Source organism: Panthera uncia, chromosome B4 (assembly GCF_023721935.1).
Source record: "Panthera uncia isolate 11264 chromosome B4, Puncia_PCG_1.0, whole genome shotgun sequence".
Taxonomy (NCBI): Eukaryota; Metazoa; Chordata; class Mammalia; order Carnivora; family Felidae; genus Panthera; species Panthera uncia.
In genome coordinates, this window is record NC_064809.1 from 62,785,761 (window position 1) to 62,929,939 (window position 144,179).

General features: G+C 38.4%; 2 protein-coding genes across 8 annotated transcripts in view; both read left to right on the top strand.

Annotated features, from left to right (window-relative positions):
• The first annotated feature begins 50,581 nt into the window (after window positions 1-50,581).
• BICD1 (BICD cargo adaptor 1) lies at window positions 50,582-118,059 on the top strand. Of its 2 annotated transcripts, XM_049625257.1 has the most exons (7): window positions 50,582-50,970; window positions 58,953-59,378; window positions 72,171-73,265; window positions 77,897-78,048; window positions 80,637-80,844; window positions 106,305-106,380; window positions 111,928-118,059. In XM_049625257.1, the coding sequence occupies exons 1-6, from the start codon at window positions 50,827-50,829 to the stop codon at window positions 106,350-106,352; spliced, it is 2,073 nt and encodes a 690-aa protein (XP_049481214.1). In that variant the 5' UTR covers window positions 50,582-50,826; the 3' UTR covers window positions 106,353-106,380; window positions 111,928-118,059. The 2 variants fall into 2 exon arrangements, with proteins under 2 accessions (XP_049481214.1, XP_049481215.1); XM_049625258.1 differs by lacking the exon at window positions 106,305-106,380.
• Window positions 118,060-132,022: 13,963 nt separating this feature from the next.
• Window positions 132,023-144,179, top strand: part of FGD4 (FYVE, RhoGEF and PH domain containing 4) — a 285,834-nt gene continuing 273,677 nt past the window's right edge. For 5 of the 6 annotated variants that reach the window (XR_007456626.1, XM_049625260.1, XM_049625259.1 and 2 more), the window contains exon 1: window positions 132,028-132,359. Coding sequence is in view for 5 of the 6 variants with exons in the window: in XM_049625260.1 (XP_049481217.1) it covers window positions 132,194-132,359 (166 nt within the window). In the remaining variant the exon portion in view is untranslated. Of the gene's footprint in view, window positions 132,360-144,179 lie in introns of all 6 variants that reach the window. The other variant, XM_049625266.1, reaches the window with a different exon arrangement.

Below are 144,179 nucleotides of genomic sequence, written 5' to 3' on the forward strand. Positions count from 1 at the left end.
CTTCACCATTTTGCCTGACCTCCCACCCCCCTTCCTCTGGCAACTTAAGTTTGTTCTCTGTATTTATAGGTCTGATTCTGCTTTTTGTTTATTCCTTTTTTAAGTTTTTATTTATGAGTGAAATCATATGGTTATTTGTCTTTCTCAGTCTGACTTATTTTACTTAGTGTAATACCCTGTAGGTTCATCTATTGTTTTCTCAAATGGCACAATAGCATCTTTTTTTATGGCTGTATCATATCTAATGGTATTTTATTCTATTTTTTTAAATATTTATTTATTTTGAGAGAGAGAGAGAGAGCAAGAGTGCATGAAGGGTAGGGACAGAGAGAGAGGGAGAGGGAGAATTCTAAGCAGGCTCACATCAGCACAGAGCCTGATTTGGGGCTCTGTCTCACTAACCATGAGATCATGACCTGAGACGAAACCAAGAGTCAGATGCTTAACTGACTGAGCCATCCAGGTGCTCCAATTTTATTTTGTTTTTAAAGTTTATTTATTTATTTTGAGAGAGAGAGAGAGAGCAAGCATATGCATGCAAGCAGGGGAGGAGCAGAAAGAGAGGGGGAGAGAGAATTCCAAGCAGGCTCTGAACTGTCACCACAGAGCCCAATGTGGGGCTTGATCCCAATTACTTTGAGATCATGACCTGAGCTGAAGTCAAGAGTCAAATGCTCAGCTGACTGAGCCACCCTGGCACGCCTGTCTAATGGTATTAAAAAAGAGAGAAAACTAGAATTAAATGATTCTGTGTGTTTCCTTTTTCACATGTTTGCTGGGAAGCAGAGAGCTCAGTTTAAAGCTCAGTTACAGTGGCTACTTGAGACCTGGTCAGGGTATTGCATTTTGGTATGTGAGCTATTTTCCTGGGTAAGTAGACGATTGTCCAAGATCAGTTAATTTTCCTAAAGTAAAAGTTTATTTAAAAGTGAATTAAATTATCAGTTGACAGTCTTATCTGTCCTAGGCAAAATTTTCCTGGAACAAATAATTCATGTTGACACTAGGGGTCTCAGTCTTAGTCCTGAGAATTCAATTCTCAGGTCCTAGTCCTAGGACTAAGGCATCATATTAATGCTTTTGGTCATACTTCTCAAGGACATGTGCTTCTTTTTTTCATTTTGTAAAATTTTCTATTTTATCTTAACTGCTTTATTATATATATAAACATATATAATAAATATTATATATTTTTTTAATTATAAATGTCCTCAAAACATTTTAAGTAGGGGGTATAAATAATAATAACGTACAAATGGTAATATAACCCAAATCATCAGGAGGGACAAAGAAAGCAAAAATGGCCATGGTGCAGTGGTTAAAGCATAGGATTTAGAGTCAGACACACCTTGGTTTGAATCATGGCCCTGAGCAAGTTCTTTACCTCTCACCGCCTTAGTTTCTTAATTTGTTATGTGAGCATAATGTTACCGTATAGGGTTATTCTCAGGATTAAATGAGGTAGTACAAAGCTCTTAGATAGTAAAAAACTCTTAGAATGAATAATAAGATGGGTGCCCAATAAACAGTAGTTATAGAAAAAAGGATGAAATCACAACTTGGTGCTACAGGCATTTTAAGGATTTGAATTTTAGGTTGAAGCAAGATTGACATCAGGAAAGAAAAAGTGTCCCTCAGCTTTTCAAGAATCATGAACTACAGAAGCTAAACAGTGCCTGACTTTAACCTACCTCCTGTTAAAGAATTATTTAAAGTATAGCACAAAGTCCTGATTTGATTAAATTCTCTAAGAAGGTGTAATTCCAAATTCCAGAGCTGGAGATGGACATGGTAATCGCTGGACTTCAGTATTAGAATCAAGACATCCTAGAGGCAACCAGCATTGCTTCCAGTTCTCTCTCTAGTAGATGTAAAGACCTTTGCCAGCTGATTGGCAAGTGTGAAAGAGAAATATTAACAATACCCAGGAGTCTAAGTCAGAAGGGAAAATTAGGAAATGTTGCTCAAGTTGACTTCCCAGTGTAGAATAGAAGGAATGTTTAGACTGAAAAACAACTACCTGTTTGTAAATAACATAAAGACGTAAATAACACCTTTAGGGACACTTGAATGTCCTATTACTTCATTAGTTCATTAGTTCACCTCCTGCTTAGGCCCACCTGACAACTAGAAGAATGATGGGAGGGACTAGTCATTAAAGAGGAAAAGAATTGATTATCTCAATCTCCAGAAATAACAGCATAATAATATGGCAGATTTCCACCAAACCATTAAAAAAAAAAAAGGCAGCACTTTTCTGCTGATTAGGAAAAACTGTTAAGAAAGCATCTTTATCGTTATTTGATATTTGTAGCTTTTACAGTGTTTATTGTTTTTACTTTCCTTCTCCCACTATTTTGCATTCATCAAATATTTGTTGAACACGTTCTGTTCACCAGGTACTGGTCTAGACAGTGGAGGTACAGCAAGAAACAAGACAAAATCCTTGCTCTCATGAAGCTTACATTCTAGTGGGTGAGAATGACTATAAATGTAATTATAATATCCTGTCATGTTGTAAAATGGGGAACTCTCATGGAGGGACTGGGTTGGTAGGCTGGGGGGGAGTGTAACATCAGAGTTTTGTTTTGATCATATTTTGTTTGAGATGCCTGTAAGACCTCCAAGTGGAGAAGACAACAAGAAGAAGAAGATCATTGGATACACAAGTCTGGAGCTCAGGGTAGAGGTTGAGACTAGGGAAAGAAGTTTAGGAGTTACCAGTGAAAGATGACATTGAAAGCCATGGGCCCAGATCTCATCACTGTGGAGTAACAAGAGAAGATGTCCAAGGATCTAGCCTTGGACAGTTACTTACAGAAATCCATGAAGAAAAGGAGGAGCCATTAAAGGAGGCTGAATCCTAGAGATACATGTGTTTCCAAAAGGAAGAAGTGAACTGTGAGTAGGGTGAAGCCAAGACTTGACCATTCAATTTGGCAAGATGGGGTTGCTGATGACCTTGGCAAGAGATATTTCCCTGGGGTGGAGGGAGCAAGGCAGAGCAAAAGGGAAGAAATGACAATATAAACAATTCATTTCAAGATTTTGCTGTGAAAGGTAGCAGAGGAATGGGGCTACTATTATTTTTGTTTTCTTTCTTAGTTTCTGTTATGGTGGTCATGTATTTTATTGCGAGATGTGTGTTTGTAAAGTGATGATCTTTATTATTTTTTTTAAGTTTATTTATTCTGAGAGAAAGCATGCAAGCAGGAGGGGGGCAGAGAAAGGGAGAGAGAGAAGCTCAAGCAGGCTCTGTGCTGTCAGTTCGGAGCCTGATGGGGGGCTTGATCCCACCACCTGTGAGATCATAATCAAGAGTTGGGCATTTAACCAACTTAGCCACCCAGGTGCCGCATAAAGTGATGATCTTTAAAGAAGGAGAAATTGATAATGAAGAAGAAAGGTAGGAGAGATATTGGTAAGAGGAAAGTCCTTGAGCAGGTAAGCTTTCCTTGAGCTTTCCTGATATGCATAGAGATGGAAACCTTAGAATGAAAAAAACAGACTCAACTCTAAGTTAGGTTAGGGTGGGGTTGGTGTGGGGGCCTGTGAAGCTGGGGAGCCTGTATATTACTGAGTACCAGTCGTTAGGGAAAGGAACCCCAAGTGGGTAGGGTAGAGTATGGTAACAGCTGACCAAAAAAAAAAAAAAAAAAAAAAAAAAAGATTTGAATAAACAAGTGTCGTGGTGCCCTGGAGAGCAGATCTGGGATGCAAAAGTGAGCCTGCTCAATTGGTGAGAAGACTGATATGGACAGGGATCTCTATGAAACAAAATATGTTCTTATATATGGGTGTTTTGAAATAGTTTAATTGGTCCTATACTTTGTTTAACAATATGTATATCTATTTTCAAGTAATTTATTGATTTGCCTGTGAATGTATCTTTCCTCTTCTCACTTTTTCTTACTTAGAGTAAAAACAACAGAATAGAGTTTCTTATTTGATTTTCATGGAGGAAAGAGATATAGATCATTGTGGCTGGAGAGGAGTATTTCTAGGTTTCCCAGGTGTCCCTAACAACATTCAAATGGAGTCTAACTTAAAATGCTGTGGTTTGGGGAATGTTTTCTTAGGGATCACTAATTACTTCAGGAGCCCTGCAGAACAGTTGTTTGTTGACAATTTAAGATGTATTTGGTTAACTGGCAGTATTGAACTGAAGTTGTCACATTATTGTGTTGTTCATTTTTATGTACGATGACTTCCTGTGTGATTTGATAATACCATTAATTTGTGAGTGTTTTTATGGTAGCACAGCTTTAGTCCCCAGGAATGCTTAAAGCATGGGTCCTACAACAGAGACTTGACAAAGAAATAAAAGGGATATAATAATAAATGCTGTTGAGTTGGTATGCCAGACAATTTGGTTAGTGACCCGTTTTTTGAGGTCAAGTAGGAGACACAAGAAAGGACGTTGGGAGAGCCTGTATGGTGGAGAGGCTGAACTATTGGAAAGGCCAGATGGAAAAGTATATTATTATGTTAACTCTGCAGCCCTAGATCTGCTCACAGGACTGCTAAAATAAAGCTTGTCCTGTGCTTCATTAATCATGAAGAAATTTCTTTTTAGACATTGAGTCGAACTTTCTTGACTATATTGAGCACAGCATTAAGTGGTTGGTTGAGATTGTGCACTTAGCAGTTACCCTGCTCCATTCGAATCTGGTTTTTATCACTTATTAGCTGTGTGGACTTTGGGCAAGTAAATCCCTTGTGCCTAAGAAATAGGCATGATAATAGTGCCAACCACAGAGGGGTTATTGTGAGGATTAAATGCAATACATCTAAAACAATTAGAAGGATATCAGGGACACAAGTTAGATGTTTTCATTATTACTGCATTGGGATATATAACAATATGACTGTCTAAAAACCATTGTGTGGTGCATAGTTAACTTCAAGAGATGGAGAAAGGGTAGAATCACAAAGCTAATAAATACTCAGGGATGAGAAATGAGACTCATCTTTTATCTTGCTTGGTTTTCCCATACTTTTCAAAATTGTGTTATTTTAATCTTTATTACATATAGACATTTTCAGTAAATTTGGGCACTATATGTCATTGTAAGGATGAAATTGCAAGCCTAATTATTAGTCCTTTGGAGTGTGTAAGAACCTATACAAAATTTCCTTCTCTTCAAATTTTATTTTTCCTATATTTACCTCATTGTTTTTGGCCATAATAGAAACTTGTCTTTAAAAGTTATTCCCTACAGAGCTGCCTGGGTGGCTCAGTCAGTTAAGCATCAGACTTCAGTTCAGGTCATGATCTCATGGTTCGTGGTTTTGAGCCCCACCTTGGGCTCTGTGCTGACAGCTCACAGCCTGGGGCCTGCTTCACATTCTGTGTCTCCCTTTCTCTCTCTGCCCCTCTGCAGCTTAGAGAATGACATACAATTGAAATCTTTAACCAGGCTGCCCCAACCTCCAGCACCCCCTTGTAGAACTAACCACTCGCATTAGTTTCCTGTAACAAATTACCACAAACTTTTTTAGATTAAAAACTCCAAATTTTTTAACTTAAAGTTTTATAGTTCAGAAGTCTGAAATGAGCCTCACTGGGCTATAATCAAGGTGTTAGGAGGGCTGGGTGTTTGTTCCCTTCTTGAGGCTCTAGGGAAGAGTCTCTCCCCTTGCCCTTTCCACCACCTGAGGCCACCCACATTCCTTGGCTCATGGCTTCCTTCCATCTTCAACATAAGCAATGTCAAGCCAGGTCTCTGTTGTGCTACCATTTCTCTGGTTCTCTCCTCTTTCTCCCTCTTCCACTTTTAAGGACCCTTGTGATTACATGTGCCCACCTGGATAATCCAGTATCATCTTCCTGTTCTGTGGTCAGCTGATTAACAACCTTAATTCATCTATACCCCTAATTTTCATTTGCCTATAATTTAACATATGTATTTAGGACATATTTAGGACATGGACATCTTTGGGGGGCTGTTGTTGTACCTGCTGTGCCACTGTTAACACTTACTTACATATTGTTTCAGAAATGTTTAATACTTCTTGATTTTTTTTCCATTTAATTATACATTTCATAGAACTTTCCATAGTTTTTTAATAGATACATACTGTTCTGTGTGGATATACCATAATTATGTATGCAGTCCCCTGGACAGTTGGTTTATTTTTATGCTTTTTGGTTTTTCTCTTAAACTATATGCTAAAGAATATCTTTGTAATTTTTATTTGCATGTTTTGGTAAATATATCCATGGGATAAGTTGTTTGAGGTTTAATTTCCTGTAAAAACAGGATGGACATTTACAATTTTGATTTTTTTTTCCAAATTGCCTTGCCAAAGACTCCATCAGTTAACCATTGATAAGAGTTCATGTTTACACGCACACTGGCAAACACTGTTCTTTTCAGGGTTGTTTACAAAAGTTTTAAACTCTACAACTATGATATGTTGGAAAAAAAAACCACTTCTTTTACTTTATTGTTTTTCATTATGAATTGGTGTTAGCATCTTACTGTGTTTATTAGCCATTTGGATTCTTTTTTCTTTGAAGTGCTTGTTCATATATTTGCGCAGTTTTTCTGTTAGATTTACCACATTATTAATAATGCCAAGAACTCTGCTAGTTGCTATGCATGATGCAGAGATGAGGAAAATCTGATCCCTAATTTCAAACTGCTTACATTCTAAATCTGAACTCATTTAGTGTACTTTAATGCCCATATACTTATCCAACCCCGTTTGTCACTTTCCCCTTTCAAAAGGACTTAGTATACATACAAATTTAATTGAATGAAAATAGCCCAAGAAGGACCATGGATTAGTATTTTATTGTTTTTGACCAGAAGTGATTAGAATGTTTCCTTTTTCAAGAACAGCAGCAGCAACAACAACAACAAAAAGCAAAAGTGAATGTTAAGCTTCCAACTAATATTTATTAGTCAGAAGTCTTAGGTGAATAGTGGCAGAAACAGCTCCGCAGTCACTCTCTAGCACATTTCTATTTGATTTTATTCTTAACGTTTTTGACCATATGAGCTTTTCTGGGTTTGTTTTATTTATTTTCTATTCCCCTCCAACCGCACTAGAAGCTCTCTGTAGGCAGGGACCATATCTGTCTTATTCATTGCTCTATCCCAAACACCCAGAATAGTGTTTGGCCTTCATACAAGAATATTTGCTTAGGAAAGTATCTGTTGCATAAACAAAATAGGGAATTTAAACCTCTTAATAGGTCCCCTATTTTGATATATTCACATGTAATATCTATTTGCAAATCCAAAGCAACACAGGAAAATAAATCAAAGCCTGGCATTCCCCACAACCTTTCCTCCTCTGTTCAGCATGCTGCTGTCAAGAGCAGTGCATTTGCTCGCATCACTAATTCAGTTGGGGGCAGTCACATCATGTGCCTCTTGCTGACCTAAGCCTTTGAATCAGATGAGTGAAATTTGGGCCCATTCTTCTGGAATTCGATGAATACTATTACCTAGTTTCCCTCTGGTGCAATTAGAATGGAGCAGTGGCACCAAGAGATAATATTGCTTAAAAAGGAATTTCCTCTTTTGTTCTCTGTCTTCAATTAGTCTGTTTATTTGTCTCTGCACTGTTGAGGGGCATTTTTTTCTCCCAAAGCAAAAGCATTAAGATCCATTTAGTGTTTTGATTGAGACTCATATCTTCTTCCCTGACTAAATCTTGCCCACTGTGTTAGTCTGCTCAGGCTGCCATAACAAAATGTCACAGACTGGGGAGCTTACATAACAAAACTTTATACCTCAAACTTATGGAGGCTGGGAAGTCCAAGATAAGATTCCAGCCAATTTGGTCAGGGCTTTTCTTCTGTGCTCATGTGGGGGGTGAGGGGCAAGCAAGTTCTCTGGTGTCTCTTTTTGAAAGGGCACCAATCCCATCATGGGGTGCCCACCCTCATAAGATCAGCTAATTCCAATTCCTTCCAAAGGCCCCACCTCCATCACATCGGTAGAGCTTAGGACTTCAACATGAATTTGGGGTGGGGGACAACAACTCAGTACCTAGCAGCTACAGTGGGCCAGTCATCTGGAGGGAGTTTGGAAAAGCTCTATCCATGCCAAAGCTTTCTCTCTTTTTAAAGTAATGGAAGTATAATTACTAATGTGACCCTTTTGATGCTCATTTATTCTACAAATATGTGTGCCATATTACTCACTGGATTACAAATCTTATCATGCAGCAGTGAATTGGAGAACATAACCAATCTGTCTGTGAGGCCGTGATCAGGCACCTGCTCACCTCCCAAATGTACTGTAGCACTCTCTTTTACCCATGTTGCTTCAGAACTCTGGCCACTTGTGGCTGCTTCCTTCCTTTTTTAGGGCCTTTGTTCTTGCTGTTCACTCTCCCTGAAGTGCTTTGACCCAGATGGTCAGCTCATTGTCATCATTCAGCTAAATGTCATCCCTCATAGGACATCCCTGACACCAACCACAATTACTCCCTGGGCCAGTTGGTCTGTGCCAGATGCTTTGCCAGATAGAAAGAAGACAAAGATCAGTAGTAAAGTGCCAGGCTTATCAAAGTGTTTCCCTTAATAAATGTTGGCACGAATGTTCATGTTGATAATAGCTGGCAGGTATTAAACACCTACTATGTGGGAAGCACTGTGCCAAGGGTTTACCATTATTTTTCTGATAAAATCCTTACAGATATCCTCTGATATACACATGATTATTGTCTTCACATCAGATCAGAAAACTGCAGCGCAGGAGAAAATGGTAGAACTGGAAATTACTCAGTTTCACTGGGCTTCAGATTTTAGAGGCTTACGTAAGATTTCCTTTTTGTCAGATGATAAATCAGATCAGCAAGACAAAGTATCTTTATCTTGAAAAGTTGAAAAAATAATAGATCAGAAGGAAAATTGTAAAAAGAAGCAGTGGTGATTAATGGTCATGAAGGTATTTTGTAATTAGACCTGCATTTGAATTCTGACCCAGCCACCATTTGGCTCTGTGAAAGAATTAACTCTTATCTTTTGTTTCTTATCTGTAAAAAGGAAGTTCCAACTGGAACTAACACATTCTCATTCAATGTTAGTTTGATTTTCTTGAATAATAATAATAATAATAATGCTCAGTTATCTAATTTGTGCAGTTCAGCACCAAACACAAATAAACATTTAATAATTTCTTTTTAATGGTATAAAGTATTTTCTAAGCAGCACTAAGATTAGAAATGCAAATTTTCCAGAAATTTGAAAGCTGTGTTGAAAGGATCAGACATTTTGTTAGGGAAATAGAAATAAATGTACAATTATATACATATAAAATTATTTTATTTGTTCTGGAATACAAAATGTTGCCTGTATTACTCACTGTAGATCCAGTGACCATAGAAACTTGTGTAGCATTTTGTTGAGCTCCTCTGTCTCTTGAAAGGATTGTGCCAACGTATTAAAAATGTCAATAGGAACTCTCAAATATTAAGAGTGGGAATATATCTTGGTATAATCACTTTGAAAAACTGTTAGGTCTTATGTAGTAAAACTAAAGATGCATAGACTCTAAGATCTAGTGATTCCAGTCCTAGGTATGTACCCTGGAAAACTTTGCACTTTTGAATCAGGGGGGCATATACAACAAAGTTCCCAGCAGCACTGTTTGCAATAGAGAAGGCTGAAAACAGATGTCCATCCACAGTAAAATGAGTAAATTATAGTATATGCAATAGAAACTTAGGTTTGTACAGTTTATTTAAGTGGCTGCTAATCACCAATGTGATTGCAATTCATTAGTTCTCATTGATAAATAATGTTTTATATATAATCTTACGTATATAGAATATGTCAACAACACACATGCACGGACTTTAGCTCAGGTCATGATCTTGCAGTTCGTGAGTTTGAGCCCCACATCGGGCTTTGTGCTGAGCTCCGAACTTGGAGCCTGCTTCCGATTCTGTGTCTCCCTCTCTCTCTGCCCCTCGCCCGCTTGTGCTCTGTCTCCCTCTCTCTCTCTCAAAAATAAATAAACGTTAAAATTTTTTTAATTTGTTTTTATTACAGTATAGTTTATGCACAATGTTACATTAATTTCAGGTGTACAATATAGTGATTCCACAAATCTATATGGTATGCTGTGCTCACCGTAAGTGTAGCTACCGTCTGTTACCATACAATATTATTATAATACTAGTGACTATATTCTTTATGCTGTACTTTTTATCACTGTGACTTATTCACTCCATAACTGGCAGCCTGTATCTCCCATTCCTCTTCGCCCATTTTGCCCATCCTCTCATGTCCTTCCCCTATGTCAATCATCAGTTTGTTCTCTGTATTGATGAATCTGTTTCTACTTTTTGTTTGTTCATTTTGTTTTGGTTTTTAGATTCCACATATAAGTGAAATCATATGCTATTTGTCTTTCTCTCTCTGACTTATTTCACTTAGCATAATACCCTCCAGGTCTACCCATGTTGCTGCAAATGTCAAGATTTCATTTTTTCTTATGACTGAGTAGTATTCCATTGTGTGTGTGTGCGTGCGTGTATGTGTGTGTGTGTGTGTGTGTGTGTGTGTGTGTGAGTGTGTACCACATCTTCTTTATCCCTTCATCTGTTGATGGATATTTAGTTTGCTTCCATATCTTGGCTATTGTAAATAATGCTGCAATAAACAAAGGGGCACATACATCTTTACTAATCAGTGTTTTCATTTTCTTTGGGTAAATAACCAGTAGTGGAATTACTGTATTATATGGTCCTTCCATTTTTAACTGTTTCAAGGAGCATCCATACTGTTTTCCGTAATGGCTGCACCACTTTATATTTCCACCAAGAGTGCACAAGGGTTCCTTTTTATCCACATCTGTGCCTACACTTGTTATTTCTTGTCATTTTGATTCTAGCCTTTCTGGCAGGTGTAAAGTGACATGTCCTTGTGGTTTCGATTTGCGTTCTCCTGATGGTTAGTGATGTTGGCATCTTTTCATGTATCTAAATTGTTTGAGATATTTGGCTATTAAGAATAGGGCTTCTCTGAACATCCTTCTTCATGAAATGCAGCATGTGTATGTGCACTTCTGTTAGTTATATGCCTAGGAGTAGAATTGCCATAGGATGTGCCTGTTCGGGGATAGCAGAGACTGACAAACAATTTTCCAAAGTGGTTGTACCAGTATACATACCTAATATGTGAGAGTTTGGCTATACCACATCTTCAGCAATGCTTGGTATTTTTTTTCCCCTTATTTTTGCCACTCTTGTGAGTGTACAGGTGTATTGTACCATGGTTGTAATGTACATTTTCCTGAGGGTTAATAAAATTGAGGCCCTTTTAGTATGTTTATTGGTCATTTGTATGCTATTTTTAAAGCAAGATATTTATTAATAAAAGGATCCTTGGAAACATTATTTAATAAGATTGATTATGAAATTTCTGTGTAAATCGTTGTATCGGTGAATTGAGGCTACATTATTCTACAGTAAGTGACATAATACCACTTGAGAATCTGAGTCACTCAAAGCAATAAGGTTTAATTATTGTTTTTGCTTCTTGCCTATTTCTGATGCTTAGTGGTTCTGTTCCACATCCCCACCATTCTGGCAGCTTGGCTGTGAGGACAGCTCCTATTTGGGGCATTGCTGGGCTCTGGGCAGAGAGAAAAGAAAGGCAGCAATGTGATGGGTCATACATCAATGCCCAGACGTGGCAGGCACTTCACTTTTACTCATATCCATTGACCAAATGTATCATGTGTCTAAGACTGATGTCGGTGAGAGCATTATATAATCTTCTAAGAGGGAGGGGCTTATTGGAAGGGGCAGTAAACATTTGTGGACAAGAGAGTGACCAATATAGTCTCTGTCTACAGAGTAGGTTTGAGAATCATTTGGAGATGAATGGCAGCCGTCCCTCTAGGTAGGATATACACTCACCGGTTCTTCAGAACTGTGTCTGGTAGCTGCCTTCCCCGCAGGTGTGCCTTTCAAATACTTTTAAGATAGCCCACAATAAATAGTACATTTTACATTGCTTTTCGTCACTTACATGCATGCATATGCATGTGTACACATTCACGTGCAGGTGTAGAGATGCATATTCATATACATTCTAAAGCAAAATTTCATGGAACAATGCTTACTGTTACTTTCTGCAGTGCATGCAGATATGATCTCTTCTATTCTATCCTACCTTACCATATTCTGTTACTTGATACTTTTTTTAAATGCTGGAATCAACATTTAATTGATTTCACAATCAATTTAATTTCTAAAATCAATTTCTAAATTGATTTCACAAACCACTGCTGGGTCATAGGACACAAATTGAAAACATTGCTCTTGATCATATCCCTTGTCTGCTGCTCCTCTGAATGCTACTGGTTAGTTTTCCAGACTGAATTTCTGCCTATGCTTTTTAGGATTCCCAGGACAGTTTGTTGTGTGGGTGAGCAGCATCTGCTTGCCCTCACTGATTTAAGCCTGTGCAATTACTGTTTTTGTCCAAGGGCCCTAAATAAAACTTATACTGCTTAAGTGCCCAGAAGTTTCCCTGACTCTTCTTTCTTTATCTGACTTTTTATTTCAATCAGAATAGCCTTTTAGGCAAACAGACCTCTGATTCAAAGTATCATAATTTCGTAGCTGGGCAAATGTGAGTGAGTCCTACTGTAGGCGCAGGAAGGAGAGTGCCAGGAGCATGAGGGCTGTGAACGGGGACTTCATTACCTGGCGAGGCCCACACGCACTGTTTTCATAGGATCAATTCCTCTATCTCATGGAATCATTTAATAAGTATTTATTGATCACCTATGTGCCTGGCCCTGTGCTAGAGAACTTACCCAAAACTTGTACAAAGATTCGTAGATGCACAGAGTGTAGATAGTAGTAATCATTTATTTCTATGTTTTACCCTTCCTGTTTCTTTTTTTTTTCCTCTTGACCCAGAAATCCAGCCATTGTCAGAGGACAATTCCAGTTAAGTGTTTGTCACTCAAATGTGTATCCTGCTCAGATCTTTGTGAGTTCTCATGGTGGTTTGTCTATACGTGTGTGGAATGGGTATACATGTTGGTATAGGAGGAAGGTATGGGGACGGTGAGACACTAAGTAAAAGTCTATCAGCCACCATGACACAGCAGCATTGTTATGAAACCAAGTGGAAAAAGGTAATGCTAAAAGGAAGGAAAACAGTGCCTCCACGTTTTTATGGAGTTCAGTGAGGCTTTGCATTTTGAGGACCAGACCTATTTTGATACCGAGAGGATCACACCATCTCTGTGGTGTTGGTGGCTGGAAGAGATTTGGCACCTAGGGGAGTACTGGTGTCAAAGAACCTGGCATGATCGGGCAGCAAGGCCTAGAGGGACATGGCAGGAAAAGACCCGTTGGGATCGTCAGAGGCAGCAGTGAGATCATTTCGTGCCAATTAGGAGGCAGTGGAGGCGCAGCAGGAGAGGAAGGAAATGGCGAATGCCTTGACAAGACATGTTGCTGAGTCCAGAGGACAGCTAAGGAAGACTACCAGAAATAATTACGGGGTTGAGGTGAGTTCACACCTAACAGATCTTGCAGTAGCTGTTAGAGGCAAGAACTGGTGATACATGTGTTGTTACTATTAATTGTAACCCCATTTTAAGTCATGGGCTTAGATAACAGGGTTCTTTATCCTTGTCTGTATATATGCTTTCCCTGTAAATGCCCTTTCCTAACAGGGTGAATGGAACTCATTACCAGGAATCTTTGAACACTGTCCCCAGCCTTCCCCATTGCCTTGACATTTGTTTCTTCTCTTTTTAAATGTTTTATTTATTTTTGAGAGAGAGAGCATGAGTGAGGGAGGGACAGAGAGAGGGGTGGACAAAAGATTCCAGGTGGGCTATGCACTGAGAGCAGCAAGACTGACGTGGGGCTCGAACTTACAGACTGTGAGATCATGACCTGAGCCTGAGCTAAAGTCAGACGCTCAACTCACTGAGCCACCCAGGTGCCCCTCTTCTCTTTTTAAAAATCTTATCTCCTTTTCTACCTGTTCTGTTCTTGATCTCTTGAGTATATATTTGAGCCTGAGGAGTCATGAACTCTTTGGCTGCTCTGTTATGTGTGTCTTCTGTTTCCTCTGTTGTTCCTCCTCAGTCTCCCATTCCCTTCTCCATCCCCGTCCCTATTAAGAGCAAACCCCTTGCTCATGCACTTCAGCCTCCTACCACCCTTAATGTTAGCAAAACAACAAAAAATAAGAGTAATTAAGGTGGGTGTAGGGGATTGTATAGTGGCCCCCCAAGTATATATCACACAGCTCAACACAGGCTAATCCCTGGTACCTCAGAATGTGACCTTATTTGGAATAAGGGTTTTTGCAAATTTAATTAAGGGGAAGATCTTGAGATGAGATCATCCTGGAGAAGAGTGGGCCCTGAATCCAATGAGAAGTACCCTCATCAGAGAAGAAAAGGAACAGACATAGGGAAGAATGCCTTGTGAAGACAGAGGCAGTGATTGGCTAATACAAGACAACAAAGGCCAGGGACCACTAGAAGCTGGAAAATGCAAGGAAGGATTCTCCCCTAGAGTCTTCAGAAGGAGTGTGGCTCTCCTGGTACCTCAATTTCAGACTTTTGGCTTTTAGAACTGTGAGAAAATAAGTTCTATTGTTTAAGCCACCAACCTTGTGGTAATCTGTTGCGGCAGCCCTGGGAATCTCAGACCGCAGGAGACTGTACAGCACCAAAGGATCATTTATTTCACAATCGGTGAACATTTTAAATAAGAAAATATTCTAAAAAGAACATGAAAACATTTTCCAATTGTTAAAACATTTTTTAAATGTTTGCTAAGTAATTATATGTAACATATTATAGAGCCAGTTCTCACCTGGCAATAAAGTTCTCTTAAAGTTAATGCATACGCAAATTGTTTGAGACTCATAATACATTTTTTCCTGTAGGAGTCATGTGATATATTATGGGTTTTTCAGATATTAATCCATAACAATCATTCTAATGTTAATCATATGAAGACTGTAAATTTCTTGAAACTGGGAATCGTCCTAAACACATTTAAATGTCACTGCCTAGCAGACGGCTTTGCATATGATGGGTCCTCCAATAAACACTCCTTAAACAGTTCATTTTTTTAAGTTCCAGTAATGTGTTATGGCAGCTGTTTTGGAGTCCAATTTTAAGTCTCGAAATCCTGGCTCTGCTACCTACAGGATGTAAGTCATTGAGCAAATTATATAATCTCGAAATCCTGGCTCTGCTACCTACAGGATGTAAGTCATTGAGCAAATTATATAATCTCACTGCACCTCAATTTATTTGTCTTATAAAACTGTGATAATCATAATACCTAACTCATAATGTTGTGGGGAGTAAATGAATTATTACATATAAAATACTTATAAAATAACAGTACTTGCATACCAGGATTCAATGCACATTAAATATTATTAGCTTTTAAGCACATCTCCCCAGCTAAATTATAAACTCTTTGAGATAGAGGCAATGTCTTATACTTTTTATAATACCAGAGCCTATATAATTTCTTACATATTATATGCATTGAGTATTTATAAAAGTATATAATAAAAGGCATGAATGAATGATTATATGCTTACAATACTTTCTCCATAAAAAATCAAATATACACAGAATTGGTAACATTCTAACATTTGTTACAGTAAAAAAATGTGATCAGAAATTAAATAAAATTTAAGACTTGTCGGAGAACTACAAGTATAAGTAAGAGAAGAAAGGAAACAGAAATCACTACCAGTGGGAAATTCTTTGCTATATTTTAGCCCCTGAAAGACAGGGACTTTTATCCTATGTTTCATTTTAATTCCAGTGTTTTGCATAATGTTTGGGATAGGAAGGCATGTGCAGCCTCATACATAAGAAGAGTTCAAGGAAACCCCTATGCAGATTTCCAGAGACCTTGTTCTTTTCTTTTTAAAAAGTTTTTTAAAATTTATTATTTATTTTGAGAGAGAGAGAGAGAGGGAGAACACTCATGCATGAATAGGGGAGGGGCAGAGAGAGAGAATCCCATGCAGGCCCCACACTGTCAGCCCAGAACCTAGTGTAGGGCTTGATTCCATGAACCATGAGATCATGACCTGAGCTGAGATCAAGATAACGCTTAACAGACTGAGCCACCCAGGTGCCCCTGGAGGCCTTTTTCTGTGTAGCTCTCTTCTTTCCAGAATTCTACCCTGCAGATTCCAGCCACCTCAGCTTCCTGAGCTCTGAACTCCATCTGCTCACCTCAGGTGAGCCTCTGAGTTCCCCCACCTGGCACCTCCAGGCAGAAAGTTGGGGTGTGCATAGCATTTACCTCATCTGGTTTCATTCTTCCAGAAATCATAGTCCTATAGGCCTGTCATTCAGTGTCTGAAAACAGCTGTTTCATATACTTTGTTCAGCTAATTGTTTACAAATTAAAGTTAGGACTTTGTTACTTTATCACGGCTGAAAGCAGAAGTTCTCATGCAAGTGTCTTGGTTAAAAGAGGGAAGAAAATAAAGTAACTATAAACTAAGACTTTTAAGTCTTTTGTTTACTAAGAATTAAGTGCTATAATTAATTTAAAAAGACAGTGTCATTCCTCAATTCTAGGCAAATTTTCAGGCTCAGTCAGCAGTTTGCTTCAAGAATAAATAAAGTCTTCCATCTTCACTTCCAGCTTAAGTGAATTAGAATGGAGAATGGAATTCTAAAGTATAAAGAATGTACACTGTTCACTGACCCAGAACCGATATCTCATAGCTTGTTAGGCAGGATGGTGCCTAAGTATGTCATCTCTCCATGCATTTGTACATCCATTCTTACAGCCATAATCTATGAGGATCTTCCATTGCTTCTCACAAATTGGCTTCAACTTTTAATGATGATATATACAGATTCCTTCATCTAAGCACAGAGACCATGTCTATTTACATTATTTCTGTGCAATCAGTCATTTCCCCTTGAAGGTCATAGCTGTATAGTTCTATTGTATGTAAACTATCTATTTTAATCCTATTTTCATTCTCCTGTACTGGTGAGGAGAAAGGGATGAGAGTCATTTCATCAAAGAAGTGCATTATATCTACTGGAAGATTTTCTTGTTTGAGAAACACTCTTGGAATTATAGTTTCCAAAAATTTCAAAGTTTACTAAAATGCGTTAATTGTCAATTTTACAGTGGATGATTTCTTTTCAGCATAGTGGTAATGAGTGGGCCACGTTGTAAAATTCATCCTATTGTTAGTTATGACCAGACTCTTAAAAGCTCCTTCGTGTGAGCTGCCGAACAGCAGGTGAACCCCATCATCTAAAAGACATTTGGGGGCCACCTTTGGTCCAGAATCCAAGACAACACAGCAGGGGTAGAATTTAGGATGAGCAAGAAGTTAACGAATAATATCTCAATCACCTTATGGGACATAGAGCCCTGGTCTGAGAACCCTGGCACCAAAGCTTGAATTCTTTCCTGGCTGACAGGACTCCCAAGCCCCACCTTCATGGTCCCATTGTGCCAGCACAAGAGTGGCTGATGACAGAGGCTGTCAGATTTCAAACTTTGCAGACTTTCAAACTTTCTACTTTTGGGTTCCTGTATTTATATATAATGTATATAATTTACCCACAATTTAAGCAAATAACTGCATGATTTCCTTATTGATTAGGTCTGTTGTAAGCAAGGCATGTAAATTCAGGAGAGCAGAGATCTTCATAGTTTTTTGTTGTTGTTTTCTATATCCTAACACTTATAATAGTGTCTGGCACATAAGCACTCGATGAATAGTTGTTGAATGAATACATACTAAATATGAGTCTTTATCAATATGTGTGAAAAACATCTATTCCTGTTTAGAGGCTTATCTTTTCATTTACTTTATAATAAATGATATACGTATAAACAGATATATTGAATTTTAATGCAGTTAAGTGTACCAATCTTTTCCTTTAGAGTAAGCTATTTTTGTTTCTTGTTTGAGAAATTTTCTGCTACAAAGTCATAAACGTGTTCCTATATTTTCTTCTATCCCCTTTTTTCCCACTGATGTGCAATGGCATCTCTGTGCTTTATTAATTTTTTTTTCACCCATTCCCCTACCCATCTTTTCTCTGGCAACCATCAGTTTCTTCTCTGTATTAGGAAGTCTGTTCCTGTTTTTTGTTTATTCATTTTGTTTTCTAGATTCCACACATGAGTAGAATTGTTGTCTTTATCTGTCTGACTTATTTCACTTAGCATTGTACCCTCTAGGTCCATCTGTATTGTTGCAAATGACGAGATCTCATCTTTTCTTATGGCTGAGTAATGTTCTATTGTGTGTGTATGCGTGTGTGCGTGCCACATCTTCCTTTTATAAACAATTTTGTTTTGATTATAGTATAGTTAACATATAGTGTTAAATTAGTTTTAGGTGTACAATATAGTGATTCACCAATTCTATATGTTGCTTCGTGCTCATCAAGATAAGTGTACTCTTGATCCCCTTCACCTATTTCACTCATCCCTCCCCACCTCTCCTCGGGTGACCATCTGTTCTATATAGTTAAGAATCTGGGGGTTTTTTGCTCTCTTTTTTTTCTTTGTTCATTTGTTTTGTTTCTTAAATTCCACATGAGTGAAATCGTATGGTATTTGTCTTTCTCTGACTTATTTCACCTAGTATTATACGCTCTAGCTACATCCATGTTGTTGCAAATGGCAAGATTTCACTCTTTTTTATAGCTGAATAACATTCCATTATATACATATATATATATATATACACACACACATATATACACATATATACACACATGTGTATGTATTTGTATATATGTATATATACACACACATACATGCACATATATATATATATATATATACGTATATATATGTATACACACACACACACAAATACATGCACACATACCACATCTTCTTTACCCATTCATATATCAGTGGACACTTGGGTTGCTTCCCTATCTTGGCTATTGTAAATAATGCTGCAGTAAACATAGGGGTGCATTTTCTTTAGTAAAAACCCAGTAGTGGAATTACTAGATTATATGGTATTTCTGTTTTAAATATTTTGAGGAGCATCCATACTGCTTTCCACAGTGGCTGCACCAATTTGTATTCCCACCAGTAGTACACAAGTGTTCTTTTTTATCCACATTTGCACCAACACTTATTATTTCTTGTCATTTTGATTCTAACCACTCTGACAGGTATAAGGTGATATCTATCTCATTGTGGTTTTGATTTGCATTTCCCTGATGATTATTATGTTGAGCATCTTTTCATGTGTCTGTTGGCCATCTGTATGTTTTCTTTGGAAAAATATCTGTTCAGGTCTTATGCCCATTTTTATACCAAATTACTTTTGGGGGGGAGTACAGAGTTGTATAAGTTCTTTCTGCATTTTGGATATTAACTCCTTATTGGATATATCATTTGCAAATATCTTCTCTCTTCTCCCATTCAGTAGGTTGCCTTTTTGTTTTGTTGATGGTTTTCTTTGCTTTTTATTTTGGGATAGTCTCAATAGTTTATTCTTGCTTTTGTTTCCCTTGCCCGAGGAAACATATGTCGAAAAATGTTTCTATGGCTAATGTCAGAAAAATGATTGCCTGTGTTTTTTTCTAGGAGTGTTATGGTTTCAGGTCTCACATTTAGGTCTTTCATCCATTTTGAGTTTATTTCTGTGTGTGGTGTAAGAAAGTGAGCCAGCTTCATTCTTTTGCATGTTGCTATTGTGAGTCAGTTAACTTGGACCAGTGGTTATCAAACTTTCATGTACATCAGAAGAACTTGTTAAAATGTGGATTGTTGGGGGTGCCTGGGTGGCTCAGTTGGTTGCGTGTCTGACTGCTGCTCAGGTGATGGTCTCATAGTCCATGAGTTCGAGCCCCGTGTAGGGCTCTGTGCTGACAGCTCAGAGCCTGGAGCCTACTTCAGATTCTGTGTCTCCCTCTCTCTCGGCCCCTCCCCTGCTCACGCTCTGTCTCTGTCTCTCAAAAATAAATAAACATTAAAAAACATTTTTTAAAAAAAGAGGAAGGTAAACAGCTCTTCTTGAGTCTGTTGGGCCTTGACTGAGTCTTGATTGGGCCTTGAAATAATATACACGCCCAAGTGACATTTTTGAGGTCGTGTATTTTGCTCCCCCTCACTTTTATAGACAAAATTCTCTGAGTTTATAATACTTTCAACTTTTCCTTCTGATGACACCAGAAAAGGATGAAAGCTACTTCACACATATCTTGATTAATTAAATAGTAGATGAGAACATATTTTGTCTCACTGTTTAACTCACTAAAATGTTAAGTAAAGCAAAAGTAATTATTAGAAGTTTTTAGACAACAGTATAACAGGATAAAAAAAAAGCAACTCCAACAGAATACTCTTAAGAAATGTCCACCCCCTCCCCATGCACACTGAGAGTTCATTTGGCTAATAGTGATTTTTAATATATATTTTATATTTCCTTGGCCTTGGCCCATAGACTAAATGCAGACATTTCTCATTTAGTTATTTTCAGGTTTGTTGCCTAAGATGCTAATTGAAATTCAGGGCAGGGAAAAATACATCACTGGCCTTTGTGTATCTATGAAAAGGCCTTCTTATTGGACTTTGTTCAGTATAAAAGCTTCTCTTCTTTGCCAAGTGAGAGTGACCCTATGTGCGAAGTGTGTTCAGTGGGGTCTTCAAGAGCAGCATCGACACCAGTCACTTACCAGCCGGAAGCCATCATGCTCTCTTCCCAAGAGGACAGCTTACAAGCTGTATGTGCCCCTGACCAGGTGCCAAAAGAAGACATTCACTCATGCTTTCCAAAATTCTTTCCCAGGCCTGGGGGAAGGGAGCCATCCTTTGAGCCCCTTTGTGGAACTCTGAGTCTCTAAGGAGGTAAAGCATGTTCTCATCCCTCAAACACTGCCTTTTCTCCCTGAGCCAAATAAGAATGTACTTAGGGCTTGAGGGTATGACCCCTTAGTTCTCTGTTTACAAAGAGCTTCCAGCCTCCTTCTGAGTTTGAAAGCCCACAAAATAAGGAATTCATTTTGATTTGCAGAGAACTCCTCATTTCACCTTGCATATTGTATTCTTTTCCTTTCAGTCTGTTTTCTTTGGTTATCTGCCTGTAGCCAGGAGATGAAGTCCGGGTGTCTTAATGAGAGGAGCCCTGACTGAGGGTTCTGGGGAATCTGGGTCAAAACCTAGAGCTATCATTTCCTACCTCTGTAACCTATTTCCATTTCCTTAATCTCTCTAGGCCTCAGTTTACTCATTATTGGAGTAAGATATACACTACAAGTTCTTTTTACTTAACTACTTACACCATATTTAATTACCAAATATTAGTATTACATACTAGTTATATATGGTTGAATCATATGTTCTCTAGCTGTCTTTTTTATGCCTGACAAATTGCTTTCCTAGTTCTGATAACTCATATGCATGTGGTTAAAACAACTTTTCTTAAAACTTTTATTTAAGTTTATTTATTTATTTTGAGAGAGAGTGTGTGTGTGAGGGAGGGGCAAAGAGAAAGGGTGGGAGAGAATTTCAAGCAGACTCCACGCCAGCAGCGTGGAGCCTGACCTGGGGCTCAGACTCATGACTCATGAGATCATGACCTGAGCCAAAACCAAGAGCCTGATGCTTAACCAACTAAGCCACCCAGGCACCCCTAAAACAACTTTTATTAAAACATTAAATAATCAAGGTGTCATTCTTCAATGGCAGTGTAATTGATTGAAAATTTCATTTTCGGTGATTATAAAATTGGTAACAACTATAAAGCAGCTGTTGTTTTCTTATAAGAGAAAAATCACAAGATTGAGAATTTACTTACCTTTACCTGCCAAGAAGGAAAAATGTTGCTGAATGTATTTACATATACATACATATGTATTTGTATCTTTCAAATATAACTGAATTTCTGCTAATACTTCACTCTGTTCATCTTGACTTATAGTACTTCATTTGGTTTTAGAAGTCCATCTGCGTGCTCGCTTCGGCAGCACATATACTAGAAGTCCATCTGCAAAGATATACCTTGTAGGGGTGCCCTGGTGGCTCAGTCAGCTGAGTCCAACTCTTGATTTCTGCTCAGGTCATGATCTCGCCATTTCGTGAGTTCGAGTCCTGCATCAGGCTCTGCACTGGCAGCATGGAGCCTGCTTGGGATTCTCTCTCTTTCTCTCTCTCTGCCCCTCCCCCACTTGTACTCTCTCTGTCTGTCTCAAAATACATAAACTTTTAAAAAATTAAAAAAAGATATAGATTGTGGAAAAATGTTCTATTCTGAATGTTTCTTACTGTTACGGAGAATGTAAGGAAAATGCCTCAGAATATTCTCTTAGGAGGGCAAAACATTTCTAATGCCATTCATATCCCTGACGCCTCTGTTCCACTTGAGGGCTGACTTGTATCATCTGCCTTCCAGTGACCCAGCACCTCTGTCCCACCTGAATATGCAGGATGTGAGGGAGGGAGGCTGCACCCTCTCATCCTCTGCATAGTGTCTTCCTGGATGGTTGCTGGAATTCATCAGTATTGCATTCTATTTTCCTAGCCTCAACTCCGTTTCTGTTTGCTTTTATTAAAGTTGCAGCAATTACGCAGGATCAGATCATTGAAAGGACTCACATGATTCCAAAGGGTATATTCATATAAGGCTTTGTAGGGGCAGAAACCTTTCCTCTCTTCCCTTCTAGGTTCTTTGCCTTGTCTAATAACTAAATTGACTTAACACATTAACAGGAGACAAATTTTGTATGTATGGGTGGCCCCATAAAAACAGACTCCCCAGCAGTCAGGTAATTGAGTCTTATATGCCATTCTGAGCTAAGGAGAAGAGGGTAGGGGTCTGGCACTATTTTTTTAAGTTTATTTATTTATTTTGAGAGAGGGAACTGGATAGGGGCAGAAAAAGAATCCCAAGCAGGCTGTGTACCATCCACAGAGCTTGTCATGGAGCTCCATCTCACAAACCGTGAGATCATGACCTGAGCTGAAACCAAGATTCGGATGCTTAACTGAGCCCCCCAGGCCCCCCCAGAGGGTCTGGCACTTTCAAGGGGTAGAAGATGGGAAGAGCCAGTGTTTGGTAAACAAATGTTTGCGAAGTCATGCAAGTAGTTCTTTCTTATACAAAACGTTCTCTTTGGTTACAGCTCTCTTCCTGATATAGCCCTCAACACCCCCCCCCCCCCGCCCCCATCTAAATTCTTTGAGGCAGTTCAGGGGAAGGTAAAAAATTCTCCCTGTCTCCTGGGCCTCTGGTTGTCTTCAGCTGCAAATAATCCATATGTCAAAGTGGCACATTCTGGGGTGGCTTATTCTGCTCCCCCTCAGCTTTGATAAACTAAAAGATGCAGTACAGCAGGAGCAAGAAAACACAGACAGACAGAGAGGTCTGAGCCTTCCAGACACAGCTTTAGGGCTCTTTCTTAATCTCAGTGGATGTGATTTGTGTTTAGGTCATGAACCATTAAGATACACACAAGATACCTGTTTCCAGGGCAGCCAAGACACAAGTTTACAGAAGAGTCTTTTGTATCGCCCTGCTCATATAGCTAAATTAGACAATATAATTTATGAATCTGAGTACCAATCATCAACCTATAAGTTTTCTATAAAAGATATAGATAATGGGGCACCTGGCTGGCTCAGGCAGTAGAGCATGTGACTCTTGATCTTGAGGTTGTGGGTTTGAGCCCCAAGTTGGGTGCAGAGATTACTTAAAATCCTTTTTAATAGGTGCGCCTGGGTGGCTCAGTTGGTTAAGGGTCCGACTTCGGCTCAGGTCATGATCTCACGGTCTGTGAGTTCGAGCCCCGTGTCGGGCTCTGTGCTGACAGCTCGGAACCTGGAGCCTGTTTCAGATTCTGTGTCTCCCTCTCTCTCTGCCCCTCCCCTGCTCATGCTCTGTCTCTCTCTGTCTCAAAAATAAATAAATGTTAAAAAAAAATCCTTTTTAATAATATATAGACAAGTTAGTAGAGTACGTGTCAAGGAGAATTTCAGACTTTAAACAGCATACAAGTCACTCTTTAGTTCATTTTGTCTTTGTCATGGCCCAGGGTCAGCCACGGATGTCCAGGGGTCCCCGGAGATGAACACAGACCTACCTTTGACTGCAGGTTAACCCATATACAGTAACTCTTATTCTGTGCTAATACTGTTTCACTCTCACCTGAACCTTATAACTTTTAAATTTCACTACCTAGGATTTCCACTATATGTCAAGTTATCACTCCTGTCATACCAAAAGTTCGTTTTTTAGGTGATACCAAAGTTCAGTTTCTATTTACTTATTTCATAACAACAACAACAACAACAACAAAAGCTGATACCAAGAAGACCTTGGTAAGGAGAGTTCTTTTTGAAACTTTTTAAGAAGTTTATTCATTTATTTTTGAGAGAGGAAGAGCGCATACACGTGAGCAGGGGAGGGGCAGAGAGAGCAGGGGAGAGAAAATCCCAAGCGGGCTCCACGCTGTCAGCACAGAGCCCAACACGGGGCTTGAACTCGCAAACCCTGAGATCATAATCTGAGCTGAAACCAAGAGTCAGACGCTTAACCGACTGAGCCAGTCGGTACCCCTCTTTTGGAAACTTTAATGGAGATTTTAAGAGGTATAAAGGTTATCACCTTAAATATTTATGTAAAAGATACATCTTTGAATTTCTTAAGACTTTTAATATAACAGTAAAAAATTGGAATGCCGGTTAACTAAAGACCGATCAATACTTTAGAGTTTGTAACTTGTATTTTATTAAGCACATACACAGCTGGCTTCCTATATTAGTTAGCCTGTAGGACTCATATTCCCAGAATATTAAAAGCCTTTAATAGGGAAAAGATTCTGGATACACTGTAACAGTGAGGACCATAGCTACCACTGCTTCAGTAATCAGAGTCTTTACCTATGAAACTTATTTAATAGGCAGTGAGTATTCAAAATGTGGGCACCTCTTACTACCATCATGTCATTAGCTCTAGCATCAATTCTGAGGAAAATCTGTAGGAAGTCCTCTTGGAAATAATAAAATAGTTTGGTTTTTTTTTTTTTTTGTTTTTTTTTTTTTTTTTTTTTCAGAAATAGCACCCACTAATTCATTGTAAACTGGGATAGATTTGCTGAGGCATTTATATGTATATTCATTCGTTATTTCTTAGAGAGAAGGAAACTATAACCTAAAGACAGAAGTTAAAATAATCTGGTTCATATTAGCCATCCCATTTAAGCAATAAATCACTTTAAAGATCATTTTAAAGATAGCAGAACATAGTGGTTAAGAACATGTGTTCTAAGACTACATTGACTCTTGCTCTGCCATTTATTCTTGAACTTAGGGAAATTATTATGTAACCAAACCAAGCCTCAGCCTATGTGTAAAATGGGATTAAGGGCACCTGGCTGGCTCAGTCAGTAGAGCACATGACTCTTGATCTCAGACTTGTGAGTTTGAGCCTTATGTTGGATGTAGAGATTACTTAAAACAAAATTTTAATGAGATTAATAATGGTATCCATCTCATAGAGTTAAGTGTGTTAAAAGGTTAAAAGTATTTCGTATTTCTAAAGTGCTGAGAATAGTCTTAGCACATTGTAAGCATTATGTAAGTGCTTATTAAGTTAATAATTTCTGGCTTGTAATTGAAGAATGCCATATGAAATACATGATATATATGATATATATATAAACATATAAATACACATATATAAATAACATAAAATACTTATTAAAATATATAAATAAAATATACATATTCCATAAATATACGTATAAAATATACATATATGCATAAATAAAACAGCTTTGCAATGATTAGTCTGGTATGAAATTATGTTAGCCATGTTCGTTTTCATGTGGGAATAAGTTGGCTTTATAAAGTTTGAGACTAGGCAAAATACAAAGGAACTCTGGAAGTATAGGTAAGATACTAAGCACAGTGCATTGGGATGGGGTGGAAACCAGGCTCATGTGGGACAAGATGAGAGGGAGATTTTTACCCACTGTATATATTTTTATAATTTCTGGATCTGGAATCAGTATCTCTTCATCTTAAATTCTTCATATGATGAGTGAGAATCATATCTACGTGTTGATGGTTTTTTCAAAGAATTTTCAAAGGGTTACTGATAGAGAACATTCTGAAGGATCCCCAACACAGTCCTGCAAAAACTTTTAACTGACTTTTGAAACAACTACCTACTAAGAAAAATGTATGATAGCTCAGTACAATTTACAAAGTGCTTTTAGAAATACTTTCTCATTTATTTCTTACAACTCTGGAGTTGACCAGAAAAGCTACTTTTCTACCTTTAGTAGAAAACTTTTCTTTTAATAAGAAAATACTATTATCTTAATAACTTTTCTTTTAATAAGAAAACTGCAAGTCCCAGAAATTCCTTGGTGTGAAAGCCAGTATTTGAAACTGAATCCATGTCTAGAACTATTTTTACTCTACCACCCACCTCTATAAAACAGATGCCTCAGGGCATCTTGGTGGCTCAGTCGGTTAAGCGTCCTACTCTTGATCTCAGTTCAAGTCATAATCTCACAGTTTGTGATATGGCTCCTCATCGGGCTTTGCGCTGAAAGTGCAGAATCTCTTGGGATTCTCTCCTCTCCCGCTGCGCCTCCCCCGTTTGTGTGTGTGTGCGAACATGCACATGTGCTCTCTCTCTCAAAATAAAAAAATAAATATTAAAAAAAATAACCTAAACAGAAACTTAAAAAAACAGATGTCTCTCTGCAGCTATTGTTTTTGATACTATGCCGTAAATTGAAGACTTCATTTGAGTAACTATATTCACTATTTTTTAAGTTTCCTGCTTTATTGCCAATGTTTGGACTAAACTTTTATTTCCTGGGTAATAAAGGTGTTTTATAGGAACAAAAAATAAATAGCTAGGTCAGACAGGCCAGATATCCTGGAAAAGCTTCATAAACTATCTGGATGAATGACCAATCATCCTTTACTATACATACATACCTGAAGAATAAACAAAAATAGTGTCTCTAATAATCAGTCCCCTGAGGGACTAACTTGTCCCTTTTAAATCAAATTATGAGTTGTATTAATACCCCTCTTTCTGTTCAGCCTTTTCTTCCTGATGATAATCATCTCACATTTTGTTACCTTCCGTCCCTTCTCCCTTATCTTTCCTCTAAATTGTTTCTTTATTTCAATGTTTACTTGCATTAAAAAAAATCACTTTAATGAATACAATTACCTCCTTTTTTATTCACTTCTTTCCCTTTCACGATGTCTCTTTTCAATAAAAAATCTATAAACAGTATATTCCCTTGATGAATGGAAATTAAAATTACTTATCATAATCAATCACTTTGACCCTGTTGATGCTATCTATTTCTTTGGTTAGATCATTCTTTACAGTAAGATCAAGGAAAGTATGAGAAGCTGAGGTAAAAGGGATAACTGTTAGAGATTGAACTATTTCTGGAGTATTTGCGAATGCAGCTTTCATGTGCATTGCACAATCTAGATTCAAATTTATTTAGTACGTGATGTAAATTTCCCTTTTCCATTTAATAAATCATCACAGTAATTGTGTAATCAGAGCAGCATGTATATTTAATGTTATAAAGAGAAACTATCAGAAAACTGTCATGCTATCATTCATTATGGTGTTTTATATCTTTAAATTTAAAAAAGAGAAATTAAAAGAAAAATCAAACAAGTAAGCAAGAGGTAACTAGACTGCTTTGGGAAATGATTATGGTTTCCTGACGTCAAGTTTGGTTATAGAAAAGAGAAAAGATTTCAATATTTTATGTGTGTAAGAGCTCATTCCAAAACAGATCAGTATATTTAGGTTACAATACCCGGGTCACAAAGCCACATTTTATCGATAAAAAATAACTTGCAGCAATTGAGTGAACTTTAAATGATCATGCTTCCTTGTGAAACATAATATTGTGATTGCTAGATCTGATATATGCTGGATAAATGCCAGCACGATTATAGTACTTTGCTGATGTAGAATGAAATATGTTTTGTGCTGTAGTAAAGCTGCCTATAGACTTCAAAAGCCAAGATATTTTATCAGCAGTAACCAATTGTTTAAAATGTTCCACACAGTTTTAAAGGACCACATATTATATGATTCCATTTATATGAAAATATCCAATAGAAGCAAGTAGAAAGTGGATTAGTAGTTGCCTGGAGCTGGAAAAATGGGGTGGGGTATGAGGTGGGCAGCTAAAAGGTTTAGAATTCATTTCTGAGGTAATAAAAATGTTCCAAAATTGATTGTGGTGATGGTCACAACTCTGTGACTATATTAAAAACCACTGAATTATATACTTTAAGTGGGTGGATTATAGGTATATGAATTGCATCTTAAGGAAGTTGATAGCAAAAAAAAAAAAAAATCTTACACAAAGAGCTTTCCTGTAAAACACATGTTCCACACCACTAAGATACAATGGAAATGTTTCTAATTTATTTTGAAAATTTAGAATTATGTCTGTGTTCTTTTAATGCACTCTTTATTAAAGTAAAAGAATGAAAAAACTATAAATCAGGGTATAAGAAAATAAGTCATGTTATTTATTTTGTGCCATTTATTTCAAATGTTTGCATTAAAAGGATAGGTTTTATTTTGCTGGCGAGCTATTGTTTATGATAAATGTTTGAGATGAGGCATTGAAATGTGAACTGTTTGTGAGATGTATTGGTCCTTGGCTTCTTTCTAATGGAGTCAGATGTCCTATGGGAAAGATGCCTTTATTGCTTCAAATTCAGTCTAAAATCGTTAACTCTTCATGATAGCACTTCTTCAGAGCAAGATTTGTGTATGCTTCAAAGTGAGAATTGCAGAGTTTTGGTTTCGTTATAGCTTTGTTTCTCTGTTTTTTTTTTCTTTCTATTTTTTGTTTCCAGTTTTTATTTAAATTCCAGTTCGTTAACATACAGTGAAAGGTTAGTTTCAGGAGTGGAATTTAGTGATTCATCACTTACATAAAACACCCAGTGCTCCTCATAACAAGGAGCCCTCCTTAATACCCATCACCCATTTAGCCCAAACCTCTGCCCACTTCCCTTCCAGCAACCCTCAGTTTATTCTCTGTAGTTTAGAGTTTGTTTTATGGTTTGCCTCTCTTGATTTTTTCCCCTATGTTTTTCCCCTATGTTTTTCCCCTATGTTCATCTGTTTTTTCCACAGTTGAGTGAAATTATATGGCATTTGTCTTTGACTGACTCATTTAGCCTTGCATAATATGCTCATGCTCTAGTTCTGTCCATGTTGCAAATGGTAAGATTTCATTCTTTTTTATGGCTGAGTAATATTCCATTGTATATATATACCACATATTCTTTATTCATTCCTCAGTCAATGGACACTTGGACTCCTTCCATAATTAGGCTATTGTTGATAATGTTGCTATAAACATTGGGGTGCATGTGCCCCTTGAGTCAGTATTTTTGTATCCTTTGTGTAAATACCTAGTAGTGCGGTTACTGGATCGTAGGGTAGTTCTATTTTTAACTTTTTGAGGAACCTCCATACTGTTTTCCAAAGTGGCTGCACCAGTTTGCATTTCCTACCAACAGTGTAAGAGGGTTCCCCTTTCTCCGCATCCTCACTAACATCTGTTCTTTCCTGTATTGTTAATTTTAGCTATTCTGACAGGTGTGAAGTGATATCTCACTGTGGTTTTTATTTGTACTTACACGATGATGATTTATGTTGAACATCTTTTCATGTGTCTCTTAGCCATCTGTATGTCTTCTTTGGAAAAATGTCTATTCATGTCTTCTGCTCATTTCTTAAGTGGATTATTTATTTTTTGGGTGTTGACTTTGATAAGTCTTTTATAGATTTTGGATACTAACCTTTTATCAGATGTCATTTGCAAATATCTTCTTCCATTCCAAGAATGGAAGAATTTTAGTTTTGTTGATTGTTTCCTTGACTGTGAAGAAGTTTTTTTGAATCTTCATGAGGTCCCAATAGTTCACATTTGCTTTTGTTTCCCTTGCCTATGGAGATGTATCTCAGAAGAAATTGTTATGGCCAAAGTCAAAGAGGTTGTTTCCTGTGTTCTCCTTTAGAATTTTGATGGCTGTCTTACAGTTAGGTCTTTCTTTCAGTTTGAATTTATTTTTGTGTAAGAAAGTGGTCCAGTTTCATTCTGCATGTTGCTGTCATTTTCCCTACATCAGTTGTTGAAGAGACTGTCTTTTTTCCATTGGATATTCTTTCTTGCTTTGTTGAAGATCAGTTGGCCATATAGTTGTGGGTCCATTTTCTGTTCTGTCTTCTGTTCCATTGATCTATGTGTCTGTTCTTGTGCCAGTACCATACTGTCTTGATCACTACAGCTTTCTAATGTAACTTGAAGTCCAGAATTTTGATGCCCCCAATTTGCTGTTCTTTTTCAAGATTGTTTTGACTATTTGGTTTCTTCTGTGGTTACATACAAATTTTAGGATTGTTTGTTTGAGCTCTGTGAGAAATGTTGGTAGTATTTTGATAGGGATTGCATCAAATGTGTGGATTACTTTGGCTAGTACAGACATTTTAAAAATATTTGTTCTTCCAATCCATGAACATGGGATGTTTTCCCATTTCTTTTTGTCATCTTCAATTTCTTTCATAAGTGTTCTATAGGTTTCAGAGTACAGATCTTTTACTTCTTTGGTTAGGTTTATTCCTAGATATCTTATGGTTTTTGGTGCAATTGTAAAGGGATTGGTTCCTTGAATTCTTTTTCTGCTTCTTCTTTATTGGTGTATAGAAATGTAACAGATTTCTGTACATTGATTTTATATACCTGCAACTTTACTGAATTCGTGTATCAGTTGTAGCAATTTTTTGGAGTCTTTCTGATTTTCCACAGTGTATCACGTTGTCTGCGAATAGTGAAGGTTTGACTTCTTCCTTGCTGATTTGGATGCTTTTTGTTGTTGTTGTTGTTGTTGTTGTTGTTGTTGTCTGCTTGCTGAGGCTAGGATTTCCAGTTCTATGTTGAATAACATTGATGAGAGCGGACATCCTATTCTTGTCCCTGACCATAGAGGACAAGCTCTCAGTTTTTCCCCATTGAGGATTATATTACCTGTGAGTCTTTCATACATGGCCTTTTCTATGCTGTACTTTGCCAAATGCTTTTTCTGCATCTATTGAGTGGATCATATGGTTCTTATCCTTTCTTTTATTAACGTGGTGTATCACGTTGATTGATTTGCAGATATTGAACCACACTTGCAGCCCAGTAATAAATCCCACTTGATTGTGATAAACGCTTCTTTTAATGTACCATCGGATTCGATTTGCTAGTATTTTGTTGAGAATAATGGCATCCATGTTCACCAGGGATATTGCCTATAATTTTCCTTTTAAAAATTTTTGAAAAATGTTTATTTATTTTTGAGAGAGAGAGAAAGAGAGAGAGAGAGAGACAGAGTGCAAGCTGGGGAGGGGTAGAGAGAGAGGGAGCCACCGAATCTGAAGCAGGGTCCAGGCTCTGAGCTGCCAGCACAGAGCCGACTCAGGACTCGAACTCCCAAACCATGAGATCATGACCTGAGCCGAAGTTGGACACTCAACCAACTGAGCCACCCAGGCACCTCTGTAATTCTCCTTTTTAATGGGGTCTTCATCTGGTTTTGGAATCAAGGTGATCTGTCCTCATGGAATGAGTTGGAAGTTTTCCTTCTATTTATATTTTTTTGAAAAGTTTGAGAAGAATAGGTATTAACACTTCTTTAAATGTCTGGTAGAATTCTCCTGGGAAGCCATCTGGCCCTGGACTTTTGTTTGTTGGGAGAGTTTTGATTACTGATTCAATTTGTTGGTTATGGGTCTGGTCAAGTTTTCTATTTCTTCCTGTTCTTGTTTTGGTAGTTTGTATGTTACTAGGAATTTATCCATTTGTTTGAAATTGCTCAGTTTGTTAGCATATAATTTTTCATAATATTCTCTTTTAATTGTATTTCTGTAGTGGCGGTTGTGATCTCTCCTCCCTCATTTGTGATTTTATTTATTTGGGTTCTTTCTCTTTTCTTTTTGATAAGTCTGGCTAGGGGGTTATCAATTTTAGTAATTCTTTCAAAGATCCAGCTCCTGGTTTCATTAATCTGTCCTACCTTTTTTTTTTTAATTTTCTGTATCTTTTATTTCTGCTCTAATCTTTATTATTTTCCTTGTTCTGCTGGCTTTAGTATTCATTTGTTGTTCTTTCTCTACCTCCTTTACATGTAATGTTAGGTTGCATATTTCAGATTTTTCTTGTTTCTTGACGTGGAACCGTATAACTGTATACTTTCCTCTTATGACTGCTTTTGCTGCATCCCAAAGGTTTTGAACTATCTTGTTTTGTTTATCATTTATTTCCATGTATTTTTTAATTTCTTCTTTGATTTCCTTGTTGACCCATTCGGTTTTTAGTAGTATTTAACCTCCATGTATTTGCGGTCTTTCCAAATTTTTCCTTGTGGTTGACTTCTAGTTTCATAGTTTTGTAGTCTGAAAATATGCATAGTGTGATCTCAGTCTTTTTGTACTTGTTGAGTGCTGATTTGTGACCCGATATGTGATCTATTTTGGAGAATGTCCCATGTACACTCAAAAAGAATGTGTATTCTGCTTTAAGATGAAATGTTTGAATAATCTGTTAAGTCCATCTGGTCCAGTGTGTCATTGAAAGCCATTTTTCCCTTGTTGATTTTCTGCTTAGAAGATCTCTCCATTGCTATAAGTGGGGTGTTAAAGTCTCTTATTATTATTATTATTATTATTATTATTTTATTTAGACAGAGAGTGAGCATGAGTAGGGGAGAAGGCAGAGAGAGGGAGGGAGGGAGAGGGAGGATGTCAAGCAGGCTTCACTCTCAGCATGATGCCTGATGCGGTGCTTGATACCACAACCCTGGGATCATGACCTGAGCTGAAATCAAGAGTCAGATGCTCAACTGATTGAGCCACCCGGGCACCCCTAATGTCCCCTACTATTATTGTATTATTGTCAGTGAGTTCTTTATGTTTGTTATTAATTGATTTATATATTTGAGTGTTCCAAGTTGACATAAATATTTCCAAGTTTTAGATCTTCTTGTTGGATAAGCCACTTTATTATGATATAGGGTATTCATCTCTTGTTACAATCTTTTGTGTAAAATCTAGTTTGTCTGATATGAGTGTTGGTATTCCAGCTTTCTCTTGATGTCTGTTTGCATGATAAATGGTTCTCCATCCCCTCATTTTCAATCTGCAGATGTTTTTAGGTCTGAAATGGGTCTCTTGTAGGCAGCACATAGATGGGTCTTTTTTTTTTAATCCATTCTGACACACTGTGCTTTTGATTGGAGCATTTAGTCCTTTTTCATTCAGAGTGATCATTGATAGATATGAATTTAGCGCCATGGTAGTACCTGTAAACTCCTTGTTTCTGGATATTTTCTCTGTTCCTTTCTAGTCTTTGTCCGTTTTGATGTTTCCTTTCCATTCAGAGTCTCCTTTAATATTTATTGCAGGGCTGGCTTAGTGGTCATGAACTCCTTTAGTTTTTGTTTGCCTGGGAAACTCTTTATCTCTCCTTCTATTCTGAATGACAGCCTTTCTGGATAATATTCTTGGGCTGCACATTTTTCCCATTCAGCACGTTGAATATATCATACCACTCCCTTCTTGCCTGCCAAGTTTTGAGTAAGGGGTATGCTGCTAACCTTATTTGTCTTCTTTTACAAGTCAGGGACTTCTTTTGTCTTGCCGCCTTTTGGATTTTTTTCCTTATCTCTATATTTTGCCAATTTAACTATGATATGTCTTGGTGTTGGCCTGCTTTTGTTGATTTTTGATGAGAGTTCTCTGTGCCTCTGGGATTTGGATGTCTGTTTACTTCCCCAGATTAGGGAAGTTTTTAACTATTATTTCCTCAGTCAACCTTCTGCCCCCTTTTCCTCTGTTCTTATTCTGGAACTCCTATGATATGAATGTTATTAGGCTTTATGGATCACTGAGTTCTCAAAGTCTACATTCATGATCTAATATTTTTCTTTCCCTCTTCTTTTCAGCTTCACAATTTTCCATAATTTCATCTCCCATTTTTTAAAGGTTTGTTGATTTATTGAGAGAGAGAGAGAGAGCAGGGAAGTGGCAGAGAGAGGGAGAGACACAATCCCAGAGCAGGGTCTGAACTGTCAGCCGAGTGCTCAAACTCACAAACTGTAATATCATCCACCTGAGCTGAGATTAAGAGTCAGATGCTTAACTGACTGAGCCACCTAGGCACCCCCATAATTTTATCTTTTTTTCTTTTTAACAATGTTTATTTTTGAGAGAGAGCATGAGTGGAGGAAGGACAGAGAGAGAGGGAAACACAGAACCTGAAGCAGGTTCCAGGTTCTGAGCTGTCAGCCCAGAGCCCAACACGGGGCTCAAACCCAAAACTGCAAGATAATAATCTGAGCCAAAGTCAGATGCTTAACCAATTTAGCCACCCAGGTACCCCCATAATTTTATCTTCTATATCACTTATTTGTTTCTCTACTTCTTCCATACTCGTGGTCATTACATCCAGTCAGTTTTGCATTTTGGTTATAGCATTTTTTATTTTGGCCTGACTAGTTTTAGGTCTTTTACCTCTGCAGTAAGGGACTCCATGGTGTCTTCTATTCTTTTCTTAAGCCTAGCTAGTATCCTTATGATTGTTGTTTTAAATTCTGGCTCAAGCATATTACTTATATCTGTTTTGCTTAGATCCCCTGACCTAACCTTTTCTTGTTCTTTCTTTTGGGATGAATTCCTCCATCTTGGCATTTTGTCTAGCTCTCTGTCTTCTTTTGTATGTTAAGAAAGTCTGTTATGTTTCCTCCTCCTGACAGAAATGGATTTATGAAGCAGAGGTCATTTACCGTCCAGAACCTGGAGCTTCAGGAAGTGTCTCTGGTGTATGCTATGTGCACTCTGCTGCTATTTTTTGGCTGCTCTTTCCCTCAGGTCAATCTTCTGCAGAGTTTCTCTGTAGAGGGTTAAACTAAGCCAGAGTGTGGCTAGTTTTAACTAGGTGTGCTCTGATCTACTTGTTAAAGAAGACCTGATGTTATTTCCACTAGAGCTGAAGCTTTGCAGAACTCTGTGATCGGTAGTAGACATGGTGTGTGTTTGTTGGGGGTGGGGGGTTGTTCTGGTCTTCTGGAGGAGAGGCCCATTGCACTGACTCTTAGGCATACTTCCCCCCAAAAAGCAGTACCTGCAATGTGCAGGGGGGTGGGCCTTGGTGTAAGCAGTTTATTTTGGCTGCCACTGTCGGCACTGTGCTGGTTAATGAAGTTAATTTATGCTGAGGAGTGAGGAAGAGAAATGGTGTCAGCTGCCTGCCTTGTTCCCAGCTAGGGGAGTTTGTGCCTGCTGTTGTCTGGGAAGTCCTCCCAGAAGGGCAAACCATCTCCCCTCGTATAACCTAGGCATGCCTCATATCCTTGCCCTCACCCTGTCTGTGTCTGGGCCATCTGCCCACCAAGCAGCACAGGCTTTGTTGCTCTTGTACAGTCAGTAATTCGTGTCCAATCAGGACCTGATCCTGATTACCCTTTTTTTAAAAAAACATTTATTTATTATTGAGAGACAGAGAGAAACAGAGCATGAGCATGGGAGGGGCAGAGAGAGGAGAAGACACAGAATATGAAGCAGGCTCCAGGCTCTGAGCTGTCAGCACAGGGTCCGACGTGGGGCTCGAACTCAAAAACCGCGAGATCATGACCTGAGTCGAAGTCGGATGCTTAACTGACTGAGCCACCCAGGCACCCCTGTTTTACCCTTTTTAAAAAAAAAAATTAATGTTTTATTTTTTTTAGAGAGAGAGAGAGTGCAAGTGGTGGAGGGGCAGAGAGAGTGGGAGACAGAATCTGAAGCAGGCTCCAGGCTCTGAGCTGTCAGCACAGAGCCCAGTGCAGGGCTCCAATCCACGAAACACGAGATCATGGCCCAAGCCAAAGTCGGATGCTTAACCGACTGAGCCAGCGAGGCACCCGATTTTACCCTTTTGTATATTGATCTACTCCTCTGCTTTTATTTTTATGCCATTATTTAAATCTGATCGTCCAGTCAACCCTTGGCAGTTGCAAGTGATAAGGGGCTTAGTGGTTTACACCATTCAGCTGTACAGATACTATCATTTTCTACTGTCTCAAAATAACATTTTTCAGTGATTTGGTCTGTGGATTGTTTAAAATTTTCCTTTAAAAGGCAAAAGTCTTGCAGTCAAATAAACTTAGCAAACACTGCATACCATGTCTTGCTCTTACAAAGTTTCAAAGCATACTAGCAAATGAAGTGCTCTGGGAAGTCCAGCAACAACAACAAAAATAAGCGCATGACTTTATTTAACGTAGTATTTCCCAAACTTAGGTTTGAATGACTCCTAGTAACTCTATATAGAATAGCCTACTTCAGAATTCACTGTGGGAAATGCTGTCCTGAAATCATAATTCTCTTCTTGTTTATTACTCTTGCCCAGCCACAACAATTCTTCTACTTCCTTTTTCTTGCTGAGCATGTTTGTTTTAAGCCACATTTCAAAATTGCCCTGTTTGTTCTTCCTAGTTATTAAGTCTAGATTGCAATTAAAGATACTGACTCTTTGGTGCTCTGGATATTGTATTTTCTTCATTGGTAGCTCTCCTGAAGACTTGTGAAGCCCACATACTGCCTGTTAGAGCAATAGGGTTTACCTTATTGTGATTTTGGAAGAAAATCCTTATGTGTCCATCAGCTCGTTATCACAGAGATGTCTTGCTCTGTTTCTCATTCATTGTACCCATTCTTATGAGAGATAACATTGCAAGTCATGTCAGTCATATATCAATACAGTAAATGAGTTTATCAAATCTTTTCCTTAGTGCAAATTTCTAGAGATGGAATAAAGTATAAATATGCATGAATGGGTGTCACCAATAAGAATTTCTTAGCACTAGGGGATTTTACATGGGACCTGCTTCGTAGGTGTGCTTTTTAAATTTTTTTTCAGTTTATGAACTACTCACCCCTACAAAGACTTCCTTAGCTTCTCTTCGTGTTACCACTAATCCTGTCCAAGCTGGAAATGATGAGTTGAGCTCTGAGATACAACTACCATGTGTGACATGCCCACTGGATTCTAGGGCACTGTGATAAACAATTACTGAGAAAGTCCCTGCTGTCATGGCTCTTACATCTAGTAGGAGAAAAAATAGCCAATAAGCAAACAAACAAAACAGTAGTGATAAACATTTTCCAGACCATTAACACAGGGTTATGTGAATGTGACTGGGTAGCTACTTTAGATTGAATGATCAGGAAAAGCTTCTTATGGAGAAGACATTTAGGTTGAGATCCTAATGAAGAAACAGCAATGTGAACAAGGAAAAGGGAATCCCCAAATGCAAAAACTCTAAAGGAGGACCCAACTTGGGGTGGTTGAGAAACCAAAAGGCCAAGGAAGGGAGCCTCATGGGTGAGTGTGAGCAAAATAGATGATGAGCTCTTTATTTTTTTTTAATTTTTTTTAACGTTTATTTATTTTTGAGACAGAGAGAGACAGAGCATGAACAGGGGAGGGGCAGAGAGAGAGGGAGACACAGAATCTGAAACAGGCTCCAGGCTCTGAGCGGTCAGCACAGAGCCCGACGCGGGGCTCGAACTCACGGACCGTGAGATCATGACCTGAGCCGAAGTCAGATGCCTAACCGACCGAGCCACTCAGGCGCCCCGATGATGAGCTCTTTAAAGGAGGCAGGAGGCAGGAGGCAGGGTACATGGGGTTCTGTTAGCACTGGTAAGGATTTGAGAATCATTAGCATATAGGTGGTTTATTGAAAGCCAGAGACCTTGACAAGGTTGCCTTTGGGGAGTAAGTAGACAGGAAAGGGGGGTACTCAGCATAGATTTGGAACAGTCAACATTTAGAGGTTGAGCAGAGAAAGATGAGGAGCAAGTCAGAAAGGACTCTAAAGAAGCAACCAGTGAGGTTAGTTTAGATGTCTGGAAAGCCATTAGGAGAAGGTGTTTCTAAAAGGAGGGAGTGGTAAATCCCATTGAAGAAGTGGAGTAAGAGGAAAACAGATATGCTTGTTACAAATCTAGTGGCAGCATGCAAAGTCATTGATGACTTTGGTGAGAGCAGTTTCAGTGTTCCTCAGAATGGACTGAAGACAAATATGATCTGAGAAAGGGTGATCACGCATAAAGAAAGAGAGATACAGATATAAAGGTCAAGGTTTTTTTTTAAATAAATTTTTAAAATATTTATTTATTTATTTATTTTCAGGTATAGAAAGAGAGCATGAGCACAAGCAGGGGAGGGGCAGAGAGAGAGAGAGGAAGACACAGAATCCAAAGCAGGCTCCAGATTCTGAGTTGTCAGCAGAAAGCCAGACGTGGGACTCAAACTCACAAACTGTGAGATCATGACCTGAGCCAAAGTCGGATGTTTGACTGACTGAGCCACCCGGGCACCCCAAGGTTTGTTAGTTTTAAGGAAGGATTTGTTATCTTTGTGAACAGTAGATTGGAAGCAATTAATGAAAATGAGAATGGGAATAGGAGCCAAACCTTGCTTTCCTCCCCACACTACCACAACCAAGGAAATGTGAGACAAGGTTCTAGGGGAGGGAAGGAGAAACTGATGATAGGAGAACAGGGAAGCAGGAAACTTATTACATTGTGGACATGTAGCATGACCACTAGTGCTTAAGACCTGTTTGGATTTGAAAGAATCAAGACTTTTTTGGTGTTTTTAATCGATCCCTCCTACCAGGTACCATTTTAATCCACAAAACAACCCTTGGAGGTGGTTCCTCCTGCAAGAAAAGAAGCAGACATGGAGAAGTAAGTAACCTTGGCCAAGTTAGTAAGTGTTGGAGTATGGCTGTTCAGCTTTGGGCATGCAAGGCGGAGTTAAGGTTTATGATCAAGAGAGAGGGATGGAAGGGAATTAAATGTGTTTGCAAGAGAGTAAGTGTGTGACAGTAGTGGGATCGAAGCTGGATGAGGAGGGAAGTGGAGACCCAAGGTCATAGATAATGAGCAAGTTGGAGATCAAAGGTGGAAGAATGGCTGGGTTAGGAAAACCAGAGATGATTTAGTTACTGGTGACAACATGACAGAGTGGGTGGCTGACGTGTGATAGAAGAGCAGATCATTGAGGTTGAGGAACTGAGAAGTCAGGACCTGTCCCACGATCTGTCATCCAGTAGCCCCATTCTTCTTCTTGCCTCGCGGAAGAGAAACTCAGAGACTTGTGCTCACGGAATCCTCAAATAAAGCGTATGCTGGTCCTAAGGCATGGAGAGTTGGGGCAGTGCAGGTGGCAATGTCAGCAGGTTCCCTTGGGTTAAAGTGGGTCATGACCCCTATTCCTCTCTGTTCCCCACCCCTACACTTTCCTCAGCTACCCAATTCCAGGCATTCTTGGCCCCAGGGCAGAGAATTCTTGGCCCAGAAGAGGCAGAGAAAACAATGGTCCACTCCTCTCACCAACCGAGAGAAGTGTTAATTTTTGGCAAAGGAAGGAAAATAAGCAAACTGCCTGGCAGTGGAAACTCTGTGGCAGAGAAGTGAGAAATAACCCCATCCGTTCCGCTTCTGCAGCTTTTCCCACTTGGACCAGCATCTCTGGTCCAGATCAGATCAGAAGTTCGTGCTTTGACTATCCAAATTGATACTACTTACAACTTTATAAGCCACATCACTAACTCTCACATTTACTTTGTCGTAAATGGCTTTTCTTCTTACAGCTCGATTTAGGTGCCTTTATCCTTACTCTGTTTTTTTTCCCCTCTTCTTTTCTTATCATGTCATCCATTCTAGCTGCAGCGTACCTCAGTACTCCTAGCTCTCTCACTTTGGCTCTTGGAGTGGCTGCTCAAGTTCATTCTCTGTGGCTCTCTCTTCTTGTAGCCCACCCTCCCTGCTCCAAGCAGGGTCACTTGTCAAACTATAGGTCTGATCACATGACTGCTTTGCTTAAGAGACTGTGATGGTTTGTTCCCCCCGATTCCTTCCTTTAACATAGAATTTCCCGCAAAATTGTCTTGAGTTACTTTGCTCCAATCACACCAAACTGCACTATTTTCTAACCTACAGCCCATTTAAGGACTTAAAATGTTCTAAGCACTGAAAACATTTTGGTTCTTCCTCCATCCCATAGATTAACACTACTAGTCTGTAATTCAACATTTTATTGTATGGTATAATACTGAACTTAGACCTAACCTGAAAATAATTGTCCATTTTCTAGATTTTTGTGAATTTCTCTTTCTATCTCCCTGTCAGTGCTTTATCTTTACTGATTCCCGCAAAGTAATGCCCAGTGTGACCACTGGGTATTTTTTTTTCAATATATAAAATTTATTGTCAAATTGGTTCCCATACAACACCCAGTGCTCATCCCAAAAGGTGCCCTCCTCAATACCCATCACCCACCCTGCCCTCCCTCCCACCCCCCATCAACCCTCAGTTTGTTCTCAGTTTTTAAGAGTCTCTTATGCTTTGGCTCTCTCCCACTCTAACCTCTTTTTTTTTCCCTTCCCCTCCCCCATGGGTTTCTGTTAAGTTTCTCAGGATCTACATAAGAGTGAAAGCATATGGTATCTGTCTTTCTCTGTATGGCTTATTTCACTTAGCATCACACTCTCCAGTTCCATCCACGTTGCTACAAAGGGCCATATTTCATGCTTTCTCATTGCCATGTAGTACTCCATTGTGTATATAAACCACAATTTCTTTATCCATTCATCAGTTGATGGACATTTAGGCTCTTTCCATAATTTGGCTATTGTTGAGAGTGCTGCTATAAACATTGGGGTACAAGTGCCCCTATGCATCAGTACTCCTGTATCCCTTGGGTAAATTCCTAGCAGTGCTATTGCTGGGTCATAGGATAGGTCTATTTTTAATTTTCTGAGGAATCTCCACACTGTTTTCCAAGAGTGGCTGCACCAGTTTGCATTCCCACCAACAGTGCAAGAGGGTTCCCATTTCTCCACATCCTCTCCAGCATCTATAGTCTCCTGATTTGTTCATTTTGGCCACTCTGGCGTGAGGTGATATCTGAGTGTGGTTTTGATTTGTATTTCCCTGATAAGGAGCGACATTGAGCATCTTTTCATGTGCCTATTGGCCATCCGGATGTCTTCTTTAGAGAAGTGTCTGTTCATGTTTTCTGCCCATTTCTTCACTGGGTTATTTGTTTTTCGGGTGTGGAGTTTGGTGAGCTCTTTATAGATTTTGGATACTAGCCCTTTGTCCGATATGTCATTTGCAAATATCTTTTCCCATTCCGTTGGTTGCCTTTTAGTTTTGTTGGTTGTTTCCTTTGCTGTGCAGAAGCTTTTTATCTTCATAAGGTCCCAGTAATTCATTTTTGCTTTTAATTCCCTTGCCTTTGGGGATGTGTCGAGTAAGAGATTGCTACGGCTGAGGTCAGAGAGGTCTTTTCCTGCTTTCTCCTCTAGGGTTTTGATGGTTTCCTGTCTCACATTCAGGTCCTTTATCCATTTTGAGTTTATTTTTGTGAATGGTGTGAGAAAGTGGTCTAGTTTCAACCTTCTGCATGTTGCTGTCCAGTTCTCCCAGCACCTTTGTTAAAGAGACTGTCTTTTTTCCATTGGATGTTCTTTCCTGCTTTGTCAAAGATGAGTTGGCCATACGTTTGTGGGTCTAGTTCTGGGGTTTCTATTCTATTCCATTGGTCTATGTGTCTGTTTTTGTGCCAATACCATGCTGTCTTGATGATGACAGCTTTGTAGTAGAGGCTAAAGTCTGGGATTGTGATGCCTCCTGCTTTGGTCTTCTTCTTCAAAATTACTTTGGCTATTCGGGGCCTTTTGTGGTTCCATATGAATTTTAGGATTGCTTGTTCTAGCTTCGAGAAGAATGCTGGTGCAATTTTGATTGGGATTGCATTGAATGTGTAGATAGCTTTGGGTAGTATTGACGTTTTGACAATATTTATTCTTCCAATCCATGAGCAGGGAATGTCTTTCCATTTCTTTATATCTTCTTCAATTACCTTCATAAGCTTTCTATAGTTTTCAGCATACAGATCTTTTACATCTTTGGTTAGATTTATCCCTAGGTATTTTATGGTTCTTGGTGCAATTGTGAATGGGATCAGTTTCTTTATTTGTCTTTCTGTTGTTCATTGTTAGTGTATAAGGATGCAACTGATTTCTATACATTGATTTTGTATCCTGCAACTTTGCTGAATTCATGTATCAGTTCTAGCAGACTTTTGGTGGAATCTATCAGATTTTCCATGTATAATATTATGTCATCTGCAGAAAGCGAAAGCTTCACTTCATCTTTGCCAATTTTGATGCCTTTGATTTCCTTTTGTTGTCTGATTGCTGATGCTAGAACTTCCAACACTATGTTAAACAACAGCAGTGAGAGTGGGCATCCCTGTCGTGTTCCTGATCTCAGGGAAAAAGCTCTCAGTTTTTCCCCATTGAGGATTATGTTAGCTGTGGGCTTTTCATAAATGGCTTTTATGATCTTTAAGTATGTTCCTTCTATCCCGACTTTCTCAAGGGTTTTTATTAAGAAAGGTTGCTGGATTTTGTCAAAGGCCTTTTCTGCATCAATTGACAGGATCATATGGTTCTTATCTTTTCTTTTATTAATGTGATGTATCACGTTGATTGATTTGCAAATGTTGAACCAGCCCTGCGTCCCAGGAATGAATCCCACTTGATCATGGTGAATAATTCTTTTTGTATGCTGTTGAATTCAATTTGCTAGTATCTTATTGAGAATTTTTGCATCCATATTCATCAGGGATATTGGCCTGTAGTTCTCTTTTTTTGCTGGGTCTCTGTCTGGTTTAGGAATCAAAGTAATACTGGCTTCATAGAATGAGTCTGGAAGTTTTCCTTCCCTTTCTATTTCTTGGAATAGCTTGAGAAGGATAGGTATTACTTCTGCTTTAAACGTCTGGTAGAACTCCCCTGGGAAGCCATCTGGTCCTGGACTCTTATTTGTTCGGAGATTTTTGATAACTGATTCAATCTCCCCGCTGGTTATGGGTCTGTTCAAGCTTTCTATTTCCTCCTGATTGAGTTTTGGAAGAGTGTGGGTGTTTAGGAATTTGTCCATTTCTTCCAGGTTGTCCAATTTGTTGGCATGTAATTTTTCATTGTATCCCTGAGGGATTGGTTGTAATAATTCCATTTTCATTCATGATTTTATCTATTTGGGTCATCTCCCTTTTGTTTTTGAGAAGCCTGGCTAGAGGTTTATCAATTTTGTTTATTTTCTCAAAAAACCAACTCTTGGTTTCATTGATCTGCTCTACCGTTTTTTTAGATTCTATATTGTTTATTTCTGCTCTGATCTTTATTATTTCTCTTCTTCTGCTGGGTTTTGGCTGCCTTTGCTGTTCTGCTTCTATTTCCTTTAGGTGTGCTGTTAGATTTTGTATTTGGGATTTTTCTTGCTTCTTGAGATAGGCCTGGATTGCAATGTATTTTCCTCTCAGGACTGCCTTCGCTGCGTCCCAAAGCGTTTGGATTGTTGTATTTTCATTTTCGTTTGTTTCCATATATTTTTAAATTTCTTCTCTAATTGCCTGGTTGACCCATTCATTCTTTAGTAGGGTGTTCTTTAACCTCCATGCTTTTGGAGGTTTTCCAGACTTTTCCCTGTGGTTGATTTCAAGCTTCATAGCATTGTGGTCTGAAAGTATGCATGGTATAATTTCAATTCTTGTATACTTATGAAGGGCTGTTTTGTGACCCAGTATATGATCTATCTTGGAGAATGTTCCATGTGCACTTGAGAAGAAAGTATATTCTGTTGCTTTGGGATGCAGAGTTCTAAATATATCTGTCAAGTCCATCTGATCCCATGTATCATTCAGGGCCCTTGTTTCTTTATTGACCGTGTGTCTAGATGATCTATCCATTTCTGTAAGTGGGGTGTTAAAGTCCCCTGCAATGACCACATTCTTATCAATAAGGTTGCTTATGTTTATGAGTAATTGTTTTATATATTTGGGGGCTCCGGTATTCGGCGCATAGACATTTATAATTGTTAGCTCTTCCTGATGGATAGACCCTGTAATTATTATATAATGCCCTTCTTCATCTCTTGTTACAGCCTTTAATTTAAAGTCTAGTTTGTCTGATATGAGTATGGCTACTCCAGCTTTCTTTTGGCTTCCAGTAGCATGATGAATAGTTCTCCATCCCCTCACTCTCAATCTAAAGGTGTCCTCAGGTCTAAAATGAGTCTCTTGTAGACAGCAAATAGATGGGTCTTATTTTTTTATCCATTCTGATACCCTATGTCTTTTGGTTGGTGCATTTAATCCATTTACATTCAGTGTTATTATAGAAAGATACGGGTTTAGAGTCATTGTGATGTCTGTATGTTTTATGCTTGTAGCGATGTCTCTGGTACTTTGTCTCACAGGATCCCCCTTAGGATCTCTTGTAGGGGTGGTGACGAATTCCTTCAGTTTTTGTTTGTTTGGGAAGACCTTTATCTCTCCTATTCTAAATGACAGACTTGCTGGATAAAGGATTCTCGGCTGCATATTTTTTTCTGTTCAACACATTGAAGATCTCCTGCCAATCCTTTCTGGCCTGCCAAGTTTCAAAAGAGAGATCAGTCACAAGTCTTATAGGCCTCCCTTTATATGTGAGGGCACGTTTATCCCTTGCTGCTTTCAGAATTTTCTCTTTATCCTTGTATTTTGCCAGTTTCACTATGATATGTCGTGCAGAAGATCGATTCAAGTTACGTCTGAAGGGAGTTCTCTGTGCCTCTTGGATTTCAATGCCTTTTTCCTTCCCCAGTTCAGGGAAGTTCTCAGCTATTATTTCTTCAAGTACACCTTCAGCACCTTTCCCTCTCTCTTTCTCCTCTGGGACACCAATTATGCGTATATTATTTCTTTTTAGTGTATCACTTAGTTCTCTAATTTTCCCCTCATACTCCTGGATTTTTTTATCTCTCTTTTTCTCAGCTTCCTCTTTTTCCATAATTTTATCTTCTAGTTCACTTATTCTCTCCTCTGCCTCTTCAATCCGAGCTGTCGTCGTTTCCATTTTATTTTGCATCTTGTTTAAAGCGTTTTTCAGCTCCTCCTGACTGTTCCTTAGTCCCTTGATCTCTGTAGCAAGAGATTCTCTGCTGTCCTCTATACTGTTTTCAAGCCCAGCGATTAATTTTATGACTGTTATTCTAAATTCACTTTCTGTTATATTATTTAAATCCTTTTTGATCAGTTCATTAGCTGTTGTTATTTCCTGGAGATTCTTTTGAGGGGAATTCTTCCGTTTGGTCATTTTGGATACTCCCTGGAGTGGTGTGGACCTGCAGGGCACTTCCTCTGTGCTGTGGTGTATAACTAGAGTTGGTGGGCGGGGCCACAGTCAGACCTGATGTCTGCCCCCAGCCCACCGCTGGGGCCACAGTCAGACTGGTGTGTGCCTTCTCTTCCCCTCTCCTAGGGGTGGGATTCACTGTGGGGTGGCGTGGCCCGTCTGGGCTACTTGCACACTGCCAGGCTTGTGGTGCTGGGGATCTGTCCTGTTAGCTGGGGTAGGCAAGGTGGGTAGGCAAGGTGCATGGGGGCAGGAGTGGCAGGCTTAGCTCGCTTCTCCTTAGGTGATCCACTTCAGGAGGGGCCCTGTGGCAGTGGGAGGGAGTCAGACCCGCTGCCGGAGGGGTGGCCCTGCAGAAGCACAGCATTGGGTATTTGCGCGGAGCAAGCAAGTTCCCTGGCAGGAACTGATTCCCTTTGAGATTTTGGCTGGGGGGTGGGCGAGGGAGATGGCACTGGCTAGCACCTTTGTTCCCTGCCAAACTGAGCTCCGTTGTCCTGGGGCTCAGCAACTCTTCCTCCCTTTGTTCTCCAGCCTTCCCGCTTTCCGAGCAGAGCTGTTCACTTATGACCTCCCAGATGCTAAGTCCCGCTTGCTGTCGGAACACACTCTGTCCGGCCCCTCCACTTTTGCCAGCCAGACTCTGGGGCTCTGCTTGGCCAGCGGGCTGCCCCTCCGCCCGGCTCTCTCCTGCCAGTCTGTGGAGCGCGCAACACCTCTCCGCCCTTCCTACCCCCTTCCGTGGGCCTCTCGTCTGCGCTTGGCTCCAGAGACTCCGTTCTGCTAGTCTTCTGGTGGTTTTCTGGGTTATTTAGGCAGGTGTAGGTGGAATCTAAGTGATCAGCAGGACGGGCGGTGAGCCCAGCGTCCTCCTACACTGCCATCTTCTGCCCTCCCTTGACCACTGGGTATTTTAACACTGCCCTCAACACAAATATGACTCTGCTTTTGTTTCAAAAGTTTACTTCTGAGTAGAAGGGCTGTCCTCTTTATCGATTTAGTTAACTCTACTACGTGTCCTTCAAGGTCTGCTCAAATGTAACTTCCTTTGTAAGGCTTTCGCTGACTTAACCAGTAGTAATTGACTGCTCAGCCTTGTGGTGTGAACCTCTCTAACAACACTTGTTCTGTTGTGTTATGGTAAATTATCTGTGTGTCTGGCATCTCTGCTCCTTTCCCCATGTTACATTATTAAATCCTTATAATTACCACATAATGTTAAGTATTAGGATCCCCATTTTACAGATGAATAAACTGGAGGGTCTAGTGCCCATCTCACACAAACTATTATAAAGACCTAATGTGACAGTGAATTAACTAATTTATAAAAGGCTAAGCTGTATGACTGGAAGGCATTATTTACACAATACTTTTGTATGGTAACAAATGCTTCGATTTTCTTCTTGCCGATAATAGAAGGAATGTATTGTTTGCACAAAAAGAAATCCTTTTAATATTAATTAAAATAAAACTAAGAATGCTGCTATGCTCTAGTGCAATGCAAATAATGAGGATAGTCAACCCCAAACATTTCAGGTCCATTTGCTCTGAGGAGGACCTGGAGCTCAGATCTCTGGAGGTGACAAACTAAAGCATTCATTCCCTAGTCGTACCTTGTCTCCCTTTCTCTCCTGCTTTATTTTTCTCACTCTCCTTATTCCTTACAGGGGTTTTTAGAAGAGCTCACCAACATCTTATCCCAGGAAGAAAAAATTGTAGGAGATAAATGTATGATTCGTGGCACAAAAAACAATAGGAGAAATCTTTTAAATTTATGATGGAAGCAAAGAACATCGCTCAAAGAATGTAGTCTTTGCCAGTTCAAAAACAAGGACTTCTAGCAAAATACATAAGACCAGGGGCACCTGGGTGGCTCTGTCGGTTGAAGGTCTGACTTCTGTTCAGGTCATGATCTCACAGTTCATGAGTTAGAGCCCTGCATTGGGCTCCCTGCTCTCAGTGTGGAGACTGGAGTCTGCTTGGAATCCTCTGTCTTCCTCTCTCTTTGCCCCTCCCCTGCTCACATGTGCTCTCTCCCCCCCACCTCAAAAATAAATAAACATTAAAAAGAATACAGAAGACCAGTTTTCTTCCTTTGGGCCTTATGTCTGTTTCCTTGTTAGCTAGTCTTTGAACTTAACCTGTCTCCCAGCTAAGCTCCTCCTTTTCCTTATTTAGCATCAGGAGTTTTCATTAGCCATTTTATGAGTTATTTGATAGTGATCCTCATTAGCGTTTCTGTGGCCTTAAATTTGACATTTACCATCTTACTATATAAGATTTTAATGGTTAATTCTCAGTGTATTCAAGCTAGGCTTCTGGTTATTACATTTTTTTTACAATGTCTACATTCACATTTTAGAGCATGTGTTATATCTTAACATTTTTCTTTACAATTTTATATAAATGACTGGCATCCAATTTATCAGGCTTCTTCACATCTTTATGCAGGTAGATATGGACAACTAAATAAATATACATCACTCAGTTAATGGTAAGTTTCTCAAGAAATAGAACAATATTATTTCAAGGTTTCATGTTCTGCAAAATAAAATAATTTAATGAAATATTTTAATTTGGCTTTATAGCCAAACTCCACTATTTTTCATTCTATACTTATTGAGCACATGTGTCCAAGGAACAGGGAATAAAGTAACATTTCTGCCTCCAAGTTGCTGGACTATATAGTGAAGAAGAATTATAGCAAGTCTAGTTATTTCACAGATTTAGGTATGTTTTATTTCAAAGTGTGTTATTCTCCCTTTGGTCCCCACTCTAAAGCAATGCAAAACCAAAAGCCATCATCCCAGCAATAATATTCTTCTTTAAATTTTGAGTTAACCATTTGTATTCCTGTTTTGTTGTTAATTCCATGGTTATAAGGGCCTAAAATTTGCCAGGTGTTAGGGACACATCGATGAGCAATACAGAAAAGGTTCATTATGTTCAGACGAAAAAGGAAATTTAATGTCAAAAGTATAAAAGGTACGTGAATGATTTCAAGTAATGATTGGTGCTATTCTTTCAATGGTTACTTTTTGAGTGCCTACTATACACTAAAGGCTGACATATAAAGTAAATCATGCAAGGTGAAGGGAGGGCCAGGGAGCTGTCATCTTAGCTGTTTAGAGAAGGTCCCTCTGAGGAGATGACATTTGAATTGAGATCTAAATGACAAGCAGAAGCAGAAGAGTTTTTTTGACCTAGGTCCTCAGAGTCTATGGATAGAATTCAGGAGACTTGATGATAAACTTGGGTGGGAAAAATAATTACATTGCGTTCACTGAAGTCAGGCTGAAATTTGACTTTGTCTTGATGTGAATGTAGGCATCAAGCCTCAGTAGTATCATCATCGCCTGTTACTTTGTGATCAGTATTTTCATACCACATCTCTGTTCTTGAAGGTATTTTGAAATATCATCATTGCTTTGAAATTATGGTATTTCTTAGATCTGCCACTAAATCTGATTATTACGTTGTGTTAATAAAGAAGCACACGTGATTATGCTGTCAGTCAGTATTGCCGTGTAGTCACGTCAACATTTAGAGGCTTAAAGCAGCACTCCGTGATTCCAAGGATTGGTCATTTGGGTTGTGCTCGGCTGAGCAGTTCTTATGGACTGGCCTGCGGTCACTCACAGGGCCGCTTGTCACCCGGCAGCCCAACTGAGCAAAATAGTCCACAAAGTCCCTCTCCCGTGCTTGGCAGCTGGTGCTGACTGTGGGCTGGACGGCATGGCTCCTGCAGGCGGGCCTGGCTTCTTCGTACGGTGGCACTGTTCCACCTTGTGAGGCTGAGGCTCAGAAATCCCACAACACTTCCACCACCTTCTGCAGGTCAGAGCAAGTCAGAGGCCAGCTCAGAGTCAGCTTAAGAGGAGACTCCAAGAGAAGTATGATTAATTGGGGTCCATTACTGTAATAAATGACCTGATTACCATATCGTAATTTTTAAAACGTTGTATTAATTTAATTGTAATATAATCAGTATCCTTTGTGATCCTGTCAAAGCATAGACTCTGAGGGAGGAAATTTTCCCTCCTCTCTGTGCCTGAGCCAAAGAATTAAACATAAGACATATTATATAAGACATACACAAGATACGACAGATGAACAAGAAGAAAGCATACAAATTAACTTTTTTATGTGTACACAGGGGGCTTTAGAAGGAAAATGAGAACCCAAAGAAGCCATCAAGCCCCCAAACTTATATATACCTTTTACACAAAAAATGATAAATTGTGGGGATGTGACAAGATATGATAACTTGTGCTAGGGGCAGTACATTGTGGAACAGTGACTAGGAAATGTGTGGAGAACCTAATAGAAGATCAGGGTTATTTTGGTAGGTTTGTTTGTACAAGTCCATTTTGGTGCCCATACTGTCTCTGCTGATAAGAATGTTCTTCTCTTCTGGTACAGGGAGAGCGCCTTTCTCAGGGGCAGTTTCGTGTCCTGCTTTTAGGTAGAAAGGGGGAGGGCAGAGAGAACCCTTCCTGTATCAGCTGTTTCTCAAGGGCCTGCAGCTCAAAATAATCAGTATGCATGCTCTGAACCCTTTAAAATATTATTCTGAGAAAAGCTTCATCACCTTCAACATGTTGTCAAAGAGGGCCATGGCACAAATGAGGTTAAGAACCCTTGATCAGGGGGCACATGGGTGGCTCAGTTAGTTAGGCATCTGACTCTCGCCCAGGTCATGATCTGGCAGTTCACATGTTCAAGCCCCACATCCAGCTCTGTGCTGACAGCTCAGAGCCTGGTTCCTGCTTCATTCAGATTCTGTGTCTCCCTCTCTCTGCCCCTACCCTGCTTGCACTCTGTCTCTCTCTCTCTCCAAACTAAATAAACATAAAAAATAAAAAAAACCTGATCTGGAGGCAAGAAGTTCTGGGAGGGGAAGTGCAAAGGCCTCAAGGCAGGAGCAAGCTGGCAAGTCCAGCATGGTTGGGGGCATGAGGAAAGCTACTGAGACTGCCACGCATGACCAAGGGCTGGACAGAGGCAGGTCAGACCATGTGGCTTATTGGGAAACTTGTGGATGGACAGCCCCCATACTCGGAGGCTGGAAAGTTGGTACTGTATGTGTACTAACCTATAATTTTCTTTTATATTTCATAATATATTGTAGCTGTATTTCTCTTTCAGTATATTAAGCTCCTCATTTTTTTCTCATTCTTTTAAATAATTTTATAATGCCAATTCAGCAGATGCCTGATTCTTTATTTCATTGTTTCCCCGATAGCAAACATATAGGCTATTTCCAGTTCTTTGTGTAAATATATACAGGTTTACTTTTCTCTATGAAAATACTTTTAAAATTGTTTTTTCTATGTAGAATTGCTGAATCTCGTGTATGTGCTTTTAAAGTTTTGTCACATACCACTACATTGCCATTCAAAAGATGGTGGGACTGACTTACATTCTATGAGGTGTTTTTATTATTATCTTTAACCACCAAGTATCTGTACTTTCTAAAACCTAGCATAAGTTTTATATCTATTGTCTGTTCTGTTGTTTCAGAACAATGAGATGGTGGAGCTACAGAGAATACGGATGAAGGATGAAATCCGAGAATACAAATTCCGAGAAGCCCGCCTCCTTCAGGACTACACTGAGCTGGAAGAAGAAAATATCACGTTGCAGAAACTCGTGTCCACGTTAAAGCAGAACCAGGTGAGGTTCAAAAAGTTTTTCAGTTACACTCCAGATAGAGCCACATCTTCTGACCACCAAGGTTAAATCTCTTTATTTCTCAGAAAGGAACTTGTCTGAATTTGCCTTAATCTTCCTACAGTATTTATGTGCTGGTATTTCCTGACCCTCCTCCTGTTTCAGCTAACCTTTAAAAGTCAAACCTAGAAGGATAATTTACAATAAAACTTTGCTGGATAAGAAGCAAAAATCTTAGTTTATCCTGTAGCCCTGTGTTAACTTATTTTAGGTGGAATTGAATTGTATTATAATCAATTTAACCTGACAGCTTCTCATTAAGAGCAATCCCTTCTCTCTCTTTCTGCAGATTGCTTTCAAATCACACAGGGAAAGGGATCATGAAATATAAATGAATAAGAATAAAATTATAAGAAAAAGATAATATCTGATTTTCCTTCAGCTGTAACCTGACCAAAAACATTGCATGTGGATGTTCAAATAATTTTTTTTTTTTTTTTTTTGTAGTGAGGCTTAGTTTAATTGCTTAATTTTCCAGATTGGTTTGCTTGTGGTATGTTACAGTAAGTAACAAAAGTAAGTAACTTAGTAAGTAAACTTAGAGGCCATCCCAGGTATATGCTTCTATTTCTCCTCCCTTCCCAAGCTGATATCTCTATCCAAAACTATTTTGGGGTTTGATAGATAACAAGGGTTGGGAAGGGAAAGAAAGAATCCAGAAGAAAAAAAAAATCCACGTGTTGACACAATTGAAATTTGATTTCTGATCATTGCCACTTCCCCCCAGCTTTGGAGTGTTGGGGAAACAACGTATCTACCAGGGAGCACAGGAGTGGGGGGGGGGGGTTTCAGACCATTAAAAATGGCTACCAGGACATCCCCCTCTGTTTTTACCTCAATCCTTGCAGTTTAAGTACTGACTCCCTGTGTGTGTGTTCTGTTCTGAGGGCTGGTGAGCATCCCAGGTCTCAGTTTGGCTGGGGTCAGTGAGCTCACGTGAAGAAAATCAGTCTGACAAAAAATTTTTAAGTATGTTTCTGAGAAACTTTTAAGAAGGGTATTATTTTGTTGTTTGGTGTTTTGGTCACTGATGAAGAATGCAGAGGACTTGAAGCGAATTTACTTGAAGTGCAGATATTTGAAGTGGCCATTAGCTCCAGTCCTTCTAAACCCTCTTTGCACAGGCAGGAGTGCGGCCAGACAGCCTTGCTGTAGCCTCCCATCACGGCATGTGGTAGACTGATAGACTCGGGAGGTTACTTTAGGCCAGAATTAGGTATTCTTGAAAGTCTGCCAAGGTATCCTGTGAGTATTCATTAACCCAGATGCCGTTGCTGTGGGAATCTGTACTATTAGTCTGGCTGATTACTGTTTATGGCTTATCCATGCCCTTCCACCAGTAATTGAAATATGGAAATCAAATGCTTAACTCAGAAGTTTGAAAAAAGACAAAACAAACAAATGGGAAAATGTACGCATCTCTTCAGTTTTATTTTCTAGATGCAATATGGTAATTTTCCCAATCAAATGTCTAATTAATTAACTTGAAATCATTTTCTGCACAAAGGGCCATTCTGGCTTATTCCCTGACAAATGGATACACTGTAGTGTTGTAAGTCTCTCCCTATTAAGAAAATGCTAGGTTTAGCTTTTTGGTGTTTTTTCCTCCTGTTGGCCTTTATTGCCAGGAGTTAGAATCCATCATAAACTCTCTTCCCAATTAATGCGGTATTAAGTATAATATTTTATGTATACATGCCACAGTTGTTTTTTTTTCCCAAAGAAATGACGGTGCTGGCTTTCAATCTCAAAAGTGGTCTGAATGTTGCTTTGTACTGAAGCTCCCTAAGCAAAGTATACTCCCGCAGCCTGGGTATTGACATTTCTCTGAATAGGTAAGCTAGTAGCATTGTAAAATGCTTAGTTCAGAGAACTAGAAGATTCTTTTTCTTCCTGAGGTTCTATTTCTCTCTTAACTATTTATTATTTTCTAAATAACTCTGGTTTAAATAGCACTTCTTATTCTCTATATAGTTCCTATATATTACTTTGTTTATTTTCTATCCCCCTCAACAATTATATAGCACTTAGTACAGAGCCTGACCCATAGAAGGCATTGAATAGACATCTGTTAAAAGAATGAGTAAATTGTTTCTTTCTTTCTCTTATATTTATTCTTTTCAGCTTAGAAAGGAAATTATAATTTCAGATAATTGTAATTAACCAAACCACATTTTATTGTTTTATTTATTTTATAAATATGAAATATATGGGAACATCAGAGAGTCGACTTTGAAAACTTTAGCTACTTTGCTCTGTGTGCTGATTTGGTTCCGTGTACAAAATAAAATCAGGTCCAGTCTTATAAATATTATTTATACCTCGATATTTTTAAAAAATAAAATATCTGAAAGAAGTATAGGAGCCATGAAGAGAGGTCAAGTGAACTGTCAATTTCCTACCAGAAAAACCCATTGATGAAGCAGAGCTATTTATTAGACCTCTCCCAGTTAGAGACCACCCACCTCGACAGAGCCCCAGTAATGTCTAAAATGGGAGGTTTAGGCAAAGGGTGTTCATAGGATTTTAGGCTCTGGACTGGGTTTTGCATGGTGGGGAGCTGGTTGGGATAGATTGAGTCTATGACATAATGGCTGTCATTTAGGAGGCACAACAAAGCAAGGGTCCTGATGTGGGTCTCATCTTTTAGGAGCAAGTATTTCCCACAAGCAGCCAAGTTTTTTATCCCTCATCTCAGTATTGGTTAACATAGAGTTAACAGAAAAACTTGCCTGGTCCCAGTATTACCTACAGGGCAGGGAATTATGTTAGCTTCAATTTCTAGAGATGTACAGGTTGGGGGGGGGAGAAATAATAAGTTCTCTGTCCCTAATATCTCACATGCTAAGCTAAAGCACTCAATATTGGTTATCTAGCCTTTGAAACCCCTGTTTAAAATTAATAATTCAATCATACTTCTATTATGAAGAACATTTCCTCCAGGGATATATTTCTATATCAAGAAATAATATCATAAGAGACCTAGGGAATGTATTCAATTCAGTTTTATTTCATTTAACCAGTGTTTCAGGAGTATCTTTCAGTGAGGTCATGTACTTTTTTAAGGACAAAAGATATGGTCACTGGCTTAAAGAATTTATAGTCCCAGTAGGGAAGGCAATAATAAACTCGTAGCCATCCACATAATTGCATATTAAAGCTATGTGTTAGATTTGGCAATACAGGGCCGGTGCCGGGAGCCTATCCATCCAGCCTTCCTGATGCCACAGCCCGGGTGGTTGGTGGAAGGGCAACGCACAGTGACCCTCTGAATGGGAAGCTACTGATATCCCTCCTGTTACTCATCTTGGTCATCCCCATGGTCCAGTTGGCACTGATGATTCAAAATAAACCCATGGGGGGCAAACTTGGGGACATTTTCTGGGGATGACCCCCAGGAAAACTGGGAAAAACCATGAGAATCCGAAGACGGATAATGAAACCTTATATCCAGCCGGTGCCACCCCCGCCTGCCCATCCCCTACCTAAAGGAAGGATAGCCCCCTATATTTCCCAGCCAAGGAGGGGGGCAAATGGATTAGAAACTCCAGCAACAAAGGAATGTATCTATGGATACAAGTTACTCCAACTCCTAGGCCCACTTGGCCCCCAGGAGGCATTCCAGAGCATAGCTGGACCTGGTGGGTTAAGGTACAGGATGGTTCATTAGTTCCTAGGTATACATTGTCTCTCTGGGAGCGCATAAGTGTGGGTTCCCAGGGTCCTCTTGGCTCCCTCCCAGCCCCCCAGACCAAAGCGAATACTTTTGTTCCTTATGCTGCAAATGGTTCAAAGGAACAATTAAGAAGTCACGTCCCTGTAAATGTTCCACTTGAGGTGTTGAGAGCTAGATGACCTTTCATGAAAATAGCAAAGCAGATGCCTTATAAACTATAAATAAACGTAGATACATAATGAAAGTAATATGAGGAAATTAATTAATAAGCAAAGGGCAGGAGGGAATGTTACAAAGAAATAACCATGAAGTTCCTTAATGGGTGATTACACAAAGGAACATTTTTAGAATTAGGTAATGCCGAGAAACATAGATGACGCACGCTACAAACAAATTGCTAACAAATATAATGCCACGTTTGCCACAATAAAGCGGCCAGTCTAACACACTGCTGTTGTCTGTGTCCATTTGTCATCTCACGGACGCCATTCATCCTTCGGGAACCCCTGGACCTACTGGGGCTGGACCCCGGCAGGCCAGATTAAGATTTTTAGAGTTCCTAAACTCTGAAAAGATTATGATACTTACCCCCAACCCTCTTGTAGTTAAAAATAAGAAAGTTACTAAGCTGTGAAGTTGCTATAAGAAATTGCACCAAAGTACTGATTTATCTAATATTGACTACTTTGATATCTTTAAAAAATCAAACATCAGTTTTTTAAGTGCCTTCTCATTCCTGTTTCTTGGTGTCTCTCCTTTGCTGGACCTCTCATCGTGTAATGTGGCCTTATGGTAATGGCATCAGAAAAGAGGGATCTGTTTGCCTTTGGAGTTAGGATCAGATTTTTGACATGGGTCTTGAAAGATGAATAGGAGTTTTCCAGATGACGTCCTTTGCTGAGGCAGAGAAACGTGAAACAGCTGGGTAAATATTAGGAGTATTTGAGTGAGAAGTGAGTAGAGTGAGTGAAGCTGCCCAGAGACAAAGAGATCAAGTCTTATACGAAGCGTACCGTCAATTAAATAAGAATTAGAAACTAAAAAAATCTACAGTGTCTTCAAGTATAGCTCAGAAATCAGTAAACTTTTTCAATAAAGGGCCAGGCAGTAAATATGTTAGGTTTTGCAGGCCTAGTATATGTCTAACAGCGTCTCTTCCAACTACTCCACTCTGGTGTTGTAGCATGAAAATGGCCATAGACAAAATAGGTTGAATGTATTCTAATAAAACTTTATTTGTAAAAATAGATGGTGGGCTAGCTTTTGTCCAGAAGTCACAGTAATGTTTGACAGTCCTGGCGTAAGCTATCAGTTTAACAAGGATTACAGAATAAAAGGTCTACAATGCAAACTAGAGAAATGTCTGCATATGTAAAGCTATCATGTAATTTGGGAGCAGTCAGAGGATTGGTTGAAATACTAGGAAAGGTTAGCAAATGATAGGTATCCTGAGTTGTCCAGGGAAGGGAAAAGAGAAGGTCAAGAGGAAGATAACTTTACAGTATATAAGCAGGCCTAGAAGAAACCATGATATAAGGACACAGATTCTGTTATCCCAAGCAATTTCCATGATTTGAGTCTTTTGAATGATTCTGTCATGGACATGTAAAGTTCCAATGATCTTGTATAACGGTGAGTGCTGTTTGTCCAGCATTATCCATTATTCCTTTCTCCCAATGTATTACCCAGTTTTAACTGAGCATAAGGCTACCCAGAGGAAAGATATATTCTTATTCTTTCACCTCCCTTGTAAATAAGTTTCATATGACTAGTATTGCCCAATGGTATATGAGAAGTGATGAGCACCTTTTGGGACATGTGCTTAAAGGGAAGGGGTGAGGGGGCGCCTGGATGGCTCAGTCGGTTGAGAGTCTGACTTCGGCTCATGTCATGATCTCACAGTCCATGAGTTTGAGCCCCACGTCGGGCTCTGTGTTGACAGCTCGGAGCCTGGAGCCTGTTTCAGATTCTGTGTCTCCCTCTCTCTGACCCTCCCCCGTTCATGCTCTGTCTCTCTCTGTCTCAAAAATAAATAAACATTAAAAAAAATTTTTTTTAAAAAAGGGAAGGGGTGTTCCCCTTACTTTGAGCCACTGCTTGAAACATGATCAAGGTGGCATACTGCCTTAGATCATATGGGCCAGAGTAGAAGACAGTGCAATAAGACAGAAGAAGACTGGTTCCTGGATGACCTTATGATGGAGCAGAGAGTCCTATTGGCCCTTGACTGACTACGTCCATAGTGTTACATGAGACAGAGAAACAAACTTCTATCTAGACTAAATCATTCTTACTTAGGTCTCTGTTACATCAGCCAAACCTATATCTGACCTAAACCTATAACAAAAATTGTTATCCTAACCTTTATGAGATAAGCCATTGCACTGAGATTATGTGAAGAATAGGGGTTGGAGGGTGGAATTAAAGATCCCCATCCTTTAATTTTTTTTAGTATTTCTTGGAAGTTTAATATAAACACTAAGATAAATGTAAAGTGAAACACATAGTTTATATTAGTATCTACTATAATGACTTTATTATATTACCTTCCTAGTTTATTTTTTCTTCCACAATAATTTATTCAGCAAACACTTGTTGAAGAGCAGAATTCTGTTGGAACATGATGGAAGAATATTGAATCACTGTGAGGGACGCCTAGGTGCATAACAAGTATTTCCTCCTTCTGAGGAAATTACCTCTGTGGAGGTAAAAGAGTTATTAAATTAAAAAGTGACATGTGAAAGGGGAACCACAAGAGACTAGAGATAGAGAACAAACTGAGGGTTGATGGTGGGGAAGTGGGTAAGAGATGTGCTAGATGGGTAATGGGTACTAAGGAGGGCACTTGTGATGAACACTGGCTGTTGTAAGTGAAGGATCACTGAATTCTACCTCTGAAATCAGTATTGCACTGTATGTTAACTGATGTGGGAAGGAAATGGCAGGTAGAACTAAATTTCCTTATAACCTGCAGCCCACTGACAAATACTTGAGGCAGGCAGAGTAAAATGTTTCTCCAGAAACTCCCTGCTGTCTTAATGCTAATGATTTACTAGAGGGAAAAACTATCTTAGCTTGACAATAGCTAGGCCTCCAGTATCCTGTGAGTCTTCTTTAGCATATGAAAATCTCTTTGGAACCTTCCTCTGGACTTTATCTCCCCCAACTCCCAAATATATGACCAGTCTCTTCACAGGGTCTGGGGCAGCTCTTCCTGCTCATGGGTCCTGTCCCCGTGCTTTAATAAAGTCACCATTTTTGCACCAAAGACATCTCAAGAATTCTTTCTTGGTCGTGGGCTCTGGATCCCACCCTCACCCCAAAAACTTCATTATTAACTAAAATTTAAATTCAAAACAAAAGAAAACAAACAAAGTGGCATGTCGATTTAGAGTAGGGATCTCTTTCACTTGTGGGCATTCATGACCAAGAGAGTGTTTAAGCAGGCTATTTGATTCTAATTCAAAAGAATATTACATTGATAACTATATATATATATATATACATATATATATATATATTTGTTATTAGATAATCAGTACCGCTATTCCAGATTCTATCTGTAAGCACATAAAATTGTTCTTTGTTTTGTTTTACTCTCACACATATTTTCTTGAGATTAAATTCTTATTGTGATGTTTTAGCTAATTTATCTGAGTATAAAAATTTCCTTATCATTAATAATTGAATAAAACAAAATAATAGTGATGATAAAATATTTTCTTGGTTGTAAATATTCTGATAAACTATGTTGTTTGTTTTTTTTAATTCCTGGGGTTTTTTTTTTTTTTTAGGCAAACAATGCCCCCTTTTGGCCATTGGCTCCTATAAAAAGAAATCATAAAAACAGACACCTTTTTCATCTCTGCTAAGAATTGAATTTATATATATAACTTAACATATATATAGATTATATATCATGTTACATATATAAATTATATAATAATAATATGTTATAAATTATATAATTTACATACAAAGAACCTGTCCTGTGTTACCTTAAGAGTATATATACTGTGTACTGAGATTTGAGATTTATTTTGTAAAGAAACAATTTATACTGCGCAGTTTCTTTCTTTTATTTTGTTTTTAGTTAACGTACAGTGTTATATTAGTCTACTTGCTATAATGTATGCCTGAAACTAACATTTTAATTTTTTAAATAATTAGGTCTACTAGAATGGTTAATGGCAGTGTTGTAAGACCCAAATTTTAGTTTTATGAATCTTCTTTGTCATATCTAATTCAGGTTGAATACGAAGGCCTAAAGCATGAGATTAAGCGATTTGAGGAAGAAACCGTGCTGCTCAACAGCCAGCTGGAAGATGCCATCCGGTTGAAAGAGATCGCAGAGCACCAGCTGGAAGAAGCCCTTGAGACCTTAAAAAACGAGAGGGAACAAAAGAACATCCTGCGGAAGGAGCTCTCCCAGTATATCACCCTCAATGACAACCATCTTAGCATCTCTGTCGATGGACTCAAGTTTGCGGAGGATGCGGGTGAACCGAACAATGACGACAAAATGAATGGGCATATCCATGGGCCCCTTGTGAAACTCAATGGAGACTATCGGACTCCCACTTTAAGGAAAGGAGAGTCTCTACACCCCGTTTCTGACTTATTCAGTGAGCTGAACATTTCAGAAATACAGAAGTTAAAGCAGCAACTTATGCAGGTAAAATCTCTTCTGTTACTGTGAACTTATTGCAGGCTGCACGGAGCCTGTTTTGTGATATCTTCTTCTCACATTTTTACTTCTAGCTTATTTTTTGAAATATTGCTTCTTCACCTGGCAACCTTGAAAGTATAGTATTTTAGAAAGACACAACCGAAGAGGTGTTGAAAAGAAATCTCTCATTTAGCTGGCTTTAGGAAATATATCTTAGAGCCACAAAATGGATTATGATCAGGTGTGAAGGGAGAGAAGCCTCTTGATGTGTTTCTAACAGAAGAATTCAAAAGCTTTATATATGAGTGATCTGACTTTTCCACCACAAACAACTGTAGTGTTAAAGAATAACGATACACTTCACAGGAATACTTTAAGGTTGTTTTTTTTTTTTAATTTTTTTTTTAATGTTTATTTATTTCTGAGACAGAGAGAGACAGAGCATGAGTGGGGGAGGGGCAGAGAGCGAGCTAGACACAGAATCAGAAGCAGGCTCCAGACTCTGAGCTGTCAGCACAGAGCTTGACACGGGGCTCAAACTCACAAACTGTCAGATCATGTCCTGAGCCGAAGTCGGTCGCTGAACCGACTGAGCTACCCAGGCACCCCGAAGCTTTTAAAAGACATGAAGGACTTTCAGTCTACAAATTAGCCAGGATATCATATGATTCAAAATACAGAGCAGGTACAAATCTGAAACCAAGGAGTTCTTATTGCAACATGAGCTAGGCCTTAAATTTTTAGCATCTTCAAATTCAAATATCTTGTGAAGAGTCCTGCCTTTTAAGTTTATCTCACTGTGAAATGGCTTTTCTAGTTTAGATACTGCCTCCCTGCCATACCTTAATCTAGTGCTAATGGGAATCTCGTCTGAAGCATGGCACTGCCACCAACACCATCATCTGAGGGCTTCTTTGTAATACACATTCTTGGGCTCCATGCAAATCTTCTGAACCAGGAATCTGGTTCAACAGGCTTGTCAGGTGATTAACTCTTTGGTCTGTTACCCACCCCCTCACCCCCCAAGTTTCTCTGCATACAGCTGGTTAGAGGCCATGAGGACTGTGCAGTCATTTATTTCTATGGTAAACAGGGATTATAATGTTCTGCCTCTACAGAAGTGATGGCTAAAAAGTGAAATTAGCAGAAATAAATAAAAATCTGGAGACCGAGTGAAGTTAATTTTATAGGTTTATTGTTAATATTACATCACGAGTTAACACATTGTGCACTTTACCTGCCCTGTGCTCTTGGCTACTAGCAAAGAATTCGTTTTCACAATGTTTAACTGAAATCAAGAGGGCATGGCCATTGGAAGAAAATGAATATATATAGACTTTTATCTGACTGCAAAGTTCAGTTCTGTATAGGTAATATTTTTTTATGTCTTTTTGCTCAGTTCACACTAATACAACTAGATTGATAGCAAACATATTTTAAATTTGTATGTGACAGATAATATAAGAATTCATGCCCCCAAATTAAATAGAATTAATATAAAATTTTTCTTAAACTATCACGTTGGTGGCTTTAGGATAAAAAGTTAGCATGCTGAGACTTTTGTTTCTTCTTATTAGGGTGGCAGTGTAGATTAGGAAGAGGGGCTTTTCTGCATAAAGCAGCACAACAGTTTTCAACTAGGTCGGCCCTTGGGCTGCAAACTCAAGGCTGCTCTCACATTTAATCCTGTATGTCATCTGAAATAATAGAAAATTCTGAAAGAAATGAGTCATGTAACAAAAAGAATGGTGGAGACAAGTTCTCAGCAAGGGAGCGATTCTGGGTTGGAATGTCATTTGCACTGGGGTGGGATGATTCCTCCTTGTCTGTGACTGGTGAGCTACCAGAGGTTTAGTGTCTCTGGTCCCAACCCGTTAAGTGCTGGTTACATTTCCTCAGGCAACTCGATGATGAAATGCCCCACCCGTTTCAAATGCTCCAAGGGTCAACTGCTAGTTGAGAATCCTCCTATAGAGAGACAGCACTTTACTCTCCCATAAAATGGGGATACAGACTACTACCTTCTCCATTAGAGTGGCGTGGTTTATGAGTTAATGTGTGTAGAGTGCCTCGTAAACACTCCATAATTGTGAACTGTTATTACTACTTCAACTCCATAGTGCCTTGAGCACTCTCTTTAGCTTTTATTAGTATTATTAACTTAGTGTTGGACAGTTGGCTCCGGGAGAGTCATCTCAGAAGGGACTAATGTGCTCATTGGTAAGAATACAGGAAGGTAACAGTGAAGTGTCAGCGTGAGGTCTGAAAAGGGATGTTCATTTAGCAGAAAGTTAGGGAGAGAAAGACTTGGCCAGGTAACCCTTCCCTCAGTACAGCAGACAACAGTGTACCAGGGTTTAATTAATGTTGACAGTTTGTCAAGATATAAAGAGGCACAGGCACAGCCTTTTGTTCCAAAGTTAGCCCTGCATTTAGTTGTGGAAACCAGGCTCAACACAGGAATGGGGGGCTTACAGCTTCCAGTCTCACAGCAACAACACTAACATCTAATTATGGTTTAGACAAAGTCACTGTCTTTTGGTAAGCAACATTTTTTTAAAAAAATTTTTTAATGTTTATTTATTTTTGAGAGAGACAGAGACAGAATGTGAGTAGGTTAGGGGCAGAGAGAGAGACACACACAGAATCCTAAGCAGGCTCCAGGCTCTGAGCTGTCAGCCCAGAGCCTGACATGGGGCTCGAACTCACAAGCTATGAGATCATGACCTGAGCTGAAGTCAGACGCTCAACTGACTGAGCCACCCAGGCGCCCCAAGTAAGCAACATTTTTTAAAAAGCACACTAACTGGGGCGCCTGGGTGGCTCAGTCGGTTAAGCGGCCGATTTCGACTCAGGTCATGATCTCGCAGTCCGTGAGTTCGAGCCCCGCGTCGGGCTCTGTGCTGACAGCTCGGAGCCTGGAGCCTGCTTCCGATTCTGTGTCTCCCTCTCTCTCACCCTCCCCTGTTCATGCTCTGTCTCTCCCTGTCTCAAAAATAAATAAAATGTTAAAAAAAATTTTTTTAAAATGTATTAACTTTTTCTAAGAATGTATTTCATTTAAACTGTTGAGTACAAGTATATCGGAATGTATCTTTTCATGCATAATTTATAATCGGATAGGTTTTCCTTAGCTGTGAATCCCCCTTGGGTTTAATTTGTATAAATAAGCAAATTATAAAAACATTACAGGATACATTACCGAAAAGTAATTGCAGTTGTCTTTGATGTTAATGAGGCTTGAAAATAATATGACAGTTCTGATACACAGCAGTACTCTTAATGCACCTTGCAGCATATCCTGTGTGTCAGCACCACTGTCTGGACATCCCAAGGAGCAAGCAATCAGATGTACTTTACGTGTGACTATCTGAAATGCTTGGAGCCAAATGTGTTGAATGAAATGTTCAGAATGTAGAAAGGTAATATACAGCATATACTATGTATTTTGCGACATCCCTAATGAGATCAGGTGCAGCAGTGAATGATCAAATACTATTAACATTTTTTTTAATGTTTATTTATTTTTGAGACAGAGAGAGACAGAGCACGAACAGGGTAGGGTCAGAGAGAGAGGGAGACACAGAATCGGAAGCAGGCTCCAGGCTCCGAGCTGTCAGCACAGAGCCTGACGCAGGGCTCGAACTCACAGACCGTGAGATCATGACCTGAGCCGAAGTCAGACGCTTAACCGACTGAGCCACCCAGGCGCCCCACTATTAACATTTTTGTAGTGAAACATGTGACTGTTCACTCTAAGAGGAGAAAATGAGGACCAGAAAAAGCCTTTCATCAGGCAGGTGTAATTTTGCTGCTTGAGGAGTCTAGGGCTGTCTGAATATCACTACCCAGTGAGTTATGATACAACTTTTATTTAAAGCCACTTGCAATTTTGAAATTATGGCTGTCGTGGGGCATTACAGCTGCCATACTTACCGTTCAGGCAGTTCTCAGTCTTGTGTACTTCAGCTTCTAACATCAGAATACTTTGGATATCCCAGCTTGTATTTTCATAATTCACTTGTCTCTTAGGATTTCTTTTGGCCAGGGTCCAAAGTACCGCATCTGAGAGAAAGTTGTGCACCTTCAAATTGAACACCTGTGCTTAGTTAATGTTGACAGTTTGTGGAGACATAGAGAGGCACAGGCAGGGATCTAACACCCTGTACCAGGGAATATGTAGCTTTTAAATTATTCTTCCTGAGAATTAAAGAAACCTTTTGTAAACAGCATACCCAGGTCAAAGCCTATTGGCCTATTCTTATCTTACAAGTTTCCATCTATGCATGTTAATTATGTTTTCCCATCTATGGGTATTTATTTGCCTTGGTTCTGAAAAGAAAAAAAATCTGTTTTTGCCTTGGGTATCAGGAATGATGGGTGAGTTGTTTTACTTCTCTGAGACACATCTATAAAAGGAAGGTAATAAATTAGCCCCATCAGTAGTCTCTAGGTCTTTGTTAGAATTAGGGAAAAAAAAAAAAAAAAAAATAGGTCCATTTCTAAAGAGGTCATACTGCCATCTGCTGGGAAATGGCAATAATTAATATGAAAATCTAGGACAACTGCAATTTAAATAGTGTCTCTGACAGTTGTATTGCCCTCAAGACTCGGTTATTTAAAACAGATTAAACAGCTTACCCTTGAACAACATGGTTTGAATTGCATGGGTCCACTTACACACAGATTTTTTTTTGTAAATACAATACAGTACTGTAAAGGTGTCCCTTCCCTGTGATTTTCTTAGTAACTTTTTTTCTCTAGCTTCCTTTATTATAAAAAAAACTAGTGTATAACACAAATAACATATAAAATATGTATTAATTGACTTTATGTTATTGGTAAGGCTTCCAATCAAACAGTGCTGCGTTGTTCAAGGGCCAACTGTAATTGATATTTTCCAGTGCTGGTCAGGTAACTTAATTAGTTTTATTAGAATGAAAATAAGTAGATCCTGTCTGAGGAAACTAAATTTCTTAATCTATTTAAAGGAGTCTCTATGCTTATGCTAATATTTCTGCCTTCAATAAATAGCCTCTGTCTAACGTCACATTGTAGAGAGTTTTCTCCTTGGTCAAACTAAGGGGAAAACTTTTGGATTTTTTTCTTTCAGTATCACACTAGCTATATTTTACATTTAATGTGACAAAACAACAATGTTTCTATGAAACTGAAACTGATATTTTGTTGTATCCTCATGGTTATGAAAGAATAAAGATTCATATTATATTTAATCCACTCTATTAAAAACAATTTTAGTTTTTCCTATAATAATGGTAAGAGGTCAATTTGCTATATGTCCCATAAGAGTTCAGAGCAGTTTATATATATTTGATTAATTGGTTGGTGTTTGCAACAACTGTATGGGGTAGATAGTATTATTATCTTCATTTTACAGATAGGGAAACTGAAGCACAGATGTTTTTGTCACCAAAATCAAATCAAATCAAATATTATATGTGCTTAAAAAGACTTACAGAATATTTATGGGGAGAAATTAATTATAAGAAGATGCTCTGTGTTTTTTAAAACTTAAAGTGACATATACAGTTTCCTAGGACAAAGTTGACAACTCATTAAATGATTACAGACTTTATAATTAAAGATTACCTTTAATATAAGCTTTATAAGCAAATGAATTTCTCAGAAGCCTTACTTTTCCTGCCATATATCAAAACATAAAAGGGCATCTATTATCACAACAGCAAGGGAGTCTATGTCATTTTTTAAGAACTTTCTGGAGATATAATTCACGTAAAATACATCCACCCAGCTAAAGGGTATAATTCATTGTTTTTTAGTGTATTTACAGAGTTGTGCAACCATCACCACGATCAATTTTAGAGTATTTTCATCACACCAAAAATAAACCATGTACTCATTAACCACTCCAGCCCTGAGCAACCACTAATCTATTTTCTGTCTTTATAGATTTGTCTATTCTAGACATTTGATGTACGTGGAATCATACAACAGGTGGCCTTTCATGACTGAGTTTTTCTTTTTTCTTTTTCAATGTTTATTTATTTTAGAGAGAGAGCATGAGCAGGGGAGGTGCAGGAAGGGGGGGGGACAGAGGATCCTAAGTGGGCTCCATGCTGACAGCAGAGCCCAATGCTGGGCTCAAACTCACAAACCATGAGATCATGACCTGAACTGAAGTTGAACCCTCAACAGACTGAGCCACCCAGGCGCCCTATGACTGGCTTTTTCCATTTAGCATAACATGTTTGAGGTTCATGTATGTTATAACATATATTAGTATTTCATTCTCTTTTCTTGGCAAGTAATATTCCATTATTTGGATATACTGCATTCTATTTATCCATTTACCAGTGATGAACATTTGAATTGTTTCCACTTTTTGACTGTTATGAATAATGGCATGAACATTTATGTACAAGTTTTTGTGTGCACATATGTTTTAATTCTCTCCAGTATATGCTTAGGAATGGAATTGCGTGGTCCTTTGGCAACTCTGTTCCTCCAGTTGATATTTCACTAGATTGAACTTTTTCATAGTTCTTGTTTGTCAGGGAACAGATATGCATTGCCAGAATAGTTTTACTTCAAGCAGAGAAGAATAAATTATTTATTTCTGATTTCTATTTGTGTATGTCAGTCCTAGGTATACCATTACAAGAATCACACTATCCATTCAAATTGAGAGTCAGTTGACCAGGATAAAGACTTTATGAAAATGAATAGCATATAGGGGTACCTGGGTGGCTCAGTCTGTTAAGCATCCAACTTCGGCTCAGGTCCTGATATCACAGTTTGTGGGTTCAAGCTTTGTGTTAGACTCTGTGCTGACAGCTTGGAGCTTGGAGCCTGCTTTGGATTCTGTGTCCCCCTCTCTCTCTGCCCTTCCCCTGCTCACACGTTCTCTCTCTCTCTCTCTCTCTCTCTCTCTCAAGAAGGAAGAAAAGAAAGAAAGAGAAAGAAAATTAATGGCATATAAGCAGCTTTGATTTCTTTTCTTATAAAAGTCCTTTGAATGTGCAAATTCTGACTATCTTTTCTTTTGTTCTTCCACAAAAGAGCTATCAGTACTCAATACATATAAATGTGTTCATTTAAAAGATAAACATACAGTGAAATTTAAAAAATTTCTATGGGAGGGACACGTGGCTCAGTCAGTCAGTAAAGGATGCAACTCTTGATCTCAGGGTCATGGGTTTGAGTCCCACATTAGTGGTAGAGATTACTTAAAAAAATTTTTATGGGACATAATGACAATAATAATAATAGTTAACATATATGGTATACTTATACTGGATTAAAGAGTTCACAAATTCTGCATTCAAGTTTTCTGGCAAAACAACCCGCCCTACCATAAAAAATAAAATACTCAGTTCCAGATAGAAGATGAAGATTATAGAAGATGAAGATTTTAGTCACTATGGAAGATGCTAATTAACAGAGCAAGTCTCCCTTGGATAAGTTCTTCACCAATAGAGATTAAAATAGTACCCTTAAAATGAATAGTAATTTTAATCTTTGAAATGCTTTACATGTCTTAGTTTGTGCACTGCTTCTGAAATCCAAATATAATTTAAGGTACTCTAAACCTCAATAGCTAAGCGAAAATATCATGCTGAAGTTGTATAAAATTATCCACAATTTAGTTATCATTGGAGGGGGAACAGACCAACCATAACTGTCTGGAAAAAATGTGTGTGTGTGTGTGTGTGTGTGTGTGTGTGTGTGCGCGTGTGTGTAAATTTTGATATCATTCTCTGTTCAAGTGATTCCACCAGAAATATACTGAGTGTGATAATTAATACTGTATGTGGAAAATACAGACATGAAAGAGACAATGTCCTATTTGATATTTTCTGGAGAGACTATCATGAAGAACCTGACAGATTTACCTTGTAGCCTTAGAAAATGCAGGGGCGCCTGGGTGGCGCAGTCGGTTAAGCGTCCGACTTCAGCCAGGTCACGATCTCGCGGTCCGTGAGTTCGAGCCCCGCGTCAGGCTCTGGGCTGATGGCTCGGAGCCTGAAGCCTGTTTCCGATTCTGTGTCTCCCTCTCTCTCTGCCCCTCCCCCGTTCATGCTCTGTCTCTCTCTGTCCCAAAAATAAAATTAAAAACGTTGAAAAAAAAAAATTTAAAAAAAGAAAATGTTATTTGTAAATCAGAATTGGCAGAGTACAGATTGAAATTCTCCTAATGGTATCACCTCATTTATTATAACACTGTTTACTCTAAAAACAAGGTTGAGACATATTTAGTGCCTTTTGTTCTGGTCCAATTTTTATTTTATTCAAAGGCTTTTTGGAAACAGCTTTGTCTGTTGTAATCATATATACTAATCAAATGATGTTTAGGTTTTTCAGAGTAAATACACTTAGTTTTCAAGAGAAAAAAAATTCCTAAAATAATACATTTTCATTGATATTATCTACAATATCAATAATAGAATATTTAGAAGATTTTCTGTCTCCCTTATCAAAAATTCAACTGACTTGGCTTTTCATCAAGTACATTACATAATTACCTGCATTTTTCATTTAAAATTATTGCCCAATAGTCTGGATAAGTCCATTCATCTTCGGCTATAGTGATACAGTTTGTTATATCTAATGAAACCCAACCAGGAGGATTTGTATTGAAATATGTCTTGACTTTGAAATGAAATAGTTGCTTTTGCAAATACAGATACAAATCTGTGAAACAAAGGCATTTGCCGTGTAGAAATATTTTGGTCATGGGAATGACCAGTTACCCAAATGTTAACAATGGCTAACATTAGAATACCTGGAGCATTAAATTCACTATCGTACTCAATCATCCTTTTGTAAGTTAAGAAACTTGCCCAGAGTCATAGAGTTAGGTAAATGTTGGTGCCAAGATTAGAGTCGAATTCTCTGATACTACAGCCTAGTTGGGTTTTTTTTTTTTAACCTGTAATACTATTCTTTTGGAATATTTTGGTTTCTATAGCCATAATATGTACCTTGTGGATTGTGTTCCAGATACGGGCAAGCACTATGTCATAAAATCAAAGCTATGACTTAGAAGGCTCCAATAATAAGATAACATAACTGTATTTTTAATTCTAATTTCATGACTGTACTATACATTTGATCTTAAACAAAAGGCCGAGAAACGATGAGTGTACTATACAGGCAGTCCTTGTTTTGCATGATATTGATGGGTCATAAATGATTGTGTAAACTGAAACCATGCAAAACAAACTCATAATTAATGGAGAAAATTCAATTGTACTATGATCTTTTTTCTTTCTCTCTCTCTTTTTTGTTTTGAAGTAAGGTCTATGCTCAATGTGGGGCTTGAACTCATGACTCCAAGATCAAGAGTCGCATGCTCTACCAACTGAGCCAGCCAGGTGCTCTTTGTTTTGCGATCTTTAAAAATTTTTTATCAGAACATTCAAAACTCCCTTATTGTTGGTTATAAATATATAAAGAATTGAAAAAATAGTAAAACTACTTAGTACACTGTAATCCAGAAATTAGAAACATATTTAAAGTTTTCCTTGTAAAAAACTTATCTTTGAGATAAAAATTTAACCCTCCCCAAAATAAACTAGGGAAATTAAATTTATGTTTTATAGAATATTAAAGATATCCAAGCTTTTGAAACAGAAATTCGAACTGTGCCTCCTCCCCACCAAACACTTATCAAGAATAGTTTGATCTTGCCACCCTCTCATCACATAATTTATTATCGGAACAAGAATCTTTTCTATGCCTTGTTAAATTGTCATACTCATAAGTTTGGATCAGCTTTCAACATTCTATCCTTTGCACTTTCAGTGTCTGAAAATATCTCTGAGAGTGCCTTTAGTGTGCCCATGTCATTTCCTCTAGAACCTTTTAATCCTTTTTGTAACAACTATTCTTTTGATTTATATCGATACCTCTCCATCACCAAATTGCCTTGGCTGCATATCTAAATTCCTTGAAATGGCATCAGGGTCAATATTCGCAAATTCAACCGTTTCTCCTGTAACTCCATTTATGTTTAATTCAGATTTCACTTCCAATGTGTCTCTCTTTGTTTCTTTGCTGCTTGTTCATTCCCTCCTTCCTTTTCTTTTTGTTTTTTCACTTTCCCTCCCTCCCTTTCTTCCTTTCTTTTCTTTCTTTCCATCTCTCTCCCTCCCTCCCTTCTTTTCTTTTCCTTTCTTCTCTTTCCTTTCTCTTCTTTCTTTCTTTCTTTCTTTCTTTCTTTCTTTCTTTCCCAATGCCCTCTTTGGACTATTTTTGTGAAACATCATGTGGGTTTATCACTGGAAGACGGTGAGACAACACAACTACACTTTGCTGTCTGTGAATGAACTGAATAACAGATATGCAGTGACCAATCACTGAAAGACTTTGGAAGAAGTAATGTAATTGTTCACTGGTCATGATGTTATTATGTAATGATTTTGTATATTGAAGCAGCAAAGTTTATACCTTACACATTGTTCACAGTTGATGTACCAGTCATCAAAATTCAAACTGTGTTTTGGGGGACTGGTGTTTTAACTAACGATGGTCACTGAAATTAATACATATTAGAACCTTAAGTGAAGACTCTCTATATATAATAATATGAAGGATATCAAGTATCACAAAGAATCATAAAAATATTACTCTACTGTATTACAAATTTATAGATAGCTATGGATCTCCTAAAATAATATGCTGATATAATATTAATTATAGTTTAATAATTGATATTATCATGTTATTATAATAATAATTTTATTTAACCCCTAGGAATTTAGAAGTTTGGAGGGATATAATGTATGATTCAGGAAAATTTTAAAGTTCAAATTGATAAATTACTTTAGTTATAAAAATATTCAACATCAAGCTGTTATCTTTAAATAATATTTAAATATTTAAATAATAATATCAATATATTAGTAATATCAATATATTGATACTGTATTTATAGAATATATTATATTATGTATTATATTATTATGTTATATATTAGTATAATATCAAATATTAACAATATCAATATTTGCTTATTAAAAACACATTTATGTCATAATCACGTAAAAACTTTTAATTCATAATGATTACCTGAATGGAGGGAAGAAAATGTTCTTTTAAATATATATATTTAACACAAATATGTATTTAAATATATATATACTTTTTGTTTTTTAATTTTTTAGTGTTTATTCATGTTTGAGAGACACAGAGAGACATGACGCGTGAGGGGGGGGATAGAGAGAGAGAGGGAGACACAGAATCTGAAGCAGGCTCCAGGTTCTGAGCTGTCAGCACAGAGCCCAACATGGGACTAGAACTCACAAACCATGAGATCATGACCTGAGCTGAAGTCAGATGCTCAACCGACTGAGCTACCCAGGTGCCCTATATACTTTTAATATTTATTTGTTTTGAGAGAGAAAGAGAGCAGGGGGAGGGACAGAGACAGACGGAGAGAGAGAATCCAAATCAGGCTCCATGCTCAGCACAGAGGCTGATGTACGGCTTGAACCCACAAACTGTGAGATCATGACCTGAGCTGAAAGCAAGAGTTAGATGCTTAATTGACTGAGCCAGTGAGGCACCCCCAGGAAATGCTTTTTAAAATTCTCCAATTATAGGGGTGCTTGGGTGGCTCAGTTGGCTAAGCATCTGCCTCTTGGTCTCAGCTCAGGTTTCTGGAGTTCGAACCCCACATTGTGCTGTGCTGCTGACAGTATGGAGCCTGCTTCAGATTCTCTCTCCCTCGTTCTCTGCCACTCCACCCCTCTCAAAACAAATAAATAAACTTAAAAAATTCTCCTATTATAATTTCTTATAAACTTATGCTTTTTAAAAAAAAATTAACGTTTATTTATTTTTGAGACAGAGGGAGACAAAGAGAGCACGAGTGGGGGAGGGGCAGAAAGAGAGGGAGACACAGAATCTGAAGCAGGCTCCAGGCCACAAGCTGTCAGCACAAAGCCCAACATGGGGCTTGAACTCATGAACTATGAGATCATGACCTGAGCACAAGTTGGATGCTTAACCGATTGTGCCACTTGGGTGCCTTTTTATAAACTTATGTTTAATGAGACAGTATTTTACATTGATATTAGAATTTTTTTAATATACAATAATACTACCTATGTAATAACAAAACTGTCATGTTAATCAAATATATTGCTAATTTTTAAAATTCCTGTTTGGACTGAAGGAATTGAAATGGTTTATAAATTGTTCTTTTAACCCTAAAACTCTATGTTTTTATATTAAAATCTATCAAATTTTGAGCATGTCTGTTTTGGAGATCAAATGCTTATTTTTTATTTTAAGGGGATGGTTAGTGTTCCCAGCATTATTTAGTAAGTTAAAGCCTTAGGTGTTAAATCTGATTTTTGGTTGAGCTCTCAGAAGGAAAGGATGATTCATAGGCGCCTTGAGACAGTCACTTATCCCACATGAACTTAGGAGCATATATTCTCCAAGGCTCTGAGAATAAAGACAGTGCTAAGTACCATCTCTTGAAGTCATGTTGTGTTTTCTGCAAGATGTTAAGATAAAAATAAGATTGTTTGGATAACATTCAGGTTTCATGAGTGTATGTGTATAATGCATGAGAATTTGGATGAGTAAATATGCATAGCATAATTCTTTTTAAATGATGTACTTTTAGACTGATTGACTTACCAGAACTGCTGAAATAAGAAAACACTCCAATTTAATTTGCAATAATGGAGACATTGGCTCTGCTGCAGTTATTTTAAATGTATACATGCCTGACTGTGAATGGATCAAGTGCGTCATTGGCATTGCATTGAAATCATTCAGACACTTTTTTTTTTGCCATCACAGGTAGAGCGGGAAAAGGCCATTCTTCTGGCCAATCTCCAGGAGTCACAGACGCAGCTGGAACACACCAAGGGGGCGCTGACAGAGCAGCACGAACGGGTGCACCGGCTAACAGAACACGTTAATGCCATGAGAGGCCTACAGAGCAGCAAAGAACTCAAGGCTGAGCTGGATGGGGAGAAGGGCCGGGACTCAGCGGAGGAGGCCCATGACTATGAGGTGGACATCAATGGCTTAGAGATCCTTGAATGCAAGTATAGGGTGGCAGTAACTGAGGTGATTGATTTGAAAGCTGAAATTAAGGCCTTAAAGGAGAAATATAATAAATCTGTAGAAAACTATACTGATGAGAAAGCCAAGTATGAGAGTAAGATCCAAATGTATGATGAGCAGGTTACAAGTCTTGAAAAGACCACCAAGGAGAGTGGAGAGAAGATGGCCCACATGGAGAAGGAGTTGCAAAAGATGACCAGCATAGCTAACGAAAATCACAATACCCTTAATACAGCCCAGGATGAGCTGGTGACATTTAGTGAGGAGCTAGCCCAGCTTTACCACCATGTATGTCTGTGTAATAACGAAACCCCCAACAGGGTCATGCTGGACTACTATAGGCAAAGCAGAGTCACTCGTAGTGGCAGCCTGAAAGGGCCTGATGATCCCAGGGGACTTTTGTCTCCACGATTAGCCAGGCGGGGTGTGTCATCCCCAGTAGAAACAAGGACCTCATCTGAACCAGTTTCAAAAGAAAACACAGAGGCCAGCAAAGAACCAAGTCCAACCAAGACCCCCACAATCTCTCCTGTTATTACTGCCCCACCATCATCTCCAGTATTGGATACAAGTGACATCCGCAAAGAGCCAATGAATATCTACAACCTTAATGCCATAATTCGGGACCAAATCAAACATCTGCAGAAAGCTGTGGACCGGTCCTTGCAACTGTCTCGTCAAAGAGCAGCAGCACGGGAGCTGGCCCCCATGATTGATAAAGACAAGGAAGCCTTAATGGAAGAGATCCTCAAGCTCAAGTCCCTGCTGAGCACCAAACGGGAGCAGATTGCCACACTGAGAGCAGTACTGAAAGCCAACAAACAGGTGATCTCATTCTACTGACAACACATGCTAGCCAACGCTTTCTTAACTAGTTAATTCTTTAATGGTTTTAGTGTTCGTTATCATCAGGGTGAGAGTTCAGATTCCTGGTCAGCAGAGTAATAAATCAAACTACGTCTCAGTGCCAGATCAGAATGTAATAATTATTTTTCAGTGAGTGAGTAGATGATACAGGAGAGTAGCTATGCCCCTCTAGGGGAGGTCGAGGTGAGGAAGTTAAAGCAGGATCCAAGAGGAAGATCTAGTTGCAGATGTAGAAAGGCAATTCAGGCAGTACTTAGCTGGAGTCCAGCAGTCACTGAGTGTGGAAACAGGAGATCGAGGGGGATTGAATGGGCTGGCATGGCAGCATATACCAGGGAGACACTCTGGCAAGCCCCAGAGCAAGCAGTGGGGAGCCCTCTAGAGAGAGATATAGAATGTCTACGAGCTCTGCCAGTGACCACGTATCTGAAATTTAGGTTCAGTTGCGATGTTAATTCATCACCTAGCTTAAGCTGTGGAAACTTTTTCCTAAGCATAGATCTTGTCCTTCTGGAATAAGCAGGAATGCTACAACATGACCCTACCAGACTAATTCCTAGATCTTCTCTGTGACTGAATTTGTTTTCCACCCTTGAGCTTTACCGGGGTGAGAATGCTGTGAAATATAGATGGGAAAATATTTTTAACCTCTGTTTAGTTTCTCTGGAACATAAACCTTAAAAGATACATTTGAGAAGGGTGCTGATAAAGGGTGTTGATAAAGGGAAAGCATCAAATGCCTTCTTGCAAATGTAAGCAGTGCTGGTGTTGAGGGGTGACAGTTAATTTCAGATGCAATGCTCCTTCTCCTTTTACCCTTACATGAGGGAAGCCACACCAATATTGTGTCATCCACAGTACAGTTTTCTAGCGTCTTTGTCTTTAGTTCCCATAAATCCCCTGATATAATTGGGAGGTCTGTCCCACAAGCAGTAATTTCTTTGCACTGTAAACATGTTTTATATAAATCTAAGGACAAATTAGGACCTTCTTTTGTGCCATCACTTCAAGGAAATAGAAGAGATTAGGATGAATAAAGAATTTGCGAGAGATCTGACTCCAATTTGAGGTCAGAATGAAAGAATTTGTGGGGCGCCTGGGTGGCTCAGTTGGTTAAGTGTCCGACTCATGGTTTTAGCTCAGGTCATGATCTCATGGTTTCTGAGTTCGAGACCCTGTCAGTGCAGAACCTGCTTGGGATTCTCTCTCTGTCCCTCTCTCTCTGCCTTTCCCCTGCTCTCTCTCTCTCTCAAAAATAAATAAGTAAAAACTTAAAAAAAAATAATTTGCTACCATAAACTACTACAATCCAAAGACCCAGTTATTTAGAGTAATCATAAAAAACCAATACCATATCACTAAAAACCACATTAGATAAGGCTTAGACAACCTTTATCAAGGACCTAATATCCTGGGCATTCTTGCTCAAGCCACTCAAATAGCATCTCTGACTTCTTCCTGAAGGTTGAATATGAACAACCTAGAAATCTAGATCTATAAGTGACAAGACACTTAAATGATGCAGAAGTATAGATAGGCATGGTTGATAAGCCATGAAAGACTAATTTGTGAATGAGCATTCATTGATTACATAGTTCAAGGCAGGTGGTAGATAAGGATGCCAATTAAGTGACCAAGTAATCTAGTAGGAGTTCAACACATGCCTGTTAACTATTTGCAGAGTAGGACATGTCATTGAGAGGTATAAACAGTATCATAGGAATTCAGTGCAATACAGGAATACAAAGCATTCCTGGATGAATTTTTATTTTCTCAGTGGTTTGTGGTACCATTTGCATTACATTAGCATCACAAACCTTATGGTCTCAGTAAATAAAATGAAAACACATTTCTAGCCATGCATTTAGTTTACATTTTAATGATGTTGGCCCTAACGCTATGATGCTTATGTGCCATAAATAACTTCAGATGTCTGCAGATGACATCCATTATGTTTAGACATTGTGGAATGTTCACTATTAAGACTAAGGTAAGAATTCTGTCATAAAGGGAAAAGGGGGAATCTTCTTGTTTTAAAAATAGACATTCTGCATTCTCTATTAATTTTTTCATAGACTTCGGGTTTTTCTGTATGCACAGTGTCTTCTGAAATATGCAAATGTTTATGAAATAGCATCTGTGTACTAAACTGTGCTAGATGCTAAACATTCAAAGAAGACTGATACATGGTCCCTGCCCTTCAGAATAGGACTCACAAACTGGTAAGAATGTTGGGAAAGAAACAGATCATTACAGTTTGATATTATACATGCGGTAATAGAAGTTACGGAAACATTGCCGAGGAAGCAACTGATGTTTCCTAAAGGAGTTAGGAAAAAAAAAGACTTCATGGAAGCAGTTTTACTTGAGTTTGTTCTTAAAGGATGAGGAGTTGTTTTCCAGTAGAGGAAGAAACACTTCCAAGCAGAAAGAATAGTAGGTAGAAAGTCAAAGAATAGAATGATATATTCAGGGAATGGTTGTGAAGATGTCTGTGGCTGGAAGCAAGATTTTTTATTTACAAAGTTAAGTTAGGGAGCATGGAGAATGTAGCAAATGCAGACATCAGCAAATCTACTCATGGGCTGAAGATACTTAGAGTTTCTAACTTCTGAAAAAGCTTTGTGCAGTCTGGACCAACAAGTCTACAAACAGAACTGAGTCTTTGGGGGCATTTCTCACAAATAATAAATGAGTTTGTGCTTCTATTTCAGATCTTGCTCTTCTGTTATTCCCTTCTCTCCTCCCTTTGGGTAACTGACCATTTGGCCTCATATGCTTACCAATTTGTTACACCTACATTTTCACAACTTAAGCTTAACGGTTCTATATGAATATATGTATAAATTAAAAAAAAAATTAAACTGTCATTTTTCTCCCCAGATCAATTTCTGCATTCTGGATAATTTTCTGAATCGATAGTATTTCTGAAGATTCCATTGAGTTATAGCTACAGAATACGCTAAAATATTTTATCAGTAAATTCTCATTTTAATCTGAATTTAAATTCAATTAAAACCTATAAGAAACTACTTTGGAATCAAGACATTAACAAGTTACTCTATCCTAACATTGTTTTAATTATAAAAAGAATCCAGGTATCTCAATAGAAGTTGGCACTTTGCATAAGAAAGTTCAAGCTGTCCATTTTAAGCACAAAAGGAAATGTTAAAAACCAGGAACATCCCATTAGCAATGGATTTTTTTTCATTAGTAGTGGATTTTTTCATTAGTATTGAGTATTTTTACACACTCTGAAAAGCTGCGGTTAACAGTTTGTTTAAAATGGTATGTTTTCGGGGTGCCTGGGTGTCTCACTCGGTTAAGCGTCCGACTTCGGCTCGGGTCATGATCTCGCGGTTTGTGAGTTCAAGCCCCGCATCGGGCTCTGTGCTGACAGCTCAGAGCCTGGAGCCTGCTTCAGATTCTGTGTCTTCCTCTATCTGCCTCTCCCTTGCTCATGCTCTGTCGCTTTCTGCTTCAAAAATAAATAAAACATTAAAAAAAATTTTTTTAATGGTATGTTTTCTGTTTGGCCTCAATATATATATACACCATGTGCTGTGCATCAAACAGGCAGTCCCTGAATACACATTGATTTCATGCATTGATTCAGTTAACATTTTTCTTTCTTCTTATGGTGTGTCAAGCTAGTTTTCAGTTTGAAACGCTATTAATTCCAAAAGATTCAGAAATGCCCAAATTCTAAGTTCAAAGGGATATTTTAATTCATTCAAACATTTTGGAATTTCTCCTTTTTATGGAAATTGTGAGGAATTAAATTAGACTATAATTTATTGTTTTGAAGTTGTATGCAAAGGCAGGAAGTAATCGGTTCCTTGTGAATTCTTTTCCTTAAACATGTAATATGGATTTATAGTTTATTGTGTACTCATACTATAAATTGCAATGGCCTGTGTCTTATTCTATGTTTTAGGCCCCTAGAGCACAGGGGCAAGAATATTTGCATTCTGTTATATTTCTTTTTCTTTTTTACTTTTTTTTAACATTTATTTATTTTTGAAAGAGCACAAGTGGGGGAGGAACAGAGAGAGAGGGAGACACAGAATCTGAAGCAGGCTCCAGGCTCCAAGTTGTCAGCACAGAGCCCAACATGGGGCTCGAACTCACGATCCGTGAGATCATGACCTGAGCTGAAGCCGGACATTTTACTGACAGAGCCACCCAGGCGCCCCGCATTCTGTTGTATTTCATTTGGAAGCTGTGCTTCTTTACTGCCTTCTCCTTGATAAAATCCTTCTTGTATAAAGTTTAATTTTAGCTCCCTTTCTGTCTGAAAAATTGCAGACTCAGGAATCTGCATTAAAATATTTTCTGAACTACGATCATTTCCTTAGCTTCTGATACTCTGGTTCACAGCTGGCTTCCAGGGCGATTTAACCATGTTATGGATTTTAAAGAAAAACTGCCTTATGTCCGTCCAAGTACATATATATGTTTATATAAAATTAACCAAACCAATTTCACTTTCCATTTATGAAAGAAAGTCCTAGACCCAGCATGAAAAAATCTGTATGATAGGTTTTCCTGATACAAAAATCCTAAGCGTTGTGATTTTTCTGCTTCAGACAGCTGAGGTGGCTCTAGCTAATCTCAAGAACAAATATGAAAATGAGAAAGCAATGGTGACTGAAACTATGACGAAGCTTAGAAATGAACTGAAGGCTTTGAAAGAAGATGCAGCAACTTTCTCATCCCTGAGAGCAATGTTTGCAACAAGGTAACAGTTTTTTCTTCCAAGATGAGGTGGGGTGCTTGGGAGAAAGACTTTAAAATTCACATTCACATGCACACCTCTTGGTGTGCCATCTAAGAGGGTGAGGGGTGAAGAAAATACTTGAGATTCCACTCTGACCTGTCTAAGGCAAAATGTTGTGTGCTGTTTTCCAGAGCCCTCTACTGGACACACTGGATCAAGCAATTCGTTTACATAGAAGTATTTTTAAATTAATAGATATTTTTTCCTAGAGCTTATGTGCCAAAAAGAATTAGGACCCCCCCCCCAAAAGCCTCCGATAATGGGGAGGAAATGTTTTTCTTAAAATTGCTAAATATTGTATTATCACCACTGAAATTTATTTCTGTGACATAAAAGTGCTTATCATTAGTAAGTATTGCATGAGAAAGACATGGTCATGATGAATATAAGTACTCATTATATCAGCTAATTATTTGGACTTTAATACACTATGAATTAAATTATAATTTTTTTTTTGTGAGAGAGAGCATGAATGGGGAAGTGGGGCAGGGAGAGAGAGAGAGACAGAGAGAGAGAGAGAGAATGAGACAATCTTAAGCAGGCACCACACTGTCAACACAGAGCTCAACGTGGGTCTTCATCTCATGAACTGTGAGATCATGACTTGAGCTGAAATCAAGAGTCAGACGCTCAACCAACTGACCCATCCAGGCGCTCCTAAATTATAATTTCTAAAATGTAATTGTATTTATCACCAAGTTTTTCACATTGCCATGCTAATTAACTAGATAAATATTAGTGACTACCTCTCCCCACCAGTTTCATTATGAAGTGCTTTGTGTTTAAAACTTGAAGTGATTAAGCATGTATGGATTCAAAGGTTTCAAAATCTTGAGATTTTCAATAGTGTCGCCATCCCCTTTTTACTGTCACAATTCAGTGCCAAAACAAAAGCAGTCATGTATCTTATATAATACACACGTGGTACAAAATTCATAAAGCATAACTATGGGTTTATTTGCAGATTTAGTAGATAACTTATATGTAGCTGATATAAGTATAAAAAACAAAACAAAACAAATCCTGGGTTTTATAGGAGCCCTGGAATCTGTCTGGCTTTTTTGCATATGAGGAGAGAAAAGTTTCAAGCTCATACTTTGTGATTGACTCTCTTGGTGATGGCTGTTAGAGGGCTGAGTGCTTGGTGAACCACAGAGATGCAGAAGACCTGAATGAACTGACCTCTGGGTCTGATCCTGGGAGAGTCTGAGGAATAGAGTGGATATATTTATACACCTCTGGCCACCGTGGGGGGCAGCATAGAGAACGGGGATGGTACACAGTGCTCCCCTCTTTGATGAAAGAAATCAGTCAGCATTACATGTAGAATTAAAATATATATATTTCCTCTTTTAAACAGAAATCAAAATATTTTTAATGGGACATTTATAGTCTTAATCTGGCTTAAATAACCAGAAATTTGTTTTTTTGTTTTGTTTTGTTTTGTTTTGTTTTAGGTATAGTAACTGCCTTGCTCCATAGTATTTTTAAAAATATTATCTGACCAGTTAAATCCAGGATGTTAAACCCACCTCGTATTTTACTAAGACGCAATATTTCTTTTGGTATCCCTACTATGCTTCTTGACATTTAAGTTTAACAAAAATGGGACCCACCTGCATCTCAAGTTCTTTCACCTAGAGTCTGTTTTTTCTTTAAAATGCTGCAAGGCTTATCTTAATTTCAAAGTTTGCACGGCACATTTTGGATATCTCCATCAAGTCATTAACTCTCAGCTGGTGCATGAAGAGTATTTGTTGTTATTATGTTAGTGGGTAAGTAAACTCAGAAAAAAAAAACTGAAAATTGTGTGATCAAGCCTCCCTTCCAAATGTTTGTGTGCTTAGATTTTACTTTTGTTGGGGAAAAAAGATCACTGAGCTTATCTTTTGGCTACAGCACAAGTATCAAAGCTGAAGAAAGATGTTCCTGACAGCCTGCTATATCTGTATCAAACCCTATGCAAATCTTGATTTTCTTTGACATCTATTGCTTTATCTTCTGGTTAAGAAATCTTTGAAAATATTCAGGTTTCTAATTCAGGCAAATCTGCCATATTGAAAACAGTGCAGCTGCAATGGGGACTCAAAGTAAAACCTATAAATACAGATAAAGGAGGAAATGTTTTCTTTATAAACACTGTTATTCCTTTGCATGCTACAAGCCTAGTCTATGACAAACCTGTCACATTCCTCTGAAGAAGATCATGTTACACAGTAGAAGAAACTATTGTAACACATCTAAGATGCTGTGAACATTACCTGAAATGTTACAGTTCACTCTTCTGCCACCATGGAGCAGCCTCCATAATAACTCTGTCACTGGGGTTTAAGATGTCATCCATTAAGAGTGTCCCCGTATGCACTCCATGGTATAGAAGAACCATCAGTTCTTGAACCTTCTCCAGTTTTCCACTGTAATAGGTTACCTCCATTGTGCTCAGGGAAGACCAGTGTTCTAAATCTAAATTCCAGTGAAATTCTCAACTCAAGTTCCACATTTAGTGTCCCCAAGATTTTCTCCTGACCACTTTTTTGTTTGGGTTCTAGATGCGATGAGTATGTCACACAGTTGGATGAGATGCAGAGACAGTTAGCAGCCGCAGAGGATGAGAAGAAGACTCTAAACACTTTGTTACGAATGGCTATCCAGCAAAAACTCGCCCTGACCCAGCGGCTGGAGGACTTAGAGTTTGACCATGAGCAGTCCCGACGCAGCAAAGGCAAACTTGGAAAGAGCAAGATCGGCAGCCCTAAAGTAAGTGGGGAGGCATCAGTCACCGTGCCCACCATAGACACTTACCTCCTGCATAGTCAGGGCCCACAGACACCCAACATTCGGGTCAGCAGTGGCACTCAGAGGAAAAGGTATGCATGCAGCGATCTTCATAGTATGGTGCAGAGGCCAGATTTTTAGTTAACTGCAAAAGTTAATGTGCTCTTCTTGTGGAGGATGGAGGAAGGGAAGGAAGAGAAAAACTGGGAGTGGGTGTATAAATGGGCCTTGCTTGGCTTTTCCAAATCAAATCCTTTTGATAATCGTGTTTATTTGTTCCTTTCTGTCCCCCATGCCCCACGTCTTGATTAACCGTAATATAATTTTTGAGTATCTGTCAACATTTTTGCTGTTCTTTGTATGCATAAATTTGCCTCTCCCTTACCTCCAACCTAAAAATTGATAGACAAAAGGTGGATATTAAGAATGAAGCTGCGTTTTACGTGACATTTAAAAGTCATTGTACCTCCGGTAATGGTGCTAGTTACCAGCTTCTCTTTAATGGGGCAAGGATATGAATATGTTCTTTTAGGGAAGCTTGTCCACATTACCAAATCTGACAACTGACTCAAAGGAGATGTCTATATTTAGGTAAACGGAATTGATTGTGTGTAGTCTTTTTCTTAAAAGCAGGTTGTTGTGCCTTTTCATTTCATATGTGAATGTTGCTCAAAGAAATCATTTGCAAGGTTATTAGTGGCTTGATTTGGTGACCTTTTTACAGAGTCCTGGATGTTGAATTACTTACCCTGTATTTTCAGTTAATGGTAAAATTTGTATTTTAGGAATTTTCAGTAAAGTATCAAATTATATAAATATTTTCTATTTGCGGTTCAAACTGACTAACAATAATAAATTTCTTTTCCAGTATCCAGTACAGTTTCCAAATAGGGTTGTATCCTGGTATGGAAACTAAGCAATAAGCAAAAATCTTGACTTACATGTTTAAAAAAAATTAAATGCCAATGTAAATAATGTTGTCACTGGTGAGGCTTTGAAAGGTAATTAAAGTAAAACTTTTTTGTTTCCTATATGTATTTTCTTGGATCTCCTGCAAGACAATTTTCACCTTCCCTTTGTGATCAGAGCCGTCCCAGGACTTCAGGGGCTACCTACCTACAGAATTTATTAAGAGTTCCCCCTGATCCCACCTCCACAGAATCATTTCTTCTGAAGGGCCCCCCTTCCATGAATGAATTCATCCAAGGGCACCGGCTCAGCAAGGAAAAAAGGTTAACCGTGGCTCCACCAGGTAAACATTTTTTCCTTGGGTGCATGTGATGCAGATGATTAGCTGAGTAGACCACTCCCCCTTCCTCCCAACCACTCATGTCCACCCATCCACGGAGTCCAACTTGGACCACAGGTAAATTCCTGCAGCTAACATAAAAATGCCTTTACGCCTAGCGTCCTGTTTCCTCCTTGACTCGGCCAGACGAGCATTCCTTAGGAGTCTCCAAGGACTTCCTTTTAACAGCCAATGATGGAAAATGAGAGTTGGAAGGAATGGGATAGGTCAAGGGAACCTAGCAACAGGCGTAATGCAGGGCACACCCCCCGGGTCCTATCTGCAGCGTGGTAGCTCATAGCGATTCCATCTTGATCAAATTTTGTCATTTTGTTCTGATATTTTTTAAGGTAGTTTCAGTCAAGGGAGCTATCTTTATAAAAAGCCTTTGGGGCTAATCTCCTTTTGTAGTGACTCAGAATGTCTCTTCAATCACTATAGAGAAAATAGAAGTAAAATCCGCCAAGATTTTGCTCCTCTGGAACATTAAATCTTAATGTAATATTCTTGTAGTTTGCAAGCCCTTATTGATTTATGCTTACCAATATGCTCACATTTTATTTTTAGCTTCACTGTTTTGCATTTTTCTTTTTCTTTATAAAAAATTTTTCCTATGAAGAGCTTCCTATGTGACTTCTGGCAAATAGAGTTCAGCCCTCTGAGAAATCCCTGCATGCTAATTATAGGTCAAAGGTGTCATACAGGAAGTCCGTGAAACAAAATAAGCCCAAAGGCAGCATAATGGTTGGTTGTCACAGGGAATGAAAAATTAAAACTAATTCAAGTTAGTTGTCAACACGAGCATCTATTATTTCTGGCCTCCCTTGAAAGATTCTGAATATCTGACAGCCCGAGGTCAGCGTCCATGCGTGTCAATAACCTGTCAGAGCCTCGTACTGGCTGCTGCTTTTATGCACTTTTCCACAGCCCCCTTACTCCCGAGTACTGATACCCAGCCTGCTGCACCCATTTTTGTTATCTTCTGGACCCTACTATAGCCTTTGAGTTTGCCACAGAATTTTTTTTTTTTTTTTATTCACTTTAGTTGTCTCACCTACCTCATTTACTTGATGTTTACCTTAATTCCTTTTTGGAAACTCTGCCTTTGGATCTGTAATAATATCCTCATCTGATTCATGAATCAGCCTACTGATTGGGATGAAAAGGTGTGGTGTGGAAATTTATAGCACATAATCAACATTCTAAGAATGTTTGAGCAAATGGGTGATGATAACAAGTTGGGAGAGCATAACAGCCAAAATGTATGCCAAAAAACAAAACAAAACAAAACAAAAACAACAAACAAAAACCTACAACTCTGCCAGGCATTCTTACTTTCATAGCTCATTTCCTAATATTTCAGACCCCTTTGGAAGGTACCTTGAAGTATCTGTAAATCACCAAAACGGTTGTGATTCATCAGGACATCTAACTTGAATAAAACACTTCAAGTTGTTTTAGTGTTCCAAGTGGATTTAGTAGCACTATCTATTAGAACTTAGGAAAGAAATCCTATGATTAATTAAGAACCCTATTGTATTTGAATTAAAAAGTGACCTATCAGTATTTTATTAAAAATTAATAAATATTAACAATAACTGTTTTCATTTTGTGTATGATCATTTGATCCTTATTTACATTAATGTGTGTTTACATCATTGTCATTACATTGTTGAAACCATTAACATTACATTGTAAACTTTTCTATGCCACTACCTCGGCTATTTTTATTTTTAAAGGTTGTATCATAAATTTTATTTCAGATTTTATTCCTTTAATCTCTACTTCTCCTGTTAACTGCTGGGGTGTTTTTTCTTTCTTTGTTATTTTCTGCAGTGCTGCTAGAAATACCCTCATGCATTCAACTTCTCATCGGTTTCGTTTTTTTCTCAAGTGAGATCACTGGGTTACAATGATGAACATCTTTATGTTTTTTGCTCCGTTTTGATGTTGCTGTCAAAGGGGATAGATAGTGTACTAAGAGTCTCACAAAATATTTTTCCCTTTTCCACACATTCTGAATGTTTCTAGTTCTTTTTGCACACTGTACCCATCTTGCAACTCTAAGGCTAGTGAGCCTACATGAATGAGAGTAGCATTGTTTTCTCAAACGCTTGAGTTTCAAATAACCAGAAAATGCCATTGGTCTTAGAAATTATTATTTTATACAAGATTAGAGATGTAAATAATGTGGCATTCAGAATCATCACTAGGCCAGAAAATCATTTTAATCACAACTTACTATATATTGATAAACCTTACATTTTTAACCATTTATTTGAAGTTAAAATAATGGAAGAGGGGAGGGAGTAAAGCTGTTATCATAGCCTAAGGAATTTTCAGTTTTATACCACGGGCCCAACCAGATTAGTTCTTAATCAATTTTTAGAGCAACCCAGCAACATTTTTTAAAAAGTTTTGGTTAAATCAATTACTATAAAAAGTGACTAATTACCTATACCAAATTGTAGCTTCAAAAAATATATTAGGGTTATTGACACTGTATATTATTTTTCCTAGGCTGAACTGCATTGGGTAAGACATATTAAGTATTATTTATAATGGTTTTACTATATAAAATATGTTCAATAAGCTGAGAAAGGGAAAATATACCATATATATCCAGTCCAGTGTTCTCTGTAAGAAGTATTTTAAACCCATGGGAAATAATAGATTTTATTAGTCTTTTTTATTTGTGAGTTTACTATAAGTTACTGATAATTATAAAATTTACTAGCTAGTAACAATATATGTTCATCATTTTAAAAGGACAATTCCCTGTTAACTTATTAGAATGTTTTTTGATAAGTTTTCTGAAATGTGTTTTTAATAGGTTGTTGTAGGTGATTATTATTATTCTAATAAGTGGGTTTTCTATTGAGGACCATTGAAGTAATTAAATTAAATCATTTCAGTAGACATACAAAGAGTTTAATTTGTTTTGAAGCCTTTTGTTGAGGAATTATGACAGATATAAATCTCATTTAAAAATTTAAAACACAAAACATAAAATATTATTTACCATATATAAGGTATATTTTCAAATAGATTTTATTTCTTTGAGATGGTCAGGAGAAAACCATCTTCTTCAAACTACAATTTCTCAGTTTCTGGAGAATCAACTCTAGGATGGGGTGCTGATTTTCAAAATTAATAGATTGTTTTGTACTAATTAATTTTCAACATTAATATAACCTTTTGGAGGAAATTTTGGCCTTTGCTTCTGATTTCGGCTGTTTGTGCTGCCTCATCCCCTGAAATTCCAGAGTTTCTGTCCTTAGCTTGTTGACTTTCTTGTTGATGACTTTGTCCTTATCATGGCATACAAAATGTAGTGTCCTCACACATATGGCTACCATCCTTGATGAATTTGAATCCAGAGGGACTCTGTTGTCATCAACGAGTTTACAATCAGGCAGCAGGTGGCACATCTTTGTAAAATCATTAGTTGTTTTATATTATTTATAATATAAATGGTTGTATATTATTTATATAATAATAATAATAACAATAATAACATCTTACTATTTCATCAATACTTAACAATCAGTCTACCAGAATATGTGAAAGAAATCCGTGTAACGTATAGGTAAGAGTTGCTATTTCTGCAGTGAAGACTTGACTGCATGATTTGCGCAGGTAAATTAGGTTCCTGAAACCCAGTTGCAATGTGTGTATCTGTGTCTGTGTGGAGGCTTCCCCATACCAACCAGCAACTCTCAGACACCATCAGGGTGTGCTACGATTCAACTGAATTCTGACACTGTGTATCCAGAAATAACACTGCATTCCACGGTCCCACAAAACTGCTGCTCCCTGCTTCCAGACACCAGTTGAAAGGCCAGATTATTACTTGTGCTGCTAACTAACCGGCTATAGATTAGGGGTTCCAATGACTCCCACTTTGGCTTCAGATACCAATCATAAATTAAGTTGTTACCTATATTTCTGACCAACTGGCTATGAATCAGAGTTCCCATGACCCCCTCCTCAGGTTCATTAATTTGCTAGAGCAGCTCACAGAACTCAGAGAAATATGTTACTTACTAGATTACCAATTTATTGTAAAAGGATCTAAATCAGGAACAGCCAGATAGAAGAGAGGCATAGAGCAAGGTATGGCAAAGGAACTGGGAGTTCCACGTTTTCTCCCAGAGCACACCGCTGTCCCCAAATCTCCTCGGGCATTCACCAGTTCAGTCCTTTTGGGGTTTTTTGGAGGCATCATTACACAGGCACAGTTGATTAAATCATTGGCCATTGGTGATTGATTCAGCTTCCAGCCCCCTCCCCTCCCCTGAGGTTGGGCCTGGTAGGACTGAAAGTTCCAAACCTCCAATCACATGGCAAGTTCTCTTGATTCTCCTGGTAACCAGCCTCCATCCTTAGGCAGAGTCCAAAAGTCACTTTATTAACATAACTGGGGACACCATTGTCGCTCCCAACACTTAGGAAATTCCAAGGGTGTTTTTGTTTTTTGTTTTTTGTTTTTTTTGAGAGCTGTGAACCTGGAACTATGGACAAAGACCAAATAAATCTTTCTTATAAATTACAATATTGCAACAGGATAAACAAGAAATTTCAAACTTATAAAAGCAAGTTGGAACTCTCTTCTTGAAGTAACAGCCTAAGCAGTTTGCTCTTCGTGCTGCATTTTCTGTTTAGGAGCTTTCTCTTTTGGATGTTTTGCTTTCCCGTATCATTTCACTTCCCTCTGTCCCTCCACACTTCTCTCTTTCTCTCCCTCTCTCTGACACCATTACTGAACTCGTGTGAGAGAATGGTATTCTTGTGAAATGTGAACATTTTGTATGATGTTTTAGATTTTACCGATGTTTAAAGCAGCTCACAGAAATGTGTTAACCTTAGATACGCAATCACCCTTTCAGATGTATAGTCAACAATAGACACGAACATGTTCATTAGTGAAAACTTCACTGCATTCAAACATTTATTTGTCTGTCTTTTATATTGCAGTTTATGCTCTTAAGCATGTACCAAAACCATATTTCTTAACTCATTTGCTCGCTCACTCATTCATCAGAATGTAACAAAATGTATTGAGCTACCATTAGGTGTCAGGCGCTTTTCTTGGCTCTTGACATAATATGTTACGTAAGTGAAACACCATCCCTGTGCTTCAAGAAACGCATAGTCTGTAGGGGAGGTAGGTAGGCAAATAAGTAACGGTGTTAATAGGTTTTCCCAGAATAAACAGAGGGCTTTGGGTGTTTAGCAACATTCCCCCAAAAGAAATGCAAGCACTGGTCGTGAAAGGTGGCTGGATGTTGATGGGCAGATGACAGGGATGCAGGTGTGGGTAATGAGCAGAGCCTCCTAGGAAAGGAGGTCGACCAATACAAAGGCCATAAGGTTGGGAACTAGAAGTTGCAGCAGGACTGAGGAGTGATGGGAAATGACACTGGAAAGACAAGCAAGGACTTGAAAACAGATGGCCAGGTTAGTGAGAGTGGACTTTATTCCATTGGCAGAGATGACTGTTTTAAGAATAAGAACAGGTTTTCATTATATACGATTGCCCTGGTAAAAGGTGGAGAGTGGATTGGATGTGCCAACACCTAAGGTAAAGAAGCAGATACAGTGTCTGAAATTTGCAGATGAGAGGTGGTAGAGACTGGAAGTCAAAACTGGAGCAGTGTGAATGTTGACATGTGTCTGAAAGTAGAGAAGTCCAACCATACCCGACAGCTGGTATGTCCTGTGTACCCACAGCCTACTTTAACAGCCTGTCTCCTTCATCCTCCCACATTTTGTAGGTAGAAGGAGCTCAATGAATGCTATTTGAACTGACTTCCTGAACTAACAAACAGCCTCAGTGGTGGTTTTTTTTTGTTTGTTTCCTAAAGCTTATTTTTTCCCTTAGAGGCTTCTCCATTTTTGTGAGTTCCCTTTCCCCATATCAGTATGCTTCCCGCCCCCAACAGGATTTAATTCTTGAAATAGCCAGAGTGAACAGCATTCTGTTGAAACTTGTAACCTTGGGGCGCCTGGGTGGCTCAGTCGGTTGAGCGTCCAACTTCAGCTCAGGTCATTGTTATGCCCAGAATTCGTGATCCCCAAAGACCACTAGGGAGCCGAGTCCGATGTAAAAGCAAAAGAGCCTTTGTTCGAGCTAGCTCGAGCTCAATCCCCTACCTGCACCCACACAGCGGTGAGATACCAGGGAGACAGAGCGAGTTTCAAAAGGACAAAGGTTTTATTGGGGCCTAGGGGCAGTTGGTGAGGTAATGGCTGTGGCCTCAGCCGATTGGCTGGGGAAGGGTCCGAGTTAGGCAGGTGAGGGGGGGGTTACTCAAGGGGAGGAGGTGTGGTCAAGGTGAAGGACACAGAACAAGATGGAGTTGGCCGGCGTAGGCCCGCCCTTTCAGTCATGATCTCCCAGTTCATGAGTTTGAGCCCCGAGTAGGGCTCTGTGCTGACAGCTGGGAGCCTGCAGCCTGCTTCGGAATCTGTGTCCCTCTCTCTCTCTGCCCCTCCTCTGCTCACACTCTGTTTCTCTCTTTCTTTCTCAAAAATAAATAAACATTTAAAAAATTTAAAAAAAAAGAAACTTGTAATCTTTTGGGCTTGTATTTTCTCTTAACATAGCTTCTATAGAGTTCTTCTTTACAGATGAAAGCTTGGGTGTTTTCTGATGCTGGTCCATGTTGCCCTTACTTTGAATCTGACAAAACAGAAGTTAAATCAAAAATATCAATCCAGGGGCGCCTGGGTGGCTCAGTCGGTTAAGTGTCTGACTCTTGATCTCGGTTCAGGTCATGATGTCACAGTTGGTGAGTCTGAGCCCCATATCAGGCTCTGTACTGACAGTGCAAAGCCTGCTTGGGATTCTCTTCTCTGCATCTCTCTCTGCCCTTCCCCCACTCGCTCTCTCTCTCAAAAATAAATATTTAACAAAAAATATCAATTCAGAAAGTTACCAACCACATGTCGAAAAATACATGTTTCTGTCTTGCCCCAATGTAATATGCAATTAGAAATTGGTTCAGATTTCCAAATTTCAGTGTATCATGTATGTTGCAGGAGTATTTTTATTTTTCTGGGTTAGTCATGATTCATTTTACAGTGGAAATGTCTGACACCCTCACATTTCTTTTCAGTATTTCTTTCAAGGAGCAATTCCATTTTTATAGGAAATCTTTTACTATAGAATGAATGATCTTGAGTTGGAATATGCAATGTTAAGAATGCCATCTGAGGGAAGAAAAAAAAAGAATGTCATCTGAGAGATGTGTCTCTTCATTAAATTCCAGTTGAAAATTGAAAAATACCCGATTGAAAACTGAACAATTTAGCTTATTTTTCCCAATAGCTCTATATTTGGTTTGGTTAGAGAAATACCTGTGTATTCTCTAATTTAGCTGAATGTTTTGATTTTTGTCTAGATAACGAGTTTCGTATAAAAATATCTTAGAATTTTCAGCTTTTTCCCCTTTCTTATTTTCTCTTACAAAGTGTTTAACCTATATGTATCCTATACACCAGTTTTACCATTGGGTACATAAATGTGCACAACTTATGAAGACTTTTCTGATCCCTTGTATCCACTAGATAGAATTGCCTTCCTCTTCCTCTCTGCCTCACTACAGGTGGCATGGACACAGTGTCTTAAATCAGATTCCTCTATGAATCTATAAGATTTTGGGCAGGAACCCTGTTCCTTGATCTTTTACTCTTCAAGATCTTGCACTGTTCGTGGCACATAGTTGGCCCTCAGTTTGGTGGATAATTGATAATCAGTCCAAATTTTCTACGGTATCTCAAAATATTTGGCTTTATTGTGGTTTATCATCTATACATGTAGTTCTTCTGATGTGTAGATTAGAAATAGTGTATTTCAGATGTGATTTAATGTAGGTAATAGAATAAAATCTGCATAACAGTTGTATTTGGGAACTTTTCAAGTGGGGTCTTCACTTCTCTTGTTTTAATTCAGACAATGTGATATATATATCTATATATAGATATATAGATATATATATGTAAAATCTTGAAGTTCCTGTATTTGGTTGTTTTTATATATGGGTACTTAAAAATCAAGGCAATTATAAGAAAATATCCACTTTAGAGGCAAAGTTTATGAATCCAAGTAGTACAGAGTAAAAGATTGCATATAAATATGTAGGCTTTCCTTATTTTTTACTCTTACACCTTTTTATATGTTTTTAAAATAGTTTTTAAGTATATTTTCAATAGATAATGATGGTCCAAAGTTCAAAATGTACGAAAGAATATAAAATAGAAGGTAGCTCTCTCCCAGCCTCCATCTCATGTCCTTCCAGAAACATTCTCTATATGTACAAGAGAATATCTATAAATACGTACATATATAATCATAAGCATATATTATATATGTATGTATTAACATTGGCACAACCACAAACATTGTTATGCATGCTATTTTTTTCACTTAATATATCTTGGCTTCCTTTATATCAATATTCATCTTTTTGTTTATTTTTAACCAGATGTTAATGAGGAGAAGGAAGATATACTTGAACCCTTTACAAAATCTTAAAAATGTTTTCATGTGTAGAATAGAAATATTTCTTGCTATTCAATAAAATGGGAGTCATCAGATGTTTCACCTCCTAGACCAGAGCTATTCAATAGTAAGATAGTGTGAACTAGATGTGTAATTTTAATCTAGTAGCCATATGAGAAAAAGTAAAAAGAAACACGTGAACTTAATTTTAGCAATATGTTTTATTTAACACAATGTGTCTATATTATTATCATTGCAACATGCAGTCAATAGAAGCAAATATTAGTGAGATATCTTATGTTCTGTTCTTCTTGGTCCTTGAAATTCAGCCTATATTTTGTACTTAGAATACATTGCAGTTTGAATTAGCCATATTTCAAGTGCTCAATAGCCAGATTTGGCTGGTAGTACTTTATTGAACAGTGTAGTTCTAGGCCTTCTTACTTACCAACAGTTTTAACTACATATAATTTCTGCACAGAAACTTCAGTTTTACTCACTAACATCTAATTTTAAAATAAGACTTAAGATGGTACATATTTAGGTTTTCTTTTAAAATGAAATGCGAGGGGACACCTGGATGCCTCAGTCAGTTGAGCATCTAACTCTTGATTTCAGCTGAAGTCATGATCCCAGCGTTGTGGGTTTGGAGCCCCGTGTTGGGCTCCATGCTAAGCATGGAGCCTGCTTGATAATTCACTCTGCCTCTTCTTCTGCCCCTTCCCCCATTCTCTAAATAAATTTAAAAATGAGATATTGGGCCAAATGTTTTTTGTTGCAGATTTATTCTGCTTTGTTTGTCCCTGATTGGTGGCAATGCTCTTTTAGATAGGTACATATTAAATGTTTGTATACTCTTCTTTATACTTCTCCTTTATTTGTTACTAGGCATCTTCATCAGTATTATAATTTAATTCCTATTGTTTAGGTATATCCTAAGAAACCATATGTCTTAAATATTCTTAAAATAATAACACAACTGAATTTTTCTAAAATTGGTATATTCAAGCTTGTAAAAAGTCCATTTTATTTAAGTAGGGAGTACATTGAAAATGTTTATAATGCATCCTGCTAGTTTTAAATGACAGAATTTAATGACACCATATATAGACTGAAAACACAAAAAAAACTCTTTCCAGGTGGGTCTCCTGTATTTTCCTTTTGTCCAGGATAACAGAGAAGATAAAGACAATACTAAATAAATAATTTCATGGTGCGTACTAAAGCCACTCAATAAATAATGCAGTATTTAATGGAACATCTGACGACCAGAGGATTTTAATTTATTTTTATTTTTGTTTTTGTTTCCTACTCCCTCCTCTGTGAGGTATACTATCCAGAGCTTAAATTTTCTTGAAAGATGCCATATTTAAAATCTGAGCATTGTAAGCAAAATTAGCAGTGATAAAAAATTTACTGAAGGGATCCACAGGAAAACAACATTGTGGCAGGAATGTACATATTAGATTAGACAATATTTTTTATTCCATGTTGACTATCTTAGTATAAGTATGTAGTTTTAAACCCATGGAAATTGAAATTTTCTTGTTAAATTCTTCAAGGAAAAAATGAAAATCTTCCCCAATATATCCATTAAGTGAAAGAAAATATAGTTTTTTGATATCCCTAATTATTGCATATTCAGGGCAAAAGTGGTCAGGGTCATACTTGTGTCCACTAGAGTCCAGCCATGTGGTGCTAAAGATGGAGGCCTCCAGGGGCGCCTGGGTGGCTCAGTCGGTTGAGCGTTCCACTTCAGCTTAGGTCATGAGCTCGCGATTTGTGAGTTCGAACCCCATGTCAGGCTCTGTGCAGATAACTCAGAACCTGGAGCCTGCTTTGGATTCTGTGTCTCCCTCTGTCTCTCTGCCCCTCCCCCATTCCATCTCTCTCTCTCTCTCTCTCTCTCTCTCTCTCAAAAATAAGTAAACATTAAAAAAAGAAAAAAAAAAAAGATAGAGGCCTCCATAAACTGGCTAAGTTCAGAAGGATAATGGAGGGGCATAGATGGGCTGGGACACACAAAAGACACAGGACATTCCAGGCAATAACTGCCTTCCTCTTCTGATTCTGCCCAAATGACACTTTCTAGCTCACTAAAAAATATCAATAGGCAGATAGAAAACATCAAGGAGACGTATACCTCTAGGATAAGTTTCTAGATTAGAGATCCTGCTTCCGACTCACTGAATTGACCAGCCTCTGCCACTAAAGGACCAACTAGTCCAAATGCTGAATTTAAAAATTGCTCACGTTCTCTATGATCTACCTGTGCATGCTCCCAACTCAAGTCAGGGAACAGCCTTTATTCTGCCAACCTGACATCAGTTACCTACAGCACCTAACCTTTAGTATCTTGGGTATCCTTTGTGGGTATCAGGTGCTACAACTGTCTAGCACTGGCATCACCTTGCCTTCATATCCCAAAGCTCCTTATGCAAAAGAAGAGTTTTAGTATTCTGTTCTGTTGGGCAGCTGGGACCTCCCCTTCATTGGATTCCAGGGGAGAATAGCCATCAGCCTCTTCTTTGCTATGCTTCCACTATTTAATCCTGTCTGTTGGCACTAGTCTATTGTATTCTACTGTTTGCCCTCACTGCAACTACTTAACAACCTCTGTTATTTTAAAACAAAACCCCTCTGATTATAAACATTTCCCGGGATGTTAAATCCAAACTTCAGCTTTCAAAGGGATGCTTTATATCTACAAAGAACTCTAAGGAAAACATAAGAAAAAGCCACATTGGGTCTCCAGTGAAGCCAATCTTGAGGTTAACAACAGTAGACTCTCCTTTACATTCATAATGATATATGGACAGAGCTTCTCCCAACTCTGGAGACTCTGGTTCTATGAGTACACATTATTCCCTTCATGATCGGGACTGGAGCTTGTGTACAACCATGTTTCTAAATAGACTTGCAAGTAAAAACATTAAAATATTTCAGTACAAGTAGTACACTTTCCAACAAGAAAAAGGAATATTCCCATTATCTTAATAAACAGAACAACCTTTTTTTGTTTGACAGTCTGAAGTGTCTATGTGTTATGAACTGACTGTACAAGGCAGAAAAGAGCAGTGTCCCACACTGAATTCTTGCAGTGTGCTAATGCTTTGATTTCCTTCCCAAAACTGATGGGACTCAATTTCTAAAAGCATACCTAGATTATTACACATGATATGGAGGCCACTGATTTAATTCAGATATGTTTCTTTGGTGCCCATCACCAAACTCTCTGGAGGCATTAATAAATAGCTGGGGAACGGATCTTTCCACGTGCTCACACTGGCTTCAGTGGCTCTCCTGAGCTCTGGGCAAGTTGGTCAGCGTCTGAAGGGGCAGCCTGAATTCTGCTGGGAGCATGGTGCAAATAATGGGTAGATGTAATGCTCATGGGAAGACTACACTTGCTTGAAATGAAGTAGTGAAAAGGTAGTTCCATAGCACTTGCACCCAGACTACTTACAGTGACCTAGTAATTAAACTTGTACAGCTCACCGACCAGAAAAGATTGACCGTGGGTGGTATCATTACATGACAATGGAGCATCCAGCCACCCTGGCTTTCCTTTTGTGCAACAGTATGTCCCTTCTTCTACACACCCCTCTCTTCCACCATCTATTGATGCTTCTTTGGTTTTCTTGGCAGTTTCCTCAGTGTATTGTGCTTGAAAGGTATGAGAGGAAAAAGGAAAAACACAAAACAGTTGACTTTATTCCTTTCTCTTGTTTACTCTAAAAAAAAGTAAAGTCATAAAGATGTCATATAACTCTTAACTTTATGGTCCTTTAATTGTCACCTCTCAGCCAAAAAGAAACAGTCATTAATATGCTCTCCACATCACAAATCCAAAGTTTTTAGGAACTGTACATGTAAAAGCCAAGTTCGTTTCCGTTTTGCTCATTACTGGACTCTGGAGATTTCCTTTTTCTTTTTTGGTGTATAGGTTATGTCACTTTCATGTGTCCAGACCATAAATCAGATCTCCTTCAGGGGGACTGCTCAGGTAATGGCATTAGTCAGTGAAGGTTCTCAAGAAATGGACTGATCAGATTGTTACTCTTAAAATAGTTAAAGGAAACAACTCTAATTTCAAATATTTGCATTGATTGATATGAAAATGTGTGTGTTTATTTTGCAGGATACTGGTTTAGAAACAGGACTGTCATTTTAGCTAAACCTACTTTTAGTGGATATGAAATTGTTGCTTTTTTTAGTTGAAGGGATAAACTTTCCTCACGTGAAGTACTTTTTTGCTGCTCTGATGCTGTTCATCTAGTCTGTTTTTTGCTCCAAACTGGGCCTTGCCTTCCAATTCTTCATCACACATAAGGGTATGTCTGACTCCAAATAGAATCAATCGATGATCAGCTTAGATGGTAAGATCTGAAATTACAAGTTTAGAGTAGGAGGGAGTACCATCCCTGGTACTCTGGTTAAATGGCACCCAAGACTGGCACAGATGTCACAGGGAGGATGCTGTTTAGCTTACCTTGCACACCGGTTTCTGGCAGCCCACAGTCACGGCTCCGCCTCCATTCATATGTCCTTAAAAAAAACAAGTGTAGATTAGTTGCTTACTCTGAGTAGGTATTTATGGAATAAGCCGTTATGTAATGACACAGAATCAGTTAAACATACATTTTTTTTCTCTTTTTATGCACTACTTGACATCAAAAGCAAAAAGAGGTAAGTTGGCTATAAACCTGTAGGTGAACCTCATTTTCTTTAATAGATTTATTCTTGAGTAGCTTTGCTTCAAACAAGTTTCCATAAGTCAAATACTTTTACATTAGGAAGCTTGTCATTGTAAATCCTTATTCTTTGATAAATGAATAAGCACCTTCTGTAAACCTGGATTTTAAAAATATTTAATATTTAAAGATACTGCTTTTCCTTTAACCGAGTTATACTTAGGATTTAATTTGCTTGTGAGGACATAGTGCATTTTGTAACACTTGGTTTAGTTTGGGGGTTTCTGAATTGTTTCCCCCCCAAAATATGGATTACATCAGTATTTCTTCTTTTCTAAGAAAAGTGAAAAAAAGCCAAGAAACAACTGACATTGGTGAACATCTATAATTTTCAGATCCATCGCTTTACAGAAGAGGATGCCCTGAACCTCTCAGAATATTTTCTAGTGTTGATTTTTTTATGATGAAAAAACATTAAATAAGAAAATCAAACACATTTCACTGAGTGGTGTCTCATATATTTTTCTTTTCGGGATATATTTTTAAAATTGATCTTTTTGGTGGGTTTTCGGTGGTAGTTTGTTTAACTTATTTCTCTCTTGTGTCTTTTTGGTGATGAATTAATTCTGACATTTCAAAGGTATAGCTGGTCTTCATCTGCTACGTGCTATTATTCACTTTGCTGAATGAGAACAGACCCATCATACCACCTTGAGTTAACTCTGCCAGCTAACATTGTCCTTGGGAAGGTCATTTCTGAACAAAAGGCTGTTTTCCAAAAGGTGTCTAATTGGTGTAAGAATCTGGTAGCAAAATGTACTTTTACCTCTTGGTGCCACTGTATTTCATCCCCCTCCCCTCCTTTATCTTCTGTCCTCCCCACCGTAGGAGTTGATTACACATGTGTTCATGGTTTCATTATACATTGTTCAGGAGCAGAAGGCTGACTATACTGCAGGGCATTTTTATATTTCTCTTTTGCAAGGTTTGAAATAAAAAACAGATTGTGAATATTGCTTTGTTTTATCAGCTAGTTATATGATATCCATGAGGACAGCAGATGGAAAGCTGGGTGAAAGTTTTTGTTTAATCTATGATGACTGAAAGGTCTAAAGATGCTCCCTCTTCTTCGCAAGTCATGCTCTGATTCTACATCATTGAAGACAATTTTAATGCTTGTCGCCAAAATGTGATAAACTATATGCAGTTGTCATTTGTATGAAGGTGGAGCCAGTTTAAAGATGTTATTGGGTCATATGTTTGCATTGTCTATATTGAATTTTTTCTATGTATTTCAACAATTCTGTCTTTACTGTTCTCTGGAAAATTTTAATGAATAATGATTGTTTCTATCAAGGGTATAAACATGTCATGGAATTTGCTGTGTTAAACACTGATGGAAAGATAAGGCTGAAGTGTCTGGTGACATGAATTAGCAGATTACACTCCTGAGTAGTCAGAAATAAGGCTATTGTCCTATCGGTGGATACTTTCAGAGAAACTAATGTATTAACAGGATATGTTGTATGTTTAGCAAACAGGGATGAGATAGCCAACTCTATGTGTTTGATTATAAAATGCTAAAAGTTGATTCACAGCTATCCATTTTTATTAGTGTCAATGTACCTTTAAGTTCATCATTAGACTTTTACAAATATTTCAACTTTTCTTAATTACTGTTTATATTTATGTCAATGTTTCTATTTCATGCTCTCCTTATTATTTTTCTTTATATAATGTTTCTACTTTAAATATTTCTTTTTTTTCCCTAAATATTCTGTATGTCTGTTTTTTTCAGTTTTTGTGTATAGGCATCCATAGGACTATTTAAGTGTTCAAGCCGTTACTATTAGGAGAATGTATTTTGATGCTTCTTTCCATGAACTTTTCTGTTAATTCACTAACACACTATTAATCATTTTGTAGATTTAGTGAGGAATAATTTAGTATTGATGTTATTTGGCACACTTTAAATAATGGCACTTAAAAATTATTTTCAAGATTTATACATCCAAGTTTTACAATTATCAAAGGACAATAATTAATCACCCAGTATCACTAAATTAGCTCTAAAACCTCTATCAGATAGTATTTCCTCCTTCTTACTTCTTTCATTAGAAAGATGATGACAGGAATGCCTAATTATAAACTCTCCCCTCTTCAAGTGGATCCATCAGACAATGCATTAATGAAGTACTAATAAAGAAACAAATCCAAGAATCCTTTAGGGAAGATGAAATCAGTATATTAACAAGGATTTTTTCACCACATGCATCCCCAAGCAAACTATTGTGGGGAAACGAAGAATTATAAGAATGATAAGACAGGGTTCTCTCTCTCTGAACCACGTAGAGTGACCAAGGAGATTAGACATACTTCAAGGACAGCAGTGGTCAAAGCTGTATACAAAAGGAGTTTAGGGGAAGCAAATGCTTCCCCCTGGGTGGTCAGGAATAAAAACAAAACTTGTTATTTCTGAATGGTCCAAAAGAAGAGCATTTCAGATGAATGTAATGATAGGGGCAAAAAAAAAAAAAAAACCCAAAAGAATCATTGTCAAGATGATTTCATCATATGGTCTATCTTGGCTTTTTAAATTTTACTGTTGTCAAAGGCATTTACTTAGTTACTTCAAGCTGAAAACCTCAAGGTCACCTTGACTTCTCCCCATGGTGTTCCTCATGTGTAATCAATGACAATTCCTGTCCATAGACCTGGGCTATATGCTTTCACAGACATTCTCTCACCTGGTCTGCAAAGTTGTATTTAATGTCCTCACTTAACAGAGAAACTGAGGCTCAGAACAGTTAAGTCACTTCTTCGGTGTCCCTCAGCTACTGTTTGGTGGAGTAGGATCTAACCACAAAGGTCTTTCTGATGGACTTTAAATCTCATGCTGAAATGGAGGAAAGTTGAGGAGCACAGGGGAGAGAGAATGGAGAATGAAGAGGAAGGCAAGGAGACCACAGAATTGCTGCAGAATATCATTGGCAGATGGAAGTAAATTATCATGATTTACCCATTATCCATCCCCAAGGATTGTTGCGTAAGGCCCTCACTTAAGACCTGGCTGTAGGCATAAGTATGACAGTAACTAATCATGAGGAGCATCTTTGTGCTGTTATCTGCAAATATCCAGAATTCCTGTGTTTGAGAGGCTTTTCTTTAATAATTATGCAATTTTTCTAGAAACTTGTATTCTAGAAAATACTCAGATATCATATTCTGTCATCGGTTTAGTTTTCGCCAATACCACTGATTTGACCACTTTGGCATTTAAAATGCTTTTTTGCTAAGAAGAAAGTCTGCAGAAATTCGAGTACAGATGTTCATTTAAATTCGAGTACATATGTTCATTTAGAATTTGTGCTTCTGGCCTTTTGTATATGTCTTTTTCCCTGAGTTTCCTTGAATTAAACCTTATTTATTTGTCCCAACTCTTAGACTGTTTAGAGTTTGGAAAAGTTTAAGTTCTCAGTTTACTTAGACTAGAGAAGTACTGGTGACAGAGTAAGAGAGAAGAATAGGGGTGCTAACTGCTTCCACTTTGGAGCAACTACAGAGGCTCCATATTAGTTTGCTAGGGCTACCATAACAAAAGACCATAGACTGAGGGGCTTACACAATATACATTTATTTATTCATCGTTCTGGAAGCTAGAAGGCCAAGATCAAGGTTGGGCAGGATTTGTTTCTCTGGAGGCCTCTCCCCCTGGCATGTAGATGGCCACCTTCTATTCACATGGCCTGTGTGAGCCCATCCCTGGTGTCTCTGTGTTCTCTGTCTCCCAATCCCTTCTCTTCATAAGGCCATCAATCAGATTGGATTAGAGCTGACCCTAACACAGCAGCATTTTCACTTAATGACCTCTTTAAAGATCCTGTTTCCAAATATACAGTAGTTACATTCTGAGGTAGTGGTAGGGCTTCCAACATATGAATTTGGGGTGACAAAATTTAGTCCATTACAGATCCATGTGGCATTCCACTGGGCTTCTGTTCTCACTGTGCTTCCCTCTGCAAGGGTGCAAAGAACATCACTTGAACCTTTCTGATCCTCAGCGTCCTGATATCTAAAATGAGGACCATGACAACCAAACTCAACTGAGTTTTGTGAGCCCAAAAAAGCTTTTGTTCACTATAAAAATCTTACGGAAGGTACCCATGCACAAACTCCTTAACCTCCCTAGGCCTCAGTTTCTTGTTTGCAAAATAAAAATAAATCCAATCTCTTTTAAGTTTTTTTAGGGATTAAAGAACTGTTGCATGCAAAATGCTTAGCCTAATGTCTGCAAATACACAGTACTTACTGAATGTTCCATGTTACCATTATTTCTCATCCTTTCCTCTTCCTTCTGCATTCCTTCTGCCTACTCTTCCTTTTCTGTCATGGCCCAAATCCCAATTAGTGACTAGTTTGGAAGCATATGGCCAGGTGTGTGGAAAGAAGAACGAGGGATATCCTTTCATCTCTCATAAGGGCACAAAAGGGGATGTCTCTATGTTTTGATCATTAACTAAGGAGCTATTTTAGGACAATCTATAACTATCTCTGTTGACCTTCTGTTTAATAACTTTCATCGTTAAACATTTTTTTTTCTACTGTTAATCATCTGTCCTCATTGAAAGGTCCTTAATGAATATTGACCATTTACTCCAAGTAGGTAAGATTTTTGTTCCAAAGTGATATCCATTTGAAAATAACAGTAATATCATTATTTATGACAGCAGTTGTTTAAGTGGGTAAATTTAATTACTGAGCCCATCTTTCTTTAACAGTCTTGGAAATAGTACATCAAGTAGACAAAGTGATTAACTGTCTCACCAAGAGGCATGTTTGCATTTGTATCATGATTTTCATTTTCCCTGCCATTTTTGAAGTATGTGAGTTGCCATTTGTAAATGAGAAGGGGAAAAAAAAGGAAAGCACACATACTATTCCTTCCCACTTTTCTTGTCAGAGGAAAGATGCTAAAAATATCATGGTCTTATGAAAGATGAGGAAAATGTGCTCAGGGAGAATATGGAAGTGAGAAGGTGAGTTCCTAGATGAGTCAGAGAAAGAAATGTGGAAATAGAATTTTTATATAATGGAAAAGAAAGATATTTCTCTGATCTGTAGACCAACAACCTTGAGGCTGATTCTAGGGAAATTTCTGGAAGCTGATGGGTTTCATATGCTCAGTATAGAATAGGGATCACTAACAGCCAGCATGAGTTCATCAAGAATGACTTATGCTAGACTTATTTTCATTCTCTATCTTGTAAGATCAGGAAGAGTGGTAATATAATATACCTGAATTTTGGCAAACAACTGACCAGGTATTTTATAATGTTTTTTAGGATAGAAAAATTCTGGATGATGTAATTGTTTAGGTCCGTAACTGGTTGAAAGACATCTTCAAAGGGCCCAAATTCATAGATTGGTATTCATGACATAAGGTCTCTACTTAGCCTGACCCCATTATTGGTTACTAATCTTGGATAAAGATGAAGATATCAAGGTCATGATTATCACATTTTCTAATTTGAGGGAGAAATAACAGGGAGAGGACGTTACTATACTAGATGACAGAATAGGATCTAAAAGATGCATCAGGTAGAAAAAGGTGAGACGTACTGGAGATAAACATAAAATTAAAAGTATGTGAAGGGCACTTGGCCGGCTCAGTCGGAGGAGCGTGCAACTGATTCATCTCAGGGTCATGAATTCAAGCCCTATGTAGAACTCACTTAAATAAAACTTTTTTAAAAAGCACATGAAATATTGCATTGGGATTCCAGACACCCCAAGTACAAGTTGGAGGAAGCATAACTGGATGGCACCCTCTGTAGGCAAAGTGAACTCATATGAAACAGTGTGACACATCAGCCGGAAAAAAAAAAAAAAAAAATCCATGCAGGTTTCTGCTCTTTGAATAGAATCAGGGTATCTCAAATGAGGCAAGACTGCCAGCCCACCCCACCAATCACATCTTATCCCACAGGATTTCCTTTCTGAACACCTCACTTTTAGAAGATTGTTGCATAAACTGGAACATGGTCAGAGAGCAAGGAGGCGAGTGAGGGAAGTCAAAATTGGGTCCTGTGAAGAGGAATTTGCATTATTTGGCCCGAGGAAACCTCAGGGGACAGGGAATTTTCATAGGAAGATGTGTAGCACCTGGCGGAGTCTGTGGTCATAAGGGAAGGAGATGCGGTATGGAAAATAAGAGCTCATGAAACGATAGGGATGCATCAGTTCTCAGGTCTGGAACCCCAGGGGTGGGGAAGGCTGGCCACTCTGTAGGGGACCATTTGCCACAAAGAGCTGCTGCTAGGCTTCCCGCAGAGCATCTGGCACCAAGGAAGCTGTCCCTGCAGCCGCAGGGTCCTCACCCTCTCACCACTGCCTGCTGAGCCCAGTGTGGAGCCAAAACACAGAGGCTCTCCCTCCCTCCCCAAACAGCCACCAGGAGGCTCATGGGACCTTCTAAGGCATTGACTTTTTAAAAAATTGGTTCATATTTCTAAGTTGCATTAGGAAGTTTAAAAGTAATAGAAGCCAGAGGAAAACCCTATAACCAGACTTTCTCTCCCTAATCGTTAATTTACAGAAATTGCATATTATCTCCATTCTTGCACCCTTGATCTTGCTTTGTGTTTTGAGGGAATTGGTTGCCTTCAAATTACTATGTCAACTATCTGGTGAAGTTCTTATTTTTTTAACTTTTTTTTTAATGTGAATTTATTTTTGAGAGACAGAGGGAGAGAGAGAGAGAGGGAGAGAGAGAGCATGAGTGAGGGAGGGGCAGAGAGAGAAGGAGACACAGGATCTGAAGCAGGCTCCAGGCTCCAAGCTGTCAGCACAGAACCTAACAAGGGGCTCGAACTCACAAACCAAGAGACTAGGACCTGAGCCAAAGTCAGCCACTTAACCGACTGAGCCATCCAGGTGTCCCTGGTGAAGTTCTTATTTATGTTTCTTTGACTCTATGACCCCGATATTTTCTAGAGGTAGCTAGTGTCAATTTGAGAAACAATCAGAGTCGTGAGTAGAAAATAGGCCTCAGCATCAGAAAAGTCTGCCTGTTTTAAATACTTGCTCTGCCACTTTCTACCAGTGTGACGGTGAGCAAGTTAATATATATGGTGATCGTGTATTAATTTAATCAGTGAATGTTTGTGGAACACCTACTATGATGTCAGTTCTGTATTTGTTGCTAGTGCATGAAAAATGTTAAAGGAAAAAAGTAGCCTCAGGGTATATGAGATTCTGGTATCGTTCCCATATATCAAAAATACTTATTTTCTTATGGCAGGAATAGTGAAAATAATACCTCCAGAGTGTTGCTAAGACTTAAAACAGATAACTAATATAAAGTTCCTAAGAGAAATTACATCATGTTGATTCAGCGAATAATTTCCTTTCTTCTTTCTCCTTCCTTTTTTTTTTTTTAACTTCCTTTCTAGTCGGCTTTGTTTATGGAGGAATGTCATACAAGGGTAGTCTTTATGTGTATACCAGTATAGATCTGTCAATGCTTTAAGCTATAATATCCCTTATTCATCTGCCCTTGAGGTACTAACAATCTCTTGAATATGCTATGACGTGTCTCAGGCCTGTGACCTTATGAACATACAGTGTTATCTAGTTAGTTCTGAACATTTCAAATACTTTAATTTTGTGATAAAAGATTTTATTACTATTAGTAGACACCATAAACCATTTATAGTTGCTAAGAAGTGCTTTGGCTAACTCATCATTTTAGGCATCAGCCTAGATGTTACAACCTCCAGGAAGCATTTTCTGACCATTTAGACTCAGTTAAGTATTTCTGCTCTGAGATTCCTACATTTTCCTATCCTGGAAAGCAATGCACTGATTTGTGTGCAAATGCAATTCAGCCTTTGGCTTATACAATCCTGGATTCAAATCCAGCTCCACCTCTTGGTGGAATTTGGCTAGTTACTTAACCTAAGTCCTCCTTTCCTCATCCATCAACTGTGATTAATAAAACAGGATTACAGGAGAGCATGCATGTTAAGTGCCTACCCAGTGCCTGGCACATGGTAAGCAATGAATAAGTGCTGGGTGGTTATCATCATCACCATCATCATCATCACCATCACCATCACCACCGGCATCATGACACTTACTGTAATTGCTGGTTGAATATGCTTGTTTTACCCAATGGGCCAGGGACTGTATCTTCTCTGTTTTCCTTTTGTCCCCAATGCCTAACAGATTTGAACACATACTCAGAGTTTAGTAACTTGATTGTTGAATGGTTGTGATGAACTCAGGTGACAGTAGTGACTCCTGGAGTACTTTAATATATCCTGCGTGAGTCACATAATTGTCATCTTTTATGCCCTCAAAAGTAAAGGGATTTTCCCAATCCCCAACCCACCCACTTCATTTTAGAAAGTACATGCTAGTACACATCCCACTGTTCAGCTGGGCTAGATGTATATGTAACTGGAAGGCTGTCAACCCAATAAGAGAGTTTAAAAAAAAATTTTTTAATGCTTATTTATATTTGAGAAAGAGAGAGAAAGAGACAGTGCACAAGTGGGGGAGGGGCAGAGAGAGACGGAGGCAGAATCGGAAGCAGGCTCTAGGTTCTGAACTGTCAGCACAGAGCCCAATGCGGGGCTCGAACCCATGAGCCATGAGATCATGACCTGAGCTGAAGTCAGACGCTCAACCGACTGAACCACCCAGGTGTCCTGAGAAGAAAGTTTTAGAAGGCAAGTCAGAGCAATATGGCTGTTTTTCAAATTTTATTTTTCCATCTATCACCATATTATTTGTGGAATTTGCTTTTTAACCTTTAAGGACAACACTTGCTAACTACTTATAAATAACAAGTGCAAAGTAGTAATGATAATGAGCCCAGAGGTGAGGTTGCTACTAAAGTAGAAAAAACTGATACTACAAGTGTAAGGAATATCCACCACTTATTAAACAATTCATTAAGGGAATACACTGTGGTCCTGCTCATCTGCTTGCTAAATTTTATCACAGAGCATATTTTGAATGAATAATAATTTGTAACTACCTTAGCAAAAAATATTTCTATTGTAAGGGAGAAATAGGAAAAAAATTAGACCATGTAAACGCTCAAATTAATTATAAGGCTTGTCATTCCACAGAGGCCAAAATTTTTTAAAAGAAGAGCTTTACCTCCCTGGAAATGGAAGACATAGGGCCAAATTCCAGAGTGGTTTTCCCAGTGTTCACTTTCATTTCCATCCATTGTATTTACCCAAATACACCATAGGAGGGCAGCGTTCTCCTGGTTAACTTAAAACTGCTGATCGTATCAAAATCATTATCTGAATTAGCCCAAGACATCCCTAAATTATCACTTAGATCAGAAAGCTGTTGGAAAAGATAAAAGGAGCATGAAGGAATTCATCCTTTAAGACTCTGAGTTTCTACAAAAGGGAATCATTTGTTAATCAAGCTGCAAAATGAGAAGACAAAGTTAAAGGAAAGAAAAAATAATTCTCCAAAGTGGAGAAAATGGAAATATTTGTTACATTTGAAAGACTTTTATTAACTATGATAATCTGAACACAAGCTACTCAGTGAGAATCAGATCTCATTCTTATTAGTAAGCAATAATTAATAAGCTATTCTGCAACAAAGACCACCTGTGAAAGGCTCCCTTCGGTAATGATGTTCCCTTGAATGAACTCAAATCAGGCCTGTCTACTTAGCATCACAGACAGCTTTAGTGTGGTTTCAATGTTGTAAGCAAAAGCATCAGCAGTTTTCACAAATTTTGGTATTCTGGAATTATATAAGCAGGTTTTGCTGTATTGAGAACATACTGGCTTTAGAACAAGTGATACTTAGACACAAGCCTGTAAATGGAAATTTCAGTGAAGCCTCAATAATTCAAGACTATAAATCATGATTTTATAATTTGGCTTAAATATTATCTTTATAACGTATAAGGAAAGAGGTTTGCTAAGCAAATCCATGGTCTAAGCAGTTAGCAAAAGGACATGCTGCAATTATTTGAGAATAATTGAATTTTCAAGTCTAACTCTAATTTTGACTTTTTTGCAAAATCTTTTTGCAGAAATATGACACATGCATTTCTAACTAACTTCTCAGGTGACAGTCAGTCTGGTGCTAATAAACAGACTATTCTTTGATTATTTTAGAACACCCAGTACACGGTGGGAGTAGATGATTAACATAACTGATCAGCTAACACATGGAGTTTCACTAGCTAGCATTTTGCCAACCTAGTGTGAGTAATATTATGTGACTTTAAAATGGCAAAAATATAACAAAAGTGATTCCCCCATTCATGTTATCTTCCTCTATCAGTCCAAGTTACTAACAATTAGCTATTGTAATGAACATTCTAATATTTCGGCTAGCAGTTCTTGCTTTTGATTAATAACATTATCAGAAAACTGTAAAGATGACTCCTTTCTCTGATATCTTCTTAATTATGGAAAATATTGTATTGCATGCTTTTCTCAATGTACCTATGGGATTGACAATATGCCCATGTGTTCTGACAATAAAGGCAGTTATCTGAATGTATCCCATTTTGGAAAAGCAGACCTAGGTGCAAAACATGCAACTACCATCAAGTTCAGAACTTGAAGATCTTTCATTATATTAATAGGTCCCTTATTTTTAGATGTGTCCAGATACCAAATATGAATGGCCACATATGTTCAAAAGTACTTGAGAAATCTCACTAATTGTGAGATTAATTGTGAGACTAATTGTGTCACTAATTTTTTAATACTGTATTTAAATAAGAAAAACATCTTGTCTTTTCTATTGGCATCATTCAGGGGGGAACAAAGCTTAATCCAGATGTTTCAATGAGAATGCACATTCCTCACTAAATCTCTCAGCCAACTGCTTTAGTTACTGTTACTAACACGATGCTCCGTCATCTCTTTGTATACATGTCTAATTTATCAGTTTCTTGTAGATTGTCAGCAGCCTGCTGCCTCCGTACCGCCACAGTGCTCACAACTAGCCGGGAGGCAAGACTGCCCAACTGTCAGGTAAATTTGGATGTCATTTCTCTTCTCACCCAGCTGCATGTCAGATCCATGGATCCCAAGCTCTCCTTTCTAACACCATAATTTCCTATCCATGATTATATTTGCTACATTGTATCTCAAATATGGGCTACGCTAACATACACTGGATACCTGAAGTCCATGTGTACCCGATGGAAATACAAGAGAGCTAGAGTTTATTTTACTGGCTGCCAGTGGGTAGACTAAGGGCTGCCTTCAGCTCCCTTGTGTGAGTAAATAGTTGAATTAGTCCAGTGGTTCATTACCTTCCCAAATATAAAACCTGGAATTGTTAGGATGTTTGCCCTACTTTTTCTTTTGCTTGTCTTCTGTCCTTAGAATATAGTTCTCAGGCAAAAAAAGCAAGAAGAATAGAAAGCATATCTCATGTCTGTGGCAAGATAACTTTATGAAAATGTTTCTCTTTTTTCTCCACCCACCATCCTCATTAAAACTGAATTTGAAAGCTGGAGAATAACTTACAATTGGCATTTAAAATGAATATTTGCAGTGATAGTGCCCTTTATGTGAGATTAACTGAAGAATTTTAAAGACAGCTTTACATACTCCCTGGACACTAAGTTGGAGAGTTTGCTGACGACTTCTGTTCCAATGAAAGCTTTACAAATCCATCATGAATTTACCTCCATGTGGCTGCACTCCCACTCAGCATCAGAGCGCCCCCCTCAGGACCTCACATTCTTGTGGAATACTTCATCTCAGTTACTTGGCCTCTGATGGTGCCAAGTTTTTGTAGTCTGGTGCCGCTTGTATAGTCTACTTATTGTTCTTTCCGGATTTTAATTTGTGCTTTGCTCTTCTACCAGGGCAAGGCTGGTTTTGAGCAGGGGCAGGTCTAATTGTATTTCTACATATGTCAGAACTAGATATCAGTAGCTGGCTGCCCGTGGCCATGGGTTAGAGCCAGGAGGACTGGGGAGCCATAAGTGCTCCCCAGAAATACAGTGGCAGCCAAAGCCCCCATGTGACTTGGTCTCCAGGTGGTTGTCCAGCAAACTGTAGAAGTGAAATGGGGAGTTAGCAGGAAACGGTGCACGATTAAATAGGCCCCAAGCCAGTATCTCCTGATTGATGTCTAGTCTGCCAACAGGATTCCAGCAACAGGATTTTTACTTTAGAAATGTTCTTTGCTAACATATAAATGCCATTTTATTACAGCAGCCAACTGTAGAGTCACTTTAATTGTGTAAGTAATTGAATATAATTATAAATGTTCACACCCAACCTAGCGGGACTCTGTGTGTGGAGTGCTGAAGGGGTCTTAACCCGCAGTCCATTCTCCACCGGGCATCCCCACCGCTCCACCGATGTTCAGCACCTGTTGATTACAGGAATGAGTGAATGAGCTCTGGAGGCAGATAGTTTGAGTTTAAATCCTACCCCTACCACCTGCTAGTTGTGTAATTGTGGAAAGTTGCTTTTGCTGGCTCAGCTTCTGTGTGTGTCTGTTGTTGTTTTGTTTGTTTGTTTTTTTCCACTTATCAAGTAAGGAAGAGAATAGTTTTGAGGGATTCTGTGAAGCACAGGCCTGATGCACACCCAGTGTGCTCTCGATATCTATTACCACTACTAACCATTCTCAGTACCTAAATGTTCCTCAAGGCAAAGGCCTATGGTCTCTTTCATAACTTCTCTAATTTGCTTGTGGAAAGTGCGAGGAAGCCCACGTCTTGTTTATTTATTTTTTTTTAATTTGTTTTAATTTACATCCAAGTTAGTTGGCATATAGTACAGTAATGATTTCAGGAGTAGAATCCAGTGATTGATCTCCTACGTAGGAGAAGTATACTTCTTTAAGTGTTTCAAATGGGTAAGGAATGGAAAGGCTAGTGGTGAAATTTTTTACATTGAATTTTATTTCACCTTCCTTTCTTTTTCTTAGGAACCAGTTTGACTAAATGGTTACCTGCCCCAGTTCCGTATCTTCTGAGTGTACAGAATTTAGGTTGTTTGCTACACCCTCACAGGGATTATTTCCTTTAAAGAAAAGCAACTTAATGAATTACAGATGTTTCCAGTTTCTACCCATGTGAATGCACCATGGTCCAAGCTTCCGCTGTCCCTTATTGTGGTCCACACAGAGAAATGATAAAGTACATACAGACCTGAAAGACTGTCCTTTTCAGAGTCACCGAGATTATGATCGTCTTCCTTCCCACCCACACCTGCTGCCAAATGGCTTGAATTTGATGCCCTCACTGCTCTTTTCACTTCTTTCTGGCAAGAAAAGTTAACAGCCAACGTTTGAATTCTTACCATGTACCTGACATGTGTTCAGTTCTTTACAGTTTTTAATCATTACAACCCCCGAAGGTAGGCACAGTTACCCCACCCATTTTTAAAACAGGACACTGAGGAGGAGGAGGAGGTCACATGACTTCTCTGGGGTCACCCATCCTGGAAGCAGTTGAGCCCAACGAGTCTGGCACCCATGGTCCCACCACTACAGTACACACCAATGTGCTGCCAGGAGATGCTCACCGACTTTAATTCTGCTGTGATGAGCATAGAGAGCATTTAAATCACCCTTGTTGATGCTTTATCCCTGCCTGGAAAAGGAATGTTCATTTCATAGAAACATGAGAAATGAAACACACTAACAGTGTTGAGTAACCATACATCAGTGTTCTCTATCTCTGTTTCTCACAATGAAAATTATCTTATACTTCCTTCAGCTTACATAGGTGTTCAAATAACTTTTTGGGCATATGGTTTTGAATACATGAGCATTTTCCTCCTATTTTTCATATATGCTTTCTACAGACTGATTCCATTATAGAGCTAAGTTATTGAAATTGTTTATAGATGATAGATATTATAATATGGACAGAGTGCCCAAGGTGTTGCAGCGTTGGATGTAATATTTAAATATATGCAGATGTTTCTTATTTAGCACTTCTCCCCTTCTATCAAGTAGTTGCTTATTGGGACAAAAAAAAGAAACTTTCTGAAGAAATACCCATTTTTATATCTTAATAATAGTTTCCTAAGCCAACTGTTTACAACGTGATCTACCTACAAAAAGTAGGTTCTTAAATGGTAAAGGTTGAATAACAGGTGGGTTCCTGAAGGTGTTTAGCCGTCAGAACTCAATACATTCTGTGCCTTAAATAATTAGAACTTCTCTAATATTTATACCTAAGAAACAATTTCTTAACCTGTAAGCCAATGTGTGATTGCATTTTTATGGAAATTTAAAATAGCCATAGTGTATTATAAAGTATTTATGGGGGTGCCTGGGTGGCTCAGTCGGTTGAGTGTCTGACTTCAGCTCAGGTCATGATCTCACTGTTCCTGAATTTGAGCGGCGCATCGGGCTCTGTGTTAAGAGCTCAGAGCCTGGGGCCTGTTTCAGATTCTGTGTCTCCCTCTCTGTCTCTCTGTCTCTGTCTGCCCCTCCCCTACTCATGCTCTGTCTCTCTCTGTCTCTCTCTCTCTCAAATAAACATTAAAAAAATAATAAAAAAGAAATAAAGTATTTATGATCCCTCACTTTACGTAAAAAATCTGAAATAATGAACAAATTTTGAAATCATCATGAATAGCATAATGTCATGGTGTTGGGCCAAGCGGACCATAACTTGGAGTTAAGCTGTTGCAACACCCTTCAGCTGGTCAAGCAGAAATGCTTGTCTTCTTTGATGAAGAAGAGTATTTGAACGACATGGGGCCTTCAAACAGCCGTCTTGTGTAATGTGACTACCCCATGCTGCTTGCCACAACTTATGTTGAATAATATGTTTCGTTCCCCCCAGAAGAAACTTGTTCTTAATCATGCAGATTTAAGAGAAAGAAGCCCTGTTAGGTCCATGGGAGAGTCTGTCTGCAGAGTCTGTGTTCCTCCGCCATCTGACTCTGTGTGGAGGATGGAGGAAGACTCTTGCCATGTGATATTTTTTAGTGCTTGTGTTGAAGCTCCAGCTCTCCCAGGCTCACCTACCATATTTTAAAAATAGCTGGGAAAAATCATTGTTATCGCTTGTTGCTCTTACCAATACAGAAGAGCACCTCTCCTCTGAAATTAAATTCATAGCAGTTCAAAGAGTTTGGGAGGTAAAGATGACCTCAAGCAGATCGGTATTTTACATAATTATAATTTTGTGTTAAAATTCAAGAGATATACTTGAAGGATAATCTCAGTACCAAAGGTAAAAAGTATTTTTTTTAACGTTTATTTATTTTTGAGCGAGAGAGAGAACACGAACAGGGGAGGGGCAGAGAGAGAGGGACACGCAGTATCTGAAGCAGGCTCCAGGCTCCCACCTGTCAGCACAGAGCCGGACGCGGACCTCAGACTCACCGACCGTGAGGTCATGACCTGAGCCAAAGTCAGATACTTAACTGATTGAGCCACCCAGCTGCCCCAAGATAAAAAGTATTTTTAATGGCAATTTTTAATGAATTCAATGATAATATTAGCTTTAAAAACTATGATTAAATAAATAAGTAATAATACTCATAATCATGGTAAGCCATGAATAGTTTTCTCAAATATTACTCCTGACATAAATGAATTCTATGGTACTGAATTTTATAATATATGAGGGAAAAAGCAGAGTGTTAGAAAAATGCCCATCTTTTTCTATTAAAAAAAATCCCCATAGTGTGTGTTCCCCTCCATTAGTTACCTTTGAAAAGGTCTGAACTCCAATGTGTTTTATAGATTTACCGTAGAAAATTCAGTGATTTCACTTCCTTATCCTGCAAGACTATTCATCAAAACATTGATGAGCCTGAACATTTATGTGTTCATTTAAACTGGAGGCTTTCGAAACTGGTTGTTTGGAAGTCTGTATTATATGCTCATCGAATAGGGAGTTTTAAAACTGTCCCGTCTGATTGACACCGCTAAGCTAAAGCAAGCAGTGGCAACCTTTAGAGCAAATTAGGCTTCCATAGACAAAGGACTTATCCTATGGAATCTGGATCTACCAGAGAACTGAAGAGTTCTCTAAAGCCTTGATCCAGCATTGTCTGCATTCCCCTGGAGCTTGTTAGAAATAAAGATTCTCAGGTCCCCCCTCAGAGCTATCAAATCAGAATCGGCATTTTACCAAGATCCCAGGTGATTGGTGTGCGCATTAAAGTTTAAAAAGAACTGATTTGAAGAAATCTTGCAAATAACCCAAAGACCTGAGGGAAACGAGACTGTGTGCAGAAATTAAAGAGCAACATTGGGGGAAGAGTTATATATGTCCTTTCCCTACCACATTTTTCTTTTTCTTTTTAATTTCTTTCTCTCTCTCTCTCTCTCTCTCTCTTTCTTTCTCTCTCTCTCTGTTTCTTTCTTTCTTTCTTTCTTTCTTTCTTTCTTTCTTTCTTTCTGTGTACTGTTTTGAAAAACTCCAGTCGTCTTAGCATGCTTTAGATTTAAACCGTTTATTGTGCAGAGTTTCTGTTTCTGTTTTAAAATTTTCTGTGAAGAGATTGTGTCTCTTTAACCCTTACAAGTGTGCCTGGCCCCCTGTACGTGTGTTTCTTGCTGACACGCTTGTTTCTCATTTTCAGTCCTGACATAGCTCTCCCTGACGAGCAGCCACATTCCAGCCCGCAGTGCGCCCCTCTCCACTGTCTCTCCAAGCCTCCTTACCCCTAGTCTCCATCTCCCACGGACGAATATCTGAGGTGAATGCTTTGTAACCACACACAGGATACTGCCCAAGATCCCGCGGGTGTTTTCTTCTCGGGTGTGAGAGGTAGGATTGGATTCGTGTTCGTCGTTTTGGAAGATGAAAGAAAGTTAAGAAGAATAACACAAAGCACAGACTCCAGTGTAATGAAACATTTGATGGTTTCTCTAAGTCACAGACAAACCTCTACAATCAAATGGCTATGGTTAATTGAAAGCAAGAAATAAAAGGAAACAGGAACCGTGTATCTCAGATGGCTGGCTTTACCTCGATAGCATAAGAAAGACCTAAGACAATGTAAAATACATAGATTGTAAAATCATCTTTCCTTGTACTTCTAATTCAGCTATAGAAGTCGATTCCCATATTTTTTGTCATCAATATTTATTTTATACTTTATTTGCCACATGACTTATGTCTATAAAAATCATTTCTGTGAGAGGTGAACTTAATTCATTTATTTTTAAATACACATAATTTGCTCAATTAAGTATGAGTTTTAATTTAGTTTGAAATCTGGAATTGACCAGACCATGGTCATATTTCTTGCACAAAATAATAAATGAGGTGCATCGGAATGTTAACAATAACTGTATTTTGCTGCTACACTGATATTGTTTATGTGCTTATTTACATTGACTGCTGGTGGTGTTTTTTTTTTTTTTAACTAGAATTCTTTACTTGATTTTATTAAGTAAATCTAAGAAAGACTATGTTATGATTCACTGACTTACTCAACTTTTGACAGCATCTTTAATTTTTTAAAACTGCAGACAAGTAGATCACTGGTGCTGCTCTCTTGTGTGTGTGTATGTGTGTGTGATAATGTTAAGGAAGCTAAATAACGTTAAGGGGGAAAAAAGCGTGTTCATTTAAAGACCAGATTTTTTTTTTTTACTTTCCCAAATTCAGGGTCCTTAATCATGAGTCTTTCCTGCAAAAAAGGTATCAAACTGGGAAAAAATATACTACACAGATGTAAGTTAGCCTTTGATTAATTAATTTACCCAGAAAGTGTTCAAATTTTGATTAAAAGTGTATGTTTTGTTGTTGTTAGGTTTTTTTCATAATGAATCGTCCTTGCCAAAAAACAATAAATAAACCTTAGCTCATTGTCTACTTTTGACAAACACTCAGGTGCCTACAATCATTATATTATATTGAGATAATACATGTTCCTAGTTCATTTACAGATTCTGCTGGGTAACTTTTATGACTTGATTTAAGGCAGTGGATTTTCATAGCAAAATTTCTTTTGCACATAATCTGACGAACAAGGAAAACAGCTAATTGAGCTGAAAGGTCTAACACTCTTGGGCTCCTTAAGTACCAAGTGCTGCCCACACAATCGCTCCTAGCCCTGATTCCTTGTCTAGTCAGGTAGCCTTAACTTATTTAAAACCATAACGGTTTGACCTTTTCATGTAACTGTATCTGTAACTTCTCTTCAAAACAGAAACAATCCTCACTGTTAACACAAAAGATAGTTCACAATGCAGGGCTCTAGCAGTGGAGATCTAGTTGTGGAGATCTCAGCTTCATGGGTGGGGGTAGGGAGCACATTCGTGGACGGTCTATCAAAGATGGCAGCCAGTCGGTAAATCATAAAGCACAGTGCAGGAGCTCTCGTCAGTTGTACGTACACCTATTAAGTAGTGGTCACTATTACCAAAGCAACCAAGAGGTTTTGAGTTCCTTATGTGAGTGCTATTTTCAACAGTGTCATTTATTATGCAGCTTGGAGTAACTGGAAATCTTCACCAAAGTAAAGATTCAGGTTAAAGTAACAGAAACAAGAAACAAAACAGACCTTCATAAAGTCCTGATCGTGGCAGCCGAATGTTCTGCTCATTCCTACCTGCATTGCCTTGCTGTTCTTAATCATTTCCTTCATTTTGTTAATGTTTTATCTGCTTGGTACCAGTATTAGTGAGACGGTGTGGATTTCGTTGGAGTTCAATTCAAAGAAACTATCCCATACCCCCTCCTACTTTTTCTTTCTCTGTTTCTTCTTGTTATTTCTCTTTCAAGCATTATGTTTTCAGACCTGAGAAGTGGCATGGCTGCTAAGTTGACTTTTAATAAAAACTGTTTGTGCCTGAGGGAAAATACGCCTTTTTAAAAAGTACCTCAGAACATCTTCCTCTATTGCCTCATCAACTTTGTTGGTGGTACAGGGATTCAGCACAAGTATTGTCTGTGTGGAATACAGGGCAGTACTGCCTATTGACAGTGCAGTATTGCTTTCGTGCCCCTTTACTCTGTAGTTATGACCTGGTGAAAAGCCAAGGTATGGACAACACATTTATTTCTTTCAATACAAGTTTATCATTAAATCTATTATATGCTGGTTTTATTTCACTTCTTTATCCTAATAGAGTGGGAAATGCTTGTTTTGAAGTATCAATTCTATAAAGTTGTTAATTTTAGCAAACTTTGCCAAGAAGATATAGAAACGTGGAAATAAATTTCTAATTTTCAGCACAAAATTAGATAATAGTCCCTAACCGGTAAGAGAGAATTCCATGTATTTACACTGTGGCATCATTTAGTATAGTTTAAACCGAGCCATATCTATATTTATTTATAGGCATTTAAAAAATAAATATGTGTAGCATTGATAAAAATCAGTACCTTTAAAAAAATCAGAATTCAAAAAGAAATTGAAAAATTGGAGAATCAGTGAAAATCAGAAAGAACAAACCTCAGTGAGACTGACTGAAGACAGACTTGGCGAATGAAAACCAACTACAGAAATACAATAATATTGGTTAATCATTGGAAACACAGTGGGCAAAGACGAAAGGTAACCGGCAAGAGCGGTTAGCAAAGGAACTAGTAGTTTTTTACAAGTAAGCACAATTACTATACTAAAAAGAAGTCATTATGCAGAGATGCTTTCCTACTGAGGCTTTTTCTTAGCCAAAAAATAAAATTAAGTTTAAAGGAGCAATAAATTGCCTTTGGCCTGAGTGCACAGGAGTATACAGGACCCTTGGATTTATCTTTCCAGTCAACTTGTATTTCATCAGATCCCTCTCATACATACAATTCTGCTTCAATAAGAGGAATCTGAAGAACTTTGAGAAAACGAAAAGTTATTAAATAATTAAGAAAAGACGTATTTAGAAAGATGATACTTTTATTTAGCTTAAGGAAAAGGAGGTACAATAGTGATCCTCAAGCCAAGAAAATGTAACAAACGAGAAGTACCGGTTATAGATATCATTATTAAGACTGGAATAAGAAAAACTAAGTCTTTAGTGTGAAGGATTTATATTACCTCTATGAAAGAGATTTTTAACGGTGGAAAAGAAATCAGTGGAACTGATAATCATAAAGAATTTTTGTTTTTCAAAAATTAAATACTATTGGTTTTCTAGTAAGGATTGATAGGTGGCAAGGTATTTTATGATAATGTATTATAATTCTGGGATTCCATAATCCTATGCTTCTTTTGAACTTGAAAATACTCTGAAGTAATGCTGGTTAATCATGAAATATTTTATCCCTTGAAAATAGGATAACAATCTTAATTTTTCCAAGATCTCTGGTAAAAAACAAGACCATTGGTATTACTTTTTCTCCCAGCTATATTTCATAATATCTTTAAAGTTGCCCAGAATGTAGTAATTTTAGTATAAAAAGCCTCAATTGTCAGAGTCTAAAAAACAAATGTCCTCAGGAATACTTCAGAAATAGAAAGTATGCAATCCCTTGGGGGCCCGATGCCTCTCAAATTTTATCTTTTCTTAAAAGGATCTTCAATCTCAGTATTTCCTCTTTCTAATGCTTTGGACAATATTCCTGTACAGATAGTCCTTCTGTTTCCAACAACCATGAAACATTGGTCATATAAACCAACCGGGAATGTGGACGGTATTAAATAAAATCCTCTACAATTCTCAAGCGGAAATTACAAAATATGAAAAAGAAGAAATGGAATATATTTTCTACTAGGATAAGAATGACAAATTTTAATGTGTAATTATTGTAATCAATCAGCCAAAAGACATAATCTGTTTTTCAGAAAGACATATCAAGGGAAAGTAATCGATTTCCAGTAAGGAACTGTGTTGATCCAGCCCAAGGATGCCAAAGGCATTGATATTGTAGATCTAAAGGAGGACTTAGATTCAAAAGGAACTCTTAGGATAAAGTTCACAATTAAAAAAAAATTGTCCTCCAGACTTTTTGTTTGTTTTTAAGCCAGAATGATTTAAAATAATCCTTGTATTTAAGATTGCAAAAAATTTAGAAGAATATGTTTTCAAATAAAGGGAACATAATTCTTGACAAAGCTGTTGAACTGGAGTTGTGATAAATGGCATGATCAGTGCTGCTATTGACAAGGAATTTTTACCTTGAAATCAATTTCTATGGACATAGACCAATCTAGCTCCCGAGTGACCTTTTCCACTGTCTGTAATTATGTCCCCAGATGAGTTGCATCTGTAAGTAAATTCATCTTTACTTAAACGCCAAGTTAACTGCCATAGTCCCTGATGTGTTGCATTTGTAGCCTGATCCAATTACGTTGACATCAGAAGGATTTTGTCTAGACATCTCTTTCATCCTTCTTACTCAAAGTATAACCGCAAAAGATATTTAGTATTAAGGTGTGTTCCCCAATCGATTTTTCCAGAAATAATGTTCTACTTACGAAGAAGAGGAGTAATTAACTGCCTTTACTTTAAGGGTGTGAGTACATAAAAGTATGCGTGTAAAATGTTTGCATGAGATATTTCACATCATGTAAGCTTTCCCATATTCATAATATGAACACTATAGAAGTCTTATTTCTCTTGTGATCTTCTCTCCATTAGGAATGTAAGGAGATTATTACCTATATCTGGTCTCCTTTCCATATTGAAATGCATGGCTCTAATCCTCAGTGTATTTTTATCCCTTTCCTCTGGAGTTATTTAAAATTTGTCCTATTTAAACTGACGCCTGAATAAACTACCGAGCCAGATTATTTCTGTGATTGGAGTTTAAGTGCTATAGAACATTGGTCAAGAACACATCTTTATTTTAACTTTTCTTTCTTTCAGAATTATTCTCTGATCGTTATGGTTCTCTAATAAAAACACTGAGAAGTAAATCGAATGTTTTTAGTATAGCTGTATGCTTTTCTTTCTAAAAAGTCATTTAAAAACAAAGATCAGAGAACTATAAAGAGAAATGTCATCATTTTGTTGACAAATCATTATTCAATAATAACAAATATCCAGAATGAATCATTTTGTTGTTTAGGTTTATAGATTTGATTATGTACCAAATCTTAGAGGAAATAAATGATTTTACCATTATTGCCACAAAATTTTTAAGCTCAATGGTTTGTTAGAGTCAATTAAACAATTCTTTGAAAATCTTTTATGATATTTTTATAATCTACTCAGTGTTTTTATTTGCATGATTATGCATATATGATGAACCATATATGATTCTGAATTGTATTTCTTTCCAGTATTAACATTTGTGTAATGTGTGGCCCCCCTGATTTGTACACTATGTAATTGTTGTTGTAAAGATTCTGCTGTTCCTACATTTAATTGCAATTTTGTTATTATACCTTTTGGGATTAAATGATGTGAAGTGTTTCCACCTAATGATAATACCATATGAAAACATGACTAAAAGACTGATCTAAGAAACTCTTTTGTTGCTAATTATTTTTTAAAATCCAAATTTCAAAGGACACTTGTTCTCCAAGACATATACATTTATTTTAAATTCAGAAAAATTCTTATGAATTTATTATTGCTTGTTCTTTAAAATTTTTTTATTATAGACAATCCTCAGTGAATGTTTCGTGGGAGAATCCATATATGATATGTTCTTGTATTTGTGTAATCTGATCATGCACTCAATGGTTGGAAAAGGAACTCCAATGCTAAGAAAATAACCAAAAGCCAATATATCGATTCTTATATCTTGGTTTATGTTACCAACTGAATATGGTGTAATGCATAACTCTTTCCAGTAAATAAACTGGTTATCTTTTGTTCATCTATGCTCCCTTTTTATCAGTTTGAGCGATTTTTCTGTATGTCATTTTGATTTGTACTTACCAAAAAAGAAGAAAGTATAGGAGTTTCTATGTGATTTATATATTTATTCAAAGAGCACTTATTTGAACTGAAAACTAAATGCTTCCCTCTGACATTTCTACACATTCCTATTAAGTAATGTGTATCAAATTTGCCCATTTTCTCCATTTATCATCTCTCGTACCTGTAATCCTTTCTAAAAGGGTATTTTGGCAGGAGGATACACTTAGCTGAATTAGATTAGGATTGTACCAACATGAAGAAACTGTCTGTTCAAAAAAAAAAAAAAAGGAAACATTACTTTAATGAAAGAAGAATGAAGAAGTTTGTATGCTTTATTTTGGAATACAATCCTTCTTTGTTCTCTTTCATGTGAAGGAACAGCAGAGTCCCAAAACTTGGAGGAAGGTTAGTTTACTAGCTCCTTCTTCAACTATGTGTTGTAGCAAATCAGCTGTTTTGGGAGTTATCTGCTTTGACGTGATTTTATTTCAGGAAGTGGGAGAGAGGGAGAACCAGGCAGAATATGGACTTACGCGAGGCTTTGATGAGTTGAAACCTCTAATGCAATCCTCACCATAACTGATCAGATTAATGGGCGCTGCAACAATCCTAGCTGAAGGTGCCTGCTTACTTGTTGTATGAACACAACACTAGATATAATAGTGTAAACTTTCCCCCAAGTCTCTCCTTTTCCTCTTCTGAAAGCTATTGCTTTTCCTGGAGGTTGGATCTAGAGGTCTATTTGATCCATGATCTTCTCTTAAACAATGAAGCTAATGGTTGCATTCAAAAGCTAAAAACTGGATCAGCCTCCAGGAGCACCAAGTAAGTTTCTTCTTATCCCTGCATTTTGCAGGTGACTTGAACAGCAGTGCATCCCCACTGGGCGTAAGAAAGAATCCAGAATTGATGGGCATTTGTGGGAGGGATTTTCTTAACTTGGGGTTGTACACACATTGACTAGTAAGTACATTGTGGGAACTCAATAAACTCGATTGGTAACTTCCTGAGAAGTGGGTTCATTGGCTCCTTACCATCGAACCTTTCTTTTAACACATCTGGAATTGAGTTTATAGAACCTAAAGTCACCTATTGTAATATCAGCAGGCACAAAATACCAACCAATTGAGGGAAGTGGCCTTTAAATTAAGTGAATGGTTATTCTCACCATTTTCTTAGTCTAGGTGTCTAACTGTATTTGAAGGAACCTTCATGTATACAATGAAATCATCTGACAGAGTTCCTTCTTAAGCATTTCATGAATCAACTATCATTGAAATACCTTAAGCAGAAAGGATAATTCAGCTACAATATTAGCTGTCAAGGAAGATAAATCTCACTGGAAAAAATATTGCCAGTATCAAAAGTAAACATAATTCATAATGTAATTTAAATGTAGAAAGCAATATAAAGATAGATAAGTCATAACTATAGTAACATCCTGTTAAAGAGTAAAGAAAAGTTACAGTTGTTTACGTAACTTGTGAGATCTGGTGCAGAATGAAAATGTGGACTTCCTTGTTCAAAAATTATTCAGAATTTCAAGATCTTGACAGCAGAGCATGAAAGCAGGCTGGGAATCCTCAGCATAGGGCCCTGTGTGACAGTAGAAGGCCGGCCCACGAATAGGAGGATAGAAGTCCCGCCCCACAAGATGCTGAAGTAATGCTCCGGGACCTAAACAGTGAACGGAGCTATGCAGAACCTGGACCTTATTATTAACAGAATGGATTTTCCAGTTTCTGTGTTGGCAAGAAAAAAATAATGTGTTTATTATCTGGGACAAAGCATTTTAATGCTGTTACTTCAAAGAGTTATAATGTTGAGTCTTGCAATACTCTCATAACCCAGTGCAGTCATACATTTCAACTTGAGATTTTAAAATTCTGACATACCTACTAAGTCGTATAGAGATGGTAAAAATCATTAAAATAAATCTTATATCAGCAGTAGACGTTTTAATTACTGTGTATTTAAGTAAAACCAATTTAAAAACCCTGCTGGTAGCTTCATAAGTTGACTTCCCTTGAAGTTATGAATGATTAATAATGTCAGTCAAATATCACAGGAAGATTTGCCTCATTTAGAAGAGCTAATAGCCCAAGATTAGTAAGTGATTTATCTCAATTTCTAAATAAATCAAAGAGGAAAGAAATTATTTACTTCTTTGAGATCCATTGATATTGAAAATAAAAGGGCTCATATTTTACTTTTACCCTATATGAAAGAAAGGGAGAAATTTTGAATATATATTAGTTTTTTTCCCCCTTGTTACTTTTGATAAAGTAACAGTGGAGACCTATAGAAATGGCTATCTGTAAAAGAGCAAGGGGTATGGTGGAAGCGAACCAAGGGAGCCAGATCCCTCAGTAGGAGGTGAATGCTTTTTTACATTGTTTTCCTATTTCAACCATGGAAATATAGTATCTATTCAAAAATGGAAAAATAAATATTGGCTCTCAAATATTTTACAATAAAGTCAGAAATAAAAAATTAGCATGAATTCTGGAGCAATAATTGTTTTAAAGCAGACTATGTCATCAGAAGTATTTTGAAAAACATGAAATTTGTTCAGATTTAAGCCCTGGTATTTACAATCTCTGTGCATTGGAAAGGTATTTAATCTCTTCTTGCCTCAACTATCTCATTTTATAAGTGAGGATACCAATGCCCACCTGCAAGGTTATTATAAAAATTAAATGCAAGGGCGTACGTGACTTCTCTCAAACAGTATTTAGCCTTTCACAGCTAATAATATTTCCAATACCATAATGCTTAGACTACTGGATTTCATCTTATCTGGATGAAATTCATCATTCACTTGTACATGCATTACTTCAGGAAAGATTTATTGAGAACCTGTTTTGTGCCAGATATTCCTCTAGGGGCTTAAGATATATCAGAAAACAAAACAAAGAAGGTTCATGTCTTTCTGAAATTTGTATTGTATATGTTGCATTAATGAGGGAGATATACAAAAAACAGTAAACAGAATAAAAGTGTAAATATCAAAGTATGTTAGAGAAATTGTTATGGAAAAAGAAAAAAAGTAGAACCAGGAAAAGAGATTGTGCTGGGTTGGGGTGGGGTGAAAGTGAAACAGATCACAATATTAAATGGGGTGGACAGGTGGGGCCTTATTAAAAGAAGATAAATATAATCCTGTTCACATCACGATTGCTTCAGTTTTTAAAATTATTAAATTCCATCTGTTGTTTGGATTTTTATATGTTATTATCCATCTAAAAACATCAACCACAATGAACATTAAGCAATAGCATTTTCAAAATCTGCCTTTTAAAATATTCTAATAATTTGGAATGAGCATTAAAAAATCTGCATATATTTCATTTCATGACAATATTGGCTTAAAATCCCAATATTTATTTTACAAATAGCTTTCATGCCCTTTTGAAACTTTAAGACATACCCATTTATGCTTCCCCAATAAAAATTTGAGTCAGATAATTTTACTCAATAGGCTGACTGATAATTGTCAATTCTAATGTCAATTGACCCTATACATAATCCTTAAGATAACTCATGTTTTTCAATATATAGTCAGAGACTAAACGGTTCTTTCCTTTATGTATTAATTCCAACTCTCTCCTTGAATGACCCTTTCATCCAAAATAAAATTAAGGGTTCTTTTAAAAATATATTTGTAGGGGTGCCTGGGTGGCTCAGTAGGTTAAGCGTCTGACATCAGCTCAGGCCATGATCTCACAGTGCATGGGTTTGAGCCCCTCATAGGGCTGTGCACTGACAATGCAGAGCCTGCTTGGGATTCTCTCTCTCACCCTCTCTCTCTGCTCTTCCCCTACTTGTGCTTTCTCTCTCTCAAAATAAATAATTTAATAAATAAAAACTTAAAAAAATAAAAATATATTTGCACACCCTCCCCTAAAAAAAACATTTATGCAAATTTCTTCCTAATACAAAGGTAAGAAAGATATTGTCATGGAGTGCCTGGCTGACTCAGTTGGTAGAGCATGTGACTCTATCTTGGGGTTGTCAGTTCAAGCCCCACATTGGGTATGGAGATAAAATTAAATCTTAAAAAAAAAAAAAGAAAGATATTGTCACATTGCTAAACTTCGCATTGGCTTGCTGCTGAGAATTACCTTTTTTCTTAGATTTGCATAGATTCAGACTTCAAGCCTGCCTATTTCATTAGAATTGGCAGAAAATCATATATATTTTGAAGCCAGCTTTCTCTGTATTCTCATGAATAGTTGCCCTAATTCTGGGTTATTTTATTAGAAAATAAGGCCCATGTTACTAAATATACTTATGAAATATGGAAAGAGCCTCATCAAATTACAAACGTAGGTAAGTATGCATACTTAATAAATACCAAACAAAGATGAAAATAAAATCCAACTTATGAAAATATCATCTATTAAAAGTCTAATTATCTCCTGTGAAGAGTTCTTTAATGTCACTCCTTTCCAGCAGCTGCATCAACAAAGCTGACTTGAATTCAAGTATAATTATGATAATGTCACTTTAATTACACACACACACACACACATGAAACCAGTCAAAGGTTGTTCTTTAAAAGTGTGTTTTATCTGGTAAATAGCTGCCTTTGGACTGGAACGTGACAGCCTACAGTTATTGGTAATGTCATTTAATTTCCACATCTAACAATTGATGGGGAAAACAAGATTTTTCAAAAGTACTCTTTAGAAACACATTATTATTGGAATATTCCAAAGACCACATTGGAATATATTATGCACATTACTATATAGTTTCTATATATTTTTTAATGTATATACATTATATTTAAAGGATATTTTCTTGCTCAATATACTTCATTAGAACTTTGAAAGTGAAGTCAGACCGGGGAAATGGAGTAACTTCATGTTGTTGGAATAAAAATTAAATGAATTCTAATGAATTCAATGTGTAGGCATCACCTGCTCCTGTCTTATGTTCTCTCTATAATAACACTGCACATGACCATCAAAATTGCAGTTTCCACTTATCAACTGTTTAGTTGCTACTAAAAATTCTTTTTGAACATTTATTGACCACATATTACATGTATCAGTGGAATCTTAAAACTTCCTTTAAGACCAACCAGTTGGACAAAATTATACCACCTGGAAATTATACCAAATGGAAAGCTGGAACATGTGCTGAAGTAATGGCAATCTCCTGGTGCTTGCAATCCTGTACTGAACAATATGGATGCTTCTAGAGCAGTCCTGTTATTTAGGATATATGAAAACAGCATAACACAGTTAAAACATTCACCAGAATACATCTGATAAAGTCTGAAAACAAGCACAGAAAGCCTGGCTGTCTATTTTCAGATGGAAACATTGTGCCTAAGGTATTGAACAAATTATGCAAGAACTGATCATGTTCTTAAATATACTCTAGATCAGCAAAGACACAGGGTGATAATTGTCAGGGTAAGTGACGATCACACTAGTGAGGCTGAGGAGGCAGTGTCGGCTTTTAAGTTCAAGATCCTATTCTCACCCGAGACTTGCTGAGCTTCTCTTTGTCCTTGGATGGGAGATACTTTCAACCAGGAAATTTGGGAGAGAGCTGATCAGTTCAGGGTAAAAGCGTTTAGTTCAGCTGGAATAAATCAGATTATTTTCCTTCAAATCGGTCCAGGTGAGGTTCTGCCAACCCCATTCATGTATTTCCCAGATGTTTGTTCCTGTTTTCCTAGTAATAGAAGCAATAGAAGCATGTTTATTCTAGCAAATTTGCAAGATGTGGAAAAGTAGAAAGAGGACAATAAAATTCACCCATAGTCATCTCTCAATAAAAACTGCTGATAATATTTTGGTGTCTTTCCTTGAATGATATTGCATATACAATTTTGAATCCTGCTTTTTTCTCTTAACATTTTATAGGGAATTTCTTTCTAGGTTGTTAAAACTTTTGAACTGTATCATTTTTAAGGCTGGTATAATAATATTCTATGGAATGAATAAAGTATACTTTTTAAAACACTCTCCTATTTTTGGACATTTAGGTTGCTTTCAGACTTTTACTATTGTAAATAATTATTAAATTTTTAATACAATTTTAATTATTAAATTAAAATTTATTAAATTTTAATAAATTATTAAAATCTTTATACAGATATTGTTATCTAAATTTCTGACTCTCTTCATGGGATCCATTCCTTCAGGAGGAATTACTGTTAATAATGGTCATATATATTTTTCCTTTAATGCATTTTTCTTCAGTAAATTTCACTGAGTATTTTACTATACAGAAGTCACTGTGCAAGATGCTACGGGGATACAAATATGAATTAAACAGACTTCACCATCATAGACCTTACAATCTAGAAAGGAAAATCATACAAAAGTATACATAATTATAATCAATGTTTGAAAGTGATACATTCCATGAACAAAGGTTTTGATTTGCCCTTTGGAGACTCAAAAATTAGGAGTCTGTTTTCTCATGACAAATTGAAATCTTTTTGCACGAAAGCATTATTCCCTGCTTTAAAAAGTATTTCTTTTTTTTTTTTTTTAATGTTTATTTTTGAGAGAGAGAGAGAGACAGAGAGAGAGAGAGACAGAGCACGAGCAGGGGAGGGGCAGAGAAAGGAAGACACAGAAGCCAAAGCAGGCTCCAGGCTCCAAGGTGTCAGCACAGAGCCCACAGCAGTGCTTAACTCAGGAACCGGGAGATCATGACCTGCGAGATCCTGACCAGAGCGGAAGCCGGAAGCTCAACCGACTGAGCCACTCAGGCGCCCCTAAACAGTATTTCTGATTGCCAGTGTTCTCATTAAAATGTTGTGTCTACTTTGAAAACGACTCCGTTGGATGTATTGCATAAATAATATCACCGAGTTCAGGTTTGTAGTTTGTCTCTTTTTCATGAGAAATTTCATGGCATTTTGAATATGGTTATTTTGTATTCTAATGATGTAGGCAAACGCCTACAGATGTGAGTTGTATAATAAAAGCAATGGTGTCATTGGATAAATTATACATTATACAATTATACAATTAGCACTACTATCTTATAGCTACAATATATCAGATTTGTTGACATTGTTACGGTATGTACGAAGGCATAATATAGCAGAGCTTAAATGACAGGTTTTGATACTAGTTTAATGATTTTTCAAAATCAAATGAACATTCTACGTAGGTTTCTTATTTTCATTATATCAGGGGTCAGAAAACTCTGTAAAGGGTCAGAGGGCAAATATTTTCAGACTTGTTCTCCATCTCGTCTGTGTCACAACTACTTAACTCTGCCGTTGTAGTATGAAAGCAATCATAAACTGCTGACTGGGTTCAATAAAAATTTATGAACATAGAAATTTGTATTTTACATAGATTTTATGTGTGATAAAATATTATTATTTTGATTTTCCCCATTGTTTCAAAAATTAAAAGCCATTGTTAGTTCATGGGCCATACAAAAATAATCGGTGGGTGGGCTGCATTTGGTCCACAGGTCATAGTTTGCTGACCTGTTACCTAGATTATCATATTCAAAAGTGACATATATATACATATATATATACCCTAAAATAAAACCTTTCTAACCAGCAGTAATAAAAGATTAAATAAAAGGCTTTATAATTTCACCACTTTAAGTACTTTTCTTAAAATTCAGATAAATTATTTTCCTTGTATTAGTATGCTTTTGGCTACAGGTAACAAGAAAGGGTGACTAATGGTGGCTTCATTCTAAAGACAACCTATCACTTACGAAGGATTCAAGATGTAGGAAGTTTCAAGTTGCTTGCATAGCATATTGAACTCAGCAATTCCCTGGGCTCTTTTCAACATTCTGTTCTAGCACCCTCAGTAGATCCAGCAACCTTTCCCCTCCTGGTCACAAGATGGCTACAGCAACTCAGGGCTTACATCTGTATCCTTATAAAACCACTTTTATAAGCAGGAGGAGCATGGAGGACATGGGTAGGGGATGGGTTCTTTTCCATAAGTTATTCTGTTATCGAGGAGGAAAGTTCTTCCCAGAAGCCCACAGCAGAGTTTCCCTTAACACCCACTGTGCGGAACCAGCCATATGCTCTCCCCTTAAATCAACGAGCAAAGAAAACAGGATTACCCTGATCATCTGACCCCATCCAGCTTTTCCTTTGAAAGAACACAATTTATCTGCTATATTGCTGCCAACATTTAAATGACATTGGGTTTTGTTAACAAAGAAAAGTAGGCATGGCAGTTGAGTACACAACCAAGAGTGTTGCCGTATTCTTTCAGTTTTTAATAATTTATGAGGCAATATATTTAAGGTGTATAAAACCAAGTTAACAGGAAAAACCACACTTCATTAAATGAGATATGGGGTTTTTATAACATTGTGATAAATTTTCTAATTTCTTTATATATTCTGCCACTAATTCACTTCTGATCATTCCTGGAATATTTTAGCTCAAAGAATAAGCTTCTTCCAGTAATAAGTACATAAAATATATACATACATACATACATAAAATATTTGAGAAAGGAAATTGATTTAAATCATGCACATATAAGAAGCTTTAGAAAAAGTCTATCAGAATGTTATTTGGATTTATAACAGTACACAAAAATGTGTATGTTTACAAATGTATGTATATCATATTTCATCCATCCATTTTTTTTCTTTTTAACATTTCTGAAATTGCATCGCATCTTACAATCAATGGTATCATATAATTTAAGGCTAGATAGCTCCTGATAAAATATATCATTGTGGACGTGTAAACTTGGTTTTTGAGGGTTTTTTTAATTGTAGTAAAAATACATAACATGAAATTTACCATCTTAGCCATTTTAAGTGTATAGTACAGTAGTATTAATTATATGCACAGACACTAGAACTGTCCTTTTGCAAAGCTAAAACTCTATACCCATTGAACAACAGCCCCAGCAACCATTGTTCTACCTTCTGTTTTTAAGAATTTGGCTACTTTGGGGGTGACTGTGTGGCTCAGTCGGTTAAGTGTGCAACTTTGGCTCAGGTCATGATCTCACAGTTTGTGAGTTCAAGCCCTGCATCGGGCTCTGTGCTGATAGCTCAGAGCCTGGAGCCTGCTTCAGATTCTGTGTCTCCCTCTCTGTCTCTGCCCCTCTCCTGCTCATGCTCTGTCTCTCTCTCAAAAACAGATAAACGTTAAAAAAAATTAACAAAGAAATTTGGCTTTTTTTTTTTTTTTAAGTTTACTTATTTACTTTGAGAGAGAGAGAGAGAGCAGGGGAGGGGCAGAGAGAGGGGGAGAGATTCCCAAGCAGTCTCTGCACTGTCAGCACAGAGCTGGACATGGGGCCATACTCATGAACCGTGAGATCATGACCTGAGCCAAAACCAAGAGTCGGGATGCTTAGCGAACTAAGCTACCCAAGTGCCCCCAAATTTAGCTGCTTTAAATACCTCATGATCATTGAGTTTGTGCATTGTAGGTTTGTGTGTGGTGGGTTTAAAAGCATTTAAAATATCTCCAAAGAAATTTCACATAAAATGGAATCAACAAAATCTTAGAGTGTATACACACAAAGGTACAGAAACAGAACAATGGCTGCAAACGTGATTATTAGTAACATTAGTGATGGCTGTAAATGTGATACTAGCAAATATTTGTTGGAGGAATGACTGTATTTCCATGTTTCCTTAGAAAAAGTAAGAGTTCGTTGTATGGGATTAACAAGTTACCTATAAGTAGATACGGCTGTTTTATTTCTCCAGGTAAGATAAACAATTTTCTATCTCATAAAAAGCAATACAATTGGAAGTAGGAGAAATTGTAAAATTCTTCAGAATAGATAAAAGAAATTTCACAGCAAGATTCACCAAATGATCATTAACCATTTGTCATGGATGGCTCTCTATGCCCTCCACTAGGCCTTCACCTTGCCATTCCCCCTTAACATTGACTTCCTCTGGGAAACTTCTGATAGGCCAGCTTCAAGCTGGGTGCCCCTCTCCTAATATCACAGAACTATCAGGGACTGTATACTTTATAAGGTAACTGCTTTCTTTCCAGTTTCCAAGTGGTTTAAAAAGATATTGACTGGCCACTTCCTTTCAAAGAGCAATAGGGGTAAATTGAAGTTCAAGGCCAAACTTGTACCATGACAGTTTCAGAGGACTCTTTGAATTCGTGCAAATCTTCTAAGAGGTGTGTATATATGTTTCCTTGATGCAGTACTTGGTCAAAATATAGGTTGTAGAAGTTAAATTAACAAAGATTAATTAACATTAATAATATATATGAAATTATATATATGATTGCATAATTTCTAACATGCGATTTCATATATATAGAAAACTATTGAAATCTCAAGTAGTATCAACTCATCATACTGTTTACTATTTGCTGTTAAAATAAATGTAGCATCTTCTTTAATTAGGTCTTCAGAAAATTATCTTCTGTATGTCATCCCCCTAATGCTACTACATAAACTCAGCATGATTCATGCCTTTTAGTGACCTTTATTACTTTAATGACATTTCTATAAATTCCTACCCAGTGATGGCATCAAAGTAAATGACTAATAAGTTTGTAACTCATTTACTGAGGATATAACACAATTTTTTATTAAAGTGAAGAGGTTTTATCTTTCTTTAGCGAGATAAAAATAAGAATGAATTTGCTGCAAAGCATTGATTTATCATAAATTCTAGTTTGGGAAATGATGTCCTATCAGTCATGGAAGCAGCTTATTGATTCATAATTTTTCTCCTGAATGTTCTTTTTAGGCTTTATCTCACTTATTAGGGACTAGATCAGTTGGAGACTGGTTAGGTTGTTAAAATTAAATTGCATGTTTGTTTAAAATATTTAAATCAGAATTAAAAGATATATCAATATACATAAAACTTTTGCTACAATGCGAAATATAATTATAGATAAAATTTAAGGAACATGAACTAGTCTATAGTCTTGCTATGCATTTTTCTAGTCTGACCTTACACGTTAATTCCTGGGAAAGAGGTGATTCTGGGCTGCCAGCTCCTCTCCAGGAGCTCCACCATGGTGTGGGGCTCCAGCTTCTCCTCCGGCCCTTCTGCATTCCAGCTGGCAATTAGAGGACTAGAGAGTCTCATGGTGAGGGTGCAGAAGCCAGGCCCGGAGGTGACACATACCACTCCTGTCCACAAAATTTTGAAGAATGTGGTTACATGGCTCTACCTAACTTCAAGGGAAGGTTTAAATCAGTCCCCTTGTGTGCCCAAGGAAAATGATACAGGAGTGGGTTAGCATTCCGCACTGTCTCAGCCACAGAGATGGGGTGTATAAGCACCTGTGAACTGTGCTTATCTCTGTGTGTCGGTATCCAGTGCAGTTCTCATTCAATATGTGCTAACTAGTGACAAATCTCCTATTAGCTATATAGATCAAAAACACAGTACACAAAGACTATATGTATTAGATAATATTCAATATCTTGTTCTACTCTTACCTAAGATAACTTGAGATCAAATGACCCACTCATTCCATGTTGCAAATCATAGCCATCAAATGTGAAGTTCCTTAAAAATGGTTTTTATCAGAAAATAGTAAGCAGCAGTAACACTGATAGAGGTAATGTCAGTTGATATGTATGTTATAAAACATCCCATCTGAAAATACAGACATCCACTGATGTGAACTGATATTATATCATCAGGCAAATGTGAACAACTTTGAACCAAGAAAGAAATAGAAATATGTACACACTACTCAAAATATCCAAATAAGGGACCATAAAACTGCTGCCCCAAATACTTGTAGTAAGATACCTTTTTGCCCCAAACAGATGTGTTTACTGTAGTCCTTTTTTTTTTTTTTAAGTTTATTTATTTTTGGAACAGAGAGAGACAGAGCATGAATGGGGGAGGGTCAGAGAGAGAAGGAGACACAGAATCTGAAACAGGCTCCAGGCTCTGAGCTGTCAGCACAGATCCCGACGCGGGGCTCGAACTCACAGACCGCGAGATCATGACCTGAGCCGAAGTCGGCCTCTCAACCGACTGGGCCACCCAGGCGCCCCCTGTAGTCCTCTTTCGACAGAGAAAGCATTTCTCTCTCTCTCTCTCTCTCTCTCTCTCTCTGTGTGTGTGTGTGTGTGTGTGTGTGTGTGTATGTTGGGGAGGGGAGTTCATCAGTAACCAGTTCTCTAGAAAAGAAGATTGCCAGCATGTTCTCACTTAAAAAAAAATAGGTTACTCTGAGCTAGGTTGCTAGTACAGAAGTATTGATTGCAATACTACCTTTTTATGGAAGCAAATACATTATGTTAAACTTTGTATTTCAATTATGGTTAACTTGTGTATATGGAGTAAAATCTATTTCAGTATTAATTTATATTTGAAACTACGATTTAAATTATTTCCAGTACCATATGGCATAGTATATAAACTTTTAAAATAAATAAATAAATGTTTATTTATTTTTGAGAAAGACAGAGCATGAGTGGGACAGGGGCAGAGACAGAGGGAGACACAGAATCTGAAGCAGGCACCAGACTCTGAGGTGTCAGCACAGAGTTCGATGTGGGGCTCGAACTCACAAGCAGTGAGATCATGACCTGAGCCAAAGTCAGACGCTTAACCAACTGAGCTACCCAGGCACACCAGTTTATATAATTAGGTGCAATGTAGTGATATGGATAATAAATCCAAGGGGAGCAAAACCTCCTTTCAGCAAGGTATGAAAACTTAAAAATTAGGGGGTATTTTCTTCTCAGGGGGTATGTTTATTGAAGTAGCAGCCAAGGAGATTGAGACAGTTGAACTGCCCTCTTTAAAGTTTTCTTGAGAACTGGGTTATGAGCTACACTCCAGGGAGCTGGAGATGTTAAACGGGTGAAGGACCATTTGAATAAATGTGGAGTGGCTTCCAAGGTGGAAACCATGGTTGGGGAACTTCTTCAGCTTGAGTTGGGGTTCTTGGAATGCTGTTTTTTCCTCTCTGGATATGTCTGTGATTTTGGAACGGCAGCCTTTTCATTATCAGAGAGAGTAGTGAATTTTTAAATGCACGTGAGCAAACCAATTTAACGTGTATTTTCTCCAATTTGCTATTTAGCTGATGTGAAACAAAACAACAAATTAAATGGACCCTGCAGTGTGTTACTAATAAAGTCCTAAAAGTGTTCAAGGTGATGGAGGGTCTGATGCTTTTCTGGAAACCTGTGGATTGTTAGTTCCACCTTTTCCTTTTCCTTCCACACATGCCTTCGTCTTCTCTGGTCTGATGCCTCTGGTAAGACAATTTGATTCGGTGAGATAAGGACAAGACATTGATGCAGAAACTCGAGTAGAGATTCTAGCAGTGCTATGTGACCCAGTGTAGGTTCCGCTTCGGTTTCCTGATCTGAGATACTTAAGTCACCAGGTAGCTCTACGAGCATAAATAAGATTATAATCAAGGGCTCGGGACAGCGGCCTGAGGCGCACATGTGACCCCAGGCATGTGGGTGTGTAAGAGTGGCGAGCCCTTGGGCAGCGTTCAGAGTAGCTGTTAATTATCTTCTCTTTCTCCTCGAGACCAGTGCCCGGCCGGCAGGCGAACGCGGCTGACCCCTTGAGTACCCCAGGTGTGTGCCGCGCGATTCCTCTCGGCCAATGGGCTGGCCCGTAGCGTTCCGGGCGGGGCGGGGCCGTCCCGAGGAAACCGGCTCAGGAACCGCGCCCAGGGCGCTCCAATAGGCACTGCGAGTTCTTGGCTGCTTCCCGGGGAGGAGGCGGCCGCGGCGGCGCTGACTGTCTGTACTCTGCGCTCCCGGCGCTCCGCCCCCGGGACCTGCGGGCGATTGGCTCCGGCGAGGAGGGTGGACACAGCACGGCTGGCCGCTGCAGTGGCCGCGTCAGGTGAGTGCGGGAGCCGCAGCGACCGAGGCGTTGCGGCTGCGGCAGGAGCCCGAGCCAAACTCTCCGCGCGGCCCTGCGCGGCCCGGGAAGGAAGGCGCGGCGGCGCACTCGCGAGGGGCGCCGAGCAGCCCGGAGTCGCCCCTCTCGAGTCGCGCCGAGTGTGACACGCAGGCGACCCCTCCCCCCGAGGTCCGGTCCCCCCGAAGGAGCGGGTCGAGCGCACACTTGCGGACGGACGAGGGCGAGGGAGAGCGCGGAGCTGCGAGCGAACCCGGCGCGATGAGCGGCGAGGGCGGCTACAACTTCAGGCGGGTGGCTATCCGGCGGAAGTCCAGCCCGTCCTACCTGCCGCCCGGGACCCCTCGGCCCTGGAGCAGGCCCTCGCCACACCTGGGACGGGCCGAGCCGGCCGCCTTCAGGAGCCAGGCGCCCGCAGACGGCGCAGGTGAGTGTCTCGAGGGGCAGGGTAGGGCGGGGGCGTGGCCGCCGGTGGAGGAGGCGCCGGGCGCCCTGCAGGTGTGCGGTCTGCTGGCTGCTAAGGGAGCCAGCTGGGGGCAGCTTCCCAGACGCCGGAGCCTGGCTTTCCACCTTGACCGGTTTCGTCCCTTCCCCCAAAGGACCTTGGGCAGGAACTCACAGAGGGCTGAGTATGCCCTGGAGGTCACTTATCAGGGAATTCCGGAAGTATAGATATAGCTTAAAAAAAAAAAAAAAAACTTAGGAAGTAATAAGGCCCATTTTCGAGACCCTGAAGTTTAAGTTTCTTAGCTAAATTCCTGCTACGGCAGACCTAGTGAAGGACTCCTACGATACATGGGGGAGGCTGATGTTCTTCTTAGTCCGGTAGCCCAGCTGTTGGGTAACCTCGGACCAGCTACCCTGAGCGCTCTGGTTTTGGCTGTTGAAAAATACGCTTGACCTCCACTCTAATTGTGAAAGTCTCTCTCATAAGGAAACATGTTCCTAACATCAAGAAATGGAACTCTTATTGCTCTTTTTGTATAGATAAATTCAGCTATCAGTAATGCAGGATTTTGAGTTCTGAATTCTCATTTAATCTTAGTGTTGGCAGGAATCCTAAAGACGATCTATTCAAGCCCACATATTTTCCTTCTCCCTTTAACGGCATTCCTTTGATCTGAGGGGAGCTTGAACCCATGTGGAAACTAGGGACTTTTTCCCTTGATCTGTAAAACGTTTTTTACCCCCCCCCCCCTTTTTTGTGCTCCTATCCTACAATACCAGAAATGTCTTCTGTGTAGACCAGTTATCAGGCAAAACCGTCCTTTAAGCGGCAGAAATACAAATGCTCTTATTCACTTTCACACGTTTTGATTAGGCAAAGCTGTTATGAGGGTTTAAATGGGATAAGTATTGGAGTTTTAAAATTTCTCTGTCTAGTCCTTGTCCTGAAGCAGTAGTCATAGGCTAGAAACACATGATGGATGGTGAATTAGAAATTTACAGCTATAGTAGGTAAGGGTAGAAACAGTGATGTGAGAAAATAGGTAAACAAGCAACTGAATTATAGTTCTTTATGTCTCAATTTCCTCATCTGCAAAATGAGGACAGTGGTGAAATCATCTCTTCTAGATTTAGGTGTGATTCGCTCTAAAATGAATGGAAGAGTGTGTGCCCCCCCAGCCCCCCCCCCCTTTATGTACTTGAGAGGGAGAGAAAGCGGGAGGCAGGGAGGGGCAGAGAGAGAGGGAAAGAGAGAGAATCCCAAACAGGCTTTGCCAGGAGTCAGTCACAGGTCTCAAATCCACCAAAAGGAGATCATGACCTAAGCTGAAGTCGGGTGGTGGCTGACTTGAGCCACCCAGTCGCCCTGAGTGGTTTCCTTTTTTAATGAAAATATGTTTGCTTTGTTTTGAAGTTATTGATGAATTAATTTTTAAGTTGAGCTACCAAATTTCTTAGTCATCATCTGTTTTCAGTCTGAGGCTGATAGGATCCAAGTTCTTTACATCATCGTTTTACTTAAAATCGCATAACTTGAGGAGTAGGTGAGCAAAAGATGAAGAGACTTCCTTAGAAGTAGGAGTGAATGGAGTTGTGGCACTCTATGAATCTTTCCTACAAAGCAGTTGCACTTATAGAAGAAATAGTCTTTTTCTTTTTTTTTTCTTTTTAAAATGATAGGTAGGGTTTCCTGGCTGGGTCAGTTAGTGGAGCATGCAACTCTTGATCTCAGGGTTATCATTTTGAGTGCCATGTTGAGCGTAGAGATTACTTAAAAATAAAATCTTAAAAAAGCAATAATAAATGATATGTAGAATGTAGCAATAACTTTTGTAGGTCAGTTACATTGTTTTAAAACGGTTTATAAGAACTCAAAGTTTTTGCTGCTGTTATTTTCAGAGTTGAAAAGTGGAAAGTACTGTCTTCCTCGATAAGATTCTTTCTCTTTACCATAATATATATATTCTCAATATATTTGAGAATGATCTGATATTTAGACAAGTAGTCTTAACCTATTGAGCGACCACACCCTATGCAAAAGTGCTTCCTTTTTTGAATCAAATCTGCCTCCCTATTCAGTATCATCCAATGATCATTACATAAGTAGGATCCTCTCCAAATAAAAAAATAAACCAGGTTTAATTTGCAAGAAGTGTCCATTTCTTTGCAGCACCTAGAAACGTATTTATATATGAAACCACAACATTTAGACCCATTGCATACACAGTGGATGTTACTCATAATTGAAAAATTACTTTCCCTTTTAAAGAAGGAACAAAAACTGCGAGGTTAAGAACTTAACAGAAAATTTGGTGTAGTGATATTGTGTTATATCTATGATTGTGAAACCGACTATTTTTAGAGTTTGCTGATTTGGTGCCAAAAAAATAAATGAAAGTAAAGTCTACCAACTGCATCTTCTGTATATACCTGGAATGTGCATTTCCTGATCTAGGTGAAGCAGAGAGTTAAGATGATTAAGATATAGGGTTTGGGACTCATAGCACCCAAGTTTTAATTCTTCTTTTATTACTCGCTGTGTGAATTGGACCAAGTCCCTTAATTTCTCAGTTTCTTCATTTGAAAAATGCAGAGAACAGTACTTTATAAGATTATATAAGTAAATGGCAGAAAACAAACATTCCAGATAGTATTGTAACAAGGAATTTTTTTTACCTATCTGTGTCTGAAAGAGTCTGGCACTAGGACACAATAAATACTTGTTGAATGAATGGATACCCTCCCCCTGTAATATTCATAATAGCAACTATTTAGTGACTGCACTTTCTATACTAAGTACTATGCTATGTGATACACAAACACACACACTTATGAATTTATTTTATAACAATCTTAATAGGTAAGTAGCGGTAAGCCCATTTTACCACTGAAGAAATTGAAGCACAGAGAGCTTTACTCACTGGCTTGAAATCTTAGAATTGGTACTTGGTTTGCTAGGAATGAAATTCAAATGTGCCTGGAGTCAAAGGCAATGGTCCTATACACATAAAATTAAGCACATAATTCTACTATGGAAAAAACACATAATTAAAGGGATGTTTTACATACACAAAAATGTTCTTTTTTTTTTTTTTTCTGTTGTCCTAGGGAAACTCCTTTATTTTCTTATGATCTTAGCAATAAAAATACGTTTAGAAGCATATCTGTTGTAATTTATTCACCATCCAGGTGCTTTGTGGTGAAGGACTTTTCACATTGTATGATGTGCTACCTTTCTGTAAGTGGAGTTTCTTTTTCCGGTTCTCGTCACAGCTGGAGTACTCAGATTTTCAACACTTACCTCCAATACCCCGAGCACTTTTGGAGGGCTCATTTCACCTTTGTTGTGGGAGGAGGGATGGAGATTTGGGTAAGAGTGATGAGCATTTACTGTTTATTGAATGCTGTCTCTGAACCAGGATTGCATGTGGTTTTGCTTCCATTTCTATAACAACGTGTAAGACAGGTTCTATTATCATTTTAGACAAGAAGAAAGCTCAAGTTTCAGAAGGTCGTAACTGTAACGCTCTACAACCAGCCTAATCTCCAGGGGAAGGATTTGAACGGAGTCTCTCTGGTCTCAGTGCTCATACACTTGTAACACTAGTTCTTGAAGGTTTCCCAGGGCTTTGAGAGGCAAAGTGCATGGTGACCAATATGTTACATATGTTAGCGCTAATATTCTTTGTGACGTTAATAATGTATTTTACACTTAAAACAATGATCTGAACAAATAATTTAAAGATTTATAATAAAATAGTGGTGTGCAGCAATATCGTTAATGTTTCTTGAAGCTGTTTAAAGAGGGACTTTGAAATAGGAAAGTCCTTCAGAGGGACAGGAAACAGGAAGTGTTTTTTAGTTTGGATTTCCTTCCAAGGGCAGTTAGAGTGGTCCTTTGTCTCTTAATGAACAGCCATGCCAACTTGTGAAGCTGAGGACCTTCAGAGACTTACTCCACATTTACTTATTTGCTTACATTTTTCTTCTGCTGACAGACACTTGGGTTCATGGATCCCACTGGTGACAGAAGAGGATGTGGGACTTTTGGGGAAGGGATTAGGGGTCTGCCCAAAGCCACTACCTCTGGGCTTCCAGGACCCTGTATGCATACCTGGTATAGTCCCAGTTGTACTGAAATTCTTTTCTACATGCATGTGCTGAAAAGTTGTTTGAAAAAGGAGTCAAACATGATGCATTTAATTTTGTGAGTGTAATGTGAGATTCACTAGATTTGGACAGGAGCCCAGAAACCTATACTTTTTAAATAGTACATGGAGGGATGCCTGGGTGGCTCAGTTGGTTAAGCATCCAGATTTGGCTCAGGTCATGATCTCATGATTCTGTTTGTGGGTTCAAGCCCTGTAGTGGGCTCTCTGCTGTCAGTAAGGATCCTCTGTCCCTCTCTCTCTCTGCCCTCCCCCACTAACACTCTTAAAAAAAAAAAAAAAGTACATCAGAACAGGGCGCCTGGGTGGCTTAGTCGGTTAAGTGTCCGACTCTTGATCTCTGCTCAGGTCATGATCTCACAGTTCGTGGGATTGAGCCCTAAGTCAGGCTTCACGCTGTTGGCATGGAGCCTCCTTGTTGTTCTCTCTCCCTCTCTCTGTTCCCCTCCCCTACTTGAGTGCGCTCATGTGTGCGCTCTCTCTCTCTCTTTCTCTCTCTCTCAAAATAAGTAAAATTATAAAAGGAAAGTACATCAGGTGATTTTGATGATCTACTTGGTTTCCAAAGGTCCTCCTACTGGCTGCATCAGAATTACTTGGAGTGCTTAATTAAAAATTCCCAGGGGTGCCCGGGTGGCTCAGTTGGTTGAGCGTCAGACTTTGGCTCAGGTCATGATCTCGCGGTTTGTGAGTTCGAGCCCTGGGTGGGGCTCTGTGCTGACGGCTCAGAGCCTAGAGCCTGCTTCAGATTCTGTGTCTCCCTCTCTCTCTGCCCCTCCTCTGCTCATGCTCTGTCTGTCTCTGTCTTTCAATAATAAATAAACGTTGAAAAAAAATTAAAGAAAAATTCCCATCCATACCCTGGGTATAATGAGTCAGAATCTCCAGGGGTAGGGTTAGAGAAGCTGTATTTTTAACAAGTGCCCCAGATGATTCTAATGTGCAACCGCTTTACTGTGAATTCCTAAACATTGGTAAACCCTGCCTTTGGTCCTCAGCACAGGTAACCAAAATTAGCAGGTGCAAAGCAAAGAACTATCTAGATGGCCCTTCAACTAGCACAACATCCAGGTCCTCTGTACTTTTTGGCAAACCTTTTGCCCATTTCTGGCTGATTCTTCATTGCATTTTTTATATCTGTTACAGGTATTTTCTACTTTGTTCTTGTTTCTCAGCTCAAGCTGTGAGATCATGACCTGAGCAGAAGTCGGAGACTTAACCGACTGAGCCACCCAGGCCCCCCCCACCCCACCAGATTAATTTTCTTAAATCTGGACCTTGATCATAATCTTCACATTGTCGGAAGCATTCTGTGGCTCACCAACTGCCTGTTACTGATGTCTATAATGGAATATTCTAAAATGGTCACCTTAGTGACTGTTGGTTAAATCTTTACCAGTAACCTCTCAGTGGGGAGATGGACCTTTTAAAATTCATACATTCGTTCTTATTTGAAGTAGCCATGCATTGATCACAGTTCAGGAATTGTGTGTTTGTTTTCATGAGTAAATTTAGCATTGTTTGCAGAACATTGTCTAGAATTAGTTCTCTGTCCCTGGAGTGTAGTTGGCAGTGTGGACATCACCAACAAGTATTCTGGGTGCCCATGATCAATTTTGTATTGCCTCCCTTATGCAAGAATACAGTGGAGAAGCCAACCCCAGCTGCTATGCCCCTCACGCGTACCAGCGCACTGAAATTAAGCCATCAACTTCAGCTGCAGCATCTGCAAAAACTAGGGAGCTGCCACCATTCTGGGGAATGCTTGAGCCACAGTGCAGTCTTGCTGCACACCAGTACCCCATCTGCTCTGCAAGGCTAGGTTGTTCTCTGGGGCCTCTAGCAAGATTTTGTGTTAAGCTCCATGTTAAGAGTAACCCTAAAAAGTGCAATAACTTTGCGAAGAGGTTATTTGTATTTTTTTAAATGTATGCTAGTGAGCATATTTAGGAAGTGAAAAGTCAGTAGGTAGAACCAAATAAGATGCCCTGACTGAAGAATACAGGTGAGTTATGCTTACAGTTTCAAGTACAGTGCAATATAATGTGTGTGAGGTTCTCAAATTATAGCCAACTAAAACCCTTGATAGAAAGAGTAAAACATACATTTATTTAATTAATTAATTAATTAATTAATTTAGCGAGCTGGGGAGTGGCAGAGAGGGAGAGAGAGAATCCCGAGCAGGCTCTGTGCTGTCAGCGCAGAGCCCAATGTGCACTGTGGGAGATCAAGCCCGACTAACGGTGAAATCATGACCTGGGCCAAAACTAAGAGTTGGCTACTTCCCAGGCACCCTGAAAAATAAAACTTCTAAACAAAGTGATCTTCATTTCACCTGCAGAAAGTTGAGTGATCTATACCTTTTTTCCCTAATTTATGCTATTTAATGGTATCATTTGGTGGTATACCATGTTGATAAATGATATTGGGAGTCCAAAGGTGAATGAGACGAATGCCTTGACCTTTGGTCATTTCAATCCTAGAAGGAGCAGTAGGATGTAAAATAAACACCTGGGTATAAGTTAGTGTTGTATGTAAAAGCAGTGATTAGAGTGGTTGTAGTTCAGAGGAAGGAAATCCATACCAGGTCGGAAAAATGATTTCACTCCCAAGTCCATTCAGAGCCCTACACCAATTAACTCCATCTATGTATCTCCATTCTCTTTTCAGTTTTCTGTATCCTTCATTACAAAGCTTGCCTCCTAGAATCCCACTAAAGCTAGGGATCCTTCAGTCTTTTAACAAGTATATCAGTGTTCACTATGGACGAGGCATTGTGGCAGGGCCTAGAAATCTAGGTGAAAAGAATCCATGATAAGGGCTGATAGTATCTTTTGGAGTTGGACAAGCTTTGGAGTTGGACGGACTGAGTTTGAAGCCTCCTCTAGTAATTAAGTGGTGGATTTGGAGCTCTTTTTGACTCTGCTCCCTTATATATAAAATGGGAATGTTAATATTACCTACATCATAGAGTTGTTGGAAGAATAAAAGTTAATATTCTTAAGGGCTTAGAGCAGTGTTTGAGAAGTGTTGAGAGAATAACTTTCAGTAGTTTTGTTGGGATTAACACAAGTGCTATCCTCATAGTCTGGCTTTCTCTTCTATTTTAGGTGTCCCTCTAATCTGGTGCTATCTCACGAGATTGTGATTGGTTGCTTACAGTTGTACCTATTGAATGCAAGCTCAAACATGCTGAGCCCTTTCCTGCTTAGCCCTCTTCTCCCGAGTTCCTGCCGAAAGGGCCTCTCTCCTCCGTCTTCCCTCTTGTGCCATCCTGAGCCCCACTTTCATGTCAAACTTCCCTAAAGCCTGGAGTGCATCACAGAACCACCACCCTCTACCTCTATTTCCTAACTGAAGTCTGGCCTTCTCTTCACACTGATCCTCTGGTGACTCAAGTGGCCATTGGTCATCTTGCATGATCCATGGACCTCCTGGTCAGGATGTGAGGCCAGTCCTCCCATAGCTTTCCCTGACTATTTGTCTAATATGTTCCTAGAAAAAAAATCCTCATTAACTCTTGCCAGCCAACTCCAGTTCTTCATGTTTGTATGTTCGTCTGTTGTACCTGCCCCACCAGTCCCTAACTGGAGTCATCCATTGCCATCACTCCTCAGGGGCCCTTCGAAGTCCATGTAAGGGCACAGTAAATGTGAAGTAAACGGAAGAATCCCAAACTAGCTTGGCACATCTTGGTCCAACACAAATATTTTCTGGCAATGCTGTCAGAAAATGGAATTGGGTTCCTTTAATGATGGTGAGCTCCTTATTAATGAGGATGCTCAAAGATAGGCCAGGTGACTTAGTGGCTGTGCTGTAGAGATGGGGTGTCTTTCTGGCCTGTGCTCCTAGCTCAGAGATTGTTCTCCTGTCAATGGTTCTTTGCTTTCCTTCTGTGTCTATATCATTTGTATGCACCTATAAGCAACGTGTGGTAGTTTTGTGCAGCGGTGTGTTAGGGGAAGCTTGGGAGTGGTATACTTCGGCCTTGTTGAGAATTCATTGACTAGGTGCCCTTTTTGTTTAACAATTGTGATTAGTCCCGACATTCTTTCTGATGCTGTGGTATGTCTGGACTAAGAGACCTTTGGAATTCGGAGGACCTGGGTTGCTCCTCTATGGAAAGACACAATGCTTTTTTGTCCAAAATTTTGTTCTCTTCTAGCTTTGTCTCTCCCATTCTTGCTATCCTCCTTTTATGGCCTTTTTTTTTTTTTTTTTTTTTTTCTCTTGTTTCTCACTCTTAGGACTTAGCTTTTGAGATCAAAACTCCTAATAAAAGTTGTCTTTTGGGGCACCTGGCTGACTCAGCTGGAAGAGCGTGCGACTCTTGGTCTTTGGGTCATGAGTTCAAGCCCCACTTTGGGTGTGGAGCCTACTTAAAAAAAAAATTAGGGGCACCTGGGTGGCTCAGTTGGTTGAGTGACCGACTCTTGCTTTTGGCCGCTCAGTTGTGAGATTGAGGCCTATGTTGGGCTCACTCTGAGCATGGAGCCTGCTTGGGATTCTCTGTCTCCCTCTCACTCTGTGCCTTCTCTCTCTCTCTCTCTCTCTCTCTCTCTCTCTCTCTCTCTCTCCCCCTCTCTCTCTCCCCCTCTCTCTCTCCCCCTCTCCCTCTCCCTCTCTCCCTCCCCCCTCCCCCACCCCCCACCCAAAAATTAAAACCTTAAAAAAAGTTTTTTTAAGTTGTCTTTCTGCCCAGATCTAATGGGCTTGCTTTAAAAAACAATCTGAGGGGCGCCTGGGTGGCTAAGTTGGTTGGGCATCTGACTTCGGCTCAGGTCATGGTCTCGCGGTCTGTGAGTTCGAGCCCCGCGTTGGGCTCTGTGCTGACAGCTCAGAGCCTGGAGCCTGCTTCAAATTCTGTGTCTCCCTCTCTCTCTGCCCCTCCCCCATTCATGCTTTGTCTTTCTCTCTCTGTCAAAAATAAACATTAAAAAAGTAATAAAAATAAAAAATAAAACAATCTGAGTGATAGATATTAGGTATGATCAGAAGCAAAATTTTAGTTTCCAGTTCTCATAGCAAAAGGTGAGACTGTGGAACATCTGATACCTGAAATCTGTATTGTTTTCCAGATCTCAATGTATTTCACCAAATCTAAAATGCACACTTTTTCACATTTTAACATCTCTGAAATTGGGATGCTTTCCGTTGGTGGCATTTAAAAAATTGTAAGATGTTGAAAGATAGATTGGCTTGAATTGTAAAATGTAACTGCAGTATTTACTCCCTCTGAATAATAGTGAAGATGATGAAATGTATTCCTGGATTATATAACTGAGAACATTGACTAACCACTGCCTTCTCCCTCTTCTCTAAACCCAAAACATATGTTGTGTGGTTATCTCCTCTGTATCTCTGGCTACTTCTTCAGCCCCCTTAATTATAATTATTATAATAAGAGTCATAATAGCTATCATTTATTGAGCACTTACTTTGTTGGTCAGACCCTGTCCTAAGTGCTTTATGTGCATAAACTCAGTTACCACAAGTCCTCACTGTACAGAAGTGGAACCAGAAGCCCAGACAGATTAAATCATTTGTTAGAAGTTCATATGGCTGGGGGAGCCAGGATTTAAATCCATGCTCTCAACACCTGGGCTTTTCTATCTCCCATTAATTTCTTATTGCCAGTTTTTAACATCCCTGAACATAAAGTTACTAATTGTTGCTCTTGAGTAACAGAGGAAGCACTTTTCCCTGGTATTTTTCTCTATTCTATCCATAGTATTCAAAACAAAAGCAATGCTCTGACCCACTGTAGCTAGTAAGGAAGGGAGGAAAAAACAAACAAACAAACAAACATGTTCATGGAGAAAGAGAAACATTCTTAGAAAAGATTCTGCAGATGGAAACAAGAAATAGTTACCTGGTCTTTGCTGTGCACCCAGACTTCCCAGGAATACTTACCTAATTCAAGTCCTCTGCTGCTTTCTTTCTAGGAAATTTTGACTAGATTATATCCTATCTTTAGCAGGTTGATACTTATGTACCGAACTTTGAAGTTATATGAATAGTATTAATTTTCAAGAATCCTGCTATTTATAGATGTTATCCAAACAGGAAAAACTGCATTTCTCTTACCTAATTAAAAAAAAATAGAACTATAATGTATGGCTATGTAATAGAATATGTCTATTATACACATGTATATGTGTGTATATAATGTTAATAGATCAATATCATGATCCTATTGGTATGTGTCAGCAAGGCACTTTAAATTTTCAAGAGAATTCTGTAAGCTCCCTCCTCCCACCACTCTTAACACCTTAAAGCACAGGGTGTGGGTAGTCACACTCAGATGCCCACTGTGGAAGAAATAGGAAACTGACGAGGGTGCTAATTAGAGCCCCTTTTTAGTCCTTTTATAGAAAGTGGTAAGCTCAGGCCACTGGTTGTGAAAACAGTGAAAAGAAGGGAAGAGAAGGATTCGCGGAGAAGCAAGGAGGAAACTGCCAATGATGGCCATCATTGTTCCGAAGTCAGTGTGGTGCCCAGTAGAGGCTCATTTTCAATTGAGAACTGATGCTCGTTTCCAAGTTTTGGAACTAAAGGACCAACTTGCAAGTTTTTGTTAACCTGGGAGATTTGCTTTAACCACATTGTGGGCACTGGGGAGATAGAAAAAAGAAATAGAAAAGTAAAAGATATTTGTGTAATCCCCACTTCCAGGGGGCATCCTATAATGTCATGAGAGCTTCCCAGAGCTGGCAGGAGTGCGTGGGGTATTTTTCTTCCTCATGGTCTTGATGGTAACCCATTTCTGTAAACCTGAGGAAAATTGTATTGGCAATTACATGTATCATTGACACACTAAAAGCCCTTATTTCAGAATATTTCACTCCTGCAGATCTTTTGTTAATTGTCCATTTCTGGCATAGATTCCTGGGTTCCACTATTCATACTTTTTCATCTGGAAAAGGTCTCAAAGCCAGTTCCTTACAGTTAGTTCCTGCAAATGTTATAGTGGCTCATTCAGAAAATAGGCTTCGTTATGGACTTTTGGAAAAGCTTAACAGTTTATATCTGCTTATTTGCCTTTATCTGAAAATACTACTCCCCAATTATAGATGGAGAAAATCCCTTCCTGTTATTTTTTTCTTCTAATATTTTCTCTTTGCTCATGTGTTATGTGACACAACTTCTTATTGTAGACCTGAAAGTCTTGGAACTTTCAGTCACTTGAAACATTATTTTTATTTTTTTATGTCTGTTTATTTTTGAGAGAGTGTGAGCGGGGGAGGGGCAGAGAGAAAGGTAGACATAGAATCCGAAGCAGGCTTCAGGCTCTGAGCTGTCAGCACGGAGATTCTCAGACCCACGAAGTGCGAGATCATGACCTGAGCCGAAGTTGGACACTTAACAGACTGAGCCAACCAGGCTCCCCAAAACATTTTTAATGTTTAAAAAGTATTGAGTTCATCTGTTTTCCATGTTTGCTTAAATTCACCTTCACCCTGAGGCCTTTCCCTGACCATCTTATTTAACGTTGGAAACCCTGCTCTCCCACTCTTTTCCGGGTTTTATTTTTCTTTGTAACACTTGGCACTATTTAACTGTTTTCTACTCCTACCTTCTGCTGTTCGTCCCCTCCCCCGCCCCCAGTACATGAACTAACCTCCATGAGA

Excerpts from the sequence above, each read along its gene's own strand:
- BICD1 (XM_049625257.1), top strand. The coding sequence starts at position 50,827 with ATGGTGGAGCTACAGAGAATACGGATGAAGGATGAAATCCGAGAATAC. Across the intron at positions 59,379-72,170 it reads TAAAGCAGCAACTTATGCAG|GTAGAGCGGGAAAAGGCCAT; the intron begins GTAAAATCTCTT and ends TTGCCATCACAG. Across the intron at positions 78,049-80,636 it reads AGAGCAATGTTTGCAACAAG|ATGCGATGAGTATGTCACAC; the intron begins GTAACAGTTTTT and ends TTTGGGTTCTAG.